At 37.6% G+C, this 109,549-nt stretch overlaps 2 protein-coding genes and 3 long non-coding RNA genes across 5 annotated transcripts; 3 read left to right on the top strand and 2 right to left on the bottom strand.

The window, feature by feature from the left end:
• Positions 1-13,913: 13,913 nt before the first annotated feature.
• Positions 13,914-86,330, bottom strand: LOC128506971 (CMRF35-like molecule 6). The gene is given in 8 exon segments (XM_053477588.1): positions 13,914-14,213; positions 14,685-14,734; positions 72,187-72,189; positions 74,746-74,850; positions 83,867-83,917; positions 83,989-84,132; positions 85,282-85,602; positions 86,291-86,330. Coding segments are annotated over 8 exon segments (1,014 nt in total).
• Positions 33,154-46,600, bottom strand: LOC128506574 (CMRF35-like molecule 9). The gene is made up of 6 exons (XM_053477098.1): positions 46,561-46,600; positions 45,552-45,872; positions 44,264-44,353; positions 37,574-37,672; positions 33,899-33,930; positions 33,154-33,807 (listed from the first exon to the last, which is right to left on the bottom strand). The coding sequence occupies exons 1-6, from the start codon at positions 46,598-46,600 to the stop codon at positions 33,574-33,576; spliced, it is 816 nt and encodes a 271-aa protein (XP_053333073.1). The 3' UTR covers positions 33,154-33,573.
• On the top strand, positions 55,619-57,134 carry LOC128506576 (uncharacterized). The gene is made up of 3 exons (XR_008355734.1): positions 55,619-55,826; positions 56,565-56,637; positions 57,033-57,134. It is a non-coding gene; the product is annotated as an uncharacterized LOC128506576 (long non-coding RNA).
• Positions 86,331-90,685: 4,355 nt separating the features above from the next.
• LOC128506578 (uncharacterized) lies at positions 90,686-92,262 on the top strand. Its single transcript, XR_008355736.1, has 3 exons — positions 90,686-90,760; positions 90,865-90,936; positions 92,187-92,262. It is a non-coding gene; the product is annotated as an uncharacterized LOC128506578 (long non-coding RNA).
• An 825-nt stretch (positions 92,263-93,087) lies between these two features.
• Positions 93,088-94,877, top strand: LOC128506577 (uncharacterized). The gene is made up of 3 exons (XR_008355735.1): positions 93,088-93,167; positions 94,295-94,339; positions 94,435-94,877. It is a non-coding gene; the product is annotated as an uncharacterized LOC128506577 (long non-coding RNA).
• The last annotated feature ends 14,672 nt before the right edge of the window (positions 94,878-109,549 follow it).

The following is a 109,549-nucleotide window of genomic DNA, read 5'->3' as shown; positions in this document are numbered from 1 at the left end:
CAGACTGATTTAAAATGAAAAATGTTATAGCTTAATCCGGCCTTATATTCTAACTTTTGTCCTCTTACAAAGAGTGGCCACAACAAATAAGTATTTTTTTAAATATACTCACTCAAAAAGCCTGTTATCCCACTGGTTTTAATTGTTTTTCAGCACACCCGCTTCTAGCCAGCTATCTCATTAGCATCGCTACCCCGTTAGCCCGGCTACCACAAGTTTGCCTACATTTTTCACACCGATTATCTCCATTAATACTGTTCCTAAACACCATGTTGGCTGTGTGTCTACCTCTGAGTGCAGCTGAGGATACATTTGAGCAGCACTTGGTGGATTTGGAGCTGGAGGCTGTGGAGAACTAGATCTGCGACCTACTGGTCATATGTCAACATATTTTCGTTACAACAGCGTTGTAACGAAATTATTCGTTACAACGCTTATTCAGCGTTGAATAATTATTTAATACATTATTCGACTACTGTTGGAAATAATAGCTGGAATGTGATTGTAAATTTATGACTGAAATAAAGCTGTTCATCGGTGTGCATAAACCCAGATTTGTGCATAAACCTTCACTTTACAAAAGGCAGCATTTTTATCAAAAGGCTGATAAATGCGTGCGATTTATCGATTAAAAATGCCAGAAAGTCATCACGTCTCGCAATAATGCAGATCAAACATAATATACATGTCCATAAATAAAAAGGAATTTTTGAGCATATACACGTATTCACAGCACATCACTTTTTCCACATTTTGTTATGTCATAGCCTTATTCTAAAATGGACTAAATTCATTTTTTTTCCTCAAAATTCTACACACAACACCCCATAATGAAAACATGAAAAAGTTTACTTGATATGTTTTCAAATTTATTAAAAATAAAAAAAAATGAGAAAGCACATGTACAGGTCCTTCTCAAAAAATTAACATATTGTGATAAAGTTCCTTATTTTCTGTAATATACTGATAAACATTAGACTTTCATATATTTTAGATTTATTACACACAACTGAAGTAGTTCAAACCTTTTGGGTTTTCATTAGCTGTATGCCAAAATCATCAATATTAAAATAATTAAAAGGCTTGAACTACTTCAGTTGTGTGTAATGAATCTAAAATATATGAAAGTCAGGCGCATCCTGTTTCCCCTGATCATCCTTGAGATGTTTTTGCAGCTTAATTGGAGTCCACTTGTGGTAAATTCCGTTGATTGGACATGATTTGGAAAGGCACACACCTGTCTATATAAGGTTCCACAGTTGACAGTCCATGTCAGAGCACAAACCAAGCATGAAGTCAAAGGAATTGTCTGTAGACCTCAGAGACAGGATTGTCTTGAGGCAAAAATTCTGCTGCTTTCAAGGTCCCGATGAGCACAGTGGCCTCCATCATCCGTAAGTGGACAAAGTTTGAAACGACCAGGACTCTTCCTAGAGCTGGCCGGCCATCTAAACTGAGCGATCAGGGGGAAAAGGGCCTTAGTCAGGGAGGTGACCAAGAACCTGATGGTCACTCTGTCAGACCTCCAGAGGTCCTCTGTGGAGAGAGGAGAACCTTCCAGAAGGACAACCAACAACCATCTTTGCAGCAATCCACCAATCAGGCCTATATGTTATAGTGGCCAGAGAGTCTCATCAGACCTGAGAATTTTGTTCTTCATGGTCTGAGCGTCTTTCAGGTGCCTTTTGGGGAACTCCTGGCGGACTGCCATGTGCCTTTTACTAAGGAGTGGCTTCCGTCTGGCCTTCCATGTAGGCCTGATTGGTGGATTGCTGCAGAGATGGTTGTCCTTCTGGAAGGTTATTCTTTCTCCACAAAAAAGGAAATTAATCCGTTGTTTTAGCCACTGCAGAGATAGTTAGCCAGCGGAAGTTATCAGAAGTCCTTTCTGAGGTGTGGCTGCGTTGGGCGGATACACGGGCTCAGAGTGCCTGGGGATTGTCTGGAGATCAAATCTCTGAAATTGTTGTGTTTTGAAACCAGCGGAAATTGCAGCGCTTCTAGATAAAACACACTGCACCTGTCCATGAATAAAGAGGAATATTTAGGACTATACGCAAAATATATTTTACTTAAATATTATATATTCAAACAAGGAAAGAAGACGTGCTGAGCTTCAGTTCATTGTGATGCAGACAAAAGGTCTAGGGAGGAAACGGATACATTTCTTTCTTCATTTTTTGCATTGCATCATACATTTTGTATTCATTTTCATACTTCGTCTTTTTGCACACACGCACAGGTACATTACAATAATAATAAGAATAATAACAATAATAATTTCGGAGCACTACTACTAATAATAATACTGAATGGAGAAAGTGCAGTTATAGAAGTATCATCATTGAAGGAGAGAAGAAAATGAAGAATAAATACATATCAGTATTTACAGTTTGAGCTCTACAAGTTTATGAGCTCCATCGCTTGCTGTCAATGGGCGCCTAAGAGAGATAACACATTTTCAGCTTCAGTAGACAGACAATACTTTAGATTAAAACACAACTGCACCCTACAGGTAACAAAGGGCATTTTCACAGCTTGCCACACGAGGCCGCAGTAGCTCACAAGATCACTTTTCTCGAAATGTGCGTTCTTAATGGCCACATTTGTAACATAAGCCAGCAATTTAGCTGTACTGAGCTGCAATCACATGATTTCAACAACCCACCCCACCCCCGCCGAACTGACACTATCAAACTGCACTACAGAGATGAAGATGGCAGATTAATGGACTAATCACGGTAAGTGGTGTTATTTTATTAAATTTGTTTGGGGTAATTTACAATTTATTTTCCAGTTTATTTATTTATTGGCTGTTTTGAAAATCACTGGCAGCACCAGCAGCGGTCAGATGTGATTTTAGATAACTTAATAGTCTGTTTACCAAGTTTGGAGTTAACATTACAGTTCACTGTCAGTGTCACAAACTCACAATGTCACTCCTCTTTTCATCAAAAAGATGCTAAAGCTTTGAATATACTATTAATGTCCTTATTTAGGTATTAATTACCTTATGTAGCTTAGCACAAACATGTTATTTCCTGGTGGCTAAGCTAATGCCTTATGGAGTTTACAGATGTTTGTAAATGTTCTAATGTATTTCACTTTGTTTTGGATAGCTTTAGATTATGGTTGCTAATATATATTTGGCTCCGTTTTGAGTAGCTTATAACACTGCTATCTGTAATGTTATTTACAATATCAGAAGAATTCGGCCATTTCTTTCTTCACAGGCTACTCAGGTAATTGTTCAGTCCCTTGTTATTTCAAGACTGGACTACTGCAACTCACTCCTGGCAGGCCTGCCTCTGTCCACGATTCGTCCTCTGCAACTGATCCAGAATGCAGCAGCACGTCTCGTTTTTAACCTCCCCAAGTTCTCCCACACCACCCCACTCCTCCGCTCCCTGCACTGGCTTCCTGTAGCTGCCCGCAATAAATTCAAAACGCTGATGCTTGCCTACAAAGCTAAAAATGGCCCAGCACCCACTTACCTCTCTGCGCTAATTACACCACACACTGCACCACGTTCCCTCCGATCCTCCAGCACTGCTCGCCTCATTCCACCATCTCTCAGGGATCGAGGGCAGCATTCATCCAGGCTCTTCTCTGTTCTGGCACCTAGGTGGTGGAATGAACTTCCTCTAGATGTCCGTACATCAGAGACTTTAACTACCTTTAAACGATGACTCGAGACGCATCTGTTTCTCCAGTACTTGAACTAACTGTATGAGATGCACTACATGGTCTATGGCCCATCAACAGATATTTGTCCAGCCTATTGTCCATCAACAGACACAGAAGGGGACAAAAATGTATCCACACTTTCACCATTGTTATCTCTGGCCTTTTTTAAAACTCAGATTGAATTATTGCAGCAGTGTGTAGTGTTATCTAATGTCAGTTGTATCACCATCATTTAATGCTGTCATGTGACCTACAGAAGAGAGGTGTATATTTTTCATATTGAAGTGTGGATACATTTTTTTGGGCCTCTCTGTATATATTGTGTGTCCATACCTATTAATTGTACATCTATTTACTCTAAACAGTATATGCTAACATTTTCTTTATTTATTTGTTTTAGGAATGTGTCATCACTCTTGCCTTTACCATCACGTCACATCAGGACACGCAAGCACCGTTCAGATGGACCTGTATTTGTGAAGTGGATGGACACACGAGAAGTATCTGTCTGTTCTACCATCTATTCTGCTTATACAGTAGACATGGTGAAGATGAGGGTGAAATCACAAGGTACATGGGCTACAAAGACATTTCCATGTCCTGCACCTGTGACTGCGTACAACCAGCACATGAGGGGCGTTGATCTCTCTGATCAGCTGTTACAGTACTACACTGCACAGCACAAAACAATGAAGTGGTACAGAAAGATTTTTCTACAATTCTTGGACATTGCTGCCAGCAATGCTTACCCTGCATGTATGTTTTGTACTTTTTTTTTATCTTGCACTGTTTTACCCTGAATGTCCGCCTTTTCTCAGTTTTTATTTTGTACTGTGCCTGTTGCAGTTTTACACAGTTTATATTCCACACTGTTTTTGGTTTGCACCATTTTACCATGAATGTTGTTTGCACTTTTTGCACTTTTTATTTATTTTGAACTGTTCCTGGAATTTTTGCAAGTGAATCTTAAGTTATTCTAAATAAACCACAAACAAAGAAATATGTTTCTGTCTTCTAATTATTTTCTTGTAACACTTTCCTCTGTCCCATACCTGACTTAAAAGGGTAATTATACAGCTCATTATGCGGGTCTTTGTCTTCTCTGGTGTGAATTACAGCATTATTCATGATCATCCACACCTCCTCGCATACGGCCTCTCTAAACAAAATTTTTTTTTTCCGGAAATTTAAATGAATGTATTGTTTCCTGTAAATGAGTAAGGAAGGTGATTGTCACATCATTTTGAAGTAAAACCTCTACACTACAAGATCCAGGTGACAAAAGTCGTGTACACAAATGTCATGAAGGTGTTTTGTGGTCAGTGACTTTTTTTTGTTGTTGTTTTTAAAAATCACACATGACTGTTTTTTTCTCCAATATACAAACTTGTACATAAATGCTGCTCATATATTATTGTTGTCCAGTTTGTGCTGAATAAAATTATATCAGACTTTACACATTTATATGTTTTTAAGTAACTGAAAAATACACAAATGTCAGGACACGTCAGAATCTCTTCAGGGCTCCAAAACACCCTCAGACTCCTAAGGGTTAATAATGAAGACAAACACAACAATTTCCTAAGACTATAAACACCCACTAGTTTTAACCGAGGACACAAAATATTCCAATAAAACCAAATATTTCTCCAATATTTTTTACATAAATAAAAATATTAGAGGTGTTCAAGTCAAACCTGGACTCCTTGTCTTATGAACAGAAAAAGAGATGTGAGAGCATCCTGTTAGTTGTACTGGTAAGTGACACGTGTCTTCTATTACTGCATGGCGTCACTAATGTGTCAAAAACAAGATTAAAGGAATTCCTGTTAATGGTTAATAACAAAAGCATAGTAATATTTTAAAAACATTTAAACACACACACACATGTTTGCTCTGTGTAGATCTCTCTTTCTCATTTCAGAAGAATTCGCATAAATGTTTTTTTAAGACATGTAATAATGTACACACCCTGAGATGAGGGAGCGGGGGTCGGGTGGTTAGCATCATTCAGTAGTTTAGCTGAAATAAAAATATGAGACATGATTAACAATGTGAGAGAAATGTGATAAAGAGGACAAGGAAAAACTTTGTGTGCTGAAGTGCCGTGTATATTGCATGTTTCACAGTATCTAGATAAAAAATCCAGTGGGGCTTATTTATATAAATTTTTTTAAAGTGGAACCTCGAATTAGAAGTACCACGGTTTGCGAGTGTTCCGCCAGACGAGCAAAGATTTTTAATACATTTTGACTTGCATTTGCAACAAGCATTGTCTTGGTTTACGAGTACCAAGTATTATGTACCACGCATGCGCTTCTTGTTTTGACGCCGAACATCGCGTGATCACAACTAAGCCAACGGTTTGTCTCTCTCTTGTGCTGCGGAATTGTGGGTCATTGTCTCCCCTGCTGGGTCTTAATGCTCGTCTCTTACTGGTATAATCAACATCCGTACACGCGGGTACTGTTAACTATAACACTGTGACCATGTGTGTGTGAAACATATTTTATTTTGTGTTTGTATGCGTGTTTGTACAGCGTGCACTTACCCTTTGAAAAGAATCGCGACAGAGCGGAGGCGGGGGGGATAAAACGAGGAGGGGTGAAAGAGGGCTGTAAAGGCGAGAGCGTGACACATACACACACACACCTTTACAGCCCCCCTTCCACCCCCTCCTACTCCTGGCTTTGCACACACATACACACACACACACACTCTCTGCCTTACACAGAAATCGCTCTTTCGCGATTCTTTTCAAAGGTTAAGTGCCGGTTAATTTGTTTTTTAATTTTTTTGTGTTTTTTACTTTACAGTGCTCGCGTGAGTGTGACTAGCAATGTTCCTAGCTAATTTTTTCAGATAAAACAGCCTGTTCATTAATGTGTGTAGTGTGCACGCACATTACACACACACACACAAACACACACACTCTCGCTCTTACAGCCCCCATTTCACCCCCTCCTCCTCTCGGCTTCACAATCAGATACAGACGGACACTCTCTGCACACACACAGCGCCTGCATGCACAAACGGAAACATTTATCTGTCGGGATTTATTTATACTTTTTTTTAAAGGTAAAGTGCAGGTTAAATAGTTTTATTTTTACTTCATATTTTGTCTTAATTATTTTTATGTATTTTTTTTTGGCTGTGGATTTATTATATTTCTTATAATGGAAAATTACATTTGGTTTACGAGTTTTTTTAAATACAAGCTCGCTTCCGGAATGAATTATGCTCGTAATCCGAGGTTTCATTGTATCTTAAAAATGTGCGGTCCAATCTACATTGTACTTTTAGTAATCTTTGTGTGTGTATTACCGTAAATTCTTCAATACACAAGACAGGTATTTTTAATAACAAACACTCAGAAACTAATAATCTAAATCATGCATGTCATAAAGATCCTGTCATAGGCTCTTTTCTAGTCCGGTCCAGAGAGCTTAGAGTTTTTGTTGTCGACCTTGATTGGAAGACTATTTGGAATAATATTTCTACTTTATCTAAAAGTCTGGCCCATCATTTGATACACTTTAAGTTAATTTATCGTAAGTGTGTAACACCATGCAGAGCTTTTTTGCTAAAATTGTCCAATAATAAAACGTAAAAATATGCAATACAAGATCTATAGAGGATTACAAACATATGTTTTGGGAATGCTCATTCAACTTGAGTTTTTCGGTACCATGTGGTGAATGTTCCTTTATGCCCAGGTTTACTTTTGCTAGTAGATGATCCTAATATCACTCTTGGTTTACAACAAAAAAAGAATACAAATAGCAGCTTTGACCGCCATAAAAAAGACTATTTCAAAAAGTTGGTTTGAAGCTGATACCCACTTGCATGGCATTTTATTTTTTTTATACATTTTAATTTTCATAAAGCTACACTTTAAACAATTGGTGCTTGGACTGCTGCTAAAGACGTTGTTAATGAATCGACAAAGTGATCTGTTTTATGTAAATTGAAGCCATGTGTGTAACACTGTGTATAATCTCCCTGCCCCCTATTTTTTTTGTGTGTTTGCATTGTGTTTAGGTTCTTTACACTGTGATTCACTTATCAGACATTTTGTGTGTCCACCCCCCCTTCACATTTCCTCCCCAACTCTTGAAGCATTGCATTTGTTTGTTTATAATCTCATCGTTTAACATTCATCATTTAATTTCCAATAAAAAGTTATTTACAATAATAATAATAATAATAATAATAATAATAATGATAATACATGTCCTACAACAGGACTATTTGCTCTCGGCTAGACTCGATAGAAAATACTAAACCTTTGAAGTGTTTGTACTCACCTATAATCAGGCAGAAGGTGAAGATGAGGACCATCTCCATTCTACATCCAGACTCACAAACTTTACTTCATAAAATAAAAATGAATAAGGTTGTCTTAGTTATCAGACATACCCTCACTGTCTCTGTCTCTGTGACTGTGGTGTTAGTAGAAAGTGCCTCATCCACTTCCACTTTTGAGCCAGTGACAGAAGACCATGGTGTGTGTGTGTGTGTGTGTGTGTCTTTGTGTGTCAACCTCAAAAACAGGGTGTACTGCAGTGTAACCTGTAATGCACATCCATTCTCACAGTTTGTTAGAGTTAGAGCACACAACAAGTAAAATGTACAGTTGTAAAAAAAACAAAAACATGTAATATCATGTTCTGTACATAAGATTAGTTTTATTTTATTATTAGGTAAATTTTATTCAATCTTATAGAAATCTTTCTAACTAGAGATAGAAATCTTTATAATTAAAGATTCCAATGCAATCTCTAATTAACAACGTAACAGTTTACTCTGATGTTGATTCGATTAGATGTGTATTTACCTAATTTGCATTTGCTTTGCTTTGCTTTTCAAAGCAAATGCAAGCTTGATCAAATAGAAACTTTTCTGCTTCTGCTGGAAGAAGAAGCAGCTTTGAGGTTAAGTTAGGTTTCTTACCTTTTCCCATAAATCCTGCCTTCTGCGTTATTTGTTACAGGAATTCAGCCTCGTATATTTAATGATTTACTGGATATGAAATTGCAAGCAAATCAGAGATCCTTCCTCATCATTTCAGCTCTTTGAAGAAGAAAGTCCAGCAGTGTCTTTTGTTCTTGAGAAGGCTGAGGAAGGTCCAGCTTCCCCCTTCAACTTTCTTACATCTCCTATAGAGGGACAATCGCAAGCATCTTGAGCAGTGGCATCACTGTTTGCAAATTGTGCCATCTCGGACCACAAGACCGTATGTACAGCAGATAGTGAGGACAGCTGAGAAGTCCATCAGGGTTTCTCTTCCATCTATCACAGACATCTACAGCACATGCTGCATTCACAAAAATCACTGGAAAAGGATACTGAAGAATTCAGGCTCTCACATCCAGACTGTGTAACTGTTTCTTTTCACAAGCCATTAATCTCCTAAATAATTAGGGACTAGACTGACATAAACACACACACACTCACTCAGATAAACTCAAAACAATGGGTCTTAACTGACACACATGCACACGTTAACACACTGATCAGCCTGCAACTTTTTTGCACATTATTTATTAGCTGTTATTTGCAGGAGAACTCTTTTCTATCTTTGTGTTTTTCTATCTTTGGTCCTGGAGGAACGTTGTTTTGTTTTACTGTGTACTAAACCGTATATGGTTTAAATGACAATAAAAGCCTACTTGTCTTGATTTGACTGGATCCAGAGAGCCATGAGTGACAGTCTGAGATCAAAAGACAAGAGGGAGGGAGATATTTGTTCTCACAGAGTTTACTGATTTGGGAGCTACATTTCCCTCCCTTCAAGCTCATCTAATGACCTAATGTTACCCCCACATGGGGCAAATAATTCAAAGTTTTACTTGTCACGTACACAACCATAAACCGTATAATATGAATTGAAATGCCTATATGACTGCTTGTGACCTTAAAAAGTTAAGTAAAATTAAATGGAACAAGGAGTTAGAAGAGGCAAATTGCACGAGAAAATATACAGTTTTCCATACAGTTACAATAAAATAGAGTAAAAGTAAGAGTTTTATAAATTATATTAAATGTGCAAAGAGGAAGATATGGCATGTTGGTACTTTATAACGGCTGCCATATGGGTTATGAGATGGTGTGTGTGTGTGTGTGTGTGTGTGTGTATGTGTGTGACAGCAGCAGTGGTATTACAAGTTGATATTAATGTTCAACATATGCGTTATGTGCAAATGAATATGTGCAAGTGTACTCACTCAGTGCGGTGAGTTGCGTGGTGTGCAGTCTTATGTGGTTCTGGTTGAGCATCTAAATAACCTGCAGGAAGAAGCTTCTCCAAAGTCTCTTTGTGTTGGCCTTCAGGAAATCGAAGCTCGTTCCTGACCGCAACAGAGAGAGCAATACATTGCTGGGGTGGCTGAAGTCTACAAGCACAGAATAACATAATTATTTTGACAAGACAAAAGTAATCAGATCAAGTGTTTACACAGCTAATATTTACCTAATATACACTGGATTATTAAATTTAATACACCCCTCTGTTTCTGATCAAAGTGGCTGAGGTGTTTTAATCATGCATATTTATTCTGTGGGCTATTATTCTTATTATTAAAAGTTAATATATACTGTTGACAGTATTCATCAATCAATGACAGATGTCCTCCCAATGGCCTTTAATTGGTTCCCAAACCATGTTTATGGAGAACATACTGCCCTGTACATTTTACTGTGTTTTTTAGCACACCTGATTTATCTAATAAGCTAATTGATAACATTTTCTTTACCTAAAATGGTCTGATAAAGCAGTAAAAATGCTGAAATGTGTTGGACAGGGGGTCATCAGTCCAGGACTAGGGTTGGCCACAACTGTTATCAAGGAGTTATAAGGAATCACAGTAACCGCCACAGTGTTTTGCAAGAAAGAATACAACAATAAATAAAGTTATATATAGGTATTAATGATGAGTGGTCCCAAGCACTCTGTGACATTGCCCTCATGGGTGCACCAGAAAGACAGTGGGCACAAGCATTTAAAGGGGACATGCCAATACAATTGAGACAATTTTAGAAAAAAAAAGGGGAATTTGATGTCAAGACCTTCAAAAAGCATGTGTGAGTTGATGAATCATGACTGAGTGTCTAGGTTTCTTATTTAACACTGAATATGTGAATAAATAAATAAATAAATAAATAAATATGTGACTTTAATCATTGTGTGCGACAAAGATAATTCTAGATTCTAGAATCTGTTGAGACCCTTGGCAAATATCTGTCTTTATAAGTACTTTGTCCACCCTCAGGGGGCCCATAAGGGCCTCAAGCAGTTCCCCCCCCTTGCCTGTTGAAAAGCTGTGCTTCTACAGTGAGATTGCAGAAACTAGTTCCACCAGCCGTACCAACAGTAGACTTAATGTGTAGAGCTGGTGTTTGTTATTGCATGTCTGGTTTTGATTTATGCTTTTCCTTTTTCTAATTATTTGTATTTTTTCAATATCTGTTAATTCTTATTTTAGTTTAACTTACCCTGCTCGTTTTCTTGTTGTTTTTTTAATATTTGATTTGATTTGATATTTGTTTGATGATCTTGTGGTTCCCCCATGTGTTTGAAGATGGATTGATCCACCTCTGTGAATGTTTCCCTATTTTGTTCATTTAAGAATTAGTTTTATTCGATTAGTTTAACTGATTATGTGTTTTGTTTGATTTTATCTTTTAAATGTTGTTTTCTTTTAACTTAATATACATCAGATTTAATTAATTATACATTTTGGTGAAAACTTGTTTTTTCTATGCCCCTTTATTTCTGGGCTGCATGGTCCCTCAAGTGGTGTCGAAAGTAGGATAGCCAGCAGGAGGTTTAAGTTCTTTAGCCCATGATTTTATTTTTTTATTATCCTACTCCATGATCCATGAGTAGAGGAGGAAGAAATTCACATTATGAAATAGGCTAATTAAAAGTCACTCTATTAGTTTTAATATTAAATAAAATAAAATTCATAAACAGGCCTACAGTATATTCCATCATTAATACATTGATAACGTGCCATAATGTGCTTCCATACGCCGCTGATTTATAAAGACTGCTGCTCAGTGGCGCCAACTAGTGTCTGGAGCTAAAACTACGCTAAGAATGAGTTAAGGTTGGTCCAGACCAACCTTACAAACGTGTGACTTCCCTAAGAGATACTTAGCGTAAGAACGTTTCGGGAAATGCGCCATAATGTTAAGAGAGAGGTTAAGGTACAACTTAAGAACTACTTAGTGATAAGAAGCTTTCGAGAAGCCGGGCCCTGATCTTTTACAAACCTACAATCAGGCAGAATGTGCAGATGAAAAGAATTTCCTATCTGTTCCCTTAAGTTCAGACAGTTTGCATTTTTAAAAATAAAAATAGAAAATATTCTGTTAGTTCTTTTTCACACCCTCAGTGTCTCTGTCTCTGTGACTGTATAGTGTCTTTTGTGGATTCTACAGAAGCATCATTTGCACTTCCACTTTTAGACCACTGACAGAAAATGACGCAGGAAGTGAGTGTGAAATGCTAAGCATGCAAGTTACTCTGGAACATCTTTATCATAATGCATTTCAGGAACATTTCTAAACACTACACAATAAACAGATAAATGTAGCTACTAATAAGATTTAGATAAATTAGGCTAAATTACACAGACTGAAAACAGTCTGTTGTGAATTACATTGTTTTAATTTATTTATTTTCTTATAAAATGTTGCAATTTCATTATATGCTAAAGAGTACAAGTACTGCAGATGTTAACTGCATTGTTAGTGAGTTCACACCAATCCTAACATACACACCTTCAAGTCATTGTGATAAAACATTACTACTGCAATCTAAATTCTCTACTGCCCTCAAGAGCAAAATAGGATCACATGTTGAGTGAACAGTAAGAAGTCCTTAATAAGGAGCTGAAAGATCTGATTAGATTGATTTGTTTTATTAATAATATCCAAAATATAAAGCAACAAATTCATGAGACTGTGAGACTACATTTTTTGTTAAAAGCTATATTAAGATAACATGATCAAATGAGTGCAGCATGAATGTATTTAACACTGTACTAATGCTTTGTGAATTTGTGAAGATTTACATTTAGTAAGCCTGTAAGTTTGTGTTCTTATCTTTAATTTTCTTCAGATTGTGACTCCAAGTTACTGGTTTAAGTGCTTGCTACAGCTATGTAAAATTTTGCCATGTTTTGCTTTTTAATAATACTACAATGATATAGTCAACATTTACAACATGTTCATGGAGGTGTAGTGGTTAGCACTGTTGCCTGCATCTCCAGGGGACAGAGGACACAGAAGAAAATAAAAAGGAAAGGAAGGAGAGCATAAGGGAAAAAGCAAAACAGGAAAAAAAGAAAGAAAGATATAACCTAAAATAGGCTGTCCTTACCTTGTTGTAATAAATAAAGTTGGGTGAGGGGTTGTTTATTTATGGGGCTTAAGGATGGTCGGCGGACCATACCTAGGTCTACCTTTTCTATTGCTTGAAAAGTTGTGGCTGACCAACATTCTGCCAGTGTTGCTCTCAACCCCAACTATAGAGAGGACTGGCCCATCGCTTGTTCCCCTCCTTATCAGCTACCCAAAGAGGGAGTTATTTTATTTGGGAAAAACAGCCAAGAAGTGCAGTGGTTTTTGGGTTTTAGTGACCAACCCTGAAACTCCTTCTGTCCCACCCAGAACAATAACTCAGGGTACCCAGGGTGCTTAAGGAAAGGCTGAAACATCAACTGGACCATCCTGGAACCTCCGTTCAGCATTTGAACAAAACAAATAAAAATGTGTTTGTTTTATGTAACTTTTAAACACTTATTGGTGTTCCCGGTCAAAAATGAAAATTAAGGAGTTGTCTATACTTCTCTCCCATGCGTAAACATGCAGGTGACTTTGAGCAAACACACAAACATGCATGCACACACACACACTAACACACTACGCACACAAAGACACACACACACACACACACACACACACACACACACACACAAAAGTCTAGACACATGTTATGTCCATGCACATACATTTCCATATTCATATATGGTATAGTCATAATGATGATAGCAAGAAGAAACTGTTATTATTATTATTATTATTATTATTATTATTAATAATAATAATAATAATAATAATAATCGACTTCATCATGCCTAGTATGATAGCTGCCTTAGGTTGTTTATCATGTTGTAGTATACTAACTATTCTAATCCATTGACATTAACATACAGTAGTCACTTGAGATGTTCTTGTTTTGTTCGATGTGCTCGACCTGATAGTGGAGCAGCACTGGGTGATGTGTCAGAGAGAATTGTGGGTCATTGCGCTGTGGAGTAGATGTCCTGATCAGGAGAATCTGATGGGTGATCTACTGTAGAATAAATGGAATCTACGTGATCAGAGGGAACTGTGGGTAATCCTGTGTTGGAATAAATTTTGGTGGGTATTGAGGGGGGCAAAACAGTGAAGTAAAGTGTGTTTGAAATGTTTTTGCTGTCTTCAATCTCCTCATAAACATAATCAGGATTCCGAACCTGAGAGCAAAAAGAAAAAGAAACATGATTGTTTAAGTCAGTTTCGCTCAGAATTAAGTCACATAATAAAAAAAAAAATTAATAATAAAAAAATTTCATCAGTTCCCCTATTTACCCCAAAAGGCTCAGCCTTTGCCAGGCCAAAGTTGTAAGAAACCTGTTCTTAATCTGTCATGCCTGGTTAAATAAAGGTAAATAAAATAAAATAAAATAAAATAAAATAGTCCTAATTTTATGCGTTTCTTTTTTTATTGTGTTTTTATTGGCTTCTCTTGGTTTATTCATCTATTTATTTATTTATTTATTTATTTATTTATTTATTTTGATTTAGTGCTGAGTTATCAGGACTCATATCTTATAGGTCTCTCTACCCTTTTATGTTTAGTTCTTCTTGGGCTTCTAACACAGGTTGTGGCTCACTCAGTTTATGGGGTTTGTTAAGAAACACACACAAACACACACAAAACTCACCACATGATGGTTTGTGGAGCTTTGTGGAGGCTGGGTTGGAGATTGAGAGGCTGAGAGTCAGATGAGAAAATATATTATTACATTATGCCATTCTAATAAAGACATCATAATAATATGATTATGATTCATGAATATAAAGTGTGGAAGCCCCACTGCACGACCCAGAGGAGAGTGTTGGACCAGGGAAGTGATGGTGTGTACATTGGTAGGAATTAATTGGTTGGAGTAAGCACAACATGGCACCATGGTAAGGGTGCTACTTTGCCACCCTTGTTTTATTACAGTATAACTCATAATGACTTCCCAAGATCAATCTTTGACTATAATATCAGGATAGATGAATAATATCAGGAGTGATTTTTAAGTGTCAGTTGGGGTTTCAAGATAGCGGAACATCCTGCTGGATGTTTACTGATGAAAACCAACAGCTTTAGCTTTTTCCTAGTTAGCCAAATTTAAAATATATTTAAACTGTGAAAATTGTAAGTAAACAGGTTAGGCTGATAATTTTAATATATTACAGACATACAGACAGACATGTGTGAAGGTCCCACTTCAATTACATTCCAGTGTATATATTGGTATATTAAATATATTTTGGTGAAATATTCTTAAGTGTATTTTGTTTATTCCTTTGTTTCTTATTGCTGCTGTTTTCTGAAAGCTACCAAACTAATTTCTCTTTATCACTTTATCACTTTATCTCTTTATCAATAAGATGCTTTGTGATAGTCCCATATTTTCCCTAATAATAATTTTTGCGCTTCTTGATAGACCTGCTATGACACAAGATAACTGTTATGACAATAAGATACTTTTTGATTCAAATCAAATGCTTAATGGGAGCCCTGGTAGCAAAAAAAAAAAAAAAAAAAAAAAAAGACAATATGGCTTGCGAGAGATATTCAGTTGAACTATTGTCTCTGGGTTGCAATGCCAAAATAAAGTTTTTTTTGCCATCTTAAACCACCATTTGGAGATCTGCGGTGGTGCATTTTGGATGGATTATGTCAAGAAACAGTGTTTATAGAGTTTTGGCTTTTCTAATTTGTAATATTATTTAAGATCCCTATGTTTTGTCGCATGTTACTGCTGTTTGTCAATGATGCTGTTTCTTCGTTGTTTTAGATTCCCGTTCTATTAACTGTTTATGGTTTAACTTTTAAATAAATCTACATCTAAAAATCTGCACATATTCCATGCCAGTGAAAATTAATCATGTGACAAACCTTCACATGGTCTGTATTTTTACTTACCCCACAGCTGCACATTTTAAAAAGTTAACATGTAATTTGAAAACACCTTGAAAGTTTTATTAAATGAAACCAACAATGTTTGTGCATTTGCAGTACCTCTGGTCATCGTTTTCCTCATTAGGGTGACGACAAATAAAAGGGTAACGAGAAGCATCGCTAGACCCAGAGAGACACCAATGATGACGGTGAAAGTTGAAAATTCTAGAAGACACAAGCGATCATATATTACCATATAAACCATATTCTGACTTGTATCTTCTCATTTCCTGGAGAATGAAATTAAAGGTTGCATTTGTTTTTAAATTTAAGTAAAGTAAAACTAAAGATAGCACAACATGATTTAGTTTTGTGGACTATTAACAAAGCATGATGAAGTTCAACCTGGTTAGATAAATGTACTTGTAAAATAAGGAACACTGACCTGCATCCCATATTATTCCTTTTTGGTTCACTGGTTAAAATTTCCTGAACCAATACAGTTTCCACACAGCTACAGCCATGGTCAAAGGTTATGAGAATGACACAAATTTTAATTTTCACAAATTCTGCTACTTCAGCGATTTAAGATCATTTTGTCAAATGTTACTGTGGTATACTAAAGTATAATTACAAGCATTTTCAATAGCAAATGTCAAAGACGTTTATTGACAATTACGTTTTTGCAAATACAATTTTATGCAAAGAGTCCGTATTTGCTGTGTTGACCCTTTTTTTCCCAGGCCACAGCAATTTGCCCTGGCATGCCGTCAATCACTGGGCTGATGGCAGCCATTCTTGCAAGTGTTTCCATGCAGGTAACCATGGGTAATAAAGGATGAACAATGACTTGAAACACCACCCTCCTTTAAAAGCTTCCTGTCTGTTATTCTAATTCAATCAGCATGACAGAGTGGTGGCCAGCCCTGTCTTCATCAATACTCTAACATGTGTTAACAAGAAAAATCACTGAAAAGATGTCAGCTTCTCCTTTTGTGGCAAGGCTGAAATGCAGTGTATTTTTTATTTTTATTTTTTGGTTCATTTTCATGGAAAAGACGAACTTTGCAATTAAATGCAATTCATGTGATCACTGTTCATAATGTCCTGGAGTATATGCAAACAGTCGGTTAAGGCTGTGGATTACTGGGTTACCGATCGGAAGGTCAGGGGTTCGATCCCCAGCTCCACCAGGTTGCCACTGTTGGGCCCTTGAGCAAGGCCCTTAACCCTAACTGCTCCAGGGGCGCTGTAGCATGCCTGACCCTGCGCTCTGACCCCAGTTACGTTGGGATATGCGAAGAAGGAATTTCACTGTGCTGTAATGTATATGTGACAAATAAAGGCTTAACTTATACGGGACAAGAAGAAGATAAAGAGTCGGCTCTTAAGTATTTAGAGATTTAAATCCAAATTGAAACTGCTTTTTGGTGGGAGGGGCAGCATACAGTATTACATGTATCACATGGTATTCTTTGTCGTTTTATCTTTATCTTTAATATGTATTGTATTGCCGAAAAAATTAAAAATATATAATAATAATATATAATTGTTTTTTTTTTTTTGTAGTGGTTTTATCTCTTTCTCATTTAGACAAATATGAATAAAGTCTCATACAGCATGTGTGATATTGTAGATACACTGGGATAAGGGAGGGATGGCTGACTGGTTAGCATCATTTAATGGATTAGTTTAAATAGAAAAGTAAAACATGATGGATGATGTGTGAAATGATGATAAATGTGATGAAAAGGTCATGAAAAAAAAACATACCTGTTGTTGAATGTTTGCTCTCAGCATGCACTAATATACTCATGTCATGGTTTAAAGCAGAGTGTGTGTAGTATGAGACAGTACTGATAGAAGGATCATCTGAAAGGACGAAAAACAATAGAAATCCATTATTAAGTTGTGGAAACTTTACATATTAAACATCCAAGCCACATTTATTAAACTTTAATCTCAGAAACGTATTAAATTATGACAATCCGAGATCGTACACAGTGCTTCAGCAATCTGCCTCAAACACAATATTTAAAAAATCTACAACTTAAAGTCCCAGAGATGTTTTACTTTCCTCTTTGTAACACTTACCCATTTTCACCAGCAGTTTAACCTCTGTGTAAATATCATACAATAACCGATCTATCCCACACCAGTAAGTTCCTTCATCCTCTGGTCTCAGATCAGTGATGGTGACGGTGAAGACTTTGGCTGTTTTGTTGTCATACAGAGAGAATCTGGAGTCTTTATTAGGAGATCCAGAATAAACAGGAACATCTTTATGCTTCCAGCTGGAACATTCGCCTCTGCAAAGATACTTGTTGTAGTTTTCAGAATCAGATGTGTAGGGGCATTTAATCTGAACTGATCGTCCTCTGTATCCAGTTACTGTAGTTACAGCATCAGTACCAGCTGGAGAATAATATATGAAATTTAGGTCCATCCTCCAGCTCGTGACTAAAGCTATATGTAATGGCTCCTGCATTTTTAAAACTGCATTTCTGCACATGTACGTTGTACAATGACAAAGTTTAATCTAATCTAATCTAATAAAATATAATTTGATAAGAGCCAGAAAAGGAATACATAGCCATTAGCAAACTGCTAATTAAACTTTTATAGTTTTTGTGTGGACATGAATATTAATTTGCGGGGACATTCTTAGTTTTATCCTGTTTATTGATACTTAGGTTAAATTATGACTGACATGAAAGTAAATTTCATATGTTTATTTTTCATAGCAAAAAATGTATGTTTGTGCTGTTGCCATGCAGGTCGGCCATACAGATGAAGGGATTAGACCACCATTTTCCCCTGGGAATAGCTCGCTATTAATTATCTCTAAAAAAATAACTAAGAGAATAATGTACTGCAAAACGTCTTCAATTCAGCAGCAACGATTTGTGGGTAGTTTCTGACTACACTGTGTATGGCAGGAGATTAAAAGGTACTTAGATGTAATTGTTCAAAGGAAATAGAAACATGGCCAAATATAAAAAGGGCTCAAAGGGACTTCCTGTTGACTCGCTAGACCACAAGGCATGTGAGCATGCTTACAACACTTACACCCCACAGGTATTGTAATTTATTTCCACTAGTAATTTGATCTCTGTCTTATTTAAAATAATTTTAATAAAGGCATGTGTGAGATCTAATCAAACAGCATGTGTGATATTGTACATAACCTGAGATAAGGGAGTGATGGCTAAGTGGTTAGCTAAAATGTAAAATTAGCTTAACTAAATTAATTACATTAGTTAAAACAGAAGAGAGAAATGTGATGAAGAGGTGATTGAAGGAGAGTGTGTCGTGTGTGTGTGGAGTTCCAGACAGTACTGATGCCAGGAACATCTGAAAAAATCAAAACTGCTCTCAGCACCCCTGAGAACTTCACTACTTTAAACACTGGAACCTCTCTATAAAAGTTCTGTGCTAAATGTCCATCAGTGCAAAGCTTTAATGTGACACTGATACTGAACACTGAGACTGATGAGGATTTGGAAGTGTTTGTACTTACCTAGAATCAGGCAGAAGGTGAAGATGAGGACCATCTCCATTCTACATCCAGACTCACAAACTCCTCAGATAATAATAATTAATAATGTTCTGTTAGTTATCGTACACACACTCACTGTCTCTGTCTCTGTGACTGCTCAGTATCTATTTGTGTGGTGTTAGTGCAAAAGTAGCGTCATATCTACTTCCACTTCCACTTGAGACATTGACAGAAACCCACTCAGGAAGTGTGTGAGGTGCCAAGCTCTTAACACACTTTCATATTCATAAGATATTTCTGATACTCTACTAATAAACAGTGGACATGTGTACAATTATACTTGAGGGGTGTGTGTGTGTGTGTGTGTGTGTGTGTGTGTGTGTGTGTATTTAAATATTTAAAACATTTACCTGCTCCACCTCAGCCTATAGCTGACATAATATGTCCTGCAGTGGTTTGCTCTGTTCTATTTCTTATTTAGAAGAATTTGTATAAGACTTTGAATATTGTGATATTGTACACACCCCTGAGATGGAGGATCAGTGGTTGGGTGGTTACCATCATTTAGTGAATTAGCTAAAATAAAAAAAATAAAAAATTCTAAATATGAAATATAAAAAACCTTCTTTCATAAACACCCACAATTTGATTAAATAATTTTACGCCCAGAAAAATGTCAAAAATTTGTCTCTGTTTTCAAATTACAGTGAAACCTCGGATTATGAGTAATGCGGTTTACAAGTGCTCCGCAAGACGAGCAAAGATTTTTAATAAATTTTGACTTATGAGCACCGAGCATCAAGTACCACACATGCGCTTCTTGTTTTCTTGGACTGGGGTAGCTCAGTGGTTAAGGCATTGGACTACGGTTCGGAAGATCTCAGGTTCAAACCCCACAACCACCAAGTTGCCACCGTGGACCCTTGAGCAAGGCCCTTAATCCTCAACTGCTCAGATGTGTAATGAGATAAAAATGTAAGTTGCTTCTGGATAAGAGCGTATGCCTAAATGTAAATGTTTTGACACTGAGCGTCACGTCATCACAACTGAGCCAACAGTTTTTCTCTCTTTTGCGCTGCGGAATTGTAAGTAATCGTCTCCCCTGCTGGGTGAATACACACACACACACACACAAACACACACGCACACTCAAACTCTGCAAGCTTGTGTGTGTGTCTGTGTAAGGCAGACAGTATGTGCGTTTGTTTGGGAACCTCAGAGGAGAGGGGGCTGTAAAGGCGAGTGTGTGTGTGTATGTGCGTGCACTCATTCATTTACACTAACACACACACACACACACACACACACACACACACACATACTCTCTCTCTTGGCCCCGCCTCCTCTCAGGTTCCCAAACAAACACACAGAAACTCTGCTTTGTCGTTAGTCTTTTTAAAGGTGAGGTGCTAGTTAATTTGTTTTGTTGTTGTTATTGTTGTTTTACTTTACAGCAGTGATTCTGTTAGTATGCGCTCACGCGAGTGTGACTAATAATGTTTCTTGCTAATTTTTTGACAGGTAATTTTTAAACGTTTTTTTAAAAACGGTCTCTCCGTTAATGTGTGTGTGTGTGTGCATGCACATTACACACACATTAGAGGTTTCTTTTAATTCAGATGTCATGGTGGTTTACTGTTGTCTCGCACCTCCAGTGGGTTTGATTTGAGCCAGGACTTTTGATTCTGTAAAGTAACAAACACTTTTATGCAAGTAAAAACTCCCTTTATTTTTCTATCTAATCCACTGCTACACCAATGCACTTATCCCAGTGTTACACAATGTGATAGCATAAGGGGCACAAGTTTAGAACTCAGCATGATGCCTACAAACATGGCCACCAGGAACTACAACAACCAACATACTCAGGTTCACTGGAGGTCTGATTCATCACACCTCTTCTTAATGACCTCCCACTACATAAGCAGCTCTTTAGCTAGCAGCAGTTTGAAGTAATATTTAGAATGTTCCTTTCTGAATTTACCAAGTCTGTGAAATGCCCCAAACATGAAAATGAAAAAAGATCAGGATTTTATGGGGGATGTAGCAATAACTTCTTTATTTCCTTTGATGTGCACTTTGTGTTGGTAAATGCTGAAATTTTGTGACAAGTTATCCGTCGTTTTTTTTAAGGTGTGTGAGACACAGGACCTGACCAGAGGAGTACCCTCTCGAAGTTGTAGATTTCCGCAAATTAAAATTTTTATTAATAATTTAATTTGTTTGTATATAGTTTTATGTAACCAACACTTTTTTAGTTCTTTGTCAGGAAGGTTACAACTGTGGTGTTTAACTAATCATTTCAAAATTGTGAACAAAGATATAAAGAGTAAAATTAATTTTGTTGAATTTATGTTGTTTAAGATGGCTTTAAGACAAATTACTTATTTATGAAAGAAAAATTAAGTATTAGTTAAAACTTCTTTCAAATATAATTTTTATCACAACTTGATTAAGATTTAGTTAGAGAGTTAGTGACTCCAGCTGGAGCAACCAACCCACTGACTTGGATCATCTCCTAACCTGAGGCAAATTTTGTCATAGATGCATTCTGATCATTTCAATGTACAAGGCACATCATGATATTAGGTTAAATATTTTTTCTTGTACTTCTGACTCATTTTCTCTTATCTTCAGAGTCACTATAGTAAAAATGGATAATATTACTTCTACATTTTCACCAGATTCATGTAATAGTTTAAAAGATACCCCTACTGCGCCCTGGAGAACAAGGTGTGAAAATAGGAACAAATTGTATGTAAACACATGAGGTAAAAGTGGAAGACTAGGACAGGTAGATTAGGACATGGTAGATGTTTATGATGTTACTCCAAGTAAAACATATTCACTTCATAGCTTACAGTGTAAAGTTGTGAGTTCCGTAAGCGTTGTACTTAGTGGGGCAAAAACGTATTTAGTCAGCCAGCAATTGTACAAGTTCTCCCACTTAAATAGATGAGAGAGGCCTGTAATTTCTATCATAGGTATACCTCAACTATGAGAGACAACATAAGAAAAAAAGAATCCAGAAAATCATATTAAAGAATTTTTAAAGAATTTATTTGCAAATTATGGTGGAACATAAGTATTTGGTCAATAACAAAATTTCATCTCAATACTTTGTTATATACCCTTTGTTGGTAATGACAGAGGTCAAACGATTTCTGTAAGTCTTTACAAGGTTTTCACACACTGTTGCTGGTATTTTGGCTGATTCCTCCATGCAGATCTCCTCAGAGCAGTGATGTTTTGGGCTGTCGCTGGACAACACAGACTTTCAACTCTCTCCAAAGATTTTCTAAGGGGTTGACATCTGGAGACTGGCTAGGCCACTCCAGGACCTTGAAATGCTTCTTACATATATTCCTTATATAGTGAGAGCGAGTGCTGTGCCCTCATGCCTACAATCACATCACAGTTGGGCTATATTACGAACAACAGAATGTTTTATATTTATTTGCAAACAAATCATTCAATTTCTGGCAGAACAAACTAAAAGGTTAGGTTAAAGGTTAGTGACCTACAGGTAGTGTAATTTACAGAAGTAAAAGTAGTGTAGTAATTTAACCACAAAATATTAAGCACAAATTGTGTATCTTTACGGAAAATGTTTAATCTGCTTTATTATATATGTAAGGAACAACTTGGTGTAAAATGCATCTTTGTACCCAATAAAGGGCCTGTTGACTTTAAACTGTGTGCTGGGCCACCAAGGCCTTAGTATGACCCTACAGAGCGGATGCATCCTGCTGTAGGATAGAACACATGGACAAGCTTCCCAATGTAGTGCGACAACCAAAGAAGGAAGAGGCAAAAGAAGGTGGTGGCAACTGTGTGCACAGACAGATAAATTAAAAGACAAGCTTTGTGTGCTACAGATATGATGTATATATTTGCATGCAATATATAAGAACATGCAATGACCTCAGTACTGTATATTACGCAACATGCTCACGAGAGGACAAAACTGGGGATCATTGGGATAACAGTCTTTTCAGAGCTACATGAGAAAACGGTAAATGTGTTCATACACATAATACAGTGTTTATTTCAAGCATTTCTTTTGTAATGTAATTAAGTTTTTCCTGTGTATATTTGAGCTTTTGCTTTCAATAAATAAATCATCCCAGCCAGTTTTGACTAGTTACACAAAAGGGCCAAAAGTTTGGACACACCCTCACTCATTCAATGTGTTTATTTTCATGACCATTTACATTGGTAGATTCTCACTGAAGGCATCAAAACTATGAATGAACGCATGTGAAGTTATGTACTTAACAAAAAAGCGTGAAATAACTGAAAACATGTTTTATATTCTAGTTTCTTCAGAATAGCCACCCTTTGCTCTGATTACTGCTTTGCACACCCTTGGCATTCTCTCAATGAGCTTCAAGAGATAGTCACCTGAAATGGTTTTCCAACAGTTTTGAAGGAGTTCCCAGAGGTGTTTAGCACTTGTTGGCCCCTTTGCCTTCACTCTGCGGTCCAGCTCACCCCAAACCATGTTGATTGGGTTCAGGTCCGGTGACTGTGGAGACCTTTTTTTGTTAAGTACATAACTCCACATGTGTTCATTCATAGTTTTTACCCAAACACTGATAAAACTTCACTGTGTTAACTTGTTTTTCACAAGTTACATAGGATTATTATTATTTTTTTTTATAAATGTGCCCTTTCTTTATCTCTGACTTTCTTTAGCCCTTACCCATAGCATAGTGTCCTGGGTTTGGGTTTTTTTTTTCCCCTGGGTTGAAATCTGGAAAACCCCTGTTTAATAGGTGAAGTTTTAGTGCATGAATCTTCTTCATTTTCGAAGTCTTAAAGCATTCACCAGTGATAACAGTGTTGTGTTTCCTACAATATATTCACATTCATTATCTAAATGGGGAAAAAGGAGTAAAATAAAATATTTACTTTTATATCAAGTATTTTCTTTCCAAATTAAAGAATTAGTTACTTTATATATCACATAAGAGCATTTTCCAGAAAAGTTACGAGTTTAGCTGAAGTACACACATAGTAATAAACAGTAAATGTTTAAATAGAAATATTTAAAGGAGTCACCCAGTCCCATTTTTCATAAGTTAATATGATTCTTTAGGGTCCTAATGAAAAGTTTAAAATATACTTTAATTAAAAATTCTCAATGGTTGTGTAAAAAAACACTTCTTTTACCTGGTAAAAAGTAGCTCTGTACTCAGCAACCTATTTCAGAACATGCTCCTTTAAATGCTAATGACAGTTCTGTGCGGCGTGTCTTAACAACACACTGCCACGGGAGTGTAGTCCAGGGCAGGCAATGCTTTGTGGCTAATGCAGTCCAAAGTGTGAAAACGCGAAAATGTGAGCTAAGCTGGAATATAGAGCCTGAGCCTGTTTTCTTAAGTAGTTTTTGGTTTGTAATAAGTTTGTAATATCGCCTGACAACGCAGAAATTAAAAGAATGGAAATGCATCGACTCGTTTGTCCTTCTCATCACTGCATGGGCATGAATTTACAGGCTGTTACGCTGCCGCAAGCAACGACAAAACAAAAAGCGGAGAAGCCAACACAGGGTAAGTAGCGTACTGAGAGAGATACAAACGCGATGTGTTTACTGATGTGTTTACATGACTTCTTAATCATAGACAGACACCGTTATAAACCATCTAACATTACAAAGGTAAGCATAATATAGTTTTCCGACTACATACACAGTTTGCAACTAGACAATCACCTTAATGCATTGTTTATACAGCGGGGAAATCCATTTATATTTTGTTATGTGGACTGTGTGACTTTGCTTTACCTTGCAGTGGCTGTTAACACCCTTACACTTTTGGAGCCACCAGACTATAATTTGCCGGTGAGTATTCTTTATTAAATCATTGACTTTGCGTGTTCTGTCAAAAATATCAATACCAGTAATGAATATGGCAGAGGGAAGCCACATCTACAGCAGTGGAGTGCACTTCTGCCGATGATGAGACCGTGTCGCTGGACTCTAGAAGGCTCGAGGTATCATGTCAATTTTGTGGAAATGGACACATTTTTTTAAGTTTATAATTAATAAGAAGTCAGGGAAGTGGTACTAATAGAAAATATCATTTGTTAAAGGATCCTGACATTGGGCAGTCTGATAAGCAGCCTGGTAACATAGTGAGTATTGCCTAAAGTAATTTACATTATGCAAAAATTGTGCTATGATAACAAAAAGGTGTTCACAGAATTCACAAACTGTCAGATATCTCTACACAACACATCTTAAGAGACAGATCGAGCTGACAGAAGTCAAGATTGATGTAAACAAAAGAAAGCTGCAGGACATGGACCTTGACATGCAAATTAAACGCAAGACACTGAGGAAACTAGAACTGGAAATCCAGAAACTACAAACAGAAGTAAGTGACTTCAGTTCATACTGTAACCATGACTGTAACCCAATGTATTAATCATCATAATTTGTTCTGTCCAAAGGTCCAAGCTGACAAGTGACAACAGCAAAATAATAAAAAAAAAATATTCCAAAACCATTGTGGTCTTCTACAATTTTTTTATGACTGTCAGGTACACTTTATAGTGATCGATCCAGTGAAGTGGAACTAGAATTTGGGAAGATAACCACAGTGTGTGCTACTGATGCCAAATAAAATGCATGTACACATGAAAAAGTTATATAGCCTACATTATCCTTTATTAAGGGATGGGCTAAATCAAAACTAAATTAACTGAAATAATTTGCAATGTATTGTTCTCTAACAAGTCTACCATTTCTGTTATCTGGGAATATGGCAGCATTGTCCCAATCAACATCCAAAGCAACTCTGGGAGCCCTTTCTTTTCTTAGGCTGGCAATATTGTGCAGCACTGTGCAGGCAACAGTCACGTCACATGCTCTGTCTGGGAAGACCCTCAGGTGGTGCAGGCACTGAAATCGGGATTTCAGGAGGCTGAAGGTCATTTCAATTCGAGCCCTGGTTTTGGCATGGGCATGGTTGTAAGCCTGCTGTGCTGGGGTTTGGGGGTCTGTAAGGGGAGTCATCAGAAATGTCTCACAGGCATAACCTTTGTCCCCCAGCAGCACACCAGAGAACTCACCTGTGAATGCAAAACATAATTCTTACAAGTACTGTACTCTTGCTGTTCAAGGTGCTTAAAAAATGGGGTGGTTTACCTAGAGAGAGTCTCTGGTAAATTCTACTGGCCCGAAAGATTCTGGAGTCGTGGACTGAGCCAGGCCACTTTGCCTCTAAATTTGTGATAAGGCAGTCAGCATCACAGATCATCTGTAACAATATATAGCCTATTAAGGTAATTTAATGCACAGAATAATTATGTAGCTGACAGTAACCATTACTTATTCTTATCTGAACATTGACACTGTGGAAGGATTTCCTGTTCACATAATCTCCCTCATGTGCCCCTGTGGGGCGTTGGATACGAATATGGGTGCAATCCACTGTGCCAATTACATTAGGAAAAGCTATAACACAAAACAATGACTGTCATACTGTGACTGTGCTAATGTAACATTTTGTAGTAATCTGTTATTATTCATGTTACCTGCAATCTTGTAGAACTCCTCCTTGATGTGGATGAATCCTCTGTGGCCAGGGAAGGTGATAAATATGTGCACAAGAGATTTCAATGCCAGACTTACTTTTCTTATTGTGCGGCAAATAGTGGCTTTATTGAGGTTTTCTGCATCACCGACAGAATACAGAAACATGCCACTTGCAAAGAATCGCAGTGCTATGCAGACCACCTGTGGGACAGTGAGAGCATGGCTCCGTGCGGTCCAGTGCTGTATGTTTGGACCCAGCAGCCTACACAAATATCTGATGCCATCACTTGAGAATCTGTACCTCTCAGTCAGATATTCGTCTGAAAAGGCCAATGGGTCTGCCCTATCTCGGAAGACTCTTTCATGCCTGAATGCTCGTCTGAGTATTAAAACTTCCTCATCAACTACATCATTCAACAAAGGGCAAGCCATTGTGGATAGGAAACACACAAATCTTTAGTCTATATATACTACATATTGACCTCGTTACGGACTTAATTGAAACCACATTTGCAAATTCAGGAGCCATTTCTTATCTCATCAACTGCAATAAAATATAATATATTGATATTTTTTATCATTCAACAATACATTTCTACTGTATACTTGCATATATAGATATACATAGTTTATATTTTATTTCTCATATTGTATTGTATAGTTCTTTTGCACTGTGTTGGCATTCATTGTGGACAGCAAAGTAATAATTGCTCAGGAAAATGTGCTTTCCTCACTGGGTGTTTTAAATCTCTTTAAATCTCGAATAATATATACAGTATATTCATCAAACCTCTGACAGTGAAATGAACAGCAGTTTTCAATAATAACTAAAATAACAGTACGCATAAAGAGATAAATGACAGTATATCTAGTTTTTTAATGCAGGACCATGAAATGACTAAAACACATTAATATCTAGTAGGATTTAGGGAGGAACTAGCCGATAAATCACTAAGATTAATCTTAGCCTGGTTGTTAGCCTGCTCTGGAGCAGGCTAGCTGCAAAGTGTAAATCTCCATAGTAACTTAATGTAGATTAATTTAGCCTCCATTCATGCAACCAAGTCAGGGCTAAATTCAGCCCGGATAACCAGAAAATCCCAGCTTAATTCCTTATCTTGGTTTTGTGCAATACCCCACAGATGTGGCTTAAGCTGGCCAATTAGCAAATGTATACGAGAGTGTTGCCCCCTTGTGCTTATGACTGCATCACGGCCATGCTATGTTCAGCACAATAGCATGACCTCAAGTATGATATTGCTCTTTTGCAATAGTTCCACAAACACTATTTATTATTGACAATTTTTTTTATTATTTAACCAGTTATTTTGCTTTGCCCACACATATCTTTCTGCACCTGTTGGAACTAGTAAGTGTAATTAACAGGGGGGAAGGAAGAGTGAAACCTTGGATTGCAAGCATAATTTGTTCCGGAAGCGTGCATGTATGTCAAAACACTCATATATGAAAGCAAATTCCCCATAAGAAACAATGGAACCTTGGATGATTCGTTTCACAACCCAAAAATATTCATATAAAAATAATTACAAAATAAAAACAAATTAGCCTGGTGTATGGAAGAGCAGAGTAAGTGGGGGGTGCTACTGTGTATGACGACATTCTCACACACACGTTAACTGAATCACTGCTCTCTGACATAGTAGTGACTAGTCTCTGAATAGTAGTGATATCTGTGGCTGGGGAAGGGCGGCAAAACACGAGGTAAGGAGAATTCCCTGCCTTGTGTGTGGGAGGGCAACTGTTTGGAGTTAAAGAAAGGAGTTAAGGAGAGAGAGAAGGAAAGAGGATTGGAGTTTGTCAAATGGAAGGTTGAAATCTCCTAGACCAGTGAGAGGAGTGTTAGCAGAAGAAAAAAGACTAGGAAGCATGTCCTTTTCATCCAAAAAGTTTCCTAGAGAGCCAGAAGGACGGTAAATAACTATGATGTAAAAGTTAATTGGAGAGGTTACCTTAACTGCATGAAATTTAAATGATGAAATACTGAGTTGAGATAGGATAATAGGCGAGACGGACCATCTCTTAGACAACCGCAAACCCGTACCACCCCCTCTGCCAGTTTCTTGTGGAGAGTAAGATAATACATAGGCAGAGGATAGGGCAGCCAGTGTAGCTGAAATCTGAGGAGATATCCAGGTCTCAGTTAGTGCCAGAAGGTCAAAACAGTAATGGGTAGCTAGAGTGGAGATAAAATCTTTTTTCATAGCAGATTGGCAGTTACAAAGCCCACCTACCACCAGTGCAGGGCAATGAGACAGTACTGGAGGGTAGATGGGGTTTCTGGGAAACTTGCCTCTGCTGTGTGAGAAAAAGCATCTTGGTCTGTGAGAACTGACAGAGATAGGTTGAACACACACCCTAGACTGAGGTAATTGTCTATAAAAACGTGTCATTTCTTGATAAACAAGAGTTTGTCAATTCTCTTGTCAAAGATGTGCACTTGCCATCTAGATTCTTGACCAACTTTGTTGCAGGATATGCTTATAGGAGACACTAACAAATTGCTTTAGACCTACTTCAATCACATTGCAATCAACACTACCAAACAGCAAAAACTAGGTACAGTAACATTTAGGCAGACGCTCTCATCCAGAGCGACTTACATTTTTTATCGCATTACACATCTGAGCAGTTGAGGGTTAAGGGCCGTGCTCAAGGGCCCAACAGTGGCAACTTGGTGGTTGTGGGGTTTGAACCTGGGATCTTCCGAACCGTAGTCCAATGCTTTAACCACTGAGCTACCACTGGCCCGAGTTAGAACCAATAGTGGTTCAAAAACAGTACAAAAGGTAAAAACCTACCTTACTACATATTCATATTCCCTGGAAAGTAAATCGCCCTAAGGGACAGGAACTTGTCCTGTGCCCAAAGCAGAACCTGGTGCGCTAGCGAGCGCAGTCCGCCCTGGCGACTAATATATGAGACTACCGTAGTGTTGTCCACCCGCACTAGGACATGGTAGCCTTAACTGTGGGGGGAAGTGCTTTAGGGCCAGAAAAAAGCCATCATTTCGAGGCAATTGGTGTGCCGTGCGAGAAGATGACATCTCTAGCTCCCTTGGGCTGAACGATCATCTAAGACCGCACCCCAGCCCGTGAGTGAAGCGTCTGTCGTTGGCATCCTGTGAGGACAAGACGGACTTAAAGTGGGACCCAGAGTCAGAAACTGGGGTCTGAACCACATAGAAAGGGTACGAAGCCCCTGGCGCGTAACCCTTATTGGGAATTGGCCCTCGAGTGAAATCCCCTGGTTCTAAGCCACAACTGAAATGCTCTGATGTGCAGGAGGCCCAAAGGTATCACCGTGGATGCAGCTGCCATGAGAGCTAAGATCTCCGAAAGTAATGAACAGTCACTTTCTGGTCTAGCTTGATTTCCTTGAGGGTGTTGAGAATGGATTCGAGATAAGCGGGAGACAGCTGTGCCCGCCTTACGACCGAATCCCCTGTGACACCCAAATATGTTGGAAAGAGCACGCTTTCGTGGCGTTGCGTCTCAATCCTAAAAAAAAAAAAAAAAAAAAATGAGCTAGGACGACATCCTGATGTCCAAGCGCTAGCTACTGAGACTGGGTCAGCCAGTCGTGCGGGTGAGAGAGCTAGACCAAATGGAAGGACCCGATACTGGTAAGCTTCGCCCCCAAAAGCGAACCTCAGGAACTTGAACTTGCCACAGTGTTGTGAAAGTATGCCTCTTTCAGATCGATTGTCACAAATCAATTGCTTGGTAGGATTTAAGAACAATCACTTTGACAGTCAACATTTGAGGCTGTATTTATTTATTTTAGGATAGTGGTTCAGCCAGGGAAAATCTAAAAATTGGACGCTGCCCCCGTTCCTCAAGAAATACCGACTGTAGTAGCCTGACTCTCTGCCTGGTAGGGGAACATGTTCTATGTTACCCATTCCCAGCAACTCCTGTTACTTCGGTTAGTGGTTCGGCATTCTGGAGTACAGCAGGATATGACCGAAGGGCTAACGTGCTGTTGGAGACCGGTGTTGTCCGAAACACCAAAGGTGGCGGAAACTGAACACCGACCCCCTGAGGGTGCCAGGGAGGGCACCTCCTTTTAGGAAAGAAAGTTACGCGCCCCTCCCCGGGGATCCTGGACGCATGAGCTTCTTAGAAAACTTCTTCTTAAAAAAGAAGACTGTGAAGCGGTCTGATCTCTTTGAGGCGGCTTGTGAGGGGCAGCGAGCCGTACCGCAGTCCTTACGGGGGGGTCCGGCTGCTGACGCTCTCTATGGAGTTAATTATGTGCCGAAATTCAACAAACAAACACAATCTGCTTTGCAAGGAAAAAAATCGACTTTCTCACAAATGCAGCATTTTGCAAACAAACACAATCTGCTTTGCAAAGAAAAAATCGACTTTCTCACAAATGCGCACAACGTATTTTCTCACAAATGTGCCAACCTATTTTCTCACAAATGCGCCAACCTATTTTCTTACAAATGCGCCAACCTATTTTCTCACAAATGCAATGGAGCAACTTCCTCTTTCAAAACAGCAGATGGCGCTAATCAGGAATCTGCTAAAATAGCTGGAATCATTTCTTTAAATACATCACTCACCAAGAAGCCACCCATCGCGCACCCTGCCTACCTGGAGCCTCATCCCAACCATGCTGTTTGTGAGGATGAATGAATCATGGGTTGACCTAGGCCACCTTGCCACAACATTTGTTAGGCGCATTTAAGCATCACATATTATTTGCACATTTATTAATTGGAAATGTTTCCATTTCACGTATGCAAATTCGTTTTCAGAGGGTGCCTTTATAGCAGTGTGTGTGCAGTCGATTGCTCCGATTACATTAGGAAAACCGGCGATCGCTGCAAATTGCGATTTAATGTTTGGCTGGTCAACTGCATGGTATGGAAACCTTATATAGGCTACATTTACATTACATTTAGGCATTTGGCAGATGCTCTTATCCAGAGCGACTTACATTATTATTATTTTTTTCATCTCATTATACATCTGAGCAGTTGAGGGTTAAGGGCCTTGCTCAAGGGCCCAACAGTGGCAACTTGGTGGTTGTGGGGTTTGAATGTGGGATCTTCCGAACCGTAGTCCAATGCCTTAACCACTGAGCTACCCCTGGCACAGGGGTACCTGCTAGACATGCGGATGATCCCGGTTGATGCGGCGTGGAAGAACGCACATTCTCACGTTAATTTTACTGTTAGTAAATCCGACCGTGAGCGTGAAAACTGGTGTAAGCAAAGTTTTTGTGCGTACGCAGCGTTGATACATGAGGCCCCAGATCTGTAGGTTACGTACAGGAAACAGAAATGAGTAGTTACTGCTCGAGTCTTTTTGGTCCGAATCATTCGTTTGTTTGTCACATGACTCCCATAGACGCTATGCAGTGCAGTAGATTTAAAATAACAAACAACTCAGACTAGGAGATATGATGGTGAGCTACCCATTCTGTTTATTATAATATATCCTTAGCTGTATTGTAATATTTTGATTAATTGAACTATAGACAAAATGTGTGTATGCAGACGTGTTGGGGTCTTTTTATTAAAAATGCAACATTTTATTTAATTTTGGATAAAAAGAATGAAATAAACTAAATGATTTAAGAAAAGATTCATTCATCTTGATGAACAAAATTTAAAGAACCAAGTCATTAAAATGATTCAAACTTGCCATCACTAGTGTCCACACACAATAACGAACCAAATTAAAATTCACGTGATGGTCCAAAGTGGAGTACTAAGGCTTTATTAGACCCAGGTCTATTTATTTTTTTTTGTATTGTAGTTACATATTAAATGTATAACTAGAGTTCTCATTGGAAACATTGTAATATAATTTGAATTCCATTTTTGATGTTTGTTAAACATACACACACAAATGGTAAATACAAATAGTTAATTTTTACTACTGTGTCTTGTGTTTCTGACTCACTGCATCACTTAACTCTTGGCCCTTTCCAAACCTAGAACCTACTGAATCTAGTCTACTCATTATTCATAGTTATCTTCCATACTCTATTGAACGTGATAGAGTCACTCTGTGGGCTACATAAGCCATGAGTACAGTACACACAGTAACTTAAAAACAGTTTTACCTAATTACATTAAACAAATTATTAATTAATTAATATGATGCATATGACACTTTTTTGTGTTAAAGGGTGTTTCCAATATACACTTGTAAAATGTCATGAAGGTGTTCAAACAGCTTTACATTCATAAGCCAAGTATACAAATAAAAGGTGTAAAAAATATAAAATAGAAACTAATATAGTACTTGTGTTAATGTTTTTTGGACAAACTACAAGCAAGGTGTTTAATAATAATAATAATAATAATAATAATAATAATAATTTGTATCTAGAGCAGAAGTACATGCAGACTTGGCAACACATGTAAAATTTAGACTGCAGGTTGAAGATCCTTTGTTATTATTATTATTATTATTATTATTATTATTATATGAAGCAATGCAAAAAAAAGGAAAACAATTAAGGTTAATAATCCTCAGAACATTATTATGGATTTTGCAGGCACAATAAACACTGCTACTTTTACTTTTGAATCCTGACCCTCTTTGATGGTGAGCAGAGGCGTCTTGAGTCTCATCAGTTGCTAGTAACAGTCAAAGTCTGGTAGACTGAATCTGATTGGTTATTAGTTAAGTTTAGACTCTGGTAGACTGAATCTGATTGGTTATTAGTTAGGTTCAGACCCTGGTAGACTGAATCTGATTGGTTGGTGGCTGGGTTCAGACTCTGGTAGACAGATTCAGATAAAGTGACATTTTCTCTTCCATTAACAGGATGAACATTTTGATTATTTTCATAATCTTCATTTGTCTGAAATGTTAAATAAAATTCATCACAATTAAATTAGAACAATTAAAGTATAGTGTGAAAGTGATATCTGTAGTAAATCATTATTATGTACCTCTCTGGGAGATTGTGTCACTGTTTCAGAGCCTGAAGAAAGATGAAAAGAGATACAGTTAAATTTAAGTAAATACATAGTGCAGACTCCTAGCGTTGGCGCACGCCCATTAAATTCCTATTTACTCATTTACCTGGGGCCACCACTAGATGGTGCATTGTTCACAAGAACACGTTAACACAAGCCAGCAATTTAGCTGCGCTGAGTTTCAATCACATCTGTTTGGGGTAGTTTACAATTTATTTCCCAGTTTAGTTTTTTATCGCTGTTTTAAATATGACTGGCAACACCAGCAGCGGTCAGATGTAACTTTAGAGAACTTAATGGTCTGTTTACCAAGTCTGGAGTTAACATTACAGCTTACTGTCAGTGTCACAAACTCACAATGTCACTCCTCTTTTCCTTAAAAAGTTGCTAAAGCTTCAAAATTACTATTAATGTCGCTATTACAAAAAGCTGCACCTACTCGAAAAAGTTATAAGAAGAGTGTTTTTGCTCTCTGAAAATGCAAATAAGTGTTGACTGGATTTAGATAAATTCAGCATTTATTTATTCTTTGGGTAAGAGGTAATCTGCAGATTATTTCTGTGACTGGAATATAATGTGATGCAGTTCATGAGGGACACAAGCTGAGGATAGATGTACAGGAGCTAGCGAGCTAAACGCCTATAACCGAATTTATATTTTCCCCACTTTGCCCGTGACTTTTCACAGTAGCGCGAGCACTTAGTTAACAAAAGCTGAATAAAAATTGTAAAGTATTTATTGGTTAACGATTGTGTGTGTGTGTGTGTTGGGGGTGGGGGGGGGGGGGGGGGGGGTGGAGGTGTTGTCTTCAGTACTCGGCAAGTTGTAGTTTGGCTTCAGAGGTAAACTAATGCTTATATATGAGTGTTATATCGCTTAACTCATTAGTATGAAAAGCATATTAAATAAATTCTTGGTTAATTTAATGCAGATGGTAATACAGGCAGACAGTGGCTAATGCTAACAAATTTCAATGGAGTTAATTTACATCCCAGAATTCCCAAAACAGTATTTTACATACTTTGTGTTAAATAGGTTTATTAATAGAGACAACTTTGTTCTAAATAGTCAAAGAGTTGGGCTAGATTATTTTTGGTCATAAAACAAATGAAAACAACAGTTAAACACTCGATCACATGTATCTGTGCTGGTTTGTGCTTATGTGACCCATAACATTTTTTTCTCAGTATAAATAAATGTTTTGGGTTTTTAAGAACTTCATTAAAAGAACAAAGATTCACTTGCGAGGAGTGGAAGGTGAGAAAGGTAAGGTGAGAAATCTCAATGGACAATTTTGCTGAACATTCCAAAACAACCATGTCCAATAAAACTATGTAATTTGTTGTGTAATCTGTTTACATCGTTGGCTGATTTTGTGATTGGGATGGGTTACATTAAAATAATTTTATTACTAGTAGTAAGCCAGGCTTTAGTAACCTTGGATGAATCACAATATATGCTCTCTCTCTCTCTCTCTCTCTCTCTCTCACACACACACACACACACACACACACACACACACACACACATATAGCACATAACATTGGTTAAAATCAAATCAAACTAAATATAAGCAGTGAAAAATACAGTAGTATACTGTAGGTGATCATTGTCCTGCGATAACTGGTGCTAACCCTATGGAACTTTTTGTAGCCATGAACAGTGCTCCCAAAGAGAGAGAAAGTCAGTGGATCACATTCCAGAACACCATCATCTGATTCGCGATCATAAAGGCGTGTCTATAAAACGAAGCTGCAGGAAACTTCACAAGGCGCCTCGAAATACGTAAATCCCCAAAACAAGGGTGTAAATTGGTGATCCGGTAAACAAAGCAGACAGTTTTACAGCTTCACCTGGAGTTGGGAGGGAACCACCAACTCACACCTGGACACTTATTGACCTCCAGAGCACATGCCTTTTAATGAACAAAGGCATACACTATTTTAAACATCTTTAAGGTGTGCCAGTAGGGCAAAATGTATTTACATATATTTACTCAGTATCTTTTATTCCTGTGTATATTGTTTGATTATTCTGCATAACTTGTAAAAAGGTGTAATCAGAATTTACAAACCCCTTTTATGAGATAAATGAAGGAATGAGTGAGTAAAAATATGTAATGTTTAATGTCAATCTAAAGCTGACTTTATTCCAAGTATGTTGGTGAACATGGGAAATTGGTAGCATAAACCGAGCTCATGCTAAAATACTTTAGAAAAGGTATTAAAAACTCCAACCGGATGGGTCCCAAGTGACAGCCGAAACACCGGGCTAATTTATGCACAAAGGGGGGACCACATGAGGTGTGGCTAAGCCCCGCAACCACATCCTTTTTGCTCAAAAACTATAAGTTTGAGCCCTTGGCATGACACGGGGCCCTCAGGGGCCCCCACACGAGATTTTGCTGTGTGCTCATATTTTTTGTACTGTATCAATAGCTCTGATTCAGATTTTTCATGTTTGTTGTATAAAGTGGAAATGTTGATGTGGAAATTATCATCACTGTAATATTTTTTATGTACAACATATTATGACTTTTTTATGCCTTAAGCTCTACTTAAAATTAAAAACTGTGGCAATTGCAGATATTTTTTTATTAAATGTCCCTTTGCACCATGTGGCTATCATTTCACGAATGACATTGAAATGTGACTGATTTACATTGGCCGCTGTCAATTTGCCACGGTGGTGAGCACTGCGATATTAGGAATTCTGGTTGACTACCTACTGTACAAGTTATGAAATTAAATATAAATTAAAAATAATTTAGTTTTATAGGTCTTTGTGAAAATGCAAACTTTTTTAGCCTACAATGAAAAGATTTCTTTTAGACTTTACATAAACCAATAAAAATGTTTGTATAGTGTTTTCATAATCCCTCAACCACTGACACTATCCTGGATTTAGGATTTTATTTCCGTAGGTTCTGGAAAAACTCTCTTTAACATGTAAGGATCCACCACCAGAGGTCGCTGTTTTTAGTTTTAGTTTTTTGTTGGCTGACTCAGTTTCCCAGCAGGCATCTCGGTCAGGTGATGCGATTGCACACCTGAACCGAGGTAGCCATTAATCCATCTATAAATAGCTGTTTAGTCTGGAAAACTGAGCATTTTTGGGTTAACCGCTGTCATTTGTGTGGGCATTTTGTTCTGTTCTTTGTTTAGTTTATATTTTGATTCATGTTTTTTTGACTTGGGCTCTCATATTGGCAATGTTTCTCTGTAGATGTTCTGTGTGTGTGTGGAGCTGATTCCGTCATGTTATCTGTGTATGTATGGATTGCGGTTCTTGTCCCCTTGTTTTCATGTGTGTTTAGCTAGATCAGGTAAGTAGTTAGGTGTGTGTTTGGCTAGGAGTGTGTTTAGCTAAAATCTATGTTGAGCTAACTAGCATGCTTCTAGCCATAGCCCCTTTGTGTCTCTAGCTGTTCAGTGTTTCCTGCCTCCCTAGTGTCCCAGTGCCGCCTCGCCTAGCCACTGGGTATCCTCCATCTGTGTTTCTGTGCCCCCAATTCTTAATATTTTGGTTATCTAATTTGACATTAAGTGCTGGTCCTCATTGCACAGGCGCTGGTCAAATCAAACAGCCATAAAGTAAAAAACTGGTTATTTAACTGAAACTAAACATGCATGTGTGTGTCTGCGGTACCTCGAGTCTTCTTCTTTCTCTGTAGCGTGACAGTCAATATAAGAGCAAAGAGAATCAGAACCACAGACACAGTAATGATGAGAATGGATGTTGGAAATCCTGCAAAAAAAACATTATTCTGATCATTTAGATTCTAATTTTAACCAAACAGTTATTCAATTACAGCAAGTGCCCTTTTCTTGTGTTTTTTTTTTATTTTTATTTTATTTTTTTTATATAAAGTGTATGTGCGTGTGGAACCCTGTCTTTGCCCCTCAACAATAAAATGTAACTATTAATTTCAGTTTTGCTAAATAAAAGGATCTGGCTTGCATTAGTCACATGACTGCTATTAACCAATGCTCGCCCTTGAGGAGTATGAGTTCGCAAAGTGCACGCAAATTTTCTGCAAGTTGGTGTCCTTTTATAAACTGCACAAGTAGTGGTGGTCAATAACCGCTAGCTAACTGGGTAAGGGTGTTACAGGGGGTTTGTAGCTCTGTCCACCGTTTTAGTAAGTTACAGGACCTTTCCCTTCTTTTCTGGAGGGCTTTTATTTCACTAAAAACTATCTAATATGGATTACATAATTATGGATTATTATATTTATGATATTCAAAAAAATATATATTAACAGATATTAGGTTTATATTAAAAATTAGATAAAAGGCTGACATTACAGCAGTAAAATGATTGTATCTCTACAGTTTAAACATTTAATAAGCACTGCATGTGCATGTTTGTGTGTTTTATGTGTATGGATTTTTAAAAATTAATACTAATAATGTAACAAATATTCCAGACATGCCTCGTAAGGAGAGGAGGAAGAAACAGCTACAAAAGGAGCTGTGAGGCTGCTAAAGGCAGTGGATCCCTCAACCGTTGGATTACAAAGAGCACAGGTAACATTAACACATGTACCAGTTGTTGCATTGTAGAGGTATTCAAGAAGAAAAACAATAATAAACAGTAAAATAATAACAGTTGCAATATTTTGGTTCTATACCATTTTCTATCATTACTTTATCATGGACTAGGTGCCAAAGTTGTTAAGTGTAGATAATTAAATAATAGATTAATGTGATATTAAATTGTGCGTTGTTCTCAGATAAACAGCAAGTGGAGGGTGATAGTTCAGATGAGGAGATGGAAGGAGGAAGCAAGGCAAAGACTGAGTCACAGGAGAAAGAGACTGGAGTGGGAAAGTCAGAGAATGAGACAGAGCCCAGAGAGGAGGAGAGTGAAGCCAGTGAAGCCATAGAGAAGACATTCTCAAACCTACTTGGACTTGCACACCCAACTGATCCTGCCCATGTCATACAATTCCACATACAGTATGATTAGGCCTTTATTTTACAAGTTAAATTTATTTTCTTTAGTATTTCTCTTTATCCATATTTATTTCTTACGAACATCCAAAGAATGAAGAGGGACGATCGTTTTAAAAGAAGTGGTATGAGAATAATCCATGGCTAGAGTATTCTCCAAGTGTTGATGCTATGTTGTGTTTTAGCTGCCATCTTTTCTTAAATGATGAAAAGTACATAAGTCGCAAAACCTGGAAAATGGAAGGGTTTAGTCGGTGGAGGAGGGCTTTAGAAAGGATTAAAGAGCACAGGTACTCAGAGACTCACATGTGTGGTATGGTGGGGTGGAACTCATTAAAAAAAGTTTTTTAAAGCTTTTGAAGCTTTTGAAGTAGCTGACCAAGTGTCACAACCCACACGGAAAAAACCTATATAAAACATATATGTTTTAATATAGGTTTGATATAGGTTTTTAATATATGTGACATATATAAAATTGGCCGTTTTCCTATATTATATGTACATATATGTACATATATGCGTGCGTGCATATATGCGTGCATATATGTACCTATAGACATATATGTGACATATATAAAATTGGCCGTTTTTCTATATTATATGTACATATATGTACATATATGCGTGCGTGCATATATGTACCTATAGACATATATGTGACATATATAAAATTGGCCGTTTTCCTATATTATATGTACATATATGTACATATATGCGTGCGTGCATATATGTACCTATAGACATATATGTGACATATATAAAATTGGCCGTTTTCCTATATTATATGTACATATATATGTACATATATACGTACATATATACGTGCATATATGTACCTATGTGCATATATATGCACCTATATTTTTACCTAGATATTAGTAAAATTATTAAAATCTATAGCTGTTAGACAACATAAATAAAAGCCCAAAATGTAGAAATTTTATTTTTTTATTTTTTTAAGAACAATCAAATAGCAAAAGAACAAAAATAAGACAAAAAAACTCAACAGGAAGAAAACATATATATATTTTGAGGACCTTCTCAGCTTCGTGAGCTTTGAATTGATAGATGTGCCTGTCTGCCCTCGGGTGGCTGCCGGCCACTTCTTCAATGTAGCATCTAGAAAAGACAAATATAATAAGACAGTATAATAATAATAAATGATTATTTATTAAAACGTTTATAAACATCTGTAAACTCCATAAGGCATTAGCTTAGCCACCGGGAAATATCATGTTTGTGCTACATACAGAAAGGCAGCATGTTAGCATGATTTACCTAAACTATGTAAATGGCATTGAAAGCCAATGTGTCACACAAGCTGACAAGAGCTAGCTGTAGTGAGGAAAATATTTACTATTATTAGTTTAATATTATCAGAATAAGAGTTATATAAGACTTAATAACTTACCCAGTGTGTCCTCCTGGATTCTCTCTTCAAAATGCTCCCCGTTCGTCGTCAGGGCCACACAGTCTTCTTCTGAGGTAAATGTAAACTCCTCCCACTTTCCAGAACATTCTGAAGAGTTTCCTTGTCCGGGGGCGTGGCCTAGTATGTAAATTAGCCGGACTGATTTCCGTGTGATTGGCGTGTGGGCGTGTCCTGCCTCGGGTCATTAGCAGATAATGCGACAGAAATTCTAAAATGTGTTTTTTATTTAGTTAGTTCTTAGTTATTGCCTTGATAATAGAAAATATGAGCGCATCATGTATGACAGTTGCCAAAGTGAGATATGAGCTAAAATGACCAGATCCTGCCATGAGCTATATAGGAGACATATCTTGTATGTACATATAGGGCTTATATGTGGATATAAAGAAGCAATACAGGAGACCTGTATGGCCTGTATATGCACATATATGCACCTCAATTTTGCCTATATGCAGCATATATATTATAATATATATGCATATATACTGCATATAGGCTTCATATATGCGCATATATCCTCATATAGGTCAGGATATATGTGCATATATACTGCATATAGGTGAAGATATATGTGCATATATCCTCATATAGGTGAGGATATATGTGCATATATACTGCATATAGGTGAAGATATATGTGCATATATCCTCATATAGGTGAGGATATATGTGCATATATACTGCATATAGGTGAAGATATATGTGCATATATCCTCATATAGGTGAGGATATATGCGCATATATACTGCATATAGGTGAAGATATATGCGCATATATTCTCATATAGGTGAGGATATATGTGCATATATACTGCATATAGGTTTCATATATGCGCATATATCCTCATATAGGTTCTTTCCATGTGGGAAGCTGCAAAAAAAACAAAAAAAGAGAGAGAAACAAAGAAATTTTGTCTCATTTGATAGATATCACTCTTTACCTAGCAAGACAGGGTATGCCTTTCAGGGGAGATGATGAGACCTTGTCAAGCCAAAATCAAGGAAATTTCTTAAAGTTAGTTGAGTTGTTCAGCAAGTATGACAGAGTAATTAAATTACACCTTGATGCCATAAAAGAGCAACAGGGACCTGGAAAAAGACCTCTCATCTCGCTCCTCTCAAACAGAAGTCAAAACGACATAATCAAAGCCTTGGCCACATCAGTAAGACGTGTCATCCAAGCAGAAATGCAAGAATGTGAAACCTTTTCTATCCGGTTTCTGATAGGATGGATGAAACCACAGATGTGTCGCACACAGAGCAGGTTTCCTTTGTTGTCAGATATGTGCACAACATGGAAATCAAGGAGCGTTTCCTTCAGGTGTGTAATGTGGAGTCAAGAACTAGAGATGAAAAGTTAGTGAAAAGCTAGTGATGGCTCTACTAAAAGAAAATAATCTAAAGATTGACAACATCCGAGGTCAGGGTTATGATGGGGCTGAAAACGTGAACGGGCGCTTTAAGAAACTTCTGTCAAGAATACAAAAAAAAAAAATCAAAAGGCCTTAAATGTCCACTGTCAGGCACACTGCCTTAATCTGGTTTAAGTACAGAGCACAAAGTCAAACGTGTTTTGTCAGCTTTTTCAACCTAATTGAAAAGATTTACACTTTTGTGGCCAATTTATCCAAACGACACTCTGCATTTATTAAAATACAGGAGAAGTTGCACCCCGATCAGCGCCCACTGGAGCTGCAGAAGCTGTCAGACAATAGGTGGGCCTGCAGAGAAGCTGCCCTCAAGACAATGAGGAAGATCCTCCCAACTGTCATGCAGTTTTTGGAGGAAATACTACAGCAAGATCCTTCAGACTCTTCAGCAGGTGATGCAATGATCCTTCTCAAAAGCATAATTTTAAATTATCCTGTGTCTGGAGATCATCTGTCCCATCTTCCAAGTGACTGCTACTGCATCTGATGCATTGCAGAAGAAAGACATTGACCTGGCTGCAGCAAGATTGTTGATGGTGTTTTGCAGAGCCTGGACCACAGCAGAACAGAGGAAGAGTTTGAGAAAATTTATGAACAGGCTAGAGAAAAGGCTGCATCAGTGGCCCTGGACCCAACCATCTGAGGTCCCTCGACAAACTCGGAGGAGGAAAGAGCCAGCAAAGTCTAAGTTTGGTACCAGAACAGCTACTGCTGATGACCATGCTTTCACAACTTCCCAAGAATACTACCGTGTTACCGTGTTAATGTTTTTGTTGACACAATGACACAGGAGCTTCTGAGACGCTTTAAAAGAGAAGATAAATCCACCTTGGAAATCTTGAATGCCTTACATACCCTGACAGCCCCAGAGACGGAAAATAATCTTAAAAGAGGCCCACCAAGCTGTAAAGAAACTCTGCGAGTTTTATGACATTAAGGAGGAAGACAAATTACAGACAAACTTTAAGGTCTTTCATGCTTCATACTCATGGCCCCACCAGTCAGTGTGGCATCCATTCTGTCAGTGGTCAAAGAAAACAATGCACATCAGCAGCTCAGTCATGTTGGGGAAGATCAGAAGACATATGGAACACTTCCAGTGTCCACAGCAACTGTGAACTGAGCATTCTTTCTCAAAACTAAAACTAGTTAAAAACAAACTTCGCACCCTTTGCTCAGAGGAGAGGTTGTCAGACCTTCTTTTTTGGCAGTTGAGAAGGATGTTCTAGTCAACCACAGTAATGTCACTGACATTTTTCGGGACATTTCAGCAAACAGAAAGTTACTGTTATAATTTGAGACAGGACATGAAAAGCATCTTATTTCTTCCTGCTCTTTCCAAAACATACCCTGTGTTGTTTTTGTTTTCTGATTAATAAAATGTTTATCCTCCTTTTGGTTTATCTTTTTACTGTTGTATTTTAATATTTTAATAAAGGAAAGAAAGAAAGAAAGAAAGAAATAAGATTTTACAGTTCTACAATCTAATCCCTCCCGTTTAAAGTTGATGATGTGATGTTCTGTGCTCTGTGATGTTTAGAAGGTGCTAAAAGGACACACACACACACACACATTGTCTGTATAGATTTTTTTAAATACATTCTCACCCTACCATGACCACTGCTGTCTTTTGTACTACTAATCCTGGTTTCAGTTTATTTTCCAGTGTTTTTTTTAATCTGTTGCCTTATGGTTCCAAGCATTGTCACCAATCTTTTTACTTTTTTTTTTTATCTTAAAGCACTGCTTTAATCAGCTAACTAGGCACATTTTAATGTCTACAGTCTCAGAACAACACAGCCCTGCCCTCCAGCACTATCAGCAGCAGGAGCAGCAGTAATCCCTCAACAGCAACATTGTACACCATCAGGTAAAACATAGACTACATGTGCTTTGCATTGTCCCCACCTGATGACAGTCATACAGTATGATGCAATTCCATATTAGATTCGTCATGAACGTGAGTTGTTGTTTTTATTCATCTTGTTCTATCTTTTTTTAACTTTGAGCACCCACCCCATTAAACGTCTCTGCACGGCCCTGATAAATACCACACATGTGGAAGTACAATAATACAATAATAGGTAGGAATGTCACTGGGGCAGCAGTTTTAAATTTCAGAAGCCACTCGGGTTGTTATAGTGATTTTACTTCCTCAAGCAGACTGAACACCAGGCCAGAAATCCTGAGCAACACCCACAATATAGCTGTGGGAAAATATATACTTTATCTTTATTTTTATTTTAGTTTTTTTTTTTTTTTAAGTAAGCTTGTAGCCGATGCTTAAATCATTTACATCTCCCAGATGTGGCTATTTTCCCTGTCACTGTTTAATCTGTGTATTGTTACTTTCATTTATTTATATAAGAAAAGGCTCAAAAACACATGATATTCTACAAACCCTGAGATGAGGAGGTGGAGTTTGGTTGGATAATATTATTTAGTGGATTAGCTGAAATAAAAATCAGACATGATGAGTGATGTGAGAGAAAAGTGATGAAGAGGACAAGAAGAAGTTTATACCTGTTGTTGAGGGTGTGTTCTCAGCATGTACTGATGGACTCATGGAATGTGTTAAAGTAAAGTGTGTGATGTGTGTGATGTATGTGTCATCTGTGGTATATGTGGAGTGTGTGGAGTGTATGTCAGTACTGATGGAAGGAAAATCTGAAAGATAAAATAAATAGTCTATTTTTAAATTCCAGACTCACATGATCTAGATTTAAAATCAATAATCCTCATTTATCCCCGAGTTCACAAACTTGATAAATAATTTCTGTTCTACATTGTCCACGGTGCTTAAACACTTACGGGTCTGCGGCACTGTCAGGGGGACAAATAAAAAAAGAATTTTCCAGTAAACATGGAAAGAACTAAACATTCTCAGTCCTTTTTGATCATATATTAAGTGTAATACATCATGTGACTCTGTAAAGGCTCTACGTTTATTTCTGTACACTCACAATATCCACAAAACACTGTGCTTTCGTAAAATAAAGAAAATAAACAGGGTTCGCTTTCAGCCGTCTCAGTCTCCGTCACTATCTTTCTGTAACACGTCACTAAAATAAACTGAAACCCAGAGAATACTGCAGACACACAGACATGAGAAATATAACTATAGAAAGATTAAATGAAGCAACTTAAATAAAAAACAAATATTCATAATAAACTTAAATCAAAAATAAATATTCTAAGTTTATGTAATCTGTATGAATCCTAGGAGAAGCAGATCCGTCTTCTCTTTCTGTATTTACTTCTTTCTGTCTCACTTTATTATCTAATAATGACCTGAGACAGGACACGCCCATATTGTACTCACAGGGTAATCTACTCACAAGGCCACGCCCCCAACACACACACACACAGACCCAGTGAGTTTCCTGTGTGTGTGTAAAATGGCATGTGCCAGAAAGTTATTAAGTCTTATATAATCCTCCTTCTAATCATATTAAACTATTATTTTATTTTTCTTCCTTTTTTTCACCAGCTTTTACTGGTTGATGTGAAATATTCTCTTTTAATGTCACTTATATATTTTAGGTTAGCATGTAGCTAACACTGCTAATCCTGCTAACATACTGCCTTATGTAGCTTAGCACAAACACTTTAGATCCCTGTGGCTAAGCTAATGCCTTATGTAGCTAACAGATGTTGGTGAATATCAGCTGTGTAGATTTTCAGATGTAAATGTAAATCGTAATGCAAACAGTATAAGTCGTTGTATGACATTACAAAAGCTCAATGACAATATGTTCATGATTAATAAATTAATGTAGGATTATTTTACTCTCCTCTGTGTAACACTCACCTGTTTTAACCAGCAGTAGAATCTCTGTGAATTTATCACGCCCTGTCTGATCTATCCCACACCAGTAAGTTCCTTCATCCTCTGGTCTCAGATCAGTGATGTTGACGGTGAAGACTTTGGCTGTTGTGTCGTCATACAGAGAGAATCTGGAGTCTTTAGCAGAAGATCCAGACTGAACAGGAACGTCTCTATACCCAACATAGGGACATTTACCTTTGCAGAGATACTTGTTGTTCTTTTCATATCCAGATGTGTAGGGACATTTAATCTGAACTGATCGTCCTCTGTATCCAGTTACTGTAGTTACAGCATCAGTACCAACTGGAGAATAATATACAGTGGAATGAAATATGATCCAGGACCATGGTGTAACATATAAGACCAAAATGAAGCTCAGTATCCAGGAATATTAAAGTGTAAACATTGTGACACGTGTAAGAGAAGAGACAGGTACAACAGATACACATACAGTAGGAGAAACCAATACAGGGATTTTAAATAACAAACACTCAGAGACTAATAATCTAAATCCTACACGTCCTACAACAGGACTATCTGCTCTCGGCTAGACTCGATGGAAAACACTAAACTCACATTCTGTGTTGAACAACAGGAAGAAGAGAGATGAGACTGCAGGCCGACTGCACTGATAAAGCATTAGTCCTGATCTTTAAACACATAACCTGTAGTTAAGGACTGTTGTTCAGCTCGTATACAGATACACAAACTCTTCAAAGTCAATTTTACACTGAAAATAAGTAGAGATAATGTTCCCATGTGTAGGTGACTTGAACATGTAGGTTTCCTCATGCAGTAAGTGAAGTGGAAGCTCCTCTGTGTGCTTCTGAAGATAACCAGGAGCTCTCAGCACCCCTGAGAACTTCACTACTTTAAACACTGGAACCTCTCTATAAAAGTTCTGTGCTAAATGTCCATCAGTGCAAAGCTTTAATGTGACACTGATACTGAACACTGAGACTGATGAGGATTTGGAAGTGTTTGTACTTACCTAGAATCAGGCAGAAGGTGAAGATGAGGACCATCTCCATTCTACATCCAGACTCACAAACTCCTCAGATAATAATAATAATTTAAAATGTATAATTATCGTACACACACTCACTGTCTCTGTCTCTGTGACTCTACAGTGTGTCTGTGTGATATTAGTAGAAAGTGCCTCATCCACTTCCACATTTGAGCCAGCGACAGAAAACCACTCAGGAAATGTGCATGTGTGTGTGCGCGTGTGCATGTGTGTGTATGTGCGCATTTGTGTGTGTGTGTGTGTGTGTGTGTGCTCAGCTACTCTAGGATTAAGTGTAGTGTTAGTGAGATAAATTGTTTCACCATCCACTTTACATGATCTGCTTCCTGTCACTCATTACTGTCACTAGTGATGTGTCCGTCGTGAATGTTACGGCTCTTTAAAGTGATCCTGACTGGATGATGCTTTGTTTCTTTTTTCTCTTCGTTATTCTATCAAAGCAACATGTAGGAAGCAGAGCAGGAGGTGACGGGCGGGGTTACAGACACAGCACACAGGGAGATGGAGTAACAGTAGGAGAAAGACAAGAAAACAGGTGATACACAGACGAGACGCTGGAAAAAGTTGGAAAATGAGTGACAATATGAAGTTAGAGTTTAGAGTGTGTGAGTTTAAAATTTATTATTGAGCAGGATTTAAATAAAATTCGTACACATAGGTTTAATGTAATAGTAATAGTAATTAATTTTACACATAATTGAACATTATTTTTTAATAATAAATTAATTTAAGCAAGACGTTTTAAATATTTTTTTTCATAAGCCGAGCCAGCTATTCCTCCTGTCACTATCATGACTCCTGTACAGCTGTCCCAGGTCTGACCCTGGACCGGACTCGAGGATCAGGGCAGTGTGTGTGTGTGTGTGTGTGTGTGTGTGTGTGGACAGAAAAGAGGAAATTAAAACACTAGGAAGGTACTGTAACATTAGTTACATTGTGAGAAAGAGTGAGCTGTTGTGTAAGAGAAGGGGCAGAGTCTGTTTGTAAGGAACACGTGCGGCTCCAAACTTCTATGTGCTTTGAACCCTGCTGCAGTTTACGTGCTTGAGGACTTCCTGATGTTACAGGAATCTGCTGGATGGTTGTACACATGGTTATACAGCCTCAGGATTTGTTTCTCCATCAAGACATATGGTCACTGAAGGTGGTGAGAACTTCAGAAGACTGTAAGCACTACCAGAGCATTGGAACAAGGGTTGAAATGAGCTCCGACATGCGCGCCAACGTTATGGTACCAAAGACTGGTTAGGAAAAAAAAACCTGGGTATTGGTTAAAACGTTGTTTTGTTATTCTTCTTTTATTTGTTAGTGAGTTCAAATCTATAAGGGAGAATTACATGTGTGGACCACTCTGTTAAAATTGAAGGACTACAGAGGTTAAATTTTATGACATGGGAGTTTGTGCTCGCATTAACAACATAACTATATATTAAGCTAACTGGTGCTACAAGCCGGAGACAGTTATTCAGCAGTTATATGTGTTGTAGACACATCTTAAATTAAATAATCTGGTAGACCATCACCAAATCTCCTCCCATGCAAAGTTCTTTTAGTACTGGTATGAGTGAAGTCATAACATTTTAAACCCAGAGAACTGTGAGGGTGGGCTACATTAGGAATGCCCAATAGTATAACCTGCTTGTTTTTGGACTGTGGGAGGCAACTAAAGTACTCGTAGGAAGCCTAGCAAGCACGGGGAGAACCTGCAAAGTCCATGCACAGAGGAGCAGGAATCATACCTGGACCCTGGAGATGCAAGGTCTTATATTTGCACATCATCAAAAAAAAAATTATATTCCACAAATATAACCGAGTAAATACAAAATCCAGTTTTCAAAATGATGATTTAATAGTAAAGAAAAAAAAACTTTCCAATTTTCGATGATTTGAATAATTTAAGTGTTATGATGATTACACATAAATATGTAAAAAAGAGGAAGAATAATTGTTAGCAGTAAAGTGCACACAGCTAATTAAGATTCTTGTTTTTTTGTGTGTTCATTTGTAGTAACCTTGTTTATTTTGTCCTGTTCAGTGATATTTAATATAAAACATAACTGATATACTGTAGATATTTCATGGGCTATTTTGTTTAAGAGTTTACAAGGGCACGTTAGTGTTGTTGCCATGGAAACTTCAGCAGAGAATCGTGGTGGGATGTGGTTTGGCAGTAGCGGGGACAGTGTGTGGTTCTGTCTCTGTGACTGTACAGTGTTTGTTTATGTGGTCTCAGCAGAAAGTATCATCCACTTCCACTTTTGAGCCAGTGACAGAAAACCACTCAGTGGTGACGTGTCGAGCTCAGCTGCTGTAAAAACACTTAAAAAATGAATTCTGATGCTTATTGTGAAAGGTTGTCAGGAATAACCCATGGAGGGCTCTTTGAGACCAGGGACTCTAGATTTGAGCCAATGGAGTTTTTACTCTTATTTTGTTACTCCCAGGGTGCACCTCTGTCACATGTTGTGAATGTCATCATCTGCAGCTTGTTTACTTTTGAGTTTATTATAGTCCTTGGATTCACCAGCGAGTTGTCTCGCATCTGTTTTATAATTGTTTCTGAGCTGGACTAATTTCATTGTTTTTATACTCTTGTATGTCCTTTTCTATTGAGGATCTGAGAGAGAGAAGACGGGTGTCTCATCACAGACATTCATTTATCCACACTGATATTCAGAGGTGGAAAGTAACGAATTACATTTATTCGCGTTACTGTAATTGAGTAGTTTTTTGTGTGTATTTCTACTTTTTAAAGTAGTTTTTAAAATCTGTAATTTTGCTTTTAATTTACTATGTTTTGTTTAAAGTATTGTAATTCACTACATTTTAAATCATATTCGCTACTGAGTAAAACAAATGAATGAAAATGCTAAAATAATAAAAATATTGTGCTTTGTATAAATGCTCCGTTGCGCTCGCATGTGTGTATCATGTCCTGGTCGTGCGCCGCTCCAGACCCACTCCAGGTTTTCTGGCTGTCCCCACATCAGCATCTACCTGACCTTCCACATGGTCGCTTTCGCCCTGAAAGTGACGTCATCGACTAGCGCGACCACATAGAAACCGGAGAGAGACGCGGGAAAGAGGAAAGAGTTTGAGATTTTGGCGGTTTGATATTTGGTTGTGTATTCTGGTTTTGACTTTTTGCCTTCCATTGACTTTGATTATTGCTTTGTCCCTTTGGTTTGGTTGGTCTTTGTGTATATTTGTAGATAATTTCACTGTATTTTTGTGAACTCACTAGTAGTAGGGGTGTGGCTGACATTTATTTTGGGAAGAGGGAATTTATTCACTGTTTTTGGTTTAGGGAGTCCAGGGGTCCGTTCTTCGTACGTCGCTTGACACATCCGAGATGAGTTGACACATCTAAGATAAGATGATCGTGCTAATTGTGATCTGGCTAAGTTGGTTCTTTGAGCACACCTGTTGTTGAGGATTAGTATAGCTGGATTGAGTTGTCTAATACCTCATTTCCACTACACTGGTGCTGGTGCCAGGTGCCGAGAACCGGCCCGCATTTACACTAGACAGGAGCTCAGCGGGAGCTGCATGATAATACGTCACAGGCCACGCCCACTAAACAGAAACGACCATGGCCGAAGTCAGTTTACAGGTTATTCTCCAAACTAGTATGAAAATGTATTTCAGTATCCAAAAGCAGCTTATTCGTCATGTTATAACCGCTGAAAATCTTTTTTCATTTTTTTTAGCTCATACACTATTTGGTCGGTTGTTCGTGTGAAGGCTGCGACTATTAGTTCTTCTCTTATTTCTTCTCTTTGGGTCTCTGCCATTTTTTTAACACTCCCTATAACTCCGCCCACTGCACAGGTTCTCGCAACTAGACCAGCAGAGTTTAGGGACCGGTTCGGTGCTTATTTTAGGGCACCGGCACCAATTTTTTTCCTGTGGAAAAGCGCGGCACTGGTTCCAAAATTGGGAACGGGCATGGAACCGGCACGGGAACCAGAGCAGTGCAAAAGGGGTATAAGATTATTGCGCGTTCGTGCATTGGTTTAAAAGGCGATATCCATCGACAGTAGAAACACTAGATAGATAGATAGATAGATAGATAGATAGATAGATAGATAGATAGATAGATAGATAGATAGATATTTTTCTTTTCCCACGTGAGTCAGTTCACGTCAGTCGTGCTCTTTAACCAATCAGATGTGACCTCTCCATTTTAACTAATCATAACCCGCCAGGAGCGCAGCCTAAATTCTGTTTACATGAAATAAACCTGCAACCAAGCAGGTTCAAGCTTACAGACATGTTGCTATGGCAACAAATGCGAAAAGCGCATTAAAGAACAAAACAATCCAAGATCAGGACAAATCCACAACAATCAAATCCAGCTAACTAGCGATGTACGAAGAACTACCCCGGGAAGGTACCTGTATTTATGTTTGTATTTATTTATTTATTTATTTTTTGCAGGTAATCTAGCTACTAAATATAAATACCATTTTGTTTATTTTGGCCTGGGTCCACCCTGAATCTGATTCTCCTCCTGTTGTGTGTGTGTGTCATTATTTCATCAGTTAATGATTGGATCTAGTTCTTTCTGCCATATACCACCATTTCCATACAGTTTAAAATAGAACCCTGAACCATTCTTTTGCTGTATGGCCCAACCCTAGACTGGGACGTAACACCATATTTAAGTGACCACTTTGATTTTTAAGCACAAAAAAGACAACAGCATTATTATGCAAAGGTGTTCTTTCAGGTAAAAACAACTAGTTTAAGATTTATATCTGCTCATCTTTTTTGAACTATGCTAAAATGCCTCATCCCACCCCCACTGTTAAAAAAAGGAACTCTGTAACTTTTACTCTGAATTTTTTTTTTTTTTTATGAGCTACTTTTTACTTTTACTTGAGTAGATTTTTATAATGGTAACTTTACTTGTACTTCAGTAAAATTTCACTAAAGTAACAGTACTTGTACTTGAGTACAAAATTGTATTACTCTTTCCACCTCTGCTGATATTTTGGAAACAATGTTGCGCTTGTCACAGTCACTCAGATTATTTCACATACTTATTTTTTTTCTGCTTCTAGGTGCTATTGTAACCAGATGTTTAATGTTACTCATTTCTCTTATCAGTCATTTTATCAAACACAAATGTAGAGAGACTCAGAAAGCCTGTTTTCGTCATCTAATAATAAGATTAGACCAAATACAAAGCCAGCACCTCTGATCTCTTCAATATTAAATATCTCACATCTATAGCACTTATTGGTAATAACACTATCACTGTTCAAAAGTTTGATATAATGTGTTTAACATAAACATGGATTAAACCAAACATGTAGCATTTAAATTAACAAGTCCTTCTGGACTACATACAGCTACATACACCAGTCTCATCTAACTGGTAGAGGAGAAGGTATCAGTTATTTATAATGATAATCTGACCATTGTGCAAATACACCAACATAAAATGAATGTATTTGAAGTTCTATATAGTAATTGTAGTCACAAATAATAAGTCTGATTAATTGATTACACTTACAGTATTATTTACACACCCCCAGGGCCAGGCTCGAAATTTCAGTGTGAATCACATACATATTCATACACACATGATAAGAAGTGAAATGCTTATATGACTCCTCATGACCTCAAGATTTTAAAAGAATGTTCCAGTGCAAAATAAGAGTATGAGAAGTTTGAGAGTTTACAAATCAGAAATACAAGAGAATATGAAAACTTTAAAATTTACATAATGTACAAGCAATGAGATAATTAATAAATAATAATAAATAATAGAATACACAAATAAACAATATCTAATAAAATATAGTTAAAATACTATACCATGTCCAGTTATTGGCAAGATAATGTGCGTAATGTGCAGAATAGTGTACAAGGTTGCAGTTCAAGTCCTAATGGTGTTGTGATTGAGGCCTGTATCGCCTGCGGGAAGAAGCTCCTCCTCAGTCTCTTAGTGTTGGTCTTCAGGGAGAGGAAGCGTTTTCCTGACTGCAACAGAGAGAACAGTCCATGATTGGGATGGCTGAGGTCTTTCACTATCTTCCTGGCCTTGGTGCAGCACTGCTTGTTGTAAATCAATTGAAGGTCGAGAAGCTCTTATTTTATGAGCTACCTTATATTATAAAAGCTCAGTGTCAGTCTCAGTGTTTAGGTCTAGACTGAAAATGTATTTATTTTGCCAAGCTTACTGTCAATAAATTTGTCATAGGTAAAGGTACAGATGTAAGGGACTCATGGACCTCGAGTTTGTCATTCATAGTAATAAATCTTTCTGGATATGACCAGAGCATTAGACGATGGAAGGAATCAGGAAATTCAAGAGGAGAAGATTTTTTTTTTTAAGTTTGTTTTGCAGACATCAATTAGCATGGGCAATGTAACCCAAGCATATATTACAAAACAACAATTACTGAGATGTCAATACTGAGATGTCAATATATGAACCCAAGGCCAAGAAAGTAAAAACAAGAGAAGGAAAACACAGCCAAGACAATGAACATCATGTAAAGGATAAGTAAACGAGGGAACTTAGAAAACTCACACTAACATGAATTACATCTTAATGATTGTACCGTATTGATATTAAATATTACAGTACTACAGTTTTTACCCTTAAGTTTTATGGTGAACTTAGGGTGAATATGTTTGGATGCTGACTTGCCAGTGATCCAGATATCTTCTGCCTTCCAGACTGGGCCTTGCTGGTTCTTGCTGTTGTCATTTTGTCTCCTTGCCACCGTCGCCCTCAGCTTGCTCATCAGAGACAATCTGATAATTATAATTTACTTGTGTGTGCTGAACAGGACAGTAAAGATATCCTAAACATGGAGTACTGTACATGTTACATGTTCATGCTAAGTCATGATGATTAAAGACAGAGCAGTTATTGCTTTCAGCAGCTGAGTCTATTATCTCGTGTTCAGTATTATCTATTATTGTACTTCTTTACAGTGTGGATGGAGAGTGTACTGTACTATACCATGGGGAGAGGGAGCGATGGTCTGGTAGGTAACTTCATTTAGGGGGGTAGCTGAAAATGTGAGAGAGTCTAACATACCATGATAGAAATGTAATAAAGAGGAAAGAGGTCAGGCATAAAGTTCATACAGTATCTGTTGTAGGATGTGTGATTTGTGTAGACTGAGAGATGATACTGATAACAGGAGCATCTTAGAAACAAGTAATATAAACAGGATCAAACTACAATCCAGGTTCTCATTTCGTCACAGTGGAATTAAACCGTGTTAATGGTTTTAATGTCATAGTTGATCAGTGTATAAATGTAATTGAACAGAAAATACAGAGAGGAATTAGACAGATACAGGTTAGTGATCTAGGACTGGACAATCTCTCACTAGCTTTATGCATTTTTATTATACCAAAGTTATTGTTTCAGCAACTGAGTCTGTTCAGAATAATCTATTTTTAAAATTCTTTACAGTGAAGTAACTGAAAAACTAACTTGAATGATTTGACAGAAAAAAGTTTTAGGCATCAAGGTCATACCTGTTGTTGGATGTGTGCTCTCAGCATGAGCTGATGATGTCATGATATGTGTTGAAGCAGAGTGTGTGGTGTGTGTGGACTGAGAAACAGTACTGAGAACAGGATCGTCTGAGAAAATAGAAACACAATCAAACTACAATCATTTTCTTATTTCAGCTGTGTGCTTACTGTATGTTTTGATGGCCTTGTCCAGCTAATAATTCACACCAGATTTACAGATGACTTTGTAAGACTTTTTGTCAGGCTTATTTGACTTAATCTATCAATTAGTTTTAAAGTTACTCATGTCAAAATCATTAATATAAGATTTCCAGAAAATGTTTATCACATTAGTGTGTAAGTGCTAAATGAAGCCCAGTCTACTGTACACTATACACACTGCTTAAATAATCTGCCTCAGTCGAACTGTACTGTACATTTATAATCAAATCACAGTGTGAGATAATTTGATCTGTGTAACAAAAAAACTACTCAGTGTGAAATGCTAAGCATGCAAGTTGCGATCTTATTTCACGTGGAGCACTCAAGGGACATTTCACATTTTGGACACCAAACTAATAAACAATAAAATTGTGTTCCACAGAGAAAGCTGTAAAAAAAAGTTCATAGAAACAAAAATCATCATAGCAGTGACAGACAACCACCTAGAAATGTGTGTGTGTGTCTGTGTTGTGGCCTTTAGACTCTTGATGTGGGTTATTCAAACTGTTTTCAGTCCAGAGAACTCGGTCCACAAATGTAGAATCTACACCTGATCAGATCACCACAGTGAGGGAGGTGTAGGTGAACCATGAGTAGATTTAACCTGAATAAATACCACACATGTGGAGGTACAATAATAGGTAGGAATGCCACTGGGGCAGCAGTTTAAAGTTTCATAAGCAGCTTAATATTGCTAAAGTGGTATCAATTTCCAGGCCAGAGATCCTGAGTATGTACACTCACAATATACACTACCGTTCAAAAGTTTTAGAACACTTGCAAATTTCTTTTTTTGTTTGTTTAGTGATTTATTTTCTACATTCTACAACAATACTGGGGATTTCAAAACTATAAAATAACACATATGGGATTAGGTAATTACGTAACAACAAGAAAAACTACAGTTAGTTGTTATTTTAAGACACAGAGGTCAGCCTTTCTGTAATAGTTCTTGCAAGAACAGTATTGTCAAGTGCATTTGCAAAATCCGTCAAGCACCATAATGAAACTGGCTCTCATGAAGGCCGTCCCAGGAGGGCGAGACCAAAACCTACCTCTGCCGCAGACGAGAAGTTCATTTAGAGTTATCAGCCTGAAAAATGACCAATTAACAGCACCTCAGATTAGTACGGTGGCCCAGAAGGGCAAATCATCTTTCCCGTATATGTGTCTTTTTTCCCTTGTAAGTGTGTTTTTTTTTCCTTGAAAATGTGCGCTTTTTCCCGTGTAACTGTGCGCTTTTTCCCGTGTAACTGTGCGCTTTTTCCCCTGTAAATGTCTGCTCTTTTCCGTTTGTGTGCAACTACTTCTTTCCCGTGTGAGAACTCTTTCTCCAGTATTTTGCAAGCTAAAAGCTAAAGCTAATGCGCAAAGGACTATGGGAGTGAGGTCAAAACGCAACTGAACACGGAACCTTTCCGGATATCAGCTCCAGGACTCAACATCATGGAGTATACAGTGAATTATAGCGTGATAAAGTTATAATTTTCACTAAATTTTCAACTGCACACACTTACCAGGTAATGTTTAATATATATAATTAATCAGATTTTACTGTTTTAGGCACTAATGATAACTTTGTAGCAGTGTTAATACTATTGGAGTGTTTGGGGGAAATGCCGAGCCGAGTGTAAATGGCAGTGATTAAAAGGAATATTATCTCATTTAGACCATTAAACACTGATGTAAACCATCAGCTCCATGGCATCTCTGTAATATACATCCACATATGGATTTATAAGCAAGCTAATATCACTATGCTAACCGCTAACGCTTAGCATGGGGAAACTAGCTTGTTTATTAATATATATTAGTTTAATAGTGTATTTGGACACATATACGTGATGTAAACAGTTAGCTCTATTGTTTTTGTAAAATGCCTGTCCAAATATGAATCTATAAGCAAGCTAATATAATTATGCTAAGCGCTAGCTTACTAAAAGAGCTAAGATAGCAGCAACTATTGCTAATTATCCCTGAGCTGCTCCTGTTATGTGCTAAATGTTACAGATGGTTAACGAATTGTTGTATGTAGTTTATTGGAGCTCCTGAGTGCCATATAATGTACACTGCTGTATAATGTAGTGGTTTTATCATAGCTAGAGATCTTCTGAATAGTTAGTTATGTGCTTACACAATGTATGTAACAGTCAAGAAAAGGGGCTTTTGTTCAGGTTCTATCTATTCTATTATAAAGTCATTAAATACATGTTTATACTTCTTATAATATGTATGATTGTGTGTTTTTCTTCTCACAGTAAACTGTGTGTATATCATCAACTGCCTGTGTATCAGCTGATTTCTACACCAGCTTTACATCCTGAGCAGAAGGTGAGTGCTCAGAAGTATTTACCTCTCTTTTCAAGAACACCACTGAGCACATCTTAATCAGGGGACAGGGACACATTTCTCTTCATGGACATGTGTGTGTTAATGAATGGTGGAGATGGGGCCAAATTTTGCAGCAATCCTTAATAGCAAAACCAAATAATTGGTTTTAATACACAGCATTACTAAAAGCTTGCATTCTATGAAATTTTGTGTGCGTGCCTGCCTGCGTGTGTCAATCTGTGTCATATGATGTCAAACATCATGAAGTGATATTAACTTGCTTATAAACCCATATGTGGATGTATATTACAGAGATGCCATGGAGCTGCATAGTAACACCATGAAGTCTTTTTACTAGACACTTATAATAACATGTCTTTATTCCCCTGTTGTAGATTGTCGTGGAGAGGACGGACCCTTGATGCTCTGCCTTTTTGCACCAACAATACATACATGTATTTTATTAATTTGTAAATAAAGTCTTTAATATAATTTTATAGTTGAGTATTTATTTCTAGTTTGCTTATTATTTAGCAAAACATTTAAAGTGCATGTAAAGCATTGCTGCAAATGACACTGAATAGAATCAGATGTTACTCCACTCTGTGTGAGGGTACAGGCTTATATACAGTATGTGATTTTAGCATCAATAATGTTTTTCTACTAACTAAAGCATGCTGCCTTAGAGATATTAGTGACATCTCTGTTTCAGTTCGAACAACATATTCCATAATATTTATGAATACATTAATCCCATATGTTCAGCAGTTAAAACAGAGGTTCTTAAACATTTTACAGCGAAGGACTCCTTCAACTGTAAAACAAACACCTCTGCATACATTTACTTATAGTGCATTTCCAAAATTACATTTTTATGTTATTCAAAAAGTAAAACCTTTTGTTTTCATTTAAATGATTAATGATTAAATGATCCATGAAAATCAAAAATCTAGTATGTCAAAATATTAGAATATTTCACTTCGATCATGGGGAAGACTGCTGACCTAACAAGTTGTCCAGAAGATGATCATCTACACCTTCCAGAAGGAGTGTAGGCCCTCAAGGTCAAACTTTACCACCAGTGTTGCCAACTATTTTCAACGGAAAGTAGCTAAAGTCTGCTCGAAAAGTCGCCAAATGTCGCTAGATGACGTCATGCGTATATTTGCATATTGATGACGTAATTACGTCGTATTTGCATTTTGCGTGTTTTCCCTAATCCTTCCTCATGTGTCCAATATAATTATGAACTTAAGCTTTGTAACAGTGAATAATATAAGTGCATCGGAAGAAAAAATAAATAAGAAAAAATAAGAAAATGGTCAAATTAAATTGTTTTATTTCAAGCAAAGGAGAAGCAGGTAAGTGATAGGTCCGTTGCAACACCGTTTTCACATGTGCAGCTCATTCACATCCATGTTAGCTGCTGTGCAGTCACGGGAATATGCTGCTCCTTTCAGCCGGAGCTCGCGCTCACTGATCAGAGCAGACACAGGGAGATGAGTAACTGTACCGGAAAAGCAAGACTTCGTGCTTACAGGACAGTACTGGCGACATTTGGAAACTTGCTAAGGTTTGTCCAAAAGTTGCTAGATTTGTCACTAGGCGCTTTAAAAAAAAAAAAAAAAAAGTCGTCAAGGCGGGGTCACTTAACAGCGGATTTGCGCATGGGCAATTCATTTGCAGTCAAGACTCGTAGGAGTGAGCATCTCGTGCTGTAACTGCAGCTGGGGGGGGGGGCGGTCGGTCTGTGAGTGCTTTGGGACGGGGGAGGGGCCGGCGGCGGCAGCTGCTGTGGCAAGTTCAGAAGAGTCAGTACAGACACATCAGAGTCTCCAAAAGTCTCCAGTAACACAAGAAAAAGTCGCCAGATTTGTCGCTAGTCGCTTTTTTAAAAAATTGTCGCTAGAGGGATTTGAAAAGTCGCTAAATATAGCGACAAAGTCGTTAAGTTGGCAACACTGTTTACCACCAACTATTTCACTGACCATGTTGTTGCTTGATTTGCCAGCCATCTCACCTGACCTTAGGTCTCATGGGAAAAATGAGCTGAAATCTGAGATAAATTTCAAGCTGAATGCTTCAAGTGTGATCTGCAAACATAACCAGGGTGTCATGTTTAACAGCTTAATGCAATGGGTTACATAAAAACACCAACTATTTAAAAATATGTAGGCTTATGAATAGTGGCAACGTATATCTACTGTATGTACAGTAAATGTATGTTCAAGAATAAGAGTATCATAAATTGACCAATAATTAAAATACACATGTAAACAATGAGTCTGTCATTTGAAATGCCGTTTATCTAAAAAAATTAGAATATTGTGCAAAAGTGTTTAAGTTTTAAAATTATTGGGGGGGAAACACATTCACAAGGGAAACGTCATACACATAGAAAAAAAAATCATAGAGCACAATAAAAAATTATATATTCACAAGGAAAAAAATTATAACAGTGAGGCTGGATCCAGCAGCGCACCACATCCCACATCATAATACATGCTGATGATGACCAACACGTCTCCCCTCATCTACCAGAGCCAAGTAAAAAGAATGGCAATCAAACAGAATAAAATTAGTAGCAGCATTAACTTGTGCTAGTTATTATGATGGTGGTCAATATTAATTGAAATAATGTTTCTCAGCATTATTTCGTGTTAATATTGACTACCATAATAATTAAAGAATAAAATAAAAAATATTGTCTTTATAGATTTATATGTTGTTTGTCTTGATGTTCTTTTTTTTTTGTTTCTTTGACCCAATATATGTTCAGTGATACTTCAAATAACATGTTTAAATAGCATTGATTTCTGTATTGTGTTATATTTTTATACTAGTAACTGGTGTTAAAAATGTATCTCCACATTAATGAGCCAATGTATTATGGTGTGGGCTGCTGTGGGCCTGTCTGTGTTTAAAGCGCATAAATATAGGCTAACATCATACATCTTTGTAGTCCTTTTGCACACGCGCGGGTGCGTTACAATAATAATAATAATAATAATAATAAATTTGGAGAACTACTACTACTAATAATAATAATTCTGAATGAAAATGAAGAATAAATACATATCAGTTTGAGCTTGACACGTTTATGAGCTCTGTCGCTTGCCGTCAATGGGCGCCTAAGAGACATAACATTTTTCGGCTTCAGTAGACACACAATACTTTAGCCTGAAACACGACTGCCCCCTACAGGTATTAAAGGGCATTTTCACAGCTTGCCGCGCGCACTCGCGGCAAGTCGTGGGATCCCTTTTCCGAAAACGTGCGTTTTTTAAGGCCAGATCTGTATATGGAAGCAACATGTGAGGAAATGAGAGCCGGCTCAAGATTTACACACTATGTAATAGAGTAAATAAGACAGCCGTTGCTTTTAGTGAGTGTAATCTCTCCCACATACACTCCAATACTGTTAACACTACTGCAAACCTAGCAATTAAATGTTGAGAACACAATACACAACCACCTAATTTACACACTTTTTGTTGTCCTATTTCCATTATGTTTAGCTGCATCCAGGTGCATAATATCCTGTATTTAATAAAAAAAAATAATAAATAAACATGAGGGATGTTCAAGACAAACAAAAAAAGAGATCTAAGTGCATCCTGTAAGTTGTGCTGGTAAGTGACGCATGTCTCCTATTACTGCATGGTAGAACTATCTGTAAGTGTTAGTGTGTGTAAATTACATGTTAAGCAAACTGAGATGGGTTGGAGCTCACAGTTACTGAGAGGCCGGCATTTCAGACATAAAGCAGTCAGTCCAAACATAGCTCCGATGTAGTGAAAAAACTTTCTACCTTCAGGATAGAGTGTGCATTAGTATTTACAATAGAGAATGTATTGTGAGTGTGACAAATAACACACTTTTCAGAAGTAAAAAATTTTGTATTCCAAAACATTTTTGATTGATCTTAGAAAATTGTCTAATATTTTGAGATACTGGACATTATGATTGCCTGCCATGGATTGGCACCCGGTTCAGGGTAAACCCCGCCTTGTGCCCTAGGCCTCCTGGGATAGACTCCAGAGCAGCCCCCCCATCCCCACGCCCCCCAACCCTGAATACCAAATAAGGAATAGATGATGAGTGAGTGTATATCATGAGCTGTTAGTCTTGATTATAGAATTTAACACAATTAAAAGAGTTGAAGTATTTAACTTCATGTCTAAGGAAGCTAGCGTTTTTTAAACTTTTTAAACTAAATACTCACTTACTCATTCGCTGTAACACCTATCCTGTACAGTGGGAAGCCTGGAGCCTATCCTCACACACAATACAGGCAAGTTAAAATGCCAGTTAGGCTAAAAGAAGGGTGATATTTTGTCCCAGTCCAGTGCTGCTTTCTACAGATGCAAGACTGTTTGCGGTACCTTGGGTCATCTTTTTCCTCTCTATGTTGGCAGTGAGTAAAATGACAAAGTGAAGCAGCAGTAGAACCACAGACACAGTAATGATGACAGTGAACGTTGAAAAGTCTGCAACAGAAACATTATTTGTATCAGATTCGAATTTTATCCAAGCTATACTATTACACTGTCTGTGTGTGTGTGTGTGTGTGTGTGTTTGTGTGTGTTCATGTGTTTGTGTGGACGTTCGTGTGCGAGTGTGTGTGTGCGTGTGTTTTTGACTTGTTGTTTAACCTGATGTGGCTTAAACTGGCCAATTTGCCAATTTATACGAGAGTGCTGCCCCCTTGTGCTTATGACTGCATCACGGCCATGCTATGTTCAGCACAATAGCACGACCTCAAGTATGATATTGCTTTTTTGCAATAGTTCCACAAACACTATTTATTATTGACAATTTTTTTTATTATTTAACCAATTATTTTGCTTCGCCCACACATATCTTTCTGCACCTGTTGGAACTAGTAAGTGTAATTAACAGGGGTGAAAGAAGAGTGAAACCTTGGATTGCAAGCATAATTTGTTCCGGAAGCCTGCATGTATGTCAAAACACTCGTATATGAAAGCAAATTCCCCATAAGAAACAATGGAACCTTGGATGATTCGTTTCACAACCCAAAAATATTCATATAAAAATAATTACAAAATAAAAACAAATTAGCCTGGTGTATGGAAGAGCAGAGTAAGTAGGGGGTGCTACTGTGTATGACGACATTCTCACACACACGTTAACTGAATCACTCCTCTCTGACATAGTAGTGACTAATCCCTGAATAGTAGTGATATCTGTGGCTGGGGAAGGGCGGCAAAACACGAGGTAGGAGAATTCCCTGCCTTGTGTGTGGGAGGGCAGCTGTTTAGAGTTAAAGAAAGGAGTTAAGGAGAGAGAGAGAAGGAAAGAGGATTGGAGTTTGTCAGATGGAAGGTTGAAATCTCCTAGACCAGTGAGAGGAGTGTCAGCAGCAGGAAAAAGACTAGGAAGCATGTCTTTTTCATCCAGAAAGTTTCCTAGAGAGCCAGAAGGATGGTTAATAACTATGATGTAAAGGTTAATTGGAGAGGTTACCTTAACTGCATGAAATTTAAATGATGAAAAACTGAGTTGAGATAGGATAATAGGCGAGACGGACCATCTCTTAGACAACAGCAAACCCTAACCACCCCCTCTGCCAGTTTCTTGTGGAGAGTAAGAGAATACATAGGCAAAGGATAGGGCAGCCAGTGTAGCTGAGTTCTGAGGAGATATCCAGGTCTTAGTTAGTGCCAGAAAGTCAAAACAGTAATGGGTAGCTAGAGTGGAGATAAAATCTTTCTTCATAGCAGATTGGCAGTTACAGAGCCCACCTCTGTAATGAGCAATGAGGGCAATGAGACAGTACTGGAGGGTAGATGGGGTTTCTGGGAAATCTGCCTCTGCTGTGTGAGAAAAAGCATATTGGTCTGTGAGAACTGACAGAGATAGGGTTGAACACACATCCTAGACTGAGGTAACTGTCTATAAAAACGTGTAATTTCTTAATAAACAAGAGTTTGTCAATTCTCTGTGCACTTGCCCTCTAGATTCTTGACCAACTTTGTTGCAGGATATGCTTATAGGAGACTGCTTTAATATATGTAGCTAACAAATTGCTTTAGACCTACTTCAATCACATTGCAATCAACACTACCAAACAGCAAAAACTAGGTCCAGTAACATTTAGGCAGACACTCTTATCCAGAGCGACTTACATTTTTTATTGCATTCCACATCTGAGCAGTTGAGGGTTAAGGGTCGTGCTCAAGGGACCAACAGTGGCAACTTGGTGGTTGTGGGGTTTGAACCTGGGATCTTCCGAACCGTAGTCCAATGCATTAGCCACTGTGCTACCGCTGGCCCCAGTAAGACCCAATTGTGGTTCAAAAACAGTACAAAAGGTAATAACCTACCTTACTACATATTCATATTCCCTGGAATGTAAATCGCCTTAAAGGACAAGAACTTGTCCGGCATTCTGGAGTACAGCAGGATATGACCGAAGGGCTAAAGTGCTGTTGGAGACCGGTGTTGTCCGAAACACCAAAGGCGACGGAAACTGAACACCGACCCCCTGAGGGTGCCAGGGAGGGCACCTTCTTATAGGAAAGAAAGTTACGCGCCCCTCCCTGGGGATCCTGGACGCATGAGCTTCTTAGAAAACTTCTTCTTAAAAAAGAAAAAAGACTGTGAGGCGGTCTTATCTCTTTGAGGCGGCTTGTGAGGGGCAGCGAGCCGTACCGCAGTCCTTACGGGGTTCCGGCTGCTGACGCTCTCTATGGAGTTAATTGTGTGCCAAAATTTAACAAACAAACACAATCTGCTTTGCAAAGAAAAAATAGACTTTCTTACAAATGCAGCGTTTTGCTAACAAACACAATCTGCTTTGCAAGGAAAAAAAATCGACTTTCTCACAAATGCGCACAACGTACTTTCTCACAAATGCACTCGAGCAACTTCCTCTTTCAAAACAGAAGATGGCGCTATCGGTCAATTTACTCTATTCTCCAGAGACCTCAAGCAACGTGATTATATGGTTTACCCTTATGTCCCAGAGGAATATGAGCGGGGAACACTTTTGATGTGTCTATTAGATATTCAGACAGCCAGACATATCAACAATCCACTATCTTTAGGATAGAGACCTGTAGGGGAATACAGTTATATTAAACCACAGTTGCATTTTAATGACCTATTGAAGGCTGAAAGAACTGCCATTGGCTTTTTATATCTATAATGGACATATGCGACATAATGCATCAAAATCTTTTATAATTAGTGATCATATCTACATTTAAATAATCTGTGTCTGTAGTACAATCCTACATTGTAGACAGCTGTTGCAGCGCGCGGTGTAGATACAGTAAGATGCAAGAATCATTGTATTAGACTGCATGAAATTTATAAAACTTTTTACAAGCTGGTTTGTAATAGAATTCTGTCTGTAATTCAGTATGTTTCCTGTTCATTTAAAGCTTTTTTCCCCCTTATAACTTTGTTAAAAATTATTTAAATGTAAATATGATCACTAATTATAACGGGCCGTCTGTTTGGTCGCACGAAGGGGACAAGTCAGTAGCCCGGCGTAATTCTGCAAATGCTTTATTATTCACGGTGCTGCTCGTGCTCAAATCCTTCAGCAGATCAGCCTGGTACGCTTGTAATACCGCCATGGTGTGCAAAGAAGCGCCGGCCTGACCTGCTGCTTGGAACGCCTTTCCTTCCAGGGTAGAAGAAGTTCTACACGGCTTGGAGGGAAGTGATGGCTTCTTTAGTGAGGATAATGTCCCAGGAGAGAGATAGCCCGCAAACGTCTCTTCTATCTAGGGCATCGCCATGTTAACCACGTGCCTTTGCATCAACAATATTCACACAAAACAAAGTTGAAGTTAAGATCTAAGGAATGGTTCCGGTTTACTCCTATTTATAACCTGCAGGTGTGTCTCATTAGACGATGTCACCTGATCGAGGTTATGTAAGCCAAAATTTCACGTGTTTGATACACACATGCTTCACAACCGGCAACACGAAAAGATGTTCCCATAGCGTTTTCACGCAGCATAGAGTGTAGCCTTTGAATGGGAACTAAAGCACACTAAAGTTTGAGCTAGATCCACCTTCAATATATGTAGCTAAGCCCTTCCCACAATTCACAACTTAAGGAAGCTTAAAAACTACTCTTGATTAATTACCTGAGAAAAATTGCTTTAGACCTACTTCAATCACACTGCAATCAACACTACCAAACAGCAAAAACTAGGTACAGTAAGAACCAATCGTGGTTCAAAAACAGTACAAAAGTTAAAAACCTACCTTACCAGTGGAGAAGAATCCAATATAGAAAACTAAAGCACACTAAAGTTTGAGCTAGATCCACCTTCAATATATGTAGCTAAGCCCTTCACACATCAAGTAGTGCCCTTGATCAAGGGTTAGAGAGGGATTTGGGATTTAGCCTGGTGTTAGAAGCTACTGTACTAACTTACTTACTTACCTACTTACTTACTAGAGAATGCTTTAGTTAGAGCTCTAAAACAACAGCTGTATGAATGACAATGGAATATTACAGAACGTGCGAGTTGACGCCCATGCACCAATCACTAACCATTAAAATGTTGGATTTAAATTAAAATGGCACTTATATATATATATATTCGTGTTTAATTAAATTCTTAAATCATCATTTTCATCTATGGGTTTACTGCATAAACACCTTTTTTTTGCATTGAGTTTAATCATGCAACACTTTTAGTATTCATAGCAAAAGCAACCCAACAGTGTGATTTAAAGTACCCAAAATAACACAGAATTTTGACCTAGCATAAACAACCCAACAATGTGTTTACAAAAACCCAGCATTTTTTAGTGTACTACTACAGTACTAATGAATGGACAAAGTGCAGTCAAAGCCCGGGGATTCTGCGTGCAGTCGCGTTGTATTCAGAGAGTAGTACATACTTTTGTGTTTGTTTCATTTCATGTCTGTAGTTTTAACGATAAATCTGCTCATATCTGTACACACGTTCATCAGCCTTTTGATCAAAAAGCCGCACGCGCAACTCGCTTTCACTTGCAAAAGGCAGTGTTTATTGTTTAGTTTATATTTAAAGCGCATAAACACAATAAAACAATATTGTTTTGGGCTTTTTGCACACACGTGCAATAATAAGTTACAATAATAATAACAATAATAACAATAATAATAAATTCAACTGTTATTCACACTACTAGTACCACCACCACTACTACTCCTACTACTAATAATAATAATAATACTGAATGGAGAAAGCGCAGTTAACGAAGTATTATAGAAGGAGAGAAGAAAATGAAGAATAAATACATATCAGTATTTACAGTTTGAGCTCCACACGTTTATGAGCTCCGTTGCTTGCTGTCAATGGGCGTCTAAAAGAGAGAACATTTTCAGCTTCAGTAGACACATAATACTTTAGACTGAAACATGACTGCACCCTACAGGTAATAAAGGGCATTTTCAGCCGGATCTCTTTTCTCGAAAAGGCAAAAACTTTCATGTACAAAAACTTGCGTTGAATTCATACTAAAACATTGCGTATGGACAAAGCTGTAAATGTGTGCAGTGTTTCATACATCAGATTTTTTTACTGCATACGTGGAATCCCACGCATATTCTCTTTGTACATTCGAATTAACGTGAAATTGAGCGCACGTGCACAAGCGCAAAACCCCTCCCTGCCTCCTCCTCCATATAAATATGTTAATGACTCCACTTTGGCAAAACCAAACGAAAAAGCAATGGCAAAAGCAAGCAAGAAGAGAAACTTCACAGAATGTGAATTGGAGCTGCTCCTATCGGCGGTAGACCGAATATAAACTGTTATTTGCAAGTTTTTCCTTTGAAATTAATAAAAAAATAAAAAAAAACTTAGCTGGAATAATATCTTTAAATACATCACTCACCAAGAAGCCACCCATCGCGCACCCTGCCACCTTGGAGCCTCATCCCAACCATGCTTTTGTGAGGATGAATGGTTGACCCAGGCCACCTTGCCACAACATTTGTTGGCGCATTTGAGCATCACATATTATTTGCACATTTATTAATTGGAAATGTTTCCGATTCACGTATGCAAATTCGTCTTCAGATGGTGCCTTTATAGCAGTGTGCATGCAGTCGATCGCTCCAAATACATTAGGAAAACCGGCGATCGCTGCAAATTGTGCTTTAATGTTTGGCTGGTCAACTGCATGGTATGGAAACCTTATATACCTGCTAGACATGCGGATGATCCCGTCCCATACAGCTGGCATTGCACAGCTCAAAGACGACTGGCTTAACCCCGAGCGGTCTGCCAGTTCCTTTTGGAAAGGACCAGTTGCCAGGAAACCAAGCGTTGTCAGCAGCTGTAAGGGAACCGGTATTGCGTGGCTCCTCGCTGTCTCTCTTTCCAAATTTGGACCCACCTCAGCACAGAGCTCCAAAAGGATAGCTCTTGGAAATCTGAAACGGCTAATAAGCCAGTCATCATCGTGGGCCAGAAAATCACTATAATCCCTAAAAACGAGTTCCCTTCGGATTCGGCCACTGACAATGTCCTCTAATAAGGCCAACGCTGCCATTGCCAAAGACTAAGGGTTGTATACATTTGCAAATGCTTTTATATGTTCTAAATCACATAATTGATAGAAAAATATTGTGTTAAATAACCCATTGTCCACACACAATAACAAACCAAATTAAAGTTCACGTGATGGTCCAAAGTTGAGTACTAAGGCTTTATTAGACCCAGGTCTATTATTTTTTTTTTTTTGTATTGTAGTTACATATTGAATGTATTACTAGAGTTCTCATTGGAAACATTGTAATATAATTTGAATTCCATTTTTGATATTTGTTAAACATACACACACACATGGTAAATACAAATAGTTAATTTTTACTACTGTGTCTTGTGTTTCTGACTCACTGCATCACTTAACATCACTTAAAGGCCCCTTTCAAACCTAAAACCTACTGAATCTGGTCTACTTATTATTCGTAGTTATCTTCCATACTCTATTGAACGTGATAGAGTCACTCTGTGGGCTACATAAGCCATGAGTACAGTACACACAGTAACTTAAAAACAGTTTTACCTAATTACATTAAACAAATTATTAATTTATTAATATGATGCATATATGACACTTTTTTGTGTTAAAGGGTGTTTTCAATATACACTCTGTGTGTAGTTTGAGATTTAATTTTGTAAAATGTCATGAAGATGTTCAGACAGCTTTACATTCATAAGCCAAGTATACAAATAAAAGGTGTAAAACATATAAAATAGAAACTAATATAGTACTTGTGTTAATGTTTTTGGGACAAACTACAAGCAAGGTGTTTAATAATAATAACAATAATAATAATACTAATAATACTAATAATTTGTATCTAGAGCAGAAGTACATGCAGACTTGGCAACACATGTAAAATTTAGACTGCAGGTTGAAGATTCTTTGCTATTATTATTATTATTATTATTATTATATGAAGCAATACAAAAAAAAGGAAAACAATTAAGGTTAATAATCCTCAGGACAAGCAACATGGATTTTGCAGGCACAATAAACACTGCTACTTTTACTTTTGAATCCTGACCCTCTTTGATGGTGAGCAGAGGCGTCTTGAGTCTCATCAGTTGCTAGTAACAGTCAGAGTCTGGTAGACTGAATCTGATTGGTTGTTAGTTAAGTTCAGACTCTGGTAGACTGAATCTGATTGGTTATTAGTTAGGCTCAGACCCTGGTAGACTGAATCTGATTGGTTGGTGGCTGGGTTCAGACTCTGGTAGACAGATTCAGATAAAGTGACATTTTCTCTTCCTTTAACAGGATGAACATTTTGATCATTTTCATAATCTTCATTTGTCTGAAATGTTAAATAAAATTCATCACAATTAAATTAGAACAATTAAAGTATAGTGTGAAAGTGATATCTGTAGTAAATCATTATTATGTACCTCTCTGGGAGATTGTGTCACTGTTTCAGAGCCTGAAGAAAGATGAGAAGAGATACAGTTAAATTTAAGTAAATACACAGTGCAGACTCACAGCTTTGGCACACACCCATTAAAGTCCTATTTATTCATTTACCTGGGGCCACCACTAGATGGTGCATTGTTCACAAGAACACGTCAACACAAGCCAGCAATTTAGCTGCGCTGAGTTTCAATCACATCTGTTTGGGGTAGTTTACAATTTATTTCCCAGTTTAGTTTTTTATCGCTGTTTTAAATATCACTGGCAGCACCAGCAGCAGTCAGATGTAACTTTAGAGAACTTAATGGTCTGTTTACCAAGTCTGGAGTTAACATTACAGCTTACTGTCAGTGTCACAAACTCACAATGTCACTCCTTTTTTCCTTAAAAAGTTGCTAAAGCTTCAAAATTAATATTAATGTCGCTATTACAAAAAGCTGCACCTACTCGAAAAACTTGTTGCTCTCTGAAAATGCAAATGAGTGTTGATTGGATTTAGATAAATTTAGCATTTATTTATTCTTTGGGTAAGAGGTAATCTGCAGGTTATTTCTGTGACTGGAATATAATGTGATGCAGTTCATGAGGGACACAAGCTGAGGATAGATATACAGGAGCTAGCGAGCTAAATGCTCATACCCGAGTTTATATTTTCCCCACTTTGCCCGTGACTTTTCACAGTAGCGCGAGCACTTAGTTAACAAAAGCTGAATAAAAATCGTGAAGTGTTTATTGGTTAACAAATGTGTGTGTGTGTGTGGTGGGGGGGGGGGTGGTCTTCAGTACTCGGCAAGTTGTAGTTTGGCTTCAAAGGTGAACTAATGCTTATATACGAGTGTTATATGGCTAAACTTATTTGTATGAAAAGCACATTAAATAAATTCTTGGTTAATTTAATGCAGATTGTAATACAGACAGACAGTGGCTAATGCTAACAAATTTCAATGGTTAGCATTAGCACAGGCAGTTAATTTACATTCCAGAATTCCCAAAACAGTATTTTACACACTCTGTGGTAAATAGGTTTGTTAATAGAGACAACTTTGTTCTAAATAGTCAAAGAGTTGGGCTAGATTATTTTTGGTCATAAAACAAATGAAAACAACAGTTAAACACTTGATCACATGTATCTGTGCTGGTTTGTGCTTATGTGACCCATAACATTTTTTTCGCAGTATAAATAAATGTTTTGGGTTTTTAAGAACTTCATTAAAAGAACAAAGATTCACTTGCGAGGAGTGGAAGGTGAGAAAGGTAAGGTGAGAAATCTTAATGGACAATTTTGCTGAACATTCCAAAACAACCATGTCCAATAAAACTATGTACTTTGTTGTGTAATCTGTTTACATCGTTGGCTGATTTTGTGATTGGGATGAGTTACATTAAAATAATTTTATTACTAGTAGTAAGCCAGGCTTTAGTAACCTTGGATGAATCACAATATATGCACGCTCTCTCTCTCTCTCACACACACACACACACACACACACACATACATACACATACATACACACACATATAGCACATAACATTGGGTAAAATCAAATCAAACTCAGTATAAGCAATGAAAAATACAGTAGTATAATGTAGGAGATCCTTGTCCTGTGATAACTGGTGCTAACCCTATAGAACTTTTTGTAGCGATGAACAGGGCTCTCAAAGAGAGAGAAAGAGTCAGTGGATCACATTCCAGAACACCCTCTCCAGCCTGCATGTCGCAATTCTGATAATCTCATCTGATTAGCGATCATAACTTAGCGATCATAAAGGCGCGTCTATAAAATGAAGCTGCAGGAAACTTCACAAGGCGCCTCGAAATAATTCCCCAAAACAAGGGTGTAAATCGGTGATCCGGTAAACAAAGCAGACAGTTTTACAGCTTCACCCAGAGGTGTGAGGGAACCACCAAGTCACACCTGGACACTTATTAACCTCCAGAGCACATGCCTTTTAATGAACAAAGGCATACACTATTTTAAACATCTTTAAGATGTGCCAGTAGGGCAAAATGTATTTAGATATATTTACTCAGTATCTTTTATTTCTGTGTATATTGTTTAATTATTCTGCATAACTTAAAAGGTGTAATTAGAATTTACAAACCCCTTTTATGAGATAAATGAAGGAATGAGTGGGTAAAATATGTAATGTTTAACACTAGAAGCGCCGTGCCAGTGTCACCTACTAATAACGCGGTTCAGCGGTCATTTGACCGCCTATTGTTTTGAATGGGAAGCTGCTGCTGACACACAATGATCGCTAGATGGCGTTTTTACCAAGAGCAAATAGTTTAGCTCCAAGATAAACTTGCATTTGGACAATGCGCCATTTATTCCCGCGTTGATAATCAGCGGTATCTTTTTTCATATTCAACTGAGAAAACCTACTACAGTCTCTAAGGGGATAAAGGAAAAGGGGAAAAACGGCAGAAAAAAAAAAACAAGTCATGTTTTGCATTATAACCCAAAAAGTTTTTGGCATGACTTTTTTCTGTCGTTTTTTTATCCTCCTTTGTCCATCTAGGGGCTTCGTACTATAACAAAAAGGAAAGCTCTACTTAATTTTATATCGTATGGAGAAAATTTATTAGTTTTTTCATTCTATTTGAAACTTCTGAACGTCTTGGATGGAGCAGGAGCAGCGATTTAGTTCTGAACTCGCTTCCGTGAAATTATCGCTAAAACAATATTAAATTTGAATAAATCAGATCTACCACAACAGATAATAAACTATGCTATGTCATAACCGAAGATTATGCCTTGATTATGCCCACATAAGATTCATGTAATAAAAGGGAACTTCGGAGGTGGTCAGTGATTGATGGCACGGTCGTTCGGAGGGGGTTGTGATCACACCTACAGTTCTTTTGTTTCTAGGCTGTCGGTCAAATATCTCTCCACTTGGAATGGAAGCACAAAATATAGGGGCAACATGCAAGAGATTTCAGCATCTCAACGCACAGTATACTAAGCTGGTAATAAAGTAGACACTGTTTGTTTTTTTTATTTTGTAATCTTCCTCGTGTTTACCTTGTACTGTACAATGTATATTCATTTTTTAAAGAATTGCTGTAAATAAAACACATATGCAGTTGATTTACCAGAAAGGACGTTTCTGTTTTTTGTGTGCTAAACTAAACTCAAGTAATACCAAGTATCAAGTATAAAACATATATATATATATATATATATATATATATATATATATATATATGTGTGTGTGTGTATAAGAGTTTGACACAAAAATGTGGGGAAAGATTAAGAAACACACTGAAGCGGAATCTGAACGAAACAATGCTGCTAAGTTCATGCTTAGATTAATATATAAACTGATTAATATATTAATATTAAGATTAATATATAAACTGGTCCACTCCGTGGCCGCTTTTTTAATATCGAAATTTTAGGAATATATTAACATGTGCAGACATATATTTGAGGGTGCGCTGCCCCTCTTGCCCTGCGTAGAGCCGGCCTCGATTACACACACACACACACACATATGAATTAGTTTCAGCTGAAACTCATGATCAAAGGTGTTGGGGTACTTATGTAGTGATAATTAGTATATATATAAGTGCATATATGGAATGAAACCTGAGATAGTTACATATACACACTGAATGACGCATAGATAGTTTGCGCGATTCCTTGCGCCATCTGCTGAGAGAAATGAGAATCGCAGGTTGGAAAAGGCAGGAAACGGCATGACCGACGCGCAGCTGTCAGCGATTTCACGTAAATAAGAGCAAAATAGCTTTATACTGGCTTTTACTGGTGCGATTTTGAAAATGTAAGCATACAGGGTGATTAAGCTCACAGATCTAGGAAAAGTCATGGAAGGAGGGTCCTGGAATTTGATCGAGGGTAAAGTTTTTTTTTTTTTTTTACCCCCTTGCGGTCAAATGACCGCTGCTCGGCGCTTCTAGTGTTAATGTCAATCTAAAGCTGACTTTAGAATGTTGGTGAACATGGGAAATTGGTAGCATAAACCGAGCTCATGCTAAAATACTTTAGAAAAGGTATTAAAAACTCCAACCGGATGGGTCCCAAGTGACAGCCGAAACACCGGGCTAATGTATGCACAAAGGGGGGAGCACGAGATTTTGCTGTGTGCTCATATTTTTTGTACTGTATCAATAGCTCTGATTCTGATTTTTCATGTTTGTTGTATAAAGTGGAAATGTTGATGTGGAAATTATCATCACTGTAATATTTTTTTATGTACAACATATTATGACTTTTTTATGCCTTAAGCTCTACTTAAAATTAAAAACTGTGGCAATTGCAGATATTTTTATTAAATGTCCCTTTGCACCATGTGGCTATCATTTTACGAATGACATTGAAATGTGATCGGCCGCTGTCAATTTGCCACGGTGGTGAGCACTGCGGTATTAGGCATTCTGGTTGACTACCTACTGTACAAGTCATAAAATTTAATATAAATTAAAACTAATTTTGTTTCATAGGTCTTTGTGAAAATGTAAACTTTTTTAGCCTACAAAACAAATACCCATACAATGAGAAGATTTCTTTTAGACTTTACATAAACCAATAAAAATGTTTGTATAGTGTTTTCATAATCTCTTAACCACTGACACTATCCTGGATTTAGGATTTTATTTCCGTAGGTTCTGGAAAAACTCTCTTTAACATGTAAGGGTCCACCACCAGAGGTCGCTGTTTTTTATTTTTATTTTTTGTTGGCTGACTCAGTTTCCCAGCAGGCACCTCGGTCAGGTGATGCGAGTGCACACCTGAGCCGAGGTAGCCATTAATCCATCTATAAATAGCTGTTCAGTCTGGGAAACTGGGTCGAGCATTTTTGGTTTAACCTCTGTCATTTGTGTGGGCATTTTGTTTTGGTTTGTTTTGTTCTTTGTTTAGTTTATATTTTGATTTATGTTTTGTTGACTTGGGCTCTCATATTGGCAATGTTTCTCCGTAGATGTTCTGTGTGTGTGTGGAGCTGATTCCGTCATGTCATCTGTGTATGTATGGGTTGCGGTTCTTGTCCCCTTGTTTTCATGTGTGTTTAGCTAGATCAGGTAAGTAGCTAGGTGTGTGTTTGGCTAGGAGTGTGTTTAGCTAAAATCTATGTTGAGCTAACTAGCATGCTTCTAGCCATAGCCCCTTTGTGTCTCTAGCTGTTCAGTGTTTCCTGCCTCCCTAGTGTCCCAGTGCGCCTAGCCTGGGAGTGCCGCCTTGCCTAGCCAGATGGGTATCCTCCGTCTCTGTGTTTCTGTGCCCCCAATTCCCTAATGTGTGGTGAGCTATTAGGTAAGTGTAGCTTAGTGCATGTCGGCCTAAAGACATGCTTAGCTAGGTGAATGTGTAGCTGACTGCCATGGTTAAGAGTAATCTTAACCATGTTTAGCTAAAAGCCATGCCTAGCTGATTGCCATGTCTTTAGCCCTAGTCCCGTCTCTCTTCTCCGCCTAGTCTCTACGTGTCCTCCGCCTAGTCTCTACGTGTCCTCCGCCTAGTCTCTACGTGTCCTCCGCCTAGTCTCTACGTGTCCTCCGCCTAGTCTCTACGTGTCCTCCGCCTAGTCTCTACGTGTCCTCCGCCTAGTCTCTACGTGTCCTCCGCCTAGTCTCTACGTGTCCTCCGCCTAGTCTCTACGTGTCCTCCGCCTAGTGTCCAGTTTCAGCTCCGTGCATAGTTTGTGTCCCGTTACGTGTTTGTCCTCCTTCGGCCTGTGTTACGTCACAGGATGTGTGTTATTCGTCCTCCTGCCAGAGAGTCCTTGTTAGCACAAAGTTAAGTATTGTTTGAGTTTGGTTGTTCCTTTGTTTTTGTGTCTTTATTTATACTTTTGTGTTTACCATCATTAAAAGACTTTTTATTTTTTTGGTCATACAACCCCTCTGCCTCTATGCCTGCTCCTTCCGCCCAGGGTGATCAACACCAGCCATTACACGCAGTTCGTGACATAACACTAGAAACACTGGCGGTTTTTAGACCTACTAAAACCACAATTCTCCACACCAAACAGCCTTGGCATTTCCTTTTTTTTTCTCCTAAATGATACAATGTTCCCCAAACATTTATCTAATTTGACATTAAGTGCTGGTCCCCATTGCACAGGCGCTGGCCAAATCAAACAGCCATAAAGTAAAAAACTGGTTATTTGACTGAAACTAAACATGCATGTGTGTGTTTGCGGTACCTCGAGTCTTCTTCTTTCTCTGTAGTGTGACAGTCAATATAAGAGCAAAGAGAATCAGCACCAGAACCACAGACACAGTAATGATGAGAATGGATGTTGGAAATCCTGCAAAAAAACATTATTCTGATCATTTAGATTCTAATTTTAACCAAACAGTTATTCAATTACAGCAAGTGCCCTTTTCTTGTGTTTTTTCTTTTTTTTTTTTTTTATATATAAAGTGTATGTGCGTGTGGAACCCTGTCTTTGCCCCTCAACAATAAAATGTAACTAATAATTTCAGTTTTGCTAAATAAAAGGATCTGGCTTGCATTAGTCACATGACTGCCATTAACCAATGCTCGCCCTTGAGGGGTATGAGCTCGCAAAGTGCACACACATTTTCTGCAAGTTGGTGTCCTTTTATAAACTGCACAAGTAGTGGTGGTCAATAACCGCTAGCTAACTGGGTAAGGGTGTTACAGGGGGTTTGTAGCTCTGTCCACCGTTTTAGTAAGTTACAGGACCTTTCCCTTCTTTTCTGGAGGGCTTTTATTTCACTAAAAACTATCTAATATGGATTACATAATTATGGATTATTATATTTATGATATTCAAATAACTCCACTGTTTTAAATATATATATATATATTAACAGATATTAGGTTTATATTACAAATTAGATAAAATGTTGATTTTACAGCAGTAAAATGATTGTATCTCTACAGTTTAAACATTTAATAAGCACTGCATGTGCATGTTTGTGCTTTATGTGTATGGATTTTTAAAAATTATTACTAATAATGTAACAAATATTCCAGACATGCCTCGTAAGGAGTGGAGGAAGAAACAGCTACAAAATGAGCTGTGAGGCTGCTAAAGGCAGTGGATTCCTCAACCGTTGGATTACAAAGAGCACAGGTAACATTAACACATGTACCAGTTGTTGCATTGTAGAGGTATTCAAGAAGAAAAACAATAATAAAAAAAGTTGCAATATTTTGGTTCTATACTATTTTCTATCATTACTTTATCATGGACTAGGTGCAAAAGTTAAGTGTAGATAATTAAATAATAGATTATTAAATTGTGCGTTGTTCTCAGATAAACAGCAAGTGGAGGGTGATAGTTCAGATGAGGAGATGGAAGGAGGAAGCAAGGCAAAGACTGAGTCACAGGAGAAAGAGACTGGAGTGAGAAAGTCAGAGAGTGAGCCAGAGCCCAGAGAGGAGGAGAGTGAAGCCAGTGAAGCCGTAGAGAGGACATTCTCAAACCTACTTGGACTTGCACACCCAACTGATCCTGCCCATGTCATACAATTCCACATACAGTATGATGAGGCCTTTATTCTAATGTGTAATAATATTGGATCCTGCCAACCAGTACTGTCATTTATCTTTTCATTCATTTCATTCTGGACCATTGCACAGGAAATTTTAATAAGTCACTTTTTATGCATATTTGCACAACCATTAGCCACTTTAAAATATATATATACTTTCTTTATTTTCTTCTATAGTTCTATATTTTGTAATAATTTTATTATGCCCTTATTTGTAAAGTTTATTTTACAAGTTAAATTTATTTTCTTTAGTATTTCTCTTTATCCATATTTATTTCTTATGAATATCCAAAGAATAAAGAGAGACGATCGTTTCAAAAGAAGTGGTATGAGAATAATCCATGGCTAGAGTATTCTCCAAGTGTTGATGCTATGTTGTGTTTCAGCTGCCATCTTTTCTTAAATGATGAAAAGTACACAAGTCGCAAAACCTGGAAAATGGAAGGGTTTAGTCGGTGGAGAAGGGCTTTAGAAAGGATTAAAGAGCACAGTGACTCAGAGACTCACATGTGTGGTATGGTGGGGTGGAACTCATTAAAAAAAGTTTTTTGAAGCTTTTGAAGTAGCTGACCAAGTGTCACAAGCTGCAAAAGACAAAGAAAGAGAGAGAAACAAAGAAATTTAGTCTCATTTGATAGACATCACTCTTTACCTAGCAAGACAGGGTATGCCTTTCAGGGGAGATGATGAGACCTTGTCAAGCCAAAATCGAGGAAATTTCTTAAAGTTAGTTGTTCAGCAAGTATGACAGAGTAATTAATTTACACCTTGATGCCATAAAAGAGCAACAGGCACCTGGAAAAAGACCTCTCATCTCGCTCCTCTCAAACAGAAGTCAGATTGACATAATCAAAGCCTTGGCCACATCAGTAAGACGTGTCATCCAAGCAGAAATGCAAGAATGTGAAACCTTTTCTATCAGGTTTATGATAGGATGGATGAAACCACAGATGTGTCGCACACAGAGCAGGTTTCCTTTGTTGTCAGATATGTGCACAACATGGAAATCAAGGAGCGCTTCCTTCAGGTGTGTAATGTGGAGTCAAGAACTGGAGATGAAAAGCTAGTGATGGCTCTACTTAAAGAAAATAATCTAAAGATTGACAACATCCGGGGTCAAGGTTATAATGGGGCTGCAAACGTGAGCGGGCGCTTTGAGGAACTTCTGTCAAGAATACAAAAAAAAAATCCAAATGTCCACTGTCAGGCACACTGCCTTAATCTGGTTTTAGTAGAGAGCGCCAAAGTCAAACGTGTTTTGTCAGCTTTTTCAACCTAATTGAAAAGCTTTACACTTTTGTGGCCAATTCATCCAAACGACACTCTGCATTTATTAAAATACAGGAGAAGTTGCACCCCGATCAGCGCCCACTGGAGCTGCAGAAGCTGTCAGACAATAGGTGGGCCTGCAGAGAAGCTGCCCTCAAGACAATGAGGAAGATCCTCCCAACTGTCATGCAGTTTCTAGAGAAAATACTACAGCAAGATCCTTCAGACTCTTCAGCAGGTGATGCAATGATCCTTCTCAAAAGCATAATTTTAAATTATCCTGTGTCTGGAGATCACCTGTCCCATCTTCCAAGTGACTGCTACTGCATCTGATGCATTGCAGAAGAAAGACATTGACCTGGCTGCAGCATACAAGATTGTTGGTGTTTTGCAGAGCCTGGACCACAGCAGAACAGAGGAAGAGTTTGAGAAAATTTATGAACAGGCTCGAGAAAAGGCTGCATTAGTGGGCCTGGACCCCCCCATCTGAGGTCCCTGGACAAGCTCGGAGGAGGAAAGAGCCAGCAAAGTCTAAGTTTGGTACCAGAACAGCTACTGCTGATGACCATGCTTTCACAACTTCCCAATAATACTACCGTGTTAAAGTGTTCTATGTTTTTGTTGACACAATGACACAGGAGCTTCTGAGACGCTTTAAAGGAGAAGATAAATCCACCTTGGAAATCTTGAATGCCTTACATACCCTGACAGCCCCATGACGGAAAATAATCTTAAAAGAGGCCCATCAAGCTGTAAAGAAACTCTGCGAGTTCTATGACATTAAGGAGGAAGACAAATTACAGACAAAGGTCTTTTATGCTTCATACTCATGGCCCCACCAGTCAGTGTGGCATCCATTCTGTCAGTGGTCAAAGAAAACAATGCACATCTGATCTTCCCCAACATGACTGAGCTGCTGAAGACATATGGAACACTCCCAGTGTCCACAGCAACTGTGAACTGAGCGTTCTTTCTCAAAACTAAAACTAGTTAAAAACAAACTTCGCGCCCTTTGCTCAGAGGAGAGGTTGTCAGACCTTCTGTTTTGGCAGTTGAGAAGGATGTTCCAGTCAACCACAGTGATGTCATTGACATTTTTTGGGACATTTCAGCAAACAGAAAGTTACTGTTATAATTTGGAACAGGACATGAAAAGCATCTTATTTCTTCCTGCTCTTTCCAAAACATACCCTGTGTTGTTTTTGTTTTCTGATTAATAAAATGTTTATTCTCCTGTTGGTTTATTTTTTTACTGTTGTATTTTAATATTTTAATAAAGGAAAGAAAGAAAGAAAGAAAGAAAGAAAGAAAGAAGATTTTACAGTTCTACAATCTAATCCCTCCCATTTAAAGTTGATGCTGTGATGTTCTGTGCTCTGTGATGTTTAGAAGGTGCTAACAGGGCACACACACACACACACACACACTAACTGTATAGATTTTTTTTTAATACATTCTCACCCTACAGATGTGGTCATTAAGACTGCGCGTGTTTTCCCGCGGGATGCCTCAATTTAGCGCGCGGGGCGCCGCAACTTGCCGTAAGCAACATTCGGGAATTTAAATAAATGTGTTGTGCTTCACTGAATATCCGCCAGATGGCGCATGGAAGGACTTTATTTAAACGCCGGACCAAGTACTGTACAACGAAGAATTGTGTATAATTACTTAGTCTAAAACAATATTGTTCCCAATGCTGAAGCAAACATGAATTTTATTTTGCTTTACAACAGATCTTTCATGATAAATGTGTGTATATGTGCTTCATATTATTTTCATAATGATGAAATGAGATGCCCAAAATCGTGCTTTAAAATTCTTAATAAGTTTCTTATATATTTTTTGTAATGTTTTAACAGGGACAAAACAGTGAAAGACATGGCAATGTCTCGGTTTACATGGTGTTGAAATTAATTTTTTAATTTCCTGATAGTAGGCTATCTGATAGTCTTAACTATGCGAATGTCCTGATTCGTGAATATGCCAACATATCTTATTTAAAACGTAAAAAATGTGTCGACATCATCAGAAGACATGAATGAACTATATATATATTATATTATTAAGTAAATATTATCTTATGACCACAAACTTTTTCGGGCTTTTTATAATAATCATCATATTTGCTGTTTGTGTCCAGCATTTAATAATTATTTCATACTTTATTTAACCACGGCTGGAAATAATAGCTGGAATGTGATGTGATTGTGAATTCATGACTAAAATAAAGCAGTTTGTCTTTTGTAAAGTACTTTCACTTTACAAAAGGCAGCGTTTTTATCAAAAGGTTGATAAACGCGTGTTGTACAGTATATACACCGCGACAGCGCGCGCAGTTACTCACTTCTCACCTTTCATGTAGGTCTGCTCGGACTAATTCGTTTTAAACCCCTCAAAACTGCGTGTATATACAGCTCAAAACCTCCATCAGTTATTAAAGATAGCATCTATTTAGAAAAAAAGCCCCAGTGATTTCGGAGCTTCAGGAAATCTCCCGGCGCTCTGCGCATAACACCGGGCCAACTCATGTCGGAAAGAATTTATAAACGGTTTCTAAACGTGGGCTATTGTTTTATTTTTACTTATAGTATTTGTTCATTTAATTTAAATGAGGTTTGGGCTCAGGACTTCGATTCGGCATCGTGATTCTCCTCTTTAATTTACTCCATAGTTTTAATCAGCGCTCAGCCGCATGCATTAAGTTTTCCAGAGCGACCGGCAGGAGTAGACTAATGATTATGAACACGTCGGGAAAACAGCAAGCAGACTGACTCTGACCATTTATAAAAACATTTGCGTTCATTTTCTGTCGCGCTCAAGTTCACCAAAAACAATACAGAGCAGCGCAGCTTATTTGCTTTCAAACATTTATAAAACCACGTTTTTTCGTTATTGTGAGTGCGCTTAAATAAAGTTGAGTCTTATAAAGGCATGTAGTCTTATATAGTTTTATTATATAGTTTTTGCACATTAATCAGAGTCCTCATCTGTTACATTTTTGAGGTCAATAGTTTTTTTTCAGCCTGTCACGGCGTGCGCCCAAATCAATATCGCTCCTCGCTCACTAGTTAGGCGGCCTCTCCTTCAGATATGCGAAGAAGCGGGGCTGCAGAATTAGGCACGAATAGTGAAGAAGAGCTTTCCTTGCTAATGATCCCGGGTTCATCCGCGCTATAAAATACTCGGGGTTTGTTGGTTTACAGTGGATTTTACTACGCGGTGTGAGTGAGACGCGGACACACAACGCGGAAGTGCGGCATGCAAACGGGGCAAATGGAACGCGGCCCAGAGACTTCAAAGAACAGCCAGCGTGTGCGGACGGAGGCAGGAGCTGCTGTCCGCGGATGGCCGTCGTACTCGTATTTTATAGCGCAGGGTGCAAACCCGGGATCATTGGCATGGATGAGTTATGTCCAGCTCTGTACCAGCATGTCATGTGGGCATTATAAGACTAAAAAGTGGCAGCTGGCACGCCTAAAAATAGACGCAGGTTAATTTTTTTATAGTCTAAATTAAAATCCTCCTCTTTAGTGCCTCCTATTCCTATTAATCCTATTGTTCTTTTAGTGTCACTGCGTGTGCTTACAATGCCAGACAACATTCAAATGCAAATTATTCACTCTCCCCAAGTGTGAATCAGCTGTTCTCACCTATACATATTAACCTATACGTTCTCACCTAAAGTGTTTAGGTAAAATTCCACCTATACAAGTGTGACAAATATGCAAAGAAAAAAAATAGGAAGGGGCAAATATTTTTTCATGGCACTTCACGTGTAGTCAGATTGTTCCACTGGGCTGAAACTGTAGCAGGTGGAGTTATAGCACTTTTCAAATCACACTTACTATACACTGATATGAATAACTTTGAATGATGAATGCTACGTTAATATGATCTTATGATCTTAATATGACCCCCCCCCGGTCAGCGCCACTTCTAACCAACCAAACCCCCTCTCTGACGTCTGCTCGGTCTTGTTAATTTGTTTTAAAACCCCCAATTCTGTGAATTCCCCCAGCAGCGAAACCGGTTTGATGACTTCACACCTGTTGTAAAGGTGAGATGGGGGATTACAGTAACTGTGGGTGCGCTGAATAGACTAAAACAAAATCATGTTTGCTTCAGCATTGGAAACAATATTGTATTAGGCTAACTTTATTAAAGATTATACACTTTTGTATTCTTTGTCCACACACGTGGGCAATTTTTAGATATTGATCCTTTCTCGATGCAGCGAATTTTCTGAGCAAATTAATAATAATTTCCATGAATGAAAAGGAGGAAGAAGAAAAGGTTACGCGAAAATAAGAAAAAGCTTTAGAGGTAAATGCTGTGAAATGCTTCAAATGAACAGATTCTGCCTATAACAGGTCAGGGACAGTGAGGCTGGATCCAGCAGCGCACCACATCCCACATCATAATACATGCTGATGATGACCAACACGTCTCCCCTGATCTACCAGAGCCAAGTAAAAAGAATGGCAATCAAACAGAATAAAATTAGTAGCAGCATTAACTTGTGCTAGTTATTATGATGGTGGTCAATATTAATTGAAATAATGTTTCTCAGCATTATTTTGTGTTAATATTGACTACCATAATAATTAAAGAATAAAATAAAAAATATTGTCTTTATAGGTTTATATGTTGTTTGTCTTGATGTTCTTTTTTTTGTTTGTTTCTTTGACCCAATATATGTTCAGTGATACTTCAAATAACATGTTTAAATAGCATTGATTTCTGTACTGTGTTATATTTTTATACTAGTAACTGGTGTTAAAAATGTATCTCCACATTAATGAGCCAATGTATTATGGTGTGGGCTGCTGTGGGCCAGGAAGTCCAGGGCCACTTTTTGGTCCCAGTCCGCCCCTGCAATAACGAATGAAGAAAGCGCAGTTAAAGCCCGGGGATTCTGTGTTCCGCGGGGGCCAGTCGTGAATAGCTGGCACTCAGTGACAGCCAATAAAATTGAAGCATTTTTGCCGCTTTCCACGTGGTGTGGCGTTGCTTAAATAATATCTGTATAATATCCGTATATTCTATAAAATCGTCCAGACCCTGGTTCGAATCCTGCTCTGGGTGAAAATGTAATAAATGTGAATCCTTTGTTTTACACTTTTTGCTTATGATAATCATTAAATTATAGCAACTGTGAGGTGAGTGCTAATGTGTTTCATAGCTTAAGCAAAAAAAATTTCTCAATTGCAAACATGCATTTAGTACTGAAGCATAACTTGATAATATAATAAAAATATCGTGGTATTTTAGCGAATAGCACCGGAATTTTGAGCACTGGCTGGGAATCGAACCCGGGTTTCCCGCATGACGGACGCATCACCTACCACTGAGCCACCAGTACCAGTCTGCGTCAGAAGCGCATAAATATAGGCTAACGTCATACATCTTTGTAGTCCTTTTGCGCACGCGCGGGTGCGTTACAATAATAATAATAATAATAAATTTGGAGAACTACTACTACTACTAATAATAATAATTCTGAATGAAAATGAAGAATAAATACATATCAGTTTGGGCTTGACACGTTTATGAGCTCTGTCGCGTGCCGTCAATGGGCGCCTAAGAGACATAAAATTTTTCGGCTTCAGTAGACACACAATACTTTAGACTGAAACACGACTGCCCCTACAGGTATTGAAGGGCATTTTCACAGCTTGCCGCGCGCACTCGCGGCAAGTCGTGGGATCCCTTTTCCGAAAACGTGCGTTTTTTAAGGCCAGATCTGTACCATGACCACTGCTGTCTTTTGTACTACTAATCCTGGTTTCAGTTTATTTCCCAGTGTTTTTTTTAATCTGTTGCCTTATGGTTCCAAGCATTGTCACCAATCTTTTTACATTTTATTTTTATCTTAAAGCACTGCTTTAATCAGCTAACTAGGCACATTTTAATGTCTCAGAACAACACAGCCCTGCCCTCCAGCACTATCAGCAGCAGGAGCAGCAGTAATCCCTCAACAGCAACATTGTACACCATCAGGTAAAACATAGGCTACATTTGCTTTGCATTGTCCCCACCTGATGACAGTCATACAGTATGATGCAATTCCATATTAGATTCGTCATGAACGTGAGTTGTTGTTGTTATTCATCTTGTTCGATCTTTTTTAACTTTGAGCACCCGCCCCCATTAAACGTCTCTGCACGGCCCTGATAAATACCACACATGTGGAAGTACAATAATACAATAATAGGTAGGAATGTCACTGGGGCAGCAGTTTTAAATTTCAGAAGCCACTCGGGTTGTTATAGTGATTTTACTTCCTCAAGCAGACTGAACACCAGGCCAGAAATCCTGAGCAACACCCACAATATAGCTGTGGGAAAATATATACTTTATCTTTATTTTTATTTATTTATTTTTATTTTTTTTAAGGAAGATTGTAGCCGAGGCTTAAATCATTTACATCTCCCAGATGTGGCCATTTTCCTGTCACTGTTTGATCTGTGTATTGTTTCTCATATAAATAAATGGAAGTAAAGGCTCAAAAACACATGATATTGTACAAACCCTGAGATGAGGGGGTGGAGTTTGGTTGGATAATATTATTTAGTGGATTAGCTGAAATAAAAATCAGACATGATGAGTGATGTGAGAGAAATGTGATGAAAAGGACAAGAAGAAGTTTATACCTGTTGTTGAGGGTGTGTTCTTAGCATTTACTGATGGACTCATGGAGTGTGTTGAAGTGGAGTGTGTGGTGTGGGTGGTGTATGTGTCATCTGTGGTATATGTGGAGTGTGTGGTGTGTGAGACAGTACTGATGGAAGGAAAATCTGAAAGATAAAATAAACAGTATTTTTAAATTCCAGACTCACATAATCTAGATTTAAAATCAATAATCCTCATTTATCCCCGAGTTCACAAACTTGATAAATAATTCCTGTTCTACATTGTCCACGGTGCTTAAACACTTAGGGGTCTGCGGCACCGTCAGGGGGACAAATAAAAAAAGAATTTTCCAGTAAACGTGGAAAGAACTAAACATTCTCAGTCCTTTTTGATCATATATTAAGTGTAATACATCATGTGACTCTGTAAAGGCTCTACGTTTATTTCTGTACACTCACAATATCCACAAAACACTGTGCTTTTGTTAAATAAAGAAAATAAACAGAGTTCGCTTTCAGCCGTCTCAGTCTCCGTCACTATCTTTCTGTAACACGTCACTAAAATAAACTGAAACTCAGAGAATACTGCAGACACACAGACATGAGAAATATAACTATAGAAAGATTAAAGGGTCTACTTTTAAATTAAGCAATTTAAATTAAAAAATAAATATTCTTAGTTTATGTAATCTGTATGAGTCCAAGGAGAAGCAGATCCGTCTTCTCGTTCTGTATTTACTTTGTTCTGTCTCACTTCTTTATCTTATAATGACCTGAGACAGGACACGCCCACAATGTACTCACAGGGTAACAGTCTGGGTAATCTACTCACAAGGCCACGCCCCCAACACACACACACACACACACACACAGACCCAGTGAGTTTCCTGTGTGTGTGTAAAATGGCATGTGCCAGAAAGTTATTAAATCTTATATAATCCTCCTTCTGATCATATTAAACTATTATTTTATTTTTCCTCCTTTTTTCACCAGCTTTTACTGGTTTTTGTAAAATATTCTCTTTTAATGTCACTTATATATTTTAGATTAGCATGTAGATAACACTGCTAATCCTGCTAACATACTGCCTTATGTAGCTTAGCGCAAACACTTCAGATCCCTGTGGCTAAGCTAATGCCTTATGTAGCTAACAGATGTTGGTGAGTATCAGCTGTGTAGATTTTTAGATGTAAATGTAAATCGTAATGCAAACAGTATAAGTCGTTGTATGACATTACAAAAGCTCAATGACAATATGTTCATGATTAATAAATTAATGTAAGATTATTTTACTCTCCTCTGTGTAACACTCACCTGTTTTAACCAGCAGTCGAATCTCTGTGATTTTATCATGCCCTGTCTGATCTATCCCACACCAGTAAGTTCCTTCATCCTCTGGTCTCAGATCAGTGATGGTGACGGTGAAGACTTTGGCTGTTGTGTCGTCATACAGAGAGAATCTGGAGTCTTTAGCAGGAGATCCAGACTGAACAGGAATGTCTCTATTCCCCACAGATGGACATTTACCTCTGCAGAGAAACTTGTTGTTCTTTTCATATTCAGATGTGTAGGGACATTTAATCTGAACTGATCGTCCTCTGTATCCAGTTACTGTAGTTACAGCATCAGTACCAGCTGGAGAATAATATACAGTGGAATGAAATATGATCCAGGACCATGGTGTAACATATAAGACCAAAATGAAGCTCAGTATCTAGGAATATTAAAGTGTAAACATTGTGACACGTGTAAGAGAAGAGACAGGTACAACAGATACACATACAGTAGGAGAAACCAATACAGGGATTTTAAATAACAAACACTCAGAGACTAATAATCTAAATCCTACACGTCCTACAACAGGACTATCTGCTCTCGGCTAGACTCGATAGAAAACACTAAACTCACATTCTGTGTTGAACAACAGGAAGAAGAGAGATGAGACTGCAGGCCGACTGCACTGATAAAGCATTAGTCCTGATCTTTAAACACATAACCTGTAGTTAAGGACTGTTGTTCAGCTCGTATACAGATACACAAACTCTTCAAAGTCAATTTTACACTGAAAATAAGTAGAGATAATGTTCCCATGTGTAGGTGACTTGAACATGTAGGTTTCCTCATGCAGTAAGTGAAGTGGAAGCTCCTCTGTGTGCTTCTGAAGATAACCAGGAGCTCTCAGCACCCCTGAGAACTTCACTACTTTAAACACTGGAACCTCTCTATAAAAGTTCTGTGCTAAATGTCCATCAGTGCAAAGCTTTAATGTGACACTGATACTGAACACTGAGACTGATGAGGATTTGGAAGTGTTTGTACTTACCTAGAATCAGGCAGAAGGTGAAGATGAGGACCATCTCCATTCTACATCCAGACTCACAAACTCCTCAGATAATAATAATTAAAAATGTTCAGTTAGTTATCGTACACACACACACACACACACACACACACACACACACTGTCTCTGTTTCTCTGACTGTACAGGGTGTGTGTTACTAGATAGTAGCATGACGTCCACTTCCACTTTTAAGCCAGTGACAGAAAACCACTCAGGAAGTGTATGTGTGTGTGCTCAGCTACTCTAGGATAAGTGTAGTGTTAGTGAGATAAAGTGTTTCACCATCCACTTCACATGACTTACTGATGTTGACATCTGATGACAGATGTTACTGTCACTGTTTCTAGTGAAGTGTCGGTCGTGAACGTTACGCCTATTTAAAGTGATCCTGCCTGGGATGTTAACAAGTTATTGGTCAACTACAGTACATGTCATGATGTGTAGTGGTGTGTGTGTGTGTGTGTGTGTGTGTGTATCCACTGAGCAGGAGGTGACGGGCGGGGTTACAGACACAGCACACAGGGAGATGGATTTACAGTAGGAGAAAGACAAGAAAACAGGCGATACACAGACGAGACGCTGGAAAAAGTGTGAAAATGAGTGACAACATGAAGTTAGAGTTTAGAGTGTGTGAGTTTAAAATTTAATATTGAGCAGGCTTTAAATAAAATTCATACACAAAGATTTAATGTAATAGTAATAGTAATTATTTGTACATATAATTTCACATTTTTTTTATAATAAATTTGTTTAAGCAACAAATATATTGTATCTACAGTACAGGCCAAAAGTTTGGACACACCTTCACTCATTCAATGTGTTTTCTTTATTTTCATGACCATTTACTGTACATTTGTAGATTCTCACTGAAGGCATCAAAACTATGAATGAACACATGTGGAGTTATGTACTTAACAAAAAAAAAGGTGAAATAACTGAAAACATGTTTTATATTCTATTTTCCTTAAAATAGCCACCCTTTGCTCTGATTACTGCTTTGCACACCCTTGGCATTCTCTCAATGAGCTTCAAGAGATAGTCACCTGAAATGGTTTTCCAACAGTCTTGAAGGAGTTCCCAGATGTGTTTAGCACTTGTTGGCCCCTTTGCCTTCACTCTGCGGTCCAGCTCACCCCAAACCATCTCGATTGGGTTCAGGTCCGGTGACTGTGGAGACCTTTTTTTGTTAAGTACATAACTCCACATGTGGTCTTTCATAGTTTTGATGCATTTAGTGAGAATCTACCAATGTAAATGGTCATAAAAATAAAGAAAACACATTGACAGATTAATGAGAAAGTGTGTCCAAACTTTTGGCCTGTACTGTATATACAGTAGGTACTCAATCGAAATCGCTATTACCGCTGCGCTCACCACTGCAGCAAAACGACTAAATAAAAGTAGAGTCTTATAAAGGCTATGTAGTCTTATATAGTTTTATTATATAGATTTTACACATTAATCTGGCAAACTTTTTCTGATACACACCCAGCGTCAGTTTTCTAAAAGGCTAGAAATAAAGGTATACATTTACTTTGCTTAAATTCGATGCAAATAAGAAACTCATATTTAATTTAAATTTTAAATCTGTACTGTAATTTTAGTACTGTGATTGTAAATTCATTTAATGTTTCACTTGTATTTCATAAGGTTTTGCCAGCGGTGGTACAGTGCAAGTGGGGTCATTATTTATTAAAGAAAGTTATGATAAGCATAACAGCCTACTGCATTTAATTCTTATAATAACGCAAAAGCACAAGCGGGGCTAAATGACATCGACAGCTGCTGACGCAGTAGAACGTCCTGACAATGTTTTAATTTTATGGTCATTTATTTTAGTTAATAAATCTACTACAAATTTAAAGAACACAAAATATAAGATGACAAAAAACCTACATGCGTAGTTTTTCTAATTACACGTGCAAAAATCTAAAGGCTCATGTTGTTAACATTTATTTTGCTTAAATTCGATCCTAATAAGTTTTAATTCAATTTGAATTCTATGTTTGTACTGTAATTTTAATACTGTGATTATGAATTCGTTTAACTACAGTGTTTCACTTGCTTTTATCCGCTACTACATGCAGCTCTAAAGGAGCTTCAGCTCATTAATCCTGCAGAGAATGAATTAAGTAAGGCCTGAAGAGTAACGCACAAACCCAAATGCAAATATATATATATATATATATATATATATATATATATATATATATATATATGCATATATATATATGTGTATATATGCTGTGTAAGAGAAGGAGCGGAGTCTGTTTGTGAGTAGCACGTGCGGCTTCAAAATTCTGTGTGCTTTGAACCCTGTTCATGTGCTTGAGGACTTCCTGATGTTACAGGAATCTGCTGAATGGTTGAACACGTGGTTATACAGCCTCAGGATTTGTTTCTCCATTAAGACATATGGTCACTAAAGGTGGTGAGAACTTCAGAAGACTGTTATGGTACCATAGACTGACTGGTTAAAAAGAATAAAACCCGGGTATTGGTTTAAACTGTTCATTTTTTCCTTTTCTTTGTTAGTGAGTTCAAATCTATAAGGGAGATTTAAATGTGTGGACCACTCTGTTAAAATCAAACCCTTGTAATTTGTGCTCCATGTACAGTTTGTGTCTGTATTCTCTGAGGATTTGGGGTACAGGGATAAGGGACTACTGATGTTAAATTGTATAATAGAATAGAAAGCTTTATAAATAACCTATATGTCCTTCTCTGAGGTTAGACTGTCTTTAGTCCTAAATAAACTTTGATTCCTATGAGTGATTCTGAGATGCTTAGTAAATATGGGCCCAGTTTTATTTTCTTAAAGACCATTGACCATTAAATATTCAGTGATCATGTTTTCAAATAATATAATATTTGATGAGAAGCTTTTGGTGCTGATATTCTCAGTTGTTGTCTATTTGGAATAAGAAGTATGTATTATTGTAATAGTAATGTATTATTAAGAGATTCACTGTCATTTGTTCAGTGTTGATGCAGCCCTAGATGATGGCTCCCTTGGGAGACTTGTGAATGATGACCATATAAAACCAAACTGCAGAATGAAGACCATCCGTGTGGATGGTAAACCTCATCTTTGTTTATTTGCCATAAGAAGCATCTGTCCTGGTGAAGAGATCACATACAATTACGGCGATTCTGAGTGGCCATGGCGATGCAAGGTATGTAGATGTTAGTAATTTTGTGCATTATTTTAAAGCATTGGTGTATATTAAATGCTTTAAGCAGTTTAACACACTTAACATCTGGTTTCTTCCAGAGAATGTGTCTTACAGTATGTTGCTATAAGTGCAGGAGCAGGATGCAAATTTTTCCCTTCAAAGTTTTTTTTTTGCATCTTTTGTCTATGGAATCATGCTCACTGTGTTATTAGGGATAGTCCATAAGGACGCTAGTTTTTGGGACAGTGTTCTGTATTAGCGTTTATAAATTGGTATCAGGTCTAAAACAGTGCTGATGTGCCTGTTCGCATGCAACATGTTTAGCATTCATTGCGTAAACATTGGCACATGGAGAAACACAATTGCAGCTCAAACTGTGAGCTAAATAGCGATATCCAATATTTAGCATGTCTGTAATGTAAGTTAACTGACTTTTGATAAATTCAATATTTAAGTTTGCATATACGGTAGTAAAGCCACTTCTGTGTGAAAGCTTTATAAGATTATAAGAAATAAGATTGCTGAGTCGACTGATTACAAGAAATAGCACAAAAATATTTTTGTTTGCTTGCTTTATGCCCGTAAATATTTAAAACCTTCAAAACTTTTTTTAGATGACATCATCTAAGAATTCACCACCCCCAGAACAAGATACAGCAGATAAAAAGGCATCCAAAAAGGTGATGTAGAAAAGAGTAAAGTGTTATTCTTACGATTACAGTTACTCTTACAAATGTGTGCACTGTTTATTATGTCTCTGCACAGTGTGGACATTGTAGCGTTTTTATTTTCTGAATATGCAAACTTTGACTTTATCTTTTGTATACATTGTTTGATATTCTGCTGGATAAGTTTTTTTTTTTCTCTTAGTAAAAGTGTTTCTGAATGTGAAATTTTATTTCTTAGTGCCCGATAAGCGAGTTGCCATCAGACAGTGCTGCCTGTGAAGAACAGACCGTAGTAACAGACGAGGTAAATTAGTTATTCTGCATTTAAGTAAAGTCGTGTTTGTGAGAACTGTGTTGACGTACACATTTAGTGCAGTGTTTTACCTTTCTGTAGCTGAATATAACCTGATAATTGTTTTGTTCAGCATTCTACCCATGAATTACACAGCACATCTCAGTCAGAAGTCAGAGCTGAAGTAGAATTTAATATTCAAACCCTTTGCCTGTAGTAGAATATTTTTCTTTTTCCTGAATTTCAGGTTACCCTTGGTATGGCCCAATTGTCCTCAGAGAAGCAGAATTATATTGAGAAGAACGGTAAGGAGAAGGTAATATTGAGAATTACATGATTCAGGAAAATGATTACCTGTAGTCTTTACCTATTGAGCTATAAGTCTAATACCTGGATGTTTTCTATTCTTAATATTTCCAGGTTTATCCTGTCAAAGAGTCGTTGGTTAAAGAGGAGCTAAGCTTTTGCTTATCAACACAAGGACTTAAACAGGTATTTAAATATTTTGATGGATTTGTTAGACATTATTTACAATATTTGACCTTTTTTATTAAAACTGGAACAACACATTGTCAGTATAGGTTTTGATACTGTGTGAATGTGTTTGTATACACCGTTCCACACTGTGCCTAACCCTGGGTTATCTTCTTTTTAAACCCTACTTTTAACTCCATGTAAAGGAGTGTTTCACACTTGAAATTAGGGAGTGGGATTATCATCGCATTTTACCTGTTGTTCTGAAACACTGCTCTGTAGCAGGATCCACACCGCTTTTGCAGGGTTAACACCGCATTGTGGTGCCAAACATGTACAGTGTGGAACAAAGCAGGGGTAGAATGTTATGACTTGATACTTAGCAACATACAACTGATCAGAAAGGCCTTGTGTACAGTCACAGAAACTGACCAGCGTACACCTCATATCAATAACTCCACACGCTGTGTAAACAGCCATATCACCATCTGAGTAAAGTGTAAATACTGAAAGAATACTGTCATAAACACCTGAATTGGAGTAAAAAAAAAAAAAAAACATTGCAGAACTCTTAAAACAGTCGAATTATTATTGGGAAAGTGTTTTGTAGTGTTAATAAAGTTGTGTAAGACATAAATCTGTTTTATAAGGACATCCCCCTGAACATTTTCTAAGAGTATGTCCTGACTGAAGAATCTGTGTGTTGTGAGTTTTACAAAACCCTTGTCTATGAGGACACTAGTTATTATTGGGACAGTGTACTGTATTAGTGTTTATAAAATTGTGTATGACTGAAACCAGTTTTAAGAGAACACTGTTTTATTAGGACATCCTCAGAACATGTTCTCAGTGTTTGATCTGACTGAAGAATCTCAGTGTGTTAGTTTTACAAAAACCTTGTTTATCAGGACACTTGTTTTTAACAGGGACACGGGGTGGGAGATGATTCTTTGGGCCAAGAAAATGCAAAATTTAATTTAAAATTTATATATAAAAACATAATTGCAGCTTAAACTGTAAGCTGAATAGCGATAGCCAAGATTAAGCATGTCTATGATGTAAGTTAATTGACTGATGTAAGTTAATTGATAAATTCAATATTTAAGTCTGTATATACAGTCTGCCTATACAGGGGTATAGCCACTTCTGTGTGAAAGGTAGTAACGAAATAAGATTGCTAAGTCGACTGATCACATGAAATGGCATGGAAAAAAATGTTTGCTTGCTTTATGCCTGTAAATATTTTAAACCTTTACAACTGTTTTTAGATGACATCATTTAAGAATTCACCGACACCAGAACAAGATACATCAGATAAAAAGGCATCCAAGAAGTTGATGTAAGTGACACTTTTTTTTTCCTTACAAGTACTGTTACTTTTGACAGCTAGTCAAGTTCTTCCACACCAAACGCGCTCATCCATGTTTTTATGGACCTTGCTTTGTGCACTCGTGTGCAGTCATGTTGGAACAATTAAATTCAATTTTATTTGAATAGCGCTTTTAACAATTGCCATTGTCCCAAAGCAGCTTTACACAATCAGGAACAGGAAGGGGACATCCCTAACCGGTCCCCAAAAAGTTGAGAGGATGAAATTGTCTGAAATGTCTTGCTATGCTGGAGCATTCAGAGTTTTTCACTGGAAATAAAGGGCTGAAACCCCTGAAAAACAACCTCACACCAGTTCCAACATGACTGCACACCAGTGCACAAAGCAAGGGTCCATAAAGACATACAGAACATCAACAGATGCCTTTAAAAAGCTCTATACTTCAGAGAGTTGATTTCACACACTGCCTTAGTTACACTGATTGAGGCCAAATTTAACAAACCATTAACACTATCATTCACCCAAGATGTACAGTGTCTTCATCAGTTCCTTGAGAAGACTGCAAATATGGCGTTTGGGAAACTCAAAGAAACATCATCTCAGGTCTACATTGATCTAGCCAAAGCAACACTTGCAAGAATGATTGTTTTTAATCATAGACATGCTGGCGATGTGTAAAAAATGCTGCAAGCTTTCAGGAAAGGAACAGTACTGCTCTTCATGATTTTGCCCTGGGCCTCAGCAAATTTTAACAGAAACTCTGCAGTCATTTTAGTCCATGTTTGATGTTGTGTGCATGTTAAACACATTTTGACATTTCTCATGTCACTTTTACTTTAAGATGAGATTGTGTGACAGTGTGAAGCCAGTGGACCTGATGCTGAAGATAACGTTCCTGCTGGTGCCTCTAATCATGTTGGTATGGACTCATCTTTATGTATATCTGTTAATTTTTTAACCCATAATTGTATTTAGGGAATAATTAACTATAGACTAAATGTTTTATATAGTTGAAATGTTTACATTTATTAATTAGTGCATTACTAGAATATTGTTGAAATTAGGGATGCCACAACTGTGCTTTCTGTTGTATTTAGGACGAATTTAGTTATTTCTTTCCTTTAAATATACTTTTCCTCTGTATTACACAGCTTTAAATTTGTAATCAAGCAAGTTGTTAAGTGGTTAAACTGTATATGGTCAGGTTTTATAAAGTGTTTTTATAATTTCCATTAAATATGTGATGTCCGTACTGTAGTGGCAATATTTTAAGGCATATGCTGTATGTATAGTGTTGCAGTACACAGGGAAGTTCCTATTATGCAGATGTACAATTCAGGGAGATTATAGGTAAAATGTCTTTCATATTGACACCAATATGCATAAAACTACCTTTTATAAAACTTGAGAATGTACACTTGAACTACTTATTTAACATAAGTCAATGAAACCTTATTTACAGTTGAAACCAGATATTTACATACACTTTCAGAAAAAAAAAAAAACAAGCAGTTCTTTCTTTACTGAAAAAAATAAGGGTTCAAAACTTTTTCTGTTTTACTCTGATTTAATGTTTGACAGTAAAGGAACAAAAAAGGTTTTTGTGGTGTTTTTTTATTAATTTTTTAAGTGTATGTAAATATCTGGTTTTAACTGTATATAGCTTTTCTCAATTGTCATAAAGTAGTAGTTATAAAGCAGCTTTACTTAGAATAAACATGATGGAAATACAGAAAAATCAGGAAAGGATAAATAGTATCACTTGGCTGTAAAATGACTTGGCTTGGCTTGTTGCACCACTCATTTTGGGCCCCACTTTGGCCTATTTTCGGCCCAGCAAAAAGGAAGCCCCAGACCTTAAATTTCCACCACCATGCATCACTGTTCGTAGAATGTTCTTTTTTTAGAATTCAGAGTAGCAGTGATCAATATAGGTTGTTTTACATATTGTATTTTCTTCAGATGTTTGCTGGCCTTATTAGAATTTTGGGTATGTGCTTAAGAACTGTTGAGGTTTCTTATCAGTGCATTGCTTATGTCTTGCAGGTATTCAGAAGATGCCCACTGAAACACCTCCTGAAGTTCCTCAAGGTACCTGAGATTTTACATTGGAATATAGCCAGCAATGTAAGTACATGAACCTCCCCAAAATTCAAGCTTAATAAAGTAAGTATTCTTATGTACAGGAAATGAGTCTGGAACAAAGATTGGGAACCCATGAATAAGTCGAAGAGTGTGTTGGTCCAATGCTGAGATTACAGCTGTGATGAAACTTTTGAAAGCACATATAACTAAAGGGAAACTCGGCACTTTGTCTGAATGCCAGCAGTGTTAGACTTTGTAAGAAATGGAGGTCTTTGCTTGAAAAGCAAAGCCCAAAATAAGTGATACACGAGCCAGTACGTCATTTCTTTGAGATTTTTTTGTCCACTTATTTTGTTTTTCATTTACATATGCAGCAGATTGTTCTTAAATTCTACAGTTGTTCTTAAATTCTGCTTTAACATTTTATTTTGAATAACTGGTTTAGGTTTCATGTTTTATTGATTATATATATAGCTATGCCTTGTTTTATTTAGATTGTTTTGAATGGTTCAATGGATTAAGATGCCTATGAAAGTACACAGTTGTACATGATGGTGGTCTGTTTCTTCACTTGGCATGCTTGAACTAAAAAAAAGTTTTTCAATATTATCTAAGGGATAAAAATTTAATATAATAGTACTTGTGTTTATCCTGGCAATGCACTGTTGTCAATTTTGTGTGTTGCTTTTGGATATTATGTTCCAATAAAACACATTTGTCCCTGTAGTACTGTAAGATCTTTTATTGTGTGTTGTATTTGCAAAACGGTTCTTTCAAATCACCTTGGTCCTGGCAATGCACAGTATTGTCATGCTTGTGTGTTGTTTACTATAATGTGCCAGTAAAACACATCTGTTCCTATAAACCAGCAATTTTACTTTTTCTGTGTGTTGTAAACCGCATGGCGTCATAAATCAGTAGGACCTAGTAAACCCCAATTTTGACAGGGGCGGGTACTTTTAGGAGTGGGCGGGGAAGTCCTTATATACCACTTAAATATCATGTTATCATATTTTGAGTTCTGTTGTGTGTATAGGAAATCTTGAGTGAGATTCTTTTTCTGCAGAACAAAATAAATTTTTTGATAGTATTCTCATCTCTGTAAAGCATTGGGAAAGGTGGGTCCCCTTAACCCACCACCCTACCGGTTTGGCTATCAAAGACCTTATAAACCACAAAAACCAGTGTGTGTGTGTGTGCGTGTGTGTGTGTGTGTTGTGGCCTTTGGACTCTTAATGTGGCTTGTTTAAACTGTTTTTAGTCCATAGAACTCAGTCCACAAATATAGCATCTACACCTGATCAGACAGACCACAGTGAGGGAGGTGTAGGTGAACCATGTGTAGATTTAACCTGAATAAATACCACACATGTGGAAGTACAATAATAGGTAGGAATGTCACTGGGGCAGCAGTTTAAAGTTTCATAAGCAGCTCAGTATTGCTAAAGTGTTTTTAATTTCCAGGCCAGAGATCCTGAAGATGTACACTCACAATATAGCTGTAAGAAGTGGTGTATATTATCATTTTAAAACAATTCTTTTTATTGCTTTTAATTATAATATTGGTATTATTTATCTTTATTGTTTCATTTTTTATTATTTAAAAAACAAAAATGACAAAAAAAGAAGAATATACTATATATTATAATGAAAACATACAGAATGTTGTGCTTTTGTTTGGTTTGGTTCCAGTAATACAGGTGTTCTGTGACTGCCGCATGTACTGTGGCAGGTGATTGTAAGGTAGCGGAGTGGTTCAAGGACCATACAAAATAAAACATGATAACCGATTGATTGCTAAATCACCGGCCATAGCAGCATATTTAAAACATTTTCCTGCTCCACCTCAGCCTATAGCTGACATAATATGTCCTGCAGTGGTTTGCTCTGTTCTCTTTCTCATTCAGAAGAATTTGTATAAGACTTTGAATATTGTGATATTGTACACACCCCTGAGATGAAGGAGCAGTGGTTATCATCATTGAGTGGATTAGCTAAAACAAAAATATAAAATTCTAAATATGAAATATAAAAAACCTTCTTTCATAAACACCCACAGTTTGAATATATCAATTTACGCCCAAAAACTTAAAACTTCACCTATTAAACCGGGGTTTTCCAGATTTCAACCCAGGGGAATAAAATCCCAAACCCAGGACATTATCCTATGGGTAAGGGCTAAAGAAAGTCAGGGATTAAGGAAGGGCATATTTATTTTTTTATTTATTTTTTTCCTATGTAACTTGTGAAAAACCAGTTAACACAGTGAAGTTTTATCAGTGTTTGGGTATTTTTATAGCAGGCTAAAAAAAAAAAGGCATATGTCATGTGAAAGGAAGTTTGTTTTAATCTCAGGGCTCCGTTTCAAAATCAGGTACTTTGATGTCGACAAAGAAAAAACTGATTACTAGTGGCGGTTTTAGGCATGGCCGAACTGGGCGTATTTTATGACACGTGGGGGACGGCACACGAACTTGGAGAAAAAAAATAATAATCTGTAATTTGTCTCTGTTTTCAAATTACAGTGGAACTTTGGATTATGAGTAACGTGGTTTACGAGTGTTCCGCAAGACGAGCTAAGATTTTTAATAAATTTTGACTTGAAAAACAAACATTGTCTTGGTTTACGAGCACCGAGCATCACGTACCCCACATGCGCTTCTTGTTTTGACACTGAGCGTCACGTCATCACAACTGAGCCAACAGATTTTCTTTCTCTTGCGCGGCGGAATTGTAAGTTATCGTCTCCCCTGCTGGGTGAATACACACACACACACACACAAACACACACACGCACACACGCACACAAACACACATGCACACTCAAACTCTGCAAGCTTGTGTGTGTGTGTGTGTGTGTGTGTGTGTGTGTGTGTGTGTGTGTGTGTGTGTGTGTCTGGGTAAGGCAGAGAGTATGTGAGTTTGTTTGGGAACCTGAGAGGAGAGAGGCTGTAAAGGCGAGTGTGTGTGTGTGTGTGTGTGTGCGCGCTCATTAATTTACACTAACACACACACACACACACACACACACACACACACACACACACACACTCTCTTGGCTTTACAGCCCCCTCTCCTCTCAGGTTCCCAAACAAACACACAGAAACTCTGCTTTGTCGTGATTTTTTTCAAAGGTGAGGTGCTGGTTATTTTTTGTTGTTGTTGTTGTTGTTGTTGTTTTACTTTACAGCAGTGATTCTGTTAGTATGCGCTCACGCGAGTGTGACTAGTTTTTGACGGTTAATTTTTAAACATTTTTAAAAACGATCTCACCGTTAATGTGTGTGTGTGTGTTAATGCACATTACACACACACACAAACACACACACACAGCACCTGCGTGCACAAAAGCAAACACTTATCTGTCAGGATTTATTTCTAAGTTTTTTTCAACGTGTAACGTGCAGGTTAACTTGTTTTATTTTTACTTTATATTTTGTGTTAATTATTTTTATGTATTTTTTTTTTTGCGGCTGAGGAACGAATAATATAAGTTTCCATTATTTCCTATGGGAAAATTAACTTTGGTTTACGAGTGTTTTACGAGCCTATTGCTGGAATGAATTATGCTCATAATCCGAGGTTCCACTGTACTCGAATTAAACCAAAAACCTCCATCCCAAGATGCCACTATCAGCTGAACAAAAGCATATCTGTGTCACCCAGCATCGATTTTGCTCAGTCTGTGGTGGCGGATCACACACATGATAAAATAATGTTGTGCAAAGTGAAGTGACGTTCAGGGATTTGGAGAAAACTGCAAAACTGTCTGTCTAGATTCTGATTTACCACTTAATTTTACAATTACCCCCTAGGTGTGTGTGTGTGTGTGTGTGTGTGTGTGTGTGTGTGTGTGTGTGTGTGTGTTTTTGGGCATATACAGTATTTGGGAAGTAACAGCCACACACACACACACACACACCTAGGGGGTAATTGTGGAATTGTTTTGGTAAATCAGAATCTAAATGATCAGAATAATGATTCTCTTCTCTCTGTGTTTTCATCTTCAGAGATCATCATTTTTCTGTCTGTGGTTCTGGTGGTGGTTCTGGCGGTGCTTCTGATTGTCCTTTTAATTACTATCTCCATACAGAGCAAAATGAAGACCCGAGGTACTACAAACACAAACATTTGTAGTTTCAGTTGCACAACTGTTTAAAGCAGGGCTGCACTAGGACAAAATCTCACCCTGGCATTCATGGTTTGTTGGCTCACAATGACAGTCCAGACTCGGTCCATTCATCCACCACGCATATACAGTACCACATGATACAGGGTGCCCCAAAAAAGTAAAATTTTTAAAAGATTTTTCAATTTATTTATTTTTTCATTTATTTCATTCAGGCATCATTTGGTTTAGTGGTTTCACTGTGGATTAGAGGTTTCTTTTAATTCAGGTGTCATGGTGGTTTACTGTTGTCTCGCACCTCCAGTGGGTTTGATTTGAGCCAGGACTTTTGATTCTGTAAAGTAACAAACACTTTTATGCAAGTAAAAACTCCCTTTATTTTCTATATAATCCACTGCTACACCAATGCACTTATCCCAGTGTTTCACAATGTGATAGCATAAGGGGCACAAGTTTAGAACTCAGCATGATGCCTACAGACATGGCCACCAGGAACTACAACAACCAACATGCTCAGGTTCACTGGAGGTCTGATTCATCACATCTCTTCTTAATGACCTCCCACTACATAAGCAGCTCTTAAGCTAGCAGCAGTTTGAAGTAATATTTAGAATGTTCCTGTCTGAATTTACCAAGTCTGTGAATTGCCCCAAACATGAAAATGGAAAAAGATCAGGATTTTATGAGGGATGTAGCAATAACTTCTTTATTTCCTTTAATGTGCAAGTTGTGTTGGTAAATGCTGAAAGTTTGTGACAAGTTATCCGTAGTTTTTTTTTAAGGTGTGTGAGAGACAGGACCTGACCAGAGGAGTATCCTCTCGAAGTTGTAGATTTCCACAAATTAAAATTTTTAGTTTCAGTGATGATAATTTTTTTAGTTAATAATTTAATTTGTTTGTATATAGTTTTATGTAAACAACACTTTTTTAGTTCTTTGTCAGGAAGGTTACAACTGTAGTGTTTAACTAATCATTTCAAAATTGTGAACAAAGATATTAAAGAGTAAAATTAATTTAGTTAATTTTACATTGTTTAAGATGGCTTTAAGACAATAAATATGACTTATTTATGAAAGAAAAATTAAGTATTAGTTAAAACTTCTTTAAAATATAATTTTTATCACAACTTGATTAAGATTTAGTTAGAGAGTTAGTGACTCCAGCTGAAGCAACCAACCCACTGACTTGGATCATCTCCTAACCTGAGGCAAATTTTGTCATAGATGCATTCTGATCATTTCAATGTACAAGGCACATCATGATATTAGGTTAAATTTTTTTTTCTTGTACTTCTGACTCATTTTCTTTTATCTTTAGAGTCACTATAGTAAAAATGGATAATATTACTCCTACATTTTTACCAGATTCATGTAATAGTTTAAAAGAAACTGCGCCCTGGAGGACAAGGTGTGAAAATAGGAACAAATCGCATGTAAACACATGAGTTAGAAAGTGGAAGACTAGGACAGGTAGATTAGGACATTGTAGATGTTTATGATGTTACTCCAAGTAAAACACATTTACTTCATAGCTTATACAGTGTAAAGTTGTGAGTTCAGTAAGCGTTGTACTTAGTGGGGCAAAAACGTATTTAGTCGGCCAACAATTGTACAAGTTCTCCCACTTATATGGATGAGAGAGGCCTGTAATTTTCATCATAGGTATACCTCAACTATGAGGGACAACATAAGAAAAAAAGAATCCAGAAAATCATATTAAAGGATTTTTGAAGAATTTATTTGCAAATTATGGTGGAACATAAGTATTTGGTCAATAACAAAATTTAATCTCAATACTTTGTTATATACCCTTTGTTGGTAATGACAGAGGTCAAACGATTTCTGTAAGTCTTCACAAGGTTTTCACACACTGTTGTTGGTATTTTGGCCCGTCCCTCCATGCAGATCTCCTCAGAGCAGTGATGTTTTGGGGCTGTCGCTGGACAACACAGACTTTCAACTCCCTCCAAAAAATTTCTAAGGCGTTGACATCTGGAGACTGGCTAGGCCACTCCAGGACCTTGAAATGCTTCTTACATATATTCCTTATATAGTGAGAGGGAGTGCTGTGCCCTCATGCCTACAATCACATCACAGTTGGGCTATATTACGAACAACAGAATGTTTTATATTTATTTGCAAACAAATCATTCAATTTCTGGCAGAACAAACTAAAAGGTTAGGTTAAAGGTTAGTGACCTACAGGTAGTGTAATTTACAGAAGTAAAAGTGGTGTAGTAATTTAACCACAAAATATTAAGCACAAATTGTGTATCTTTACGGAAAATGTTTAATCTGCTATATTATATATGTAAGGAACAACATGGTGTAAAATGTATCTTTGTACCCAATAAAGGGCCTGTTGACTTTAAACTGTGTGCTGGGCCACCAAGGCCTTAGTATGACCCTACAGAGCGGATGCATCCTGCTGTAGGATGGAACACATGGACAAGCTCCCCAATGTAGTGCGACAACCAAAGAAGGAAGAGGCAAAAGAAGGTGGTGGCAACTGTGTGCACAGACAGATAAATTGAAAGACAAGCTTTGTGTGCTACAGATGTGATGTATATATTTGCATGCAATATATAAGAACATGCAATGACCTCAGTACTGTATATTACCCAACATGCTCACGAGAGGACAAAACTGGGGAACATTGGGATAACAGTCTTTTCAGAGCTACATGAGAAAATGGTAAATGTGTTCATACACATAATACAGTGTTTATTTCAAGCATTTCTTTTGTAATGTAATTAAGTTTTTCCCGTGTATATTTGAGCTTTTGCTTTCAATAAATAAATCATACCAGCCAGTTTTGACTAGTTACACAAAAGGGCCAAAAGTTTGGACACACCCTCACTCATTCAATGTGTTTATTTTCATGACCATTTACATTGGTAGATTCTCACTGAAGGCATCAAAACTATGAATGAACGCATGTGGAGTTATGTACTTAACAAAAAAGCGTGAAATAACTGAAAACATGTTTTATATTCTAATTTCTTCAAAATAGCCACCCTTTGCTCTGATTACTGCTTTGCACACACTTGGCATTCTCTCGATGAGCTTCAAGAGGTAGTCACCTGTAACGGTTTCCAACAGTTTTGAAGGAGTTCCCAGAGGTGTTTAGCACTTGTGGGCCCCTTTGCCTTCACTCTGCGGTCCAGCTCACCCCAAACCATCTTGATTGGGTTCAGGTCCGGTGACTGTGGAGACCTTTTTTTGTTAAGTACATAACTCCACATGTGTTCATTCATAGTTTTTACCCAAACACTGATAAAACTTCACTGTGTTAACTTGTTTTTCACAAGTTACATAAGAATTTTTTTTTTTTTTTTATAAATGTGCCCTTTCTTTATCTCTGACTTTCTTTAGCCCTTACCCATAGCATAATGTCCTGGGTTTGGGTTTTTTTTCCCCCTGGGTTGAAATCTGGAAAACCCCTGTTTAATAGGTGAAGTTTTAGTGCATGAATCTTCTGCATTTTCGAAGTCTTAAAGCATTCACCAGTGATAACAGTGTTGTGTTTCCTACAATATATTCACATTCATTATCTAAATGGGAAAAAAGGAGTAAAATAAAATATTTACTTTTATATCAAGTATTTTATTTCCAAATTTAAAAAATTAGTTACTTTATATATCACATAAGAACATTTTCCAGAAAAGTTACGAGTTTAGCTGAAGTACACACATTGTAATAAACAGTAAATGTTTAAATAGAAATATTTAAAGGGGTCATCCAGTCCCATTTTTCATAAGTTAATATGATTCTTTAGGGTCCTAATGAAAAGTTTAAAATATACTTTAATTAAAAATTCTCAATGGTTGTGTAAAAAAACACTTCTTTTACCTGGTAAAAAGTAGCTCTGTACTCAGCAACCTATTTCAGAACATGCTCCTTTAAATGCTAATGACAGTTCTGTGGGGCGTGTCTTAACAACACACTCCCACGGGAGTGTAGTCCAGGGCAGGCAATTCTTTGTGGCTAATGCAGTCCAAAGTGCGAAAACGCGAAAATGTGAGCTAAGCTGGTATATAGAGCCTGAGCCTGTTTTCTTAAGTAGTTTTTGGTTTGATTTAAGTACGGAACCCACCCGGAAGTTTGTAATATCGCCTGACAATGCAGAAATTAAAAGAATGGACATGCATTGATTCGTTTGTCTTTCTCATCACGGCATGGGCAAGAATTAACGGGCTGTTACGCTGCCGCAAGCAACGACAAAAAAAGCGGAGAAGCTAACACAGGGTAAGTAGCGTACTGAGAGAGATACCAACGCGATGTGTTTACTGATGTGTTTACATCTTAATCATAGACAGACACCGTTATAAACCATCTAGCGTTACAAAGGTAAGCATAATATAGTTTTCAACTAGACAATCACCTTAATGCATTGTTTATTATAAACGGGCGATTAGGGATTATATAGAGACGGATGTACACAGAGAAGAAGCCATAACCATGTTCTATATGAGTGTAAGTTAATTTACACTCCGCATTCATCGTGATTATTAGAAAAGGCGATCTGCAAAGATTCATAGAAAAATAAATTACTCACTGAGCCTGGTGAAGATGAAGCAGGAACACGTAGCGTTAGTACAGATCCATTTTTAGGAGCAGCTTCCTAGTAAAACCTGCTTTATATTGACCCGCGTTTATAAAGCCGTCTCGTGAAAAATGATTAGTGCAAACATGAACGCATTTAGGTAAATCAGCGGGGACGTTAGCTTTAAAAACTAAATTCAGCCACTGCGTCCTCAGCGGCTCAGATGTCGGTAGTGAATGACGACTGCTGTGTTCGCTATTACACCCAACAACTGTACAACACACTCGCTTAGGCGACATTTTGCTCCAGCGACGAAAAACAATGGCCGACAGCTTCTTCTCACTCGGGGCGGGTCTTTGCTAAAACACCAGTGTCAATCAACTATAGTAGAAGCGGCCTCTGTCGGTGTGGCGTCACATCGACAGGCATTTGAGATTGGCCTGATTTCAGAAGAGGCGTCTTATTTTAATAAATAGAAAATCACTGGGCGGCTCTTTATCATTGTAGAGTGGTTGTGTACACACTTTTCTAACACGCAGTTCAGTCCAAACAGCTTGAAAAAGTGCATGTAGGACCATATGACCCCTTTAAGACTACAATAAAAAAATCATGAAAGTCTGGCTATATGGAAGCAACATTTTTTAGTGAGTGTAATCTTTCCCACATACACTCCAATATTGTTAACACTACTGCAAACCTAGCAATTAAATGTCGAGGACACAATACACAACCACCTAATTTACACACTTTTTTTTGTCCCATTTCTATTATGTTTAGCTGCATCCAGGTGCATAATATCCTGTATTTCATAAAAAAAAATAAATGAATAAACATGAGGGATGTTCAAGACAAACAAAAAAAGAGATCTGAGTGCATCCTGTAAGTTGTGCTGGTAAGTGACGCATGTCTCCTATTACTGCATGGTAGAACTATCATAAATGTTAAGCAAACTGAGATGGGTTGGAGCCAGTGTTGCCAACTTAGCGACTTTGTCGCTATATTTAGCGACTTTTCAAATCCCTCTAGCGACAATTTTTTAAAAAAGCGACTAGCGACAAATCTAGCGACTTTTTCTTGTGTTACTGGAGACTTTTGGAGACTCTAATGTGTCTGTACTGACTCTTCTCAACTTGCCACAGCAGCTGCCGCCGCCGGCCCCTCCCCCGTCCCAAAGCACTCACAGACAGGCCTGTCCTCTCGCAGAACTCCCCCCCCCCCCCATCGCCCCCCCGGCCGCTGCAGTTACAGCAGGAGATGCTCACTCCTACGAGTCTTGACTGCAAATTAATTGCCCATGCGCGAATCCGCCGTTAAGTGATCCCGCCTTGACGACTTTTTTTATGACATTTTTTAAAAAAGCGCCTAGTGACAAATCTAGCAACTTTTGGACAAACCTTAGCAAGTTTCCAAATGTCGCCAATACTGTCCTGTAAGCACGAGGTCTTGCTTTCCCGGTACAGTTACTCATCTCCCTGTGTCTGCCCTGATCAGTGAGCGCTAGCTCCGGCTGAAAGGAGCAGCATATTCCCGTGACTGTACAGCAGCTAACATGGATGTGAATGAGCTGCACATGTGCAAACGGTGTTGCAACGGACCTATCACTTACCTGCTTCTCCTTTGCTTGAAATAAAACTATTTAATTTGACCATTTTTTAAATTATTATTATTTTTTTATTTATTTTTTCTTCCGATGCACTTATATTACTCACTGTTACAAAGCTTAAGTACATAATTATATTGGACACATGAGGAAGGATTAGGGAAAACACGCAAAATGCAAATACAACGTAATTACGTCATCAATATGCAAATATACGCATGACGTCATCTAGCGACATTTGGCGACTTTTCGAGCAGACTTTAGCTACTGTCCGTTGAAAATAGTTGGCAACACTGGTTGGAGCTCACAGTTCCTGAGAGGCCGGCATTTCAAACATAAAGCAGTCAGTCCAAACATAGCTCCGGTGTAGTGAAAAAACTTTCTACCTTCAGGGTAGAGTGTGCATTAGTATTTACAATAGAGAATGTATTGTGAGTGTGACAAATAACACACTTTTCAGAAGTAAAACATTTCTGTATTCTAAAACATTTTTAATTGATCTTAGAAAATTGTCTAATAATTTGAGATACTGGACATTATGATTGCCTGCCATGGATTGGCACCCGGTTCAGGGTGATCCCCACCTTGTGCCCTAGGCCTCCTGGGATAGACTCCAGAGCAGCCCCCCATCCCCCGCCCCCCAACCCTGAATACCGAATAAGGAATAGATAATGAGTGAGTGTATATCATGAGCTGTTAGTCTTGATTATAGAATTCAACACAATTAAAAGAGTTGAAGTATTTAACTTCATGTCTAAGGAAGCTAGCGTTTTCCTTTTTAAACTAAATACTCACTTACTCATTCGCTGTAACACCTATCCTGTATAGTGGGAAGCCTGGAGCCTATCCTCACACACAATACAGGCAAGTTAAAATGCCAGTTAGGCTAATAGAAGGGTGATATATTGTCCCAGTCCAGTGCTGCTTTCTACAGATGCAAGACTGTTTGTGGTACCTTCACTCAAAAAAAATTACTTGTTGAATGAATGTATTTAAATCATGGAAAGAATTTCCACCTGATTTAATGGCTTTCTTTCAGCATTAAGCAATTTTGTTGGCCCAACTTAATGTTCTTAGGTTCAGTCAAATTAATTTTATTAGGTTCATTTAACTTATTTACTACAGCTGAGTCCAACATAATTTAATACTGTTAACATAAATAAATAGCGTTGGTACAACACATTTTTCAGTTGTAAATTAAGTTGATCCAACTCAAGTAAATTTAAATTTCAAGACCTGGTCAACAGAATTCTGTGAAGGAAGGGAGGATAAGATAAACGGGATAAAACGGAGATTTTATTTTACACCAGCAGCAACTTACAAATTAAGTCTCAATTTGAAAAGATGTACAAAACATAAAACACCACAAATAAGTATTAGTAATAGAAAAAAACAACAGAAAGTTTTGTACTTTATAACTGTACGTTATGACTTTTAAATATGACCGTTAGAGACGGTTGGTCAGGAAACTCCTGAAGTCAGATACAGACAGGACACTTTCACTCACAAACTCCTGTGAAAAAATACAGAGATATATTCAATTAAAATTCATGATACTTAATTTATCAAATGAACAATATTTATACTTTCTTCCTCTCGCTTCACAACTTATGAGACCAGACCGAAACCAGAACCGAACCGCAGATTAAGCACGCTCATATAACCCTCGGTATTTTAAGTGTGATTAAAAATACAAGAAATAGTTTAAACCAAAATAACGTGACTAAACATCGCTAAACAGCAGGTGACATTTATGTTCAGTATTTGGTTTCTATTTAGAAAGACGGGAATTAATTCCTGCTTACCTTTTCCACACGCCCGCCAAACGTTTGTCTTCTCAACACGCTGTGTTCTCTTCTCGCGATTTCTTCTTGAGATATTTCCGGTTTTGCTATTTCCGGTTTTCATAGTGACAAGATCTCTTTCGTTTATCTCAACATGATTAAATCTAATACATGTTAAGTTGTTAAATTTCATGTAAATACAACATGTTTTATTCATGTTCATCTTGGAAACATAAAATTATTATGTACAAAACACATATTACATTTTAGTACATGTAACAGGTAGCCAGGTTCATTTTTTTGAGGGTTGGGTCATCTTTTTTCTCTCTATGTTGGCAGTGATTAAAATGACAAAGTGAAGCAGCAGTAGAACCACAGACACAGTAATGATGACAGTGAATGTTGAAAAGTCTGCAACAGAAACATTATTTGTATCAGATTCTAATTTTATCCAAGCTACATGTGTGCGTGTGTTTGTGTGTGTTCATGTGTTTGTGTGGACGTTCGTGTGCGAGTGTGTGTGTGCGTGTGTTTTCGACTTCTTGTTTAACCTGATTTGCAAATTTATACGAGAGTGCTTGTTTAGCACAATAGCATGACCTCAAGTACACTCAAAAAAATAACTTGTTGAATAAACGTAATTAAATTATGGAAAGAATTTCCACTTAATTTAATGGCTTTCTTTCAGCGTTTAGCAATTTTGTTGGCCCAACTTAATGTTCTTAGGTTCAGTCAAATTAATTTTATTAGGTTCATTTAACTTATTTACTACAGCTGCGTCCAACATGATTTAATACTGTTAACATAAATGAATAGCGTTGGTACAACAAATTTTTCAGTTGTAAATTAAGTTGATCCAACTCACGTAAATTTAAATTTCAAGCCCTGGTCAACAGAATTCTGTGAAGGAAGGAAGCATAAGACAAACGGGATAAAACGGATATTTTTATTTTACACCAGCAGCAACTTACAAATGAGGTCTCAATTTAAAAAGATGTACAAAACATTAAACACCACAAATAAGTATTAATCATGGAAAAGAATTAAACACCAACAGAAACGTTTTGTACTTTATAACTGTACGTTATGACTTTTAAATATGACCGTTAGAGACGGTTGGTCAGGAAACTCCTGAAGTCAAATGCAGACAGGACACTTTCACTCACAAACTCCTGTGGAAAAATACAGAGATAGATTCAATTAAAATTTATGATACTTAATTTATCAAATGAACAATATTTATACTTTCTTCCTCTCGCTTCACAACTCATGAGAACAGACCGAAACCAGAACCGAACCGCAGATTAAGCACGCGCATATAACTGTCGGTATTTTAAGTGTGATTAAAAATACAAGAAATAGCTTAAACCAAAATAACGTGACTAAACATTGCTAAACAGCAGGTGACATTTATATTCAGTATTTCGTTTCTATTTAGAAAGATGGAAATTAATTCCTGCTTACCTTTTCCACACGCCCGCCAAACGTTTGTCTTCTCAACACGCTGTGTTCTCTTCTCGCGATATTTCCGGTTTTGCTATTTCCGGTTTTCATAGTGAGAAGATCTCTTTGGTTTATCTCAACATAATTAAATCTAATACACGTTAAGTTGTTGAATTTCATGTAAATACAACATAATTTATTCATGTTCATCTTGGAAACATGAAATTATTATGTACAAAACACATATTACATTTTAGTACATGTAACAGGTAGCCATGTTCATTTTTTTGAGTGTATGATATTGCTCTTTTGCAATAGTTCCACAAACACTATTTATTATTGACAATTTTTTTTATTATTTAACCAGTTATTTTGCTTCACCCACACATATCTTTTTGCACCTGTTGGAACTAGTAAGTGTAATTAACAGGGGGGGAAAGAAAAGTGAAACCTTGGATTGCAAGCATAATTTGTTCCGGAAGCGTGCATGTATGTCAAAACACTCATATATGAAAGCAAATTCCCCATAAGAAACAATGGAACCTTGGATGATTAGTTTCACAACCCCAAAATATTCATATAAAAATAATTACAAAATAAAAACAAATTAGCCTGGTGTATGGAAGAGCAGAGTAAGTGGGGGGTGCTACTGTGTATGATGACATTCTCACACACACGTTAACTGAATCACTGCTCTCTGACATAGTAGTGACTAGTCTCTGAATAGTAGTGATATCTGTGGCTGGGGAAGGGCGGCAAAACACGAGGTAGGAGAATTCCCTGCCTTGTGTGTGGGAGGGCAGCTGTTTGGAGTTAAAGAAAGGAGTTAAGGAGAGAGAGAAGAAAAGAGGATTGGAGTTTGTCAGATGGAAGTTTGAAATCTCCTAGACCAGTGAGAGGAGTGTTAGCAGAAGAAAAAAGACTAGGAAGCATGTCCTTTTCATCCAGAAAGTTTCCTAGAGAGCCAGAAGGACGGTAAATAACTATGATGTAAAAGTTAATTGGAGAGGTTACCTTAACTGCATGAAATTTAAATGATGAAATACTGAGTTGAGATAGGATAATAGGCGAGACGGACCATCTCTTAGACAACAGCAAACCCGTACCACCCCCTCTGCCAGTTTCTTGTGGAGAGTAAGAGAATACATAGGCAGAGGATAGGGCAGCCAGTGTAGCTGAAATCTGAGGAGATATCCAGGTCTCAGTTAGTGCCAGAAGGTCAAAACAGTAATGGGTAGCTAGGGTGGAGATAAAATTTTTCTTCATAGCAGATTGGCAGTTACAAAGCCCACCTACCACCAGTGCAGGGCAATGAGACAGTACTGGAGGGTAGATGGGGTTTCTGGGAAACTTGCCTCTGCTGTGTGAGAAAAAGCATCTTGGTCTGTGAGAACTGACAGAGATAGGTTGAACACACACCCTAGACTGAGGTAATTGTCTATAAAAATGTGTCATTTCTTGATTAACAAGAGTTTGTCAATTCTCTTGTCAAAGATGTGCACTTGCCATCTAGATTCTTGACCAACTTTGTTGCAGGATATGCTTATAGGAGACACCTTCAATATATGTAGCTAACAAATTGCTTTAGACCTACTTCAATCACATTGCAATCAACACTACAGCAAAAACTAGGTACAGTAACATTAAGGTAGACGCTCTTATCCAGAGCGACTTACATTTTTTATCGCATTACACATTTGAGCAGTTGAGGGTT

Source organism: Clarias gariepinus, chromosome 18 (genome assembly GCF_024256425.1).
Source record: "Clarias gariepinus isolate MV-2021 ecotype Netherlands chromosome 18, CGAR_prim_01v2, whole genome shotgun sequence".
Taxonomy (NCBI): domain Eukaryota; kingdom Metazoa; phylum Chordata; class Actinopteri; order Siluriformes; family Clariidae; genus Clarias; species Clarias gariepinus.
This window is presented reverse-complemented; position numbering and strand designations above follow the sequence as displayed.

Coding starts and splice junctions, on each gene's coding strand:
- LOC128506574 (XM_053477098.1), bottom strand. CDS start 46,600: ATGGAGATGGTCCTCATCTTCACCTTCTGCCTGATTCTAG. Junction 45,873..46,560: donor CACCTTCTGCCTGATTCTAG/GTAAGTACAAAC, acceptor ATTATTCTCCAG/TTGGTACTGATGCTGTAACT. Junction 44,354..45,551: donor TCTACTGCTGGTTAAAACAG/GTGAGTGTTACA, acceptor CATATACCACAG/ATGACACATACATCACACAC.